Source organism: Alosa alosa, chromosome 21 (genome assembly GCF_017589495.1).
Source record: "Alosa alosa isolate M-15738 ecotype Scorff River chromosome 21, AALO_Geno_1.1, whole genome shotgun sequence".
NCBI classification, from domain to species: domain Eukaryota; kingdom Metazoa; phylum Chordata; class Actinopteri; order Clupeiformes; family Clupeidae; genus Alosa; species Alosa alosa.
This window is the reverse complement of record NC_063209.1, coordinates 5,609,450-5,733,591: the sequence shown is the minus strand read 5'-3', so window position 1 is coordinate 5,733,591 and position 124,142 is coordinate 5,609,450. Positions and strand designations below refer to the sequence as shown.

General features: G+C 46.7%; 1 protein-coding gene and 1 long non-coding RNA gene across 6 annotated transcripts; one reads left to right on the top strand and one right to left on the bottom strand.

Annotated features, from left to right (window-relative positions):
- Nucleotides 1–14,387: 14,387 nt before the first annotated feature.
- Nucleotides 14,388–117,250, bottom strand: mid2 (midline 2). Of its 5 annotated transcripts, none has more exons than XM_048230759.1 (12): nt 117,005–117,250; nt 95,129–95,204; nt 61,671–62,515; nt 46,626–46,691; nt 45,070–45,165; nt 33,709–33,816; nt 30,821–30,969; nt 30,117–30,244; nt 29,643–29,786; nt 24,732–24,893; nt 17,430–17,637; nt 14,388–17,236 (listed from the first exon to the last, which is right to left on the bottom strand). In XM_048230759.1, the coding sequence occupies exons 3-12, from the start codon at nt 62,457–62,459 to the stop codon at nt 16,831–16,833; spliced, it is 2,256 nt and encodes a 751-aa protein (XP_048086716.1). In that variant the 5' UTR covers nt 62,460–62,515; nt 95,129–95,204; nt 117,005–117,250; the 3' UTR covers nt 14,388–16,830. The 5 variants fall into 5 exon arrangements, with proteins under 5 accessions (XP_048086716.1, XP_048086717.1, XP_048086714.1 ...); XM_048230760.1 differs by having other exon boundaries at nt 61,671–62,475; XM_048230757.1 differs by lacking the exons at nt 95,129–95,204; nt 117,005–117,250 and adding an exon at nt 78,513–79,754.
- Nucleotides 72,005–74,229, top strand: LOC125286066. The gene is made up of 4 exons (XR_007192126.1): nt 72,005–72,188; nt 72,786–72,867; nt 73,053–73,141; nt 73,325–74,229. It is a non-coding gene; the product is annotated as an uncharacterized LOC125286066 (long non-coding RNA).
- Nucleotides 117,251–124,142: the final 6,892 nt, after the last annotated feature.

Here is a 124,142-nt window from a genome sequence, read left to right as displayed (position 1 = left end):
TGTGTGTACACATTTGTCTTTCTGTTGAGGCTGAAAAACAAGGTCTCCCAGGATATTGTGCTTGGTTTTCTGTTTGTTGACATTCATTCTCATGGGATCTGTAACATCCTAGCACAAATGGAAGGAACATGTCGTCTGCAACGGAACTTCAGAAATGTAATTTCTGGCATGCCAATGTCATGTGAATCCAGTGTTTGCATAAATGGACTAACTAAATAAGGCGATACACATTGCCCCGAGGACAATGGTGTCATGGAACAAATTGAAAAAATTGTACTTCACTTGAACCTAAGATGGACTGGGTCACCTCAAAAAGAGAGAAGTGAACATCTTTTTTACATTAAAAATGCAGATTATACTTTGATCCCCATTCTGTTTTATATTCTATTCACATTTCCAGGGAAGGAAACTGTCAGGCACATTCACAAAGTGGCGAGAGAGGAAATGAGAGGAGAGCCCACATACTGTATCTGTATCTCTTCCATGTACATTTTATCGAGTGCTTGGGAGAGCCAGTGAGAGGTGTGAGACAGCCTCTATGGGCTCAGCATTTCTCACGCCTTCCTGGTCAATATTCCCATCCATAGGCCTCTTAATGACTTTCAGAGTTTGTCACTTGTTCCTGGTGGGCTCTGGGAGGACGGGGAGGCTCTGTGCTTAGCTTGATGCGATATTGATCATCCCCAGTATGAGCACCTCGCACTTTCACCCTTTTGTTTTGACAAGTGGACTCACGCCGCTCGCACTGGACCGCGAGAGACATGAACGGAGGCCCAAACAAAACGCCGGCGCCATGCCGATGGTAATGGCTTTTTTTTTTAATGCCCCGTTTTCGATGCACTTTGATGCACTATTTCGCTTCACTGAGGGAAGTCCGATCGGCGAAAGGAAAATGGTGCCGATGAGGGAGAGACAGGCAGACGGTGGGCAGGTGGTGGGCAGGTGGTGCTTCCTGTTGGTGTGAATTATTAATTGGTAATACATGGGGGAAGAAAACTCTAGAATAAGAACTTCAGCTCTGACCTTGAGCTGAATGTGACTTGAGTGGACAGCAGGGAGCTACAGGAGGGCCATATGCATACATCACAGCTGGACCATTAAGAGAGCATTCAGATGGATGGAATGGAACATCTCACTTATTCTCTAGTATTCTCAAATTGTAGTTGAGGCCTATTCAATTTCACAGACGGAAAAAATGAATCCTCCAAAACTGACCTTGCAGAGTACAGGAAAGACTTGTTAATAAAACTGCAGAACAGGTTAGAATTTGTTTCAGCAGCTCTCCGTTGATTTTTGACAGCCAAGTGATATTCAAAAGCAGAGGGTCAAAGCTTTTTCTGATGGGTGATGCACATTTTCTACCAGTAGGCAACTGATCTGCCTGTATGAGGAGAACAGGTGGGTGGATGTATTGACCTTAGTAATTAAATTGATGAGTGCTATTCACATGCAAGAGAGACATTATTCAGTGCACTATTCAGTTAGAGAATTTAATTCATTTTCAAATAACATTGACAATGCCGTTGAAAATGACGATGATTCATTAAAGCCATTTTAAAAGATGTCAAGAGCAGAAAAATCTATTTCGGGATAAATAAGCATGAATTTCAACAACTGTGAGTTGTAGACTAATAGACTATTTACTAAAATGTTGATATGCCTCTCGTATTTACAGTGTGAAAAAGACACAAGACTATTGTTGAATTGCATAGTTCTAAATAAGTTCATTGAATGTTTTTATCTGTCAAATGAAGCAAAAAAAGAATTGTACCCGGCAGGTCATATGGAGTGATGGTGCTAACCTATGAGAGGACTACATGTATTAGAATGCCACGGTCTCTTTCATGAAAGCAGTTTATGCCTCTTACTCGCTGTTTGTGCCAAAGACAATAACAAAAAGGCCCCAGGCAGTCTTAAATGAGTGCTCTATGCTTTATGTCAGCCTTGTGAAATATTTATGTGAGATCTTACTGGCCCCAAGTCCTCCTATGAAAGGATGAGAGACTCTGGCTCCATCAGGAACAGTGAGCATTAGCAAAGTGAGGTGGAAGATGGTGACAGCACTCTGCACTTTAACCCGCTGAGACGTGTGTGTGTGTGTGTGTGTGTGGGGGGGTGCTGCTTGAGGGACACGCGGGTCACGGAGTGCCATGACACAGCCGGAGAAAGAAAATGTTTGCATTCCACCCCTTCCTTGAGGCGATGCAACTGCTGGTGACTGCTCAAAACCTGGGCGCATGCTCGTCGGTCACATCGAGTCACATAGCACTGATCTGGTTTGCGCTACACAGCCAAGGCATTGTGAATGCACCTCAGTGGCATACATCATGCTGAGCTGGTCAACAATGTTCAAAGAGCTGAGGCTGAGCTCTTTATATATTCTCCTTACAGCTCGAATCTCTGATGCCTAGAGTTCTGGCAGAGGAGACAAAAATCCTTTGCTGTTGGTGAGGGAGAGAGAGAGAGGGAGAGAGAGAGAGAGAGAGAGAGAGAGAAGGGGGTGGGGGAGGGAGTGGGAGAGAAAGAAGTAAGAAGTCCATGATTCCTCCCATGTGAAGGTCCAGCTTGAAGAGCTTAATCACAGGTGACGAGGGCAGGACGAATGCAATTACGTGTCGGAATGAGGTGTCATCACATATAATTTCAGTTTATTATCTGACACGAAGGAGACCTTGAGGCGTGAGCCGGCTCTCCTGGCCTCACTTGGTTGTTTAAGAGGGGTGTGTGGCATATCGGTGAGGGCCATTGTTCCTCTCTGGCTGATTGCAGACGGCCTTGTAAATTATCCCTGAGTCAACAGCGCCTTCTGTAAATGGAGGACGGAAGATATAGGTGCCTCCCCACTCACTCCCTCAGCCTCCCGACATTCGCACAACTCTGGGGTGAACAGCTCTCAAACGCCATCTGTTGACCCTGTGGCCATGCTCAACTTTTACGCGGAAATCAATTTCTATGGACGGAACATTAGAACCACTCCCCACACAGCACCGCCGGAACCTTGTAAAAAAAAAGTCCACGGAAAACGGGCAGCTTGATTTTCACAATCCACCCACGAAGCGAGACGGAGATCATTTTAGCCATGCGTGCCATCAAGGATGCCAGGCCTGTATGAGAAGTGGGAAAAAAATCCTCTTCTCATTGTTTTACGATGGTGATGGATTACGTAGGATGCAATCCTCTGGTATTTTCCTCCAGGCATTTAACACATAGTGGCAGGGATCATTATAGCAGCCTTTTGATTGATTGCTGTTTTGCTCCGTGCTGAAAGAAGTCACCCTGACGAAATATGCCGTACAGATACAAGTGGCCTGTAAATCTTTTTTGTTGTTGTTGTTGATTTTGTGACCTGCACCCTTCTAATCCATGACATGGATCTGAATGTTATCATACACAGTTCTTAATACTGGGACATGTTTGCCATGTGCATCAGAATTTGATTTGATTTAATCTCCTGTTTTCATGATTGTAAATCCCTAACTGGAACAATTTATTGACAGAGTGCCACTCTCTCTCTCACACACACACACACGCGCCACACACACACACACACACACACACACACACGCACACACACATTCAGACACACACACACACACACAGCTGTGGCAAAAGCATGACATCAATCTGAAGCAGCAGTAAGCAGCAGTAGTGCAGTAGTGTGAGACACTAACACCACTCGGGTTGAAGCTCCACCACAGTGGTAATGTTGCGATATACTCCGACCTTGTCAGCATGCAGGGGACCCTTGCTCACACGCGCTCGTGAATGCTAGCTTGACATTTGGGTGAGCGGCGCAGAACTCTCAGCACTTGAAGGCAGAATTGTATTTTGGAACGCTCTCCGCCGGTGACCGCCACCGTTCCTCTGGGACTTCTGAGGCAGCATCGGGTGTGTGTGTGTGTGTGTGTGTGTGTGTGTGTGTGTGTGTGTGCGAATGCTGTTATGAAATTGAGTCAGTAAATCAGATGTCTGTGATTCGTGCAGCACAGACTTTTAGGAGAGAGTCTGGGCCCAGGCTGTCACCATCAGTGCATCTTGCATCTTAGCCCTGGAGTACAGAACGTCCCCCTGGGTCAAATACGAGTCTTGGCCCCTATATTACAGTAACCAAGCACCGTGGAAAATGTATAGATGAAAGGTGAAAGAGTGGCTTACAAGGAACAGAGAGGGCTTATATTGCTGAGTGGATTGGGAGGGATTTGGCCTGGGTGTGGAGTCATCTGTGTGTGTGTGTGTGTGTGTGTGTGTGTGTGTGTGTGTGTGTGTGTGTGTGTGTGTGTGTGTGTGTGTGTGTGTGTGTGTGTGTCCGCACCTGAGTGAGAGGCTCTGCTGCTGGTCACTCCTGATCAGCCCAAAGCCACGGTCTCCCAGCAGGCTCTGTCTCTTGGTCAGATTGTCGGCAGGATAAAGAGATAAAGCAAATGGCATTTCGTTTTTCGATATGGATGTTCTCTGGTACAACCGACTGCTTTTAGTATTTTTTTTCCGAGTTGGACAAATAATATAAAAAAACAGAAAATCCCTTAGGGATAAACAGATCAGTGGTAAAACAGACTCAATAAGTTATCAGTGTATTACTGAAGGAAGCTACTGTCCTAGATCTGAAACCACCCTGCAAAACAGCCAAAAACCTTCTCATTTTAGACAGCAAAGTAAAAGGATGGCAGAGGCCCTGCACAGAGAGGCCTCTTTGCAGTTGACAAGGACATTGTATCCAGGAGAAGCAGTGAACTCCAAAAGACAAGGTGTTAAAGTTCATTAGTGCCTATTGGGGCTTGCTTTGCCTGAAATAGCCAACTGTGGCGATGAAAGACATGCTTGTTTCACTGAGACCTTTCCCATTTCCAAGCCCTCTGCAGACCTTTTGTTCCTCATTATAGCTGGAAGGGAAGGGAGGACAAAACATGTTTAGCGAATAACCTTTTACCTCATTATCAGTGTGTCACTCCAACGTCACCTCTCCAGTTCTTTCAACACTGTCACGATACATCGAACAACACGTGTCAAAGCGTTGCACTCATTATCTACCGGAGCGTCATATACAAGTGAATCCTCTCAAATATTTTTCAAGGCTGACTTAGTCTAGACCAGGGTAACCCACACACACATGTGCACACTCACCTGCTCTTTCGGCTGCGTTATCAGTATCCCTGGTGTATTATTATTATCTGTTTAATTGTATTAGCACTAAGGGCTGGACAAAGGAACATGACTCGATTGACCCTACCGATTATCAAAAAACCCTTGAGTGTTCTCACAGGACGTCGTGGAAACTGGTAAATGGGAAAATGGGAGCTATTGACTGTGTTCTTTAAGAGGGAGTGCATGCAGCGAGCAGTCAGGGGGACGGGGATCGGCTCCAGCCACTGGTGGAAATAACGGCTCACTTGTGTGCACTGAGGCCAAACACACACACACACACACACACACACACACACAAACACACTCCACACTCCCACTATCCCTCTTAGTCTTGTTTACTCTCTTATCTTACAGTCAGGCCAGGAATTGTGCACAGTGGAGGCTCTCACAATCGTCAAACAGAGAGCAAAATTATTCATTAAAAAGCCCGACAAACACACGTTGTGTGACGGGATTTGCTTGCCAGTATTAATTAGACTGTGAGAGGGAGCAGGTGCAAATGGAAAGTCATAATCTTGAAGTGGAGAGGGACAACACGCAACCCTTACACAGATAATGAAGAGAGTGCCACAGAATAAACCAAACAGAAGGAGAGAGAGAGAGAGAGAGAGAGAGAGAGAGACAGAGAGAGAAAGAGAGACAGAAACCCAATCCTATTTCCTGCAGGCTCTGAAGGGAAATTAATAACACTGGTCCAGTGTAATTTACTGTGGTGCTCCACTTCCTTGCAATCATTTGTCTCTCTCTCTCCTGTCGCCAGTGGTGTGAGCAGTAGCACCTTGACCCGTCCTCAGTTCCTAAGATCCAACTTTTTAAGGAGAAAATGTGATTCATCGTGTGGTTACTGAAATGGATAATCATTGATGATAATTGTTAATAGAGCAAGAAAATACATCATACATAGTTTTATTGATGTTAAACTGGACATGTTGATGACTTTTGGAGATGCCTACTTAGTTGGAATGTATTAACAAGGCACATGTTATGTAAGGTATGGTTTCTGAGGAATGTGCTGGAGATACTCTCAAGTGCCTCATATGCATTCTGCAGCTGGTGAGTCTTAGTATGTACATTATGCCCAGGTCAGTGAGCTAGTAATAAACATGTGAAGCATCTTAGTGCACCCTCCCAGATGAGCCTACAGTTACGACCACACATGAATCTGCCTCTTCAGAGGACACCAGTCATCTCCCTTCTACAATACAGGTTTGTGATTTTAATCAAGAAAATACAGTAAATTCAGATGGCAGAAGGGGTTCTATAGAATGAATGGATGCTACAACCAGAACACCTACTATCTCCTCCTACCCTAGAAGCAAACACTGCAGAGTGTAACGAATCATAAATAAATAAAGCTAGCGGTGTGTTGCCAGCCTTATAAAGGAGACGAGCAGAGCTGATATATCCAGTAGTGACGTTTAATGGCATCGTAAACCTGACCATTTTTATGGCCCCCTTTGTAGCAGTACTCCTCTAAAACAATTTAAATTATAATTTAGGAGGCCATTTCAAAGACACACTTTTTTTTTTTTACTCTGCCTTGCCTACACAACAGTTATGACTTCACACTCTGAATTTCATGCGTGACTGGTTTTCTTACATGGTCTTCTATACATCTCCCTCAATCTCTAGTCACCTGAAAATAGTCTCTTCCCAACCGGAATGGAAACCCCAAGCTGTGTGGATGTGAAAACCAACCCTGGGGTGCGTTCACAGGGCAACCTCCGGTTAGCTGTAATATTTACATCATGCGGTATGCTGCACTATACTCTTTGCAACTGCAGGGTTTTTTTTTAATAATTGCTTTGCTGTGCACCTTATCGAACTCAGCCACACTGCCTACCATGCACTGCTGAGGCCAAATAGGCTTATAGAGATGTATGACAGCCGCCGCTGAAAATGAATCAATTATGAGCATGATTCATGAGGTGTCAGTCTGTAAGGACAATGGCCATTTTCTCAGGTCTATAGACATCACTGCAGCATTAAAGTGCCACCGCTCCCCTTCTTTTATCTTTTAATATTTTTGGCAGATTTTTGTCACATGCCATTCAATGAGGTACTTGCTTTGCCTTTCTTATTTTACAAAAAGTATGTCTTCATTCAAGGCAAACAGTAAAAAAAAATCATCATAACCGCATGAAAAATTCCCAGCACCACGTCCTTTCTTGTTACAAGTCAATGCCATTTAAACGTCACAATAAATTCAGTCATCATGACAGAGACGTTAAGAAAACAAGGACTTTCCATCATTGGCTCAAGGATCTTGGACGGAGGCCATTTCATTTTAAAACAGAAACAAAAAAACACAATTTTCTCCAACTCTTCCATATCCATCAACTGGAAAGGGGACTCAGAAATGAGTTAGCGTGAATGCTCGTGACATAGATCTTATTTGTCATCGTCTTCCATTAGCATCTGTGAAATCACACCCAGTGATCTCATGGAGAGCGAACTACCCTCCCCCACCCCCACAAATGGAGTCACGTGGCGGACAGCGAGGACCTTCCCTGTTAGCCTCAGTGAAATGTCATCACCCATAATGAGAAGAGACGTGGCTCAGTGACCCCCGCTCCCTCTGCCCACTTGGATGGCCCACAGGGTCCAGAGCCGAGGAGGCCAGGTGAGGGTGAGGATGATGGACTCTGATGGGGGGAGAAGTGATAGGGTACTTCGGGATAAACAACAATGCCACAGTCACTTAATGTAAAAGCAAATTCGAGGAGGCTTTGATGAAAGTAAATAAATGCCTTGTTTGCTTGCGTGTCACTCGGGAGAGAAGTGGTGCATGTTATGTAGGCCTATTTGATTGGTAGAATTGCTTTTGAGAGGGTTTGTTGTTTGTGTGTACCGGTATGTGTGTGTGTGTGTGTGCAGGGAGGGTAGATGGACATAGAAAAAAAAAACAAGACCCCCATCGAGTTATGGCATTTGCAGGCTTGTTGGAGGAAAGCCAAGTTCAAAACAAGGACACTCAAATACCACTAACCTCTCCACAACAACGAGTCCCGCAAACCAGTGCTATCCTTTTGAATGTTGCTGATGACAAACATCATCCCCGCTTGCAAACATGAATACACCCTGAACATACGCACAAAAGAGCACGGAGCTGCGTGCCAACTCGTTCTCTGTTCGGTGTTGATACTGTCTGTTTGTGAGCAGGCACAGGTAATAACATGATTAGGCAGAGTTGTGTGGAGGCCCAGGGAGAATAGCAGCTCCTATTTTAAAGGGCCCCCCTATTGCTTCAGCTGCTGCCTCACAGGAGAACCTCCCATGGATTTGCCTCTCACAGCAAGGACAGCAGCACACCTCCTGCTGCACACTGGTATTAACGCTCCACCCGTCCTCCCGCAGAAACCAAACGTTGATCAGCGAGTCACGGCTGCAGAGAGAACTTGCAACGCGTTAATGGAGTTAGCTAGCGCTGCCGTGCTAACGAGGGGGACAAAGACACTGTAGTGGTGTGGTTGGTGTTGATTTATCTGCGTGTGAAATCCAATTACCGATTAACGTAAACTGCCTTCAACTCTGGATTCTCATTACAGTCAGGCTCTCTCAGAATAATTGCTGGGCTGGCAGAGTGTCCACAAATGCCCAGGTGCCCGAACCGCTTCCTATGAAATTAAAAAGTCCGTGGACAGTTTTATGGGAAGCAATTTACACAAACAAAGAGGATCAAGGTTGCCTCAGCTTCTCAACAGAGTGCCCTGGAACTAATTAAGAAAGCTCCTTGGTCACGAATAATCTCGCTTTATTCACATGAAAAGGCTCATCTGATTACATATCAAAGCCTCAGTTGGAGCTAGTGCCTGTAAGGCCTCATCTTCAGTCAGCTTCTGGACGGGTGTTTATATTTAGACTGTTGTTTTCCCACGACGTAAAGACGCAGAGATCAAAGGACTCAGGTGCATATTCCCACAGATGGTATACAAACATCGCTCCCACTCAGCCCAAATAGATGTTTGTTGTCATAGCAGGGTGAACAGGCAGTGCTTAATCACCACATTTATGTTACTGTGAGACAGCATTTCATTCACAAGCAAATTTCATTACAACTTGATATGTTATTCATATCCCAAGTACTCCACCCAACAGTAATATGATATTTTTCAGTAACCAAGTTGTAGTATGAACCTGTGTCTGTTTTGTAATATCATATAAACTGTGTAGATTGTTTTATAATAGGCCATCTGGTTGTTTAGTAGTGGTGTGTAGGCCTATAAATGGATGTGTCATATGGATGCTCATCTGGCCCATTACTTATCCATCATCACCAGACAACAATTCGGTCAGCGTGCAAGGATGCTCTCATCTCTTGGCAGTGGGATCTCCATTGCTGCTCATCTGTTGTTTACTACCGATGTATACTGTATGACAAACACAAAGGCAAATGGCTCCTTCAGCTCCACGTGAGTGAGGAATATGTACCTCTGTACATCCGTCAGTGAAAACCAACCAAAATCCAGGTGTGCTGTAGTGACTACTCACTCGCGTGGATTTGACATGTGCGTGTCACACGGTGTCTCCTAGAGCGATGAGCACTTCATCACAGACGAAATGTGTGTCAGGCACAACCACACCCCGGTGGGATACCAGATGCACAGAATCTCCCCAGAAGCTCCCTCTTTTGTCACCAGGCAAGCCGTTTGTTACACAGCAGTGACTCCAAAGGCTTTCCGTCACACTGTGCCGAAACTGGAGTAGGCTTCGCGAGACACTTCAGGAACCATCAGGAGCAGCAGGCATGAGCTGCAGGGTGGAGGAAGAAGGAAGAACTGCCATGCTAAACACAGAAGTCAGCAGGAAGACGTCTTCCTGATTACACTGTACAGTGTAAATGATGAATAATTCAAATAAAATAAATTGATCTTTAAATGCAATGAAAGTATGGTGTTTACGACAGCCCTAGAATGATCCCCTTTTCCCAAAGTCTTAGACTTCTGACATCGTTTGAGTCCTTTAAGAATGCATATTCCCTTGTTCTCCCACTCAAGAATTATATTCAGATGAAAAGCCTAACATCCAACCCTGTCTCTCCCCACTGCTAAGAGAACTGTTTGGCATGCATTAAGCGATACAGAAATCTCCCCTCGGAATGATTTTTATTGGACTTCACATTAAGGAAAAATACAATCTTGACCAAAGCAGTTTCGCTGATATGAGATACAGACGGCACAAAAATGCTTCCACAAAGTATTCAATACATTTCCCTCCAGAGCCACGTTAAATTAGATTCTGTCTGGCTGATAGTTTTTTTCCCTCTCAAAGCAGTATATTACATTTTTTGCCATTATATTTTTTTTGTCACAGAACAGCCAAGGACATGCTGAGTGAGAGCTTGTGTTCATTGTTTGACACCCTCACGCATCTTTCCTGGGGGGGACGTGTAGGGTGGAGCTGGGTTTGGACCAGCCCACGAAAGTGGCCTTCAAGGTAGACAGCGTGGGAACGTTCCTCAGGAACTTCAGGGAAAAACAACTACAAAAAAAGACCTTCTCCTTCTCTTCAGCACAAAGACAGTAAACATCTGCTCAGCAGCACTGGGGAGAAAGACAAAGCCGCTCCCTATTCCTCATCCCGTCCTCCCCCTCACAGACGTTTCTCTCTCCCTGCTCAGCCCCATGCTGCGTGGAGGAGCTGACCCTCGGGCTGACTCACCCATGTGCTGAAAGGGGGGGTCAGCCAGGAGGGAGGGCCGTGGTGTCCAGTGCCCAGTGGGAAGGTGGGGGGGGGGGGGGGGGGGGGAGGGGGGGGGGCAGTCAGCCCCCCCCGGGAGGGCCGTGTGTCTCCAGTGCCGCGTGGGAAGGTGGAGAGGTTGTTGAGGGCGAGTGGTTTTGTTCACTCCCGTCAGAGGCACTCTGAAGGAGCGACTAAATAAAGGCCGTGTGTGGCGTTTCTTATTTTATTCCGCCAGCTGAGATGCACTGAATACACAGGTGCATAAGCCTGCAATCCAGACACCAGAGAATGGAGACCTATGGCACCTCTGTGGGGTAGGCCTCAGGGCTACAAATAGATATTAGATAAGCCTCCCACCACCCACCCGGAGAATGGCGGCTAATTTATGTTATGGCAGGGCAGCGCGGTATCTACAGCTCGGAGAGGCGAGGCAGTCACTCTGCCTTAGCTGATATCAACCGATATATAAGACACGAAATAAACACACCGGTCTATCTATGTGCCCAGGCGCAAGAGGCCTTTTTTCTATCCATAGGAGTCTGCTGCAGTCCGTTTCAGATGCAGGGCCATCGCTCTCTGTCAGCGGACGCCATAAAAGCCTGGAGGCTCGGAGAATGGCGGGGTGGCCCATTTGATTGATGCCCCTCTCCGAGATGAATCAGGATGGAGTCCAGAGCCGGTAATGATCTACTGCCTCCTTAGATCCTCATTTCCCGGCTCTCTCAGTCCCTGTCCGTCAGACGGGCAGCGGGCACGGCGCCCAGCCTTCAGCCTGACACGCCATTACTTTGAGCCGCTCGAGCCGCACCGCCGGGGGGGAAAAAAAGAGGGAAAAAGGACAGTGGCCATGTTTCTGAAGTTCCCAAGCTGGAGTCCTAACAACCTCCAATTCCGCCTGCACCGCTTACTTTTTTGTTCATTAAAGTGGCACCTCACCTGTATGGGAGTAATGACTGTGGAGCACGGAGAGAGACCGAGAGGGAGGAGGATCGCTTGGGAGTTGGCGCTCCAGTGAGGGTCGGGGTCGAGTTGACTCGGAAACAGATGGAGCTTCTGGGACGTGTGTGTGGGGGAGAGCGTGCGAGTGTCGTCAGGTGGACGCAGCTGCAGCAGGTGCCGGTGAAAGAGTCAGTCAGCTGTGACTTGATTTGAGTTTTCGTTGGCTTGTTAGCTTCCGGCAGAGTGCCATCCACCAACACACAACATCAACAACAAGTCAGTAGCATGGGAGAGGACTTAGGCAAGCGGATCAGGTGGCTTTGAAAGCAAAAAAAAGACAAAAGAAAAGAAAAAGCCTCATCCTAAACCGAAACCTGAACAGACTCTGAATCCTACAGGTCAAAATAGGGCACTTAAAACATGACTCCTATGCCCCAGCTGTGCCACGACTGGTTGGGGCACCTCGACCGTATACCGGCAACCCGGATTCCCGTCCCGTGGTCCTTTCCGGATCCCACCCCGACTCTCTCTCCCATTTGCTTCCTGTCATTCTCCACTGTCCTATCTCATTAAAAGGCATAAAAAGCCCAAAAAATATACTTAAAAAAAAAAAAACATGACTCCTAGTGTTCCTCACTTACTGTGCACATGGCAAGGTGCTTGTCATCTTGGAGGAATTCCAAACGCTGTGATGCACTCAAGACATAATACTGAGAAGCAGTGGTCATCATTAAGGAGATGAGTGTGTTTGTTAAAATCATTGACACATTAGCAGAGATCCTCGAGGCAACAGGTTTAGCTCCAGTGTGTTGGGGCTCGATGTACTTTTGAGCACATTTAATTAATTTGTTGTTTTACACCGCATTAGGGGACGGGGTGACAAATGATTTAACAAGCTGCTCGGGAGCCTTTAATTACAACTGCAATTAGAGATGTACTGACGAGGAGAGGGGGAGCTCTTCCTTCTTTCTGGGTGACAGAACAGGCGACAGATCGAGTGCTGTGCTTGGCTGCAGGGAAATCTGTCACGAATGCAACCCTGCTGCACCCTTTAAGCTAGTCATCCCTGAACCCAACTGTAAGGCTCTCACGTAAATCATGTCTTATAAAGCAGCTGGGGTGCATTCTGTGTCCGAAAGGAGTAGTTGTTTGTGCTTATATACAGTATATGCACACATTTTCACAGAACAACAAAAACTAGGCTGCCAACTGTATAGTGTATGTAAACATTCATTTGCCCAGTGAACTCTGATGAGTGCACACATTCTTTATGCTATTTTCATTTATGTATCCCCCGCCACCCCCCTAACTCCCACTGCATGAAAACAGCAAAACAACAATAACAACGAAAACAACAAAAATAGCACAGAAGCAAGTTGATGTACTGAGATGGGACAATTTCGAGAGGATCCATTTGGGTAATTAGCGGGATTTGGAATTGTGTCATTTTAGGCTCTAACGCTGCCGCAAACATTGTGACTCAAAGAGCTGATAGACACAGACACACAGTTCACCGTGCTTTATATGCTGTGCACAGAAAATCCAAGGCCACTACACATTATATCTCACGTTTATTTTCAGAGTAAGCCATCGCCGGTGCTAGCAGCGTGTGGGGGATTACATTAGTGCATGTAGGCTGTGTTTCATTAAGCCAATAATTAAGTCTTCTGACGACAGCATTTACAGTTCGGCGTTAACTAAGCATCTCTCACAGGAATTGTGGGCTCTGCACACGAATGAGATGGAAATGCAATTTCTTGGCTTCCTTCTCCATCAGCATTTTTTGTTTGTTTTTCTTTTGGTTCCAGCACATGTCGATATTTCAATTTTCTGACTTTACTGTGCCTGGTGGAGTCGGTGAAGCAATTAAAGAGACTGTCTCTTTTCTGAAGAGAAGATGTGAATGCGGGGAGTTTGCGGTGATTTCCGTGCCTTGGTGTGGTGACAGAGATAAGAACCATTACAGCAGAAGGGCGTAATTACAGTACACCACACAACCCCGAATGGCTGGCAAGAGGGAGGGAGAGAGATGGGAAGACAGAGAGAGAGAAAGATAGAAAAGAGGTGGGAGGAAGGAAGCTCAGAATGAAGCCTGGTGAGATGCTCAGTCAGACGTTAGTCAACCGCTACCCTGACATTTCATTTCTCTGCACTGATTAAAAAAGAAGAGAAATACATTAAAACACAGCCTGAAAACAGGAAAGCATGTTCGCAAAAGCATTTTTTAATACATTTTCCTTTTAACCTTCAGCGTAACCGGAATGTTAGATCTGCTTCTTTCACGGCATGGTTCTAGCTTCGGGTGAAATACTGATTCCTCCCCTCAGCTTTCACACACCCATCTGCTGAAGCATTTTGCCCCAGACCTCATGCTCTGGCACGTCAGCCTGCCCCGGCATCATACCAGGCCAACAATGACAGCTGATGGGTGCGGGCATTGCCCCCTTCGTGTGACTGCAGGCAGTGGATGGCCTGCCAGTCCACCAGGGCTGCTCGGTGGTGCACAGTGCAGGGCACAATGCACACGCTCCCCAACTCTCCTCCACATGCACTGCAATCTGTCTCAAGGTGCACCACGCTGGAGCAGAGACAGCCGAGCCAAAGGACACAACACACCACAGGCCTTTTTTTGGGATCAGACTTTTAATTGGACTTCAGCTCACATAAATAACAATAGTTCATATATATATATTTCTTGTATATTATACAATTCTTATATAATATATATTTCCCCCTATGATTTACATTCTTTTCCTCTAAAAGTCATATTTATTGAAACAGAAGCATGAAGCAGATGAGCATGGCTGATTTGATCACTTCTTAAAGCTCTGAAACATCAAAAGAAATGGATTTATTCAACCTTTTGTTAACCAGATGTAGAACCTTTTCAAAAAGAATCTTTTAAGAAACAAAATGTGAAACAAGAACCCAATGGAGAGAAAAAAACACAAGAAGGTAATTTACAAAATGTATTTCTGCAGATTTCACCATATGAAGCACACAGAGAGGCATGGTTTTATCAGAACCTGATATGTTGCGACAGCAGCGGATCAGCGGGTGATATCTTTGCTGGGAGTGCTTTCATTTTTTGTAATGAACATGCCTCGATTGAATGGCAAAGAGTAGATGGAAGAGCACTGAGCACTGATGCACATGGATACAAATGGACTGAACACATCAGTCCAGTTTAGAGATCAACAGTTCTCGCACAACACCACAGCCTCGTCTAGTCTTCACCTGCTGTGACCTTGTAAATATCAAAAACTCAAAGTGAACTGCATGCCAGTGATCATTTAGACCACCCACTTATATACTTATATTCTGCTCTTTTCTGTTCTTTGGAATGTAAAATTTCAAGGTCGGGGGGAGATAGGTGGTGTTTAATAATTCACTCGCTCAAAACGTCTCCGCTGAGCTTAACTACAAGAGAGGCGCTACCACTGAAGGTCCAACAGAAAGATCTAGAACCAGATCCTGAGGAACATATTATCCAGTCAGAGTGGATACCTGCTCGCCTTAAACATGGCTCATAAAGAGGAATGACAAACCAGAAGAGATAGGCCAACATCCAGAAAAAAGAGCAGAGCCATTGATATGTCGAGAATAGCAACGCAAGCCAGTGGCATCAGTAGTACAGTATCTTTCCGTTCCCAAGCCCTGTGTAGGTACAATGGCAAAGCATCCCAAATAAACAAAGTGGAGAAGCACCTGCCTCTCACGTCTCAAGTATTCCATGCGTTTGTCTTGCTACACTTGTCTTTGCCTGCATTACTAGTGATTGTCTTCAAGGATCCTCTTAGCTCAACCCTGAATATGACACAGAGGAAGATCGTAAAACACCAAGACCAGACCAGGAGAAGTATGGGGAAATAAATACTAAATACTCAGGAGAATCAAGACATGATTTGATGAGTTTGGTGCAACTTCAATGACTGAGTGTCGATAATGTTAGTTTTCCTCCACGATTATGGACAGTTCAGACAGCTGCCATGGCTGGTATGTTCAAACACTAGACTTGAAATATGTCTGGATGCATAAAAAGAACCCCCACTATGGCCTTTTCTGTTGAATGTAGATGGATGAATGCTTTGGGTGCCACCATGGCTCCATGTCACTCTGCTTTTCACTTTGACTGAGTCTCAGTGGGAGACTAAGCGATGGGCAGTGAGGGTGTAGAAAAGGGTCACTTGTTCACGGTGCAATAAATATACTGAGAGGGTTAGATGTCTGTCCACTACGTGGGGCCCGTGGGAATCATACATACTGTATCATGCTTTTCACAAGAAAAGAAAAGTACTAACAGAAGGAGAGTGAACAAATCACAGAGGAAATACATATCATGCCGTAACGTCTACACAAATAGCAAATAAAAGGATTTCTTTGTCTTCCCTGAATATAATAAAACTGTGAGTTATAATTCCATCAGATAATAAATTCATTACTTCGGTAGAAACATCAAATTTGTATCCCTTTTTTATTAATAAGATAAACCTCTTCTATTCTATCTAAAGTAAGAGCAACCCTGTCCAAATCCATTTCTGATTTTTTTTGTTTTTTTTACACACAGGGGCATTAAAACCAATCCAAAAAGTGCATCAGGTTTACATCAAAACTGATAAAAAGCAAATAAACTTGTTAGTGACAAATAATTTACAATTGCTTTTCTTCCTCCTCACCATACTCATCATCATCTTCATCAGAGGTCACATCATATACAAGTAGTAGTCAAAATGTGTCAACTTTGTTGTTTTGGAAAACCATTAAACTATAACTGTTGCAAAAACTAAACGCATCCTTTGAAACTGAGAAGCACAGGCGATGCTAACCCACCAATGAGAGAGAAGGAGCGCTAAAACCATGAGGAGCGAAACTGAAAACCATGAGAAGAAGAGGAGTAGGAGGAAGATCCAGGAAAAGGGGGGGAGACCCTGCGACGGCTGCCGCCTGGCGCTCTCAGCAGTAGCTCCAGTCCAGTGCGTTAGCGTCAACGACACGGCTCAGTCCATCCATTCATCCAACAAACTGCCTCGATCTGCCCGATCCCGCTAACCCCCCCAGACCCCTCTCTCAGTGGCAGCCCTTCATGGTGGACGAGACGTAGGGAGAATCCTGCTGGCGGCACAGGCCCTCCTGCTGCTCGGGGCAGTCCACGAAGTCGGGCACGGGCAGGCCGGACAGCAGCATGAGCGACTTGTTCCAGATCATGAAGGTGGGCGCCACGGGCAGCAGGAAGGAGACGTGGAAGGTGTGCAGGTGCTGCGCGTTCATGGCGTCCCAGAAGGACAGCGCGTTGCTGTCGTAGTCCAGCAGCACGCCCAGACGCCGCAGCTGCAGCGACGCCTCCACCAGCTGCTCCTTGCCGTTGTGCCGCACCAGGAAGTTGTTGTTGCAGCGCGAGAAGACCCACGAGGACGAGTTCTTGCCGCTCCACTCGTTCTTGGGCGCGGACTTGTAGGCGACGCCCACCGCGTACCTGAAGAACGGGAGGGGGGGGGGGGGGACGAGAGTGGGTGGGTGAGATGAGTTTGAGAGTGGGGGGGAGGTGCACATGGTTAGGTGTATTTCAAACTCACATTTGTACCCCAATTCACACCAAACAAGCAATTCATATGCAAAAAGTCGGTCGGATATGAATGACCGCTGCCGTGACGGGCCGCCTCACTCACCATGTGGAGGCTCCCAGCAGCACCTCCCAGTAGTGGCAGCCGCTGTCGATGAAGACGTTGCCGGCGGAGCCGTACGAGCCCGTGCTGCTGAAGCGCTCCGGTGTGTGGCTCTTCTTCAGAGAGCTCTCGTCCTTCTCCATGGTCAGGCAGTCGTTGGACAGACGCAGCTTTTTGTGGGCCGTTTTGGGGTCCAGCTTGAAAGGCTGGCCTGTGGATAGGAGATTGGAAGAAGAAGAGGGGGGTGGGGGGTTTGTTAAATTGAACCAACATCCATAAGTTGCTCGGAAACTTTTGGAAATGAGAGCACTTAGCATTTGAGTCACCCAAAGCTATAATCCTGTCTGCCAACAGACTGGAATCACTGAGAGCACTGAGAATTATTCATGTCGGATTGGTCGCTGCCACTCAGAGTGGCCTGTTTTCATGTAACGAGACCCGCAACGCAGCCGCTACTGTATTTGTGAATTTTAAAGAAGGCCAAGGGTAAAACTGAAGTCATCTATCTGGCTGTGAGCTTGCACATTTTTTGAAGCTGGCTCTTGGATGGAAGCTTTCGCTCCTAATTGGCTGATCATGGAGCGAGGGAGAGATGAAGGGGTGGAGAAGATGAGAGGAAGAGGGGATGAGAGAGCAAGGGAGGACAGAGAGAGTGAGAGAAAGACAGAGAGAGAGGGGGAAGGAGTGGAGGAAAGGTGAAGTGAGGACAAAGCTGGGGTAGTTGAGACTTTGAGCTTATGAAGATTCTTCTTTCTCCTCGGGGGCACCGCATGAGGGCGGTAGAGGTCACCCCTTGCGGACCCTGCAGACCTGGCATTTTACGCTTAGATGCCACCCGCATCCCGTTGCCAGCGCAGACTTAATGGTGGAACAATGCAAAAACCCTTCCCAACCCCCCTCCTCACAAAGCAAGCCCTAATAATCTCTCCTCCAAGAGAGAGAGAGAGAGAGAGAGAGAGAGAGAGAGAGTGCGGCTTGAACTGGGCTGCGCGGCTCTCGGGTGCTGGGGCCGCTGGAAGCCAATTACATTAGCACGCGCCTGTCTTTGAACTGCTTATCGCTGCGAGCGCAGACGCTTTCAAACCCTCGCGCTCCTCCGGCTCAGCCGCTCCTGGGGACCAGGAGAGGAGACAAAAAAACGGGGACGGCGCGTGGTCACGTGACTGGCCAGGGAGACCAAGATGCGAGATGATGCAACGCCAATGCGACACGCCGTCACTGCCAGCTTGCGCTCCGACGCTCTCGGAACGCGGCTCGTTCCTGGAGCTCCGCAATATTTTTAGAGCTGACAACCCAAAGGCCGGCTTGGACAGCATGGGAAGTAGCCAATAGGTCACTACGAGGACAGAGCTTAATTTAAATGCATTGAGATTAGCGGATGATTATAGGAAACATAATGCATTCCACTCTGATACCTGATTCAAAGTGCACTGACAGCATGCATTTAATCAAATTGGCAAACTTGGCCACTTCCCTCATTCCCAGGACAAATCCACCGAGATCGTGCTCAAAAATGAAAGGAATAAAAGCAAGGCATTAAGTCTGCACCGAGACATTTATTTCATTGTGCATTCCGCTCTCGGCCCAGGGGGGAATGTGCTGGAGGATGTAAATGGAGGATGTTTTTTGCGGCCACGCAGGCTCATTTGCAGCATTTGTTAAACTCCCCTTGCGTGGCTCTGCTTCATCTTGGAGCACTTGGACAGCTCAGTGTGGTCATTAAGTGCTGGGCTTGGTGCCTTCAGAGTAGTTCCCAAACACAAACAGAACATCAATTCACTTAAACAGTAGCGAGGGGGGAGAAAGCAGACTTGCTAGTGGGCATCAAGCCCCAGCGTGGGGTCATCGTTATCACCTTGTTTTATTCACTCCCATTTCTCGAAGCGTGGGGAGGTTGAAGACTGATGGAGACGGCCATGATGTTTACAGGGTTATGTAACTGTGGGGATATTAGGAACACCAGGAAGTTGGGTGTGACACTGCTGGAATGTTAAATACACCCCCACACAGTCATCAACCTGTTGAGGCTTTTGGGATGACTGGCAAATCTGCTTAATGCGTTGAGCAGACTTGACCTGCGGCTGACGTGAGTGGGATTGAACTTGTGGGCTTGTGAAATGTTTACCCTTGTAACATTTCACCATCAGTGGCTGGCTTTGCCCCCCAGCACGCCCAGACGGGCTCTCCCGGTGGGACGTGCTTCTGCTGGGCAGGCCCGCTGCCTCACGCAAGGCTGCCTCTCCAGCACGCCCCGCCGACAGCTTCAGCGATGTCTGTGTGTGTGCCGGATGAGTAAATATTATCAGGGATGGGCTCCGGCAACATGTCCACAGCGCTTGCCCTTGGGCTTGCGTGTCATGTGACCGCGCTAACAGACAGCACGTCTGGGGGCGGGGCGTGTGGGTTGTGATGGGACAGAATCAAGGATGGCCCGATCTCATTGGGCTATAGCCCCCATACTCAAATAGCAGCCCGCGGGCCTTTTGTGGCCCTTGGGGTATCTATTAATGGCCTTCGAGCTGTTTTGAAAAGTTTTTCTTTAATTATTAAAAAAAAAAAAAAAAAAAAAAAAAAAGTTCAATGTCGCTGCCCGCTCTTATTTTGAAACCGCGCGCCGCGATCTCAATATGAGGCTGGGGGTTGCCTCAATGGCAACCATAAACAGATAGCACTCCAGTCCAGCCCTCCCAAACTCGAGACAGTGGCTCTTTCTCAATGCCCAGTGTTCTAGCCTTGCTAGGACGTGAAACACCCAGTGATTGGATACTCTTTGGTGAACTCCGTGGAGTATCCAATCACCAGGCGTTTCACGTCCTAGCAAGGCTAGAACACTTGGCATTGAGATGGCCCCAGTCACTCTCAGCAGCAGTCACACGTTTACCGACCGGAGCCGTAATGGCATGCTCGAAATTTGCCCCAAAAAGAAAACTTGACAGCGAAAACCACCAGTTCCAACCAGAGTGGACAGAAAGGTTTGCGTTCTTTCTACCACCGTCCAGCACTCGCCCTCTGTGCTTAATATGTCAAGAATCTGTCAAGGCAATAAAACTAAGCAATGTGAAGCGACACTACGAATCAAAACACAAGCATTTTGCTTAAATGCTCTTAAAGCATCATATCATACATCCAACCGAATCCTCCACACTTCTTTGACAAAGCAGCAAAAGGCAACACAATGCTCCCTTAGAGTAGCGTGGGTTTTGGCGAAGCACATGAAGCCATTCACGGATTCAGAGATAATGAAAGAATGCATGATTGATGTGATGGACACGTTGCTGGAAGGCAAAGAAAAAGAGGAAATGAAAGCCAAAATTCAACAAATTATATTTTTATTTTAGGTAATATTTTTGTTTTTAATAAAAAGGAAATGTTATGTTATAAAATATGTTATAAATGTTATACATAAGTTATATTGTTATTACACGTTATCGTACACGGTCCCAATAAATGGCCCCTTGAGTCACTGAAAAAAAAAAATTGTGGCCCCTCATCATTTCTATTTGAGTACCCCTGGGCTATAGTGTGAACTCCCTCCTTCTTTGTTTGCTCTACAGGTGGGAGGCAGGGAGGGGAGAGAGGCTTCACCAGCACTGCTGATGGTACATTTCCCATCACCACACACACACACACACACACAATATAACCACAGTGTACACACACACACACACACACACACACACACACACACACACACAAAGGTAGAAGGCATGCTGAGCAGGAGGGCTGGACACAGGATAAGCAGTTTTGTGGTTTTAGTCGTCTGTCCAGGCCATCCAGTCAGGATGATGTGAGCGCGATAAGAGAGTAATTTGCTGAGGCCGCTCTGCTGAGAAGCCCCTGTGGTGAAGAGTGGACTGCTCAGCACCCCCATTTACCTCCCTCCGCCCTGCTAGAGCCACTGCTCTCCTCTCCACACCCACACCGGCCCAGTGAGAGGGCAGAATTCTGCAAGACTGTGGCTGCCGCGTTGCATCATGATATGCTTCCAAATGATGACTGGGTGAGTGGGAGTGCGGTGGGTTGAAGAGGAGCAGGAAATATCCGGCTTTCTGCTCCCAACGCCCGGCCTCTAGACGTCTTTTGCATTATGCTGCTGGAGCTGGCTTACTGAAGGGCATTATCCCATTAGCAAGTGAGGCTATGAGGGAAACCAAACTTTGATTTCAGGCACACAAGCTTGCAAAGAGCCATTTGATGTCGGCCCCTAGCCCCCCCTAACCCCCCACCCCCCCTCCCCATCCTCTCCTCTCCTCCTCCTCTCTGTCCCTCTCATGCGATCTGAGCTGCTCTTAACAACACTGTCACGCTGGCCCCGGCTGCCATTTGAATGCAGTGAAGAAGGTAAATAAAAGAGAATGGGCACACTAGTGGATGGGTCTCTCACTCTCCCTGTATCTTTCTCGAACACACACACACACACACACACACACACACACACACACACTCTTCTCTAGTCCCTTCATCAGACATGAATCATTTATCTCCGCTGCCACCAGGCAGGTTTCACCCCTCCCAGCTCCTCTGTTCTCTGAAGTCCTAGCGAGCACAGGGAGAGGGAGAGGGAGAGAGAGAGAGAGAGAGAGAGAGAGAGAGAGAGGATGGAAAATGGCAGGAGAGAAGGAAGGAAGACCCAACATGAAGCCAAGAGACTGACAGAAAGCCAAAAGGCAGGGAAGGTAAGAAAGATGAAGACAGAACAGAGAGCAGCACCTTCTGTCCCCATTCCCCTCCTGCTCAGCCGGGCCTCTGAGGGACTAAATGGAACAGGAGGCCAACATGCTAATGGTGCTACTGCATATGGACAGGGCAGTGAGCAGCACCTCCTGTCCCCATTCTCCTCCTGCTCAGCCGGGCCTCTGAGGGACTAAATGGAACAGGAGGCCAACATGCTAATGGTGCTACTGCATATGGACAGGGCAGTGAGGAGCAGACAGGAGATGAGGGTCAGCGAGACGAGAAGGAGGACTGACAAACGACCTGGGGTGCGCTTCCCAAAACCATAGTTGCTAACCTGTTAGCAATGGGAAATTGCACTGCAACTTAGTTAGCAACTGTGGTTTTGCCCCTGGACTGGACTCGACCACAAGTCATGAAGAGTCAGACCTTTGCATGGTGCAGGACACAGTTGCTCTCCCACTGCACCAATGCTTCCAACTTCCATTAATAAACACTAAGTAAACACAAGGACTTGTCTTGATGAAGCCAGCAACATTATCTCCTGACTGGGCCCGGTCCGGCAGTGGGGAGCCAGAGAGGGGGCGCTGGAGAGAGTGGGGGGCCAGAGAGGGGGCGCTGGAGAGAGTGGGGGGCCAGAGAGGGGGCGCTGGAGAGAGTGGGGGCCAGAGAGGGGGCGCTGGAGAGAGCAGCCGAGGGGAGCAGAGGACTCCCATCCCCCCCGGAGACGGAGGCGGGCAGATGGGCGCGAGCCACAGCTGCAGGAGAGAGAGAGCCGAGCGAGGGAACGAGCGTGAGGATACCTGGAGGAGATTCCACAGAGACCACCGCAGGGGGGGGGCAAACACCTGCCAGGTCCAGACGGCTGTGTACGGCAGGTAGGATCCCATCTGAGGGGGTGGCTTGTATCATGAGAGCGCTGCACGTCTGACTGCGCTCCAGGGACCCGGCTTATCCCTCTGCCTCCCTCTGCCTCGGCACACTGCTGCCAGAGAACAGGCTGACAGTATGAAATACAGTGTGTGTGTTTTTAAGTTCCTCTGGGCCTTGTTAGATTGTGCGGTGGCGGTGTCTCTCTCTCTGTGTGTGTGTGTGTGTGTGTGTGTGTGTGTGATGTGCGATGTGCCCTGGCGCTCGCCCGACTGGGCTCGGCATTAGAGGAAGAGGCGGTGGCAGGTTGGGAGCAGGGGAGGTTTGTCTTTATCAAACCCCGGAGAGGTGGGTGGACACGGCACACCAGCGCACGCTCACTCTCACTCGCCCTCTCTCTTTCATGCTCTCAAACAGAATTTATTCTGCTTTTGAAATGGTAGAGTGCAAAAAAAGACCCCACACTGAGGGAGAGAGAAAGAGATAAAGGGAAGAGAGAGGGAGAGAGGCCAGTAGTCAGAGGCAGAGAAAGAGGGGAACAGAGAGAGAAACACAGGGAGGAATAATCTGCAGAAGATGGAGAGGACAAGGGTGGGAGTGTGTAGGGAGGAGAGTGTCTGAGGCAGGGAAAGAGTGATGGCGTGAGAGAAGAGAGGCCACAGAGGTTGAGTGACACCTCCTTAACGCAGAAGAAGTTCAGGCGCCGCAGTCGAGCGATGTGAGCGAGGCGGCGAAAGCCCTCTTCTGTGGGGCCCGCTGATAAATGGCTGCCAGAGACACAGAGACAGAGAGAAAGAGAGAGACAGAGAGGGAAGAGGTAGAACAAGAAAAATGGAGGGAGGCGAGGAGAAAGAGGAGAGGAGAAGGGAGGAGGCGCTGCTGCTGCTGCTGCTGCTGCTGCTTCCAGATAGCCCGCGTTTAACCTCCCCACTCTTGGTCCTGCCCCCTCCCCTCCCTGGGTGACTCCGCAAAGCCTCTGATGCAATAATCCATTTTAATGCAGTCAGCCACCAGGCCCTGGTTCCAGGCCATTCTGTAAAGTAATTGAACTCGGGGCGTGCGAGGAGGCCGGCCGGGGCTGTGATCGCGTGTAATGTGAGTGACCGGGTGGGGATGGGGTTGGAGGAGGAGGGGAGGTGGAGGGGGGGGGCAGTTATGGGTTGGAGGGAGGTGGGTGCTACCTGCCGCCTGCTGCGAGCCAACAAGGGCGAGGCGGGGAACACTACACCTAATGGCATTATCAGCACGCTTGGGTGGCTGCCCGTGATGGAGGGCTGATGGCATACGAGAGAGCATGCGGAGCGGAGGATAGGGGAGGGGAGGAGAGAGGATCTCACAGTACAGTAGGGGAGGGGTGGGGCAGGCAGGCAGTACAGCAGCCAAAAGGCTGACTGATTGAATTTGGGAGAATTATGAGTCCTCTGTAGCATTCCTCCAGGACAGGACAAGCTCTCAAAGGCAGAACAGTGCTGAGCTGCAGGCTCTGGGAGGAATGATGGAGGAGAGCAGTTTTTCTTATAGTTACATACTATATGCTTAGTACTACTTACACAGAAGGACATGCAGTTACATCCGTAATGTTTTATTTATTATTTATTTTCAAAACATCCTTACTACACAGAGCCTCAGTAACATTCTGCAGAACTACAGATGAAGGCCACTCATTATCAACCACTAATTCTTCCAGAATCTTCCATTCCGAGTGTAGCCCAGTGTTTCTGGTGTGCTAGTGTGTCTGGGATGGGCAGACTGGGTACTCACTGTTGGTCTTGAGGCGGGCGGGCTCGCTGTTGCGGCTGCCGGCCTGGTTGATGGCCTTGACGAAGAAGATGTAGCGCGTGCCGCTCTGCAGGCCGTGCACAGTGTAGTGGTTCTGCTTGATGTTGGGCACGATCATCCAGCTGTCCACCGAGTTATACAAACCTGCCCGGGACAAAGGCACAAACACTGTGTGAGCAAGAAACCCTTGGCACCAAATCAGCAGTCTGATCGAGGGAAGAGGGAAATGCACACATTCATTCTGCACCAGAAAACAAATCCAATTGCAATGGCCATTGCCTTTGTATTAGCCTTTGTACCCAATCAAAAAGCACCTTGTAGCATTTCCCATGGATTACTTCAAAGTGATGGCTCAGAGATATCCCCCCTCTCCAGGATTTAACAGGACTGACAACCTCTCAGCTTGCCTTGGTAAATAATCTATCTGCTCCTGCACTATCCTGAAGGCCACACAGTACATATGAAACATTTCATTTGGACCGGAGCTCTGACTGAGAACAAAGGGTGTGTGTGGCTTTGAGGTTAGCTGGGGTGGCATGCTGATAGGCCCCTTTTGATCCATCTGGCTGAACACACAACACACATGTCGGCGGCGTATGGCAATGGGTCTCGGCGGGCATTCTCATTGTGTGTTGTGCCCCCGAGGCAAACAGGCGCATGTGAAAAGCCGCCTCCATCGGCACTCTAATGGCAGAGCGTTGCACAGAGAAACCCATGGGGGACAATCAATTGAGCCATGAGGCCCGCTGGCTCTGTGTGTTTGAGAATGTGCAGCTTTATGATTGCGTGTGTGTGTTAAGTGTGTGTGTGTGTGTGTGTGTGTGTGTGTGTGTGTGTGTGTGTGTATGTGTGTTCATGTAAGGTGTGTCTGTCATCCAAACCTCAGGTGTGCTTAGATAAACACTAGTTCAATTGATTCAAAAGCACATCATACAAAAAACCCTTCTCAAACACACACACACACACACACACACACACACAAACACACACAAACACACAAATACACACACACACACACACAAACACGCATAGTTTCTGTCCAAATCAGTGGCAGCGAAGAGCTGATTTCAAGTGGTTGAAATGTAATCACTGAGTACTTTTGAACATTACTGCAATTTGCTAGTGTTAGACTGAGGAATCTGCTATGACACTCCTCTTTGTCTAAACTCTCCCTTGGGGAAAACTGCCCTGTGCCTGTAGATAGCGGAGAAGAGAGAGAAAAAAGATGCTTTCAGGCTAGACTTAAATGTCCCTCTTGGCAAGGACTTCTGTTGAATTATTGAGAGGGATGGCAAACTGCATGTATAAGTAATAACAATGGCTGCTTGTAAATAAAAATTCTTAACATGACGCAAATATGGAGAGAAAAGACTCTTGGATTCTTGGTAAGGGGGTGGGGAAGCAAATGGGAGAGTTGGACTATTGGCATGACAGCACAAGGCTAAAGAATCTGACTCTGTTGCTTAAAATTCATTTCCTATTCACTAAAAAATCAGACAAAGCCCAGAAAATGTTACTGTATAACAAGTGTGTGTGTGTGTGTGTGTGGACACACTCAGGACATTTAAATGAGTTCCTGTCACAAATGTAATATGCTTTTGAATATCGGCCCTTTGATGCATTGCATTAGCTGTGCAAACTACAATAACGCTGCCTATATTATAGACACAGCGTTTTCTGCCACTGCCCCACGCAATGCCTTGCGAGAGACATCAAAGCGCAGCAGATAAGAGGGAGAGCCTGTGTCGTTACAGGCAGAGAGGACAGGACATGAAGGAGGAGGAGAGTGTATGGGCGCATGAGAGAACGAGAGAAGAAGGGAGAGAGAGAGAGAGAGAGAGATAGAGAGGAGAGGGAATCAGTTCCCAGACTCCCCGCGTCTGTCTGTTGCCTGCCTGCCTGCCTCTGTCAGTAGATGAAAGGGAGCGCGAGGCCCCCGCCAGCCGCTCCCAGCCCTGCCACAGAGAGAGAGAGAGAGAGAGAGAGAGAGAAAGAGAGAGAGAAAGGAAAAAAAGAGAAAGAAAGAGGGCGAGAGAGAGACAGAGACAGAGAGAGCTGTTGAACTGGCTTTAAAGCTGCTGGGGGAGGCGTTGGCTTTTGTAGCACACCAAAAAGTGCCAGTCTTTTTGCCAATTTTGAGGTGGACAATGCAGAAAAAGCAACTGGCATGAAGCAGAATAAAACATACATCTCTCCATTACCCCCTATCCGGCATGGTAGCAAGCAGGTGAACAAGATAGGCTCTTTCATCGAAGCTTCAGGGGAGTGTGAGGTCCTCTGAGGGCTCTGGCCATGAATTTATATGAATCACACATCCAGCTCCCGCTGTTTCACAGGAAGGAAGAGTGATACACGACTGCCTTTCACAAGACTTCAGGACGCAGAGTTCATCCACGTGCCTGCGACTAGGTCTCACCTACACCACTGTGCTAATGAAGGAAAGATACAGGGCTAGCAGGTGAGCCTTGCTCAGAAATGTCGCTTTGTAGCATGTTGAGTAGCACAAAAACAAAAACAAAACAAAACAAAAAAATAAATAAAAAAATGTATCACTGAGCTAAGTGAGAAATGAGGAGTGGCGCTGGAAACATTGTGACTACGCTGACATTTTAACCAAAAAAAGTCATTACTCACACCTCACTGAGGGTTAGGGCAGATGCCACCACCTGCATTGGTCGAACAGGGACATTAAACAACCATTCAAATAAGGTCAGGGGAGCGGCCGCATGTGTGTCAGAGCTCCGGGTGCAGCACACAACACAGCAGCACTCCAGAGCCAAAGTCATTAGAAGATTCGAGGCCAAAGAGCGGCGGCTAACGTCAGTGCTAATTAATGGCGAGGCACGGCCCCGGAGATGCGGGCCGAAGGAGCCGATGCCGAGGGCCGAGGTTTGGGCCACAAGCTGCCCCTGTGGTCACTGTGGTCAATGATCTGCCCATATAATTGAAATCCTTGGACCACAAGGGAGGAGGAGGAGGAGGAGAAAGGAGGAACAAGAGGAGGGAGGATTTGGCGGAGGAGGAGGAGGAGGAGGAGGAGGAAGATCAAGCCTCCAACGCTAACCCAGAGCTTTCCCAGACGCCGCTAATTGAGCTGGCTCTCTGTCTCCTTTAATTAAGCGCCGAGGGTTGCCTCTGTACGGATGCCAGCCAGTTAATTACTTTGGTCTGACCCGAAAAAAAGCCGTTCCCATGAACAAGCTGCGTTTCCCTGTTTACAGCAATCTGGCCACTAGATCTGGTCACCTCTGCAAGACATGCTTTATTTACCGCGAGGCCAGTGATCGATGTTAGAAAGCAAAATGAAAACAAAACGTTACTTCCTACTACCGGACGTAATTGAATCTAATAGGCCTTTAATTCGTTTTAAAAAACGAAGGCGTTTGCCAGCTCCTGATTGGTGCTGATGTCTTCCTTGCCGTTTCCTGCACTGTGTGGATGTGAGCTACTCTGGCTGACCCGCACAGTCAGTCGCAGCAGTCGGAGAAACAGTCGTGCGGATCGCATGGCTTCTCCTGGGAGCGCCAGGCAATCGCAGCTGATAAAGTGCTAGTGCTTTCGTTTAAGGCACTCTGCAAAGAGGCAATGGCACAGAAGAAGCGTGCCTGGCGGATAGACGAGGACAAACAAACATTTGTGTGTTTCTCTCCATTTCGCCGACTCTCTCTGGCGCCGGTCTCCCGGGGACGCAGTGGCAGCGGCGGCAGGGAGTAGCGGAGACTCTGCAGCCCCCATGTGTCTCTTCAGTGGAGCTCTCGCTCGCTCACTCACTCGGCTCTCAGAGGCCTCACAGCGTGTGTGGGCTGGAGCAGACTGCCCTGGCAGAGCAGGACGGAGGAGAGAGTGCGGAAGAGAGGAAAAGAACGATACAGAGAGGGACAGAGAGGAAAAAAGAGGGAGCAAGATGGTGTGTCACAGATGGGGACTGATAGTGAATGGATGGACGGGCCAAAAGTGAGGGAGAAAAGAGAAAAATAGGAATGCGTGAGATAGCTAGAGAGATGGAGAGATAGAGAGAGGGGTAAAGGAAACGGAGTGAGAAATGGAAGGAGTGAACCTCCTTCCTCTGCCAAGCTGTTATCAGTTTTCACTCTATAGTCCTGTCCTAGTGTCACTGATCCTTAACAGCTTTTCTTTCTCCATCCCTCAAACGCACGCACGCACACACACACACACACACACACACACACAGACACACACAGACACACTCTCACATGCTATGGTTCACAGCTGTCAAATGATTCTCTCTTCTCTTATCAGATTACCATGAATCTTTCAGTAAATAAACACACTCTGCAAACTGGGCCACAGATACACACACACACACACACACACACTGAGACTTTTTCAGCTAGATAGCCCAGCCAGGGGATTCACACTGTATTTGCTTTTTTGAAATAAAGGAGTCAAGGAAGGCTGAGCAGGGCTGTGTATGTGTGGGAATGGAGGGTGGTGTTTGCCTGGTTACGTAAGACCGGAAGGCCCGTCAGGCTCAGCTAGCTCTGCCACAGCACGGCATGATCTGATGAACTCGCCTGCCTGAGTGCGTTTTGGATGAGGGGAGCCAGCGGCGTGGACGGCCACAGCGCACGTAGGAGGAGATCTCTCCAGGAAAAGCTACGTTACTGGGATGGCATGACGCAAGGCCTTGGGGGAAGGGTGTTGCTAATGGGGGAGATTTACTGTTGACGTGTGGTTGGGCTAGGCACGGCTGGCTGGGTGGTTGGCAGTAGACAATGTTAAACGTCTGTGTGTGTGAGCGTGTGTGAGCATAAATTAAATGTTCAATTTCTAACAGATTTGAGTATAATATACAACGAATATGCATTTATGTAAAAACATATCTTTACAAACCTGGCTATCAGTGTGTGTGTGTGTGTGTGTATAACTCACTGATGAAGTTGGTCTGGCCGGTGTAGATGGTGTACTGCAGCTCGTAGGAGGTGACGCTGAACTCGTCCTCGGAGGTCCAGTGCACGGTGATGGTGTCGTGAGATGCGGTGCACAGCTCGTCTCGTATGGATGGAGGGTTAGGGGCTGCAAATCAACATAGAAGGTTGGAGTGGGGTAAAGTGAACTCATATACCCCCTGCACTCTAGCGCACCATGTATTCCCTGCACAAATAGCTGGAGGCCAGACCACAGGGTTGGGTTTGCCTGCCTGCTGTGCCTGGCGCATCATAGGCTGATATTCAGTTTGTCAGCTTGTTATCTGTGTTGCTGATCCTGGAACCCTTCATGCCTGTCTATTTGTTTCTCTCATTTTGTTGGTTGTTTTCTCCCTGTGTGCTTCTGTCTGTCAATCAAGCCCTTGCTCTCTCTCTCTCGCTCACAAATATACACACACACACACACACACACACACACCTGTTAAGTAGTCCAAGCCCTCGAGGATCTTCTTCTCTCGGGAGAAGTCCAGGGCGAAGTTGTCAAAGGCCTCGTTCAGATTGACATCTGGGATAAGCACCTGTGAAGACGCAGTGGCCATGGCAACCCTGCAGTGGGAGAGACAGACAGGAGGAAGGGGACGAAGAGGAGGATGATGAAGATGATGATGAGGAGAGGGCAGTGAGTGCAGTGTCCACCCTCCACAGCCTCACACTAACATGGTCCAGCCCTGGCAGAGGCCGAATGCATTAACAGCTTTGTTGCTTCTCGGACAAGGCTAGCATTGTAAAACCGGCCAATAAAAAGGAGGGGGGCAGAAACAACTATACACGTCTTGCACCGTATTCTGCAGGCCAGGAAACAGCATGTGTGAAAGACTGGGGGCGGTGAATGCTGGCTTTTGTCTGGACGTGCAGGAGAGGGTGGAGGCCGCTGGGAGCCGGGGAGAGAGAGAGAGAGAGAGAGAGAGAGAGAGAGAGAGAGAGAGAGAGAGAGACGGTGCTGGAAGAGGAGGGGCGGTGGGGTGGAGGAGAGAATGTGCCGAGTTGCTGAAAGTTTGTTCCACACACCCTGGCTCACATTTGGATCTACTGGCAAGAGGTCTTGCTCTTGGGGGCTGTGTGTGTGTGTGTGTGTGTGTGTGTGTGTGTGTGTGTGTGTGTGTGTGTGTGCTCAGTGCTCACCTCTCAGCCACATTCCTGGCGGTCTGCAGGAAGCGGGCGTGGTCGTTCTCCTTCAGGCTGTTCTCTGCCTGTGTGATGAGCGCACTGGAACGCTCCAGGCACTGACGGCAGTTAGCAATCTGCTGGGCCAGCTTTCGCAGCTTCATCACCTGACAACACGCACACACACACACACATTGACAGCAGGAATTATGAGGGAGCAAGTCTCCACAGACACTCATGCCTGATCAATGCATTAACACCTCACCCAAATAACACAGGTGTGAGCATTTGTTCCCTTCCTAGGAACAAAAGGTTGCGGATAAATGATTAGACGTAAATGTTGAAACCCACACATTTGGATAAACAACTGGAATACATGTCAAACACACACACAAACACACCCACACTTGGACAGGCAAAACACTAAGCCCATACTCATCATTTGAGGTGTTCATGTGTATAAACAGGCTGTCTGGGAACGTCCTGTCAGCTAAAAGATTATCAGTCTGCTCAGTAAACAGTGTTCCACTTAGTCAATGTCTAGGACTCTTGTCTAGACCACATCTGACCTACTCCGTGACAAACAAAAAAACAAACAATAACTCCGATGATCATAACAACACTGAGCTGAATCAGACAAACGGCCGGCGGCCCATCCTCTGCATGGCCTCGCGGTGGCACGACACGCGGCTCACAGTGGGCAAACTCTGGCACGGGGAGCGATGTGTATGGGGTAAACAAGGAGAGAGGCTGCGCCCGTTTCGCCCTGTCCTCAGTCCTGTGTCTCTCCGCGGTTCGTCTGACCACCCCGCCTGAGGCCAGAGAGTTGCGTGCGCTCGGGTGCATGACCTCAACGAGCAACAGGGTCCCGCTGTTTGTCCCAGGGCATCAAATTAAAGAGCATTTCTCTTCGGTTGCTATCTTATCTGTTTATCCACAGTCCAATTTCCACTGCAGATGGAGCAAATAAAATAAGCTGATTCCTTTCCATCTTTCTTTGTGTGTGTGAGTGTTTATGCCAGGAGTGGAATGAAAGGCGATTCAAGGGAAATTCTTCTGATATTATGAGCACTTGGGAGTTTGGGCCGACCAAATCCTCACTGAGAAGAAAAACAACAAAAAAAAACAAAACAAAACAAATCCCATCAGACTAAGAAAAGAGGAAAAAACACCAGCGTGTCTGGAAATGCCCAGCGCCCATCAGAGAGGCACTCCACAATCCCCTGTCCATCACGAGTCCCATCTGTGCTTTTGAAACGACGTAAGCCACGGAAATGCCTCATCTTTTGGAGAGCATCAACAGCGTTGAATCATGCATCTGTCAGAACGCATAGTGAAACACTTGCCCCTCGCACATAATCTGCTTGCATGCTTTCGCATTGGCTTCATATCAGCGAAGAGCCTGACCGCTGGAAATTGCCACGGACAGCCACATCTTGCTGACCGCAATCGAATGCAATCTTGTGGCCTGCTATGAGCCTCTGAGATCAAGTCAGTGTTTGTTGGGGAGAGTCATGTGAGCATCAGCCGCAGCAGCAGCAGTGAGACAGACTGAGCTGATAGGAGGGGGAGAGGAGAGCAGAGTAGAGGAGGGGAGAGGAGAGGAGAGGAGGGGAGAGGAGAGGAGAGGGGAGAAGAAAGGAGAGGAGAAGAAAGGAGAGGAGAGGAAGAGCAGAGAAGAGGAGAGGAGGGGAGAGGAGAGGAGGGGGAGAGGAGAGGAGAAGAAAGGAGATAAATAGGAGGGAAGAGGAGAGGAGAGGAGAGGAGAGAGAGAGGAGGGAAGAGGAGAGGAAAGGAGAGGAGGGAGAGAGGAGAGGAGAGAGAAAGGAGGGGAGAGAAAGGAGGGGAGAGGAGTTGTGGGTGTGTTGTGACTGGAGCCTGAGTGACAGCAGCTCCAGCAGTAGCCTAAGGGGCAGCAGATGAAAGACTCTGTGGCCTGGTCTGGCCCTGTCTGCATGCCTGCCATATCTCTCTGTCTGTCTGTCTGTCTGTCTGATTGATTGATTGATACAGAAAGAGGGGCTGCCTTCTGCTCCAGCATTTGTTAGTGCTGTGGCAGATTAAGGAGGCCTAGGTCTGGGAACAGCAAAACATACAGAGGGAAGGAGGGAGAGAGAGATGGAAGAAGAGGGAGAGAGAGAGGGAGAGAGAGAGAGGGACGGAAGCTGACAGAGATAGAGCTGCAGTGGTGGAGAGAGCCTTTTGAGTGGGGCAATGTGAACTATATGTGGCTACTTTTTTTTCTTTCTTGTTTCTTTGATCTAGGTTCTGCTACAGGAATGCCTGTCTGTGGGCCTCCAACGCTGTTCCTGCAGAAGTTTCAGACCTTTGCTATCTCATAAGAGTCAATCGCCCGGTTTGTGAATCTGAGCAAACCACCCTCATTTTCCGACCAAATTCTCCCCGCTTTTGTGCTAAACTCTCTTTGCGAAATCTGGGGTTACATCAAAAGCCCCCGAACAAAAGTCTCTCCCCAAGAGAGGCGCAGGGGTGCCGCCGTGCAAAAGTGCTTTAGAGTCTGTCGCTGTCACACCAAATGTCAGCCATCCGTTCCCATTAGAGGGTGCGGTGACAGGCTATGACAGCCCTCTGTGGAGTGGCCGGGGCGGGAGACAGGTGCTGACGAGCAGCGCGGAGGCTGACGCAGCCGCGCCATCTGCATGAGCTAAATACGCTGCTGACAGGCACCGCACACCAGCTTAAACCAGCTCATCTGTCTGTCTGCAACGTCTGTGGAGACGAAGCCTTTGTGAGAGGACCAAAGAATCCGCTCTTGTCATGGGGTGCCTCCAAAGCAGGCGTTTTCTGAGCTTTGAGGAGATGTGTTGGCTGATATGGCTGTGTGTGTGTGTGTGTGTGTGTGGGAGGAGGAGGAGGAGGCTGTGATTGTTGTGTGGGAACGGTACCTTGGACTCTTTGATTTTGACAGCGATGACCTGCTTCCGCTGCCGGATGATCTCCACCAGTTCATCACACTCCTCCACCAGCTTGGCTTCGTGCATGGCAGTGTTGACCTGCAGAGCAGAACAGGCATACTCAGCACAGATGGCTCAGCTCTCTTTATGCCTGGAAAGATAAATGCCTTCCCTTTTCATTCCCTGTCCTTAGAAAATTAAAATACTATTTAATAAATGTACTGCTTATGTCCTGACAAGAGAGGTGTATGGTATTAATCGCATACTTGCATGACTTTAATCACATACTTGCATGGCTTTAATTACATAAGAATTATATAACATTCATTAATCACTTTGTAATGTCACAACGATCCCTAACCTAATATAAACTGCCTGCTCATGACATGTAATTTATTAACACATTTTGTGTTTTCTTATTTGCTAAGTCAAAGTGGAGGTTAAAGGATGGTACTGGTTCACATAGTGAGCTGGACGTGAGATGGATGGATGAAACTCTGACAGTCTGTAAGATCAGGCGGAAATGACAGGAGAATGTCTGTGTGTCTGCAGCATTAACGTACACGTACAGAGACCAACTCTCTCTCTGTGGTACTGTGGATGCAAATGATCTTCGTGTTTCAATGGTGGGAATCCTCCCACTGTGAAACCCCACCCCTACCCATAGAAAAACTAAATTACACAGGGTTACGACTCCCCATCAAAGACCAGAGAGTGACCTGATTCCCCCTCTATCACACAGCACGGCAATGTTTCCACAAATCTCATTATGTTAGTTAAAACCCACTTAAGCAGTATTAATCACACGCACACACACACACGCACAAAGACACACACACACGAACATGCATTCATTCACCCACCCAATCACACACATATATACACACACACACACACACACACACACACACACACACACACACACCCATTAATTCCATTTCAGGCTTCCTACTTCCTACGGGGTGAGAGGGTTGGTAATTAGCTGGCGTAGCATTGGCTCTTCGGCTCTTGGCTCTCCTGTGGGAGGCAGCAGCTCCATCACTTGCCTATCGGACGATCTCCCCGCACCCTGGGAGAGTCACTGACAGAGACGACTGATGGCCCCCTTTCTCCGGGTACTGATAGATTCCCTATCAGAGGCCATGGTGACATTGTACTGCACCCCCCAAACATACATAAACTCTCCTACCCCCCCTCCCTCTCTTTCCCTCTCTTTCTCTCTCTCTCTGGGATATACACACCCTTGTCCTCTTTCAAGCTCTGATCTCCACGGGCACATTAAGTGCCCAGCGCTTCCATGTGGCTCTACCACAGCTCCCGTACACGTGGCGTCTCCCTCCCTCCCTCCCTGTCGGCCGGCGGTCACGTCGGCTCCTTAAGCCTCGGAGTGGCGGCCCCTGCGGCCCGTGTGGCGGTGGAGATTCATGCGACACCTCTGGCCCGCGATCACGGCTGTCTGGAGGCCGCTTTGTCTCTGACAGCTGCGCGCATTCGTCTCTCCCGGAGACACGTTAGGCAGATTTATCCCACCGGCAGGTCAACAGCAGGCCGGGGCTTTGGCAGCAAGGAGGAGCCCAGCTTGCGACAAGAGAGATGTGTGTTTGTGTGTGTGTGTGTGTTCATGTTTGTGTGTGTGTGTGTGTGTGAGACAGACAGAGAGGGGGGGATAAGTCGGCAGCGCGTTACGTAGGGGATATGTCAGACTTAAGCTCTCCTGCAGTGAAAGCATAGGAGAATAAACTGGATGTGATGGGGGCCCGTAGCTTGCTATAATGCCACTCTGCTAACATCCAGCCAACTGCAGACAGGGAGCATAAACACCTGCTGTAATGGAAGTCCTTCACCTCCCACCTCGACTTCTTAGAAGTGCCACCTTCCAGCACGCTAGAAAGCAGGACGTGGCACTGATGTTCTATTAATAAGCTGCGCTCATTAGAGCACTGGAGTCCCTCTCAAGTCTCTCTCTCTCTCTTGTTCTCTCTCTACCCCTCCCTCTCTGTCTCTCTCTCTCTCTCTCCCTCTAGCACAGTCCCAGAAGATGACAAGAGATGGAGGTGAGAGAGTAGACACTAGAGTGCATCTATCACACTGTATGGTGACCTTGTTTGTTTTGGCTCCAGAGTAATTACTGTGGGTTTTCACTCTGTCCAGACAGACTGAACCAGGGGAGTGAAGAGAGAGAGAGAGACTGAGACAGAGAGAGACTGAGACAGAGAGAGAAAGAGAGAGAGAGAGAGAGAGAGAGAGAGAGAGATACTTGGAGAGAGTGGGGAGACTTTGAAATGCTTGTGTAAGGTTACTGAGACACCAAAAAGCAGCTAAGTGCCTGACTGGATATGTGTCTCTTCTCATTCTCACTGTGTGGTGTACAGACTCCAGGGCCTGCATTAAAGTTGCATGACAGTGTGAGGTGTGTGTGTGTGTGTGTGTGTGTGTGTGTGTGTGTGTACTATGCTTTCCCACTGCAACTTCCACAGGCACTGACCAGGGATGTATCAAAATAAACTTGTCCGCCAAAGGAAAGAAAAAACACAGGTGGTCAAGCGGCACGCAGTTAGCTCTGCGGTGAGACGAGGAAAAACAAGCCTAAGCTGGACTGCCTGTGGGGAACCGGCATTCCCGGGAACGCGGTCTTTCTGTCCACGACGGCTCCCGCAGGATTAAAGAGTTGTTCGGTGCTGCTGGGACATCTTATCGGCGCATTTAGAGTAAGCTGACTGGATTGCTTTCACTCAGTGGCTAGTCACTCTTCTTGAAGAGCACAATGAAAAAATAAAAACACAAGAGTAGGAAAAAGTATATTTTCCCTTTTCTGGAATCAGCTGAATTTGGCCCAGTAATGGCATAGAATAGAATATAGCCGCAAGCGATGCAATGGTGGGCCCGAGCACCTGTGGGCCGCAACCCGTGACATTTCAGAATCCAACAAAGCATCGACGTGGTGCATTTGTAAAATGTACATATTTGATGTGTGTGTTATTTGTTTTTGCATGTTATTTTCTGGCACATTTACTTGCTTGGCCAGGTGGGGGCGCAATGCAAGGCAGGCCCAGTGTCATCATAATCATAATATATATTAACCTGAGTAATTTCAGATTATTCATTTTAAGCAAAGAACATTTCTGATACGCTTTTTGGCCAGATGGTGGCGCTATATTAGGCATGTGAATTACACATGTGAATATCATCACAATAATGATATCCAATATTTTGTAAAGTTTCAGATCAACCAATAAAGGCATTACCAATTTCTGGCACATTTTCCTGCTTGGCCAGGTGGTGGCGCTATGCCAGGCAGGCCCATAGGTTCTCTGGATATCATCATAATCATAATATCTATTCAATTGAGAAGTTTCAGACCATTCATTCAAAGCATAGAGCATTTCTGGCATATTTCCTGTTTGGCCAGATGGTGGTGCTATGCTAGGCATGTGAATTATATGTGTGAATATCATCACAATAATGATATCCAATATTTTATAAAGTTTCAGATGAATCACTTAAGGCATTGTCCATTTCTGGCACATTTCCTACTTGGTCAGGTGGTGGCGCTATGCCAGGCAGGCCCATTGGGTGTCTGGATATCATCATAATCATAATATCTATTAACCTGAGAAGTTTCAGACCATTCATTCAATGCACTGTGACTTTATGACACATTTCCTGTTTATATGGTGAGATATTAAAATCATGACATATTACAACATATCAAAAATCCCTTCGCAATTTAACATCAGCATCATCTTGCCATCATATTTGCCAAATTTCACATGAATCTGACAAACCGTCTAGGAGGATTACGTTCAAATCTATCATGTGACATCAGTGTTCTTGTCATTCTTTTTGTTGCCAGTGGGTGGCACTATGCCAAATATGGATTATGAGCTTGTGAATATTGTCATTACCATGGTATTCAATAACCTGTGAAATTTAAAACATTTCAAGCCATGCATGGTGAATTAAGACACATTTATTGTTTATGTGGAAGGGTATTAAAATTCATAGTTTCGCCATTTCGTCAAATTACAACATATCAAAAAAAGCTTCACAATTTAGAATCAGAAGCATATTGGAATCATGTATACCGACTTTCACATGAATCGGATCAACCGTCTAGGAGGAGTATGTTAAAATTGGTCATGTCCACAACTCACAAAATCCCAATTACCTCACTTCCTGTGGGCGTGGCTAATGGCATGTTAATACAAAAGTTGATTGTTTTTGGGAGTTACACACACACCAAATTTGGTGTGTGTCTCTAAAACTATATGCCAACCACAAGTCACAGTGACATAAGGGGGCGCTATGGAGTTCCTGGGCCAAGCCCAGTGCCAAGGCTTTTCCCCTGTGTATTCACGGTACCTCTTGATGTGTGTACCAAATTTCATGCGTTTTTACCAATGGGAAGCACCTCTTTTGGCATCACAATTCATCACATTTTAGTCCGCACAAAATCCCAAATACCTCACTTCCTGTTGGGCGTGGCTAATGCATTGTTCATCTTGGGGAGATACATACACCTACCAAATTTGGTGTGTCTAGCTGAAAGTATGTGCCAACCACTGGATCAAGGGGGTGCTACAGTGTCCCTGGGCCACGCCCTGGGCCAAGCCTTTATGCCTGTGTAGCCATTGAGATACCAGATGTGTGTGCCAAGTTCCAAGACTTTTCATCCATGTTAACCACCTCAAAAATAACAAAAAGGTGAACAAATAATAATAATAATCTTTCCAAAAACAATAGGGCTTCGCACCTCTCGTCAAACCGTTGGTGCTCGGGCCCTAAATATCTTTATTTGTCATTGTCACAGGTACAACGAAATTGAGTGCATTCCTTGTTCAGTGCAAAAGTAGCAATAAATAAGTAAAAATGACCCTCAGTGCCACAAAAGGCACACACTTGACCGAGCCAACATGAAATGGCAACCCCTGAAGTGTCTTAAGAGCCCTCAACTGCGAGAGCTGAGCAGACACAAACACACCCACACACACAGACAGACATAAACATACCCACACACACAGACAAACACAAACATACCCACACATACCCACACACACAGACAGACAGACAGCCAAAGCGAAAAACCACCAGCGTGTGGCTTCCCTCTCCTCTCATGAGGAGATGGCGGGCAGAGCTCTGCAGGGACCCCCTGCCTCTCTCCCCAGCGGGCCTCTCTGGGTGGACGCACACCAGCCCAGCAGCGCCCTCACTGGGAGCCCGTCCCTCCTCCAGACGCCACCTGCCACGGCCGCCTGAGCTCCGCCGACCGGCTGCCTCGTGCCACGCTGCATGTGTTGTGTTGTGTGTATCATCGGCGTGCTGAATAATTCACTATGCCTTTGAGCGCAGCTCAGGTGCGGCTGCTGGCTACCTGCAGAGCGGCCACAGAGAGGGGAAATGTTTCTTCTGATAATTGGGCCCACAGCTCGTGGCACATGCTCAGTGCGGTGTGTGCACGGCTGAATTATGTAGAGGAGAGGGTGAAGGGGGCGGACTGTAGAGGGGCTGAGAGAGCCAGGCGGGCCAGGTTTGCAAGATGACACTCTTCAGATCAGGGACAAATTAGCATAGCTTCAGCATAGCACACAGCACTTCTCGGTGATATAAAAAAAAAAATGTATAAATTCCTGGGTCGGATTTACCTTTAAGCCTTAATCCCGTGGCCAATTTAGCGAACGCGAAGCTTAGCGTCAGCATGATTGACTGAACTGCCTGAGTTTCAGAGGGGAGGATGTAGAGAGAGAGAGGCCGTGCGGCCTGGAAGAGAGTTGGCTACCTTGCCAAGCACCAGCCAGCTTATCCTAACGACTCCTACAAAGATAGGTCATGTGGCTCATGCAGAGACGTGGCGTGCTACAGCGGTGCCATGCCTTGTCCACCTCAAATTGCGTCGCTTGCCTATTTCTTCTGAACCCTGGGCAGTGCTCAGACGCAGCTGCCTCGGGTTCCGTCTGCCTCGGGCTTGTCAACCAGCCGTGTTTATGCGCTCCTCTGTTCGGTTCACGCAAGGACACAAACCTGCTGGCTACGCAAGCCGTTTCCCAGGGTCCTGCCTAATAGGGGTAATAAAATAACAATGACTTGTCACTTGACTCAGTTTCCAGCGCGTGGCAAGGACGCTTGTTGTGACAGTGTCATTAAATGCTGTTGTCCCAGATTCAACTCACCATGTTTTCCCTATTGGCCTTAAATGAGGGCTGGAGTTAAAGCGCAAGGCTGCTCTTTTATTTTACTTAATTTAAAAATGAGAATGTGGTTTAGCACTTTAATCTTTCTTGCTCATCAAATCTGAAATATTCCCAATGCATTTATTCCAGCCAATAACTCAATTTGTTAAATCCCATAAAGGATTTCAGAGCCTAGCTTTTCGTGACAATGCAATAGAGATGAATGAGTCACACAAAGCTTGAATTCAATGAAATTATTTGAAATCAATGGAACTGTCGCTGCTCTCTTGCACTTATACCTCTGCTTCTTGCACGCATCGTCTGCAAATGCTGTCTGTCCTGCCACAGGCACTGCTATCTACGCTCTGGAAAATCCATATCAAATGTCTCAGTCATCAATATTTACTATCTGAGGAAGGGCATATCAGCTCCGAAGCCTTACATACGCATTGGAAGGTTGTCAGAGGGCCTGATATACCTTTCTGCTAGATGTCAGCAGAGATAGTGCAAGCGCTGATGTTTTCATTGGGAGTGACCTCCATTTGTTATTTACCAGCAAGCTCCTCTAATCTGTGGAGTCTGACAAGGTTGTGTGTACCTCTGTGTGTGTGTGTGTGTGTGTGTGGAGGCAATGGACTAGTGTGTTACTGTGTGCTGCTGGTGGCTACTGTCTCCCCATTTTGACAGAATCACACACACAGATAGTAAATCGTATCTCTTCCTAGTGTAAGATAGTGTCACACTGTAAAAAACTGCCTGAAGAAGTAGAAACAATACGAGAGTGGAAGTTTGTGCAAAAGTGACATGAAAAAAAAAGAAAAAAGGGAAAACAGCAAGACAAAAGGAGGAGAAGACAGCTGTGACTGTTAGCCCTTAACTCAGCTGTGACTGTTAGCCCTTAACTCAGCTGTTGTCATGAGCATTCTCTCTCCCTGGTAACAACCTTAATTGATTCAATTCTCTGCCACTCTGCTCACTCTCTCTCTACTCTGCCTAACGAGCTCCACCTGGCTCCGCCCTGCTCTGCTCTTGTTACCTGGCCAGCTGCGCTGCATTTCCCACTCACCATCCTCACCTTGCCCCACTCTGCTCTAATTACTCTGCCAGCTGCACTGCATTTCTCCACTACCTCTCCCAGTATATAAAGCCCTGTTTTTCAGCCAAGCCCTGTCAGATCGTCTTCAAACCTGGACCAGTAGCCCGCCCGCCCGCCCGCCCGCCGACTCGGATCCTTTCTTTACTGCCCCGGTTATCCCGACCCGCCTTCCGGATCTTCTCGATTACTCTCCGATCTTCAGCCCCCCCGGTAACTCGAATCTGCCTTCTGTCTCTCACCACGTTTAGTGCCTAGCCCTGGTCTGTACTACTGCCTGCTGTTCACCTTGCTGTTGTGTGTGTGATTCCCCAGGCCTCCGACCACCAGACAGAAGCGAGCCCCGGCCAGCTGCCACCACCCTCAGCCCGAGACGCCGCTCGATCACTGGGGGACACACACACACTCAGCACCTTGGACTGGAACCCCCCGGAGACTTGGAAAACCCCAGAGCCCCAAGAACCCCTGACACCCCTGGCACTCCTAGCACCCCTGGAACCGGAACCTCCAAGACCTCACGTTTCTCTCACTCCTCTTCCCCCCTGAACCCTTCAATAAAAAGACTCTGAATTTGAACTTGCGCTCTTGGGTTGTCTTCTGTCCCTGACAGAACGATCTGACCATCATGGACCCAGCGCACTCCCTGACCACTATGGAGGAAGAGCCCGAGGTGACTGCCCTACAGCGACTGGAACGCACTGAGGGAGACCTCAATCGGATGGCTGGCGACATCGCTTCCCTTCTCCAGCTAGGCAACCAACAACAGCAATCCAACCAGCAGCAACAACAGATCCAGCAGCAACAGCAACAGCTTCAACAGCAGCAGCAACAGTTTCAGCTACAACAGCAACAGTTCCAACTGCAGCAACAACTGCTAGCCCAAGCCCTGCAACTACTCTCAAACCCGGCTACTCCACCTGCACCCACCCCTGGTTCTTCTGTTCCTGTACCACCGGCAGTGCTGCCACCAGATCCCCACGCTCCTGAACCAAAGATTGGGAACCCGGAACGTTTCGATGGAAACCAAGAGCAAGTAAGACCATTCTTGAGCAGCTGCCGAATCCAGTTCGCACTACAGCCCAGAACCTTCTCAACGGAGGGAGCCAAGGTGGGGTATGTCATCACCCACCTCACCGGCCGAGCTCGGTGGTGGGGAACGGCGGAATTCGACCGGCAAACCCCAGCCTGTGCCTCCTTCAGTGCCTTTGAGGAGGAGATGTTAAAGGTCTTTGATCTAGGCTCGCCAACAGCCGAAGCATCACAAGCTCTGCTCACCATCCGTCAGGGCAATCGGACAGTGGCAGACTTCTCCATTGACTTTCGTACCCTGGCCAGTCAAAGCTCGTTTAACTCAGAGGCACTGGTGCAAGCCTTCCTCCACAGCTTGGCGGACTATATCAAAGACGAGCTTGTTTCTCATGACCCGCCCTCAACGCTTGATGCCGCCATTGACCTTTCCGTCCGCATTGACCGGCCAGATACAGACCCGGAGGAGGGAGAAGGGGCGCCTCAGTCAACCTGCCATCCGCTTTTCGGTCGATACCTCCTCTGTCCAGCCCCTGCCTGTCAAGTCCCAAGGCCAACTCAATCAGCCTGAGGCCATGGAGATTGGCCGCCTCTCTGACTCCCGAGGGCCGCCGGCCCGCCTAACCTCCAACCTTTGCCTCTACTGTGGTGGTGAAAATCACCGTGGTCGCCACCTGTCCGGCAAAAGCCGCAGCTCACCAGGTGTAGGGGAGATCCGGGTGAGCTCAACAAGTCTTCAGTCTCCCTCCATCCGAAAACCCCTGCTTCATCTCCGCCTTCAGCTTTCCGACACGACTCATACGTTGGCCGCCCTTGTGGATTCTGGAGCCAAGCAAACATCATGGACCCTGAGCTTGCACGCAACTGGACGGAACCATCATCAACTGGCACAACCCATTCCTGCACGAGCCCTGGATGGACATCATCTGGGCACGGTCACTCACATCTCAGCCCCTGTGACAATTCTGCTGTCAGGAAACCACCAAGAGTCCATCCAGTTTCACCTCCTACACTCACCTGGCCAACCACTCATTCTCGGATACCCGCGGGCTCCAGCACAACCCCCACATCGACTGGGAGACAGGAACAGTCCGTGCGTGGGGAAGGAGTTGTCACCAGACCTGTTTAAGGGGCCACCCTGCCCGTTCACCGGAAATATCTAGCGCCACCCAGGACGATCCAATGTTCCGACCTGTTACCACAGCCTGAAAGAGGTGTTCAACAAATCCAAGGCGACATCTCTACCCCCACACAGACCCTATGACTGCGCACATTGATCTCCTGCCTGGCACAGCACCTCCCAAAGGGTCGCCTGTATTTACTGTCAGCCCCGGAAAGAAAGGCCATGGAAGACTACATTAATGACTCTCTTGCCGCCGGGATAATCAGACCGCCTTCCCCGCAGGAGCCGGGATTCTTCTTCGGCGGTAAGAAGGACTGTTCTCTTCGGCCCATGCATAGATTACCGGGGTCTGAACGACATCACGGTTAAGAATCGCTACCCACTGCCCTTACTTTCGTCTGCCTTCGAACTGCTGCAGGGAGCCACCGTATTCACGAAGCTGGACCTTCGCAATGCCTACCATCTGGTGCAGGTGAGAGGGAGACGAGTGGAAGACTGCGTTCAACACACCAACCGGCCACTATGAATACCTCGTCATGCCATTTGGCCTCACCAATGCCCCAGCAGTTTTTCAAGCCCTAGTGAATGATATCCTCAGGGACATGCTAAATACATTTGTTTTTGTGTACCTTGCCGATATTTTAATATTCTCAAAGACTCTGTCAGAACACGCGCACCATGTCCAGTTGGTCCTGCGCCGCCTGCTGGAGAACTCTCTTTTTGTGAAGGCAGAGAAGTGCAAGTTCCATGCCAAGACCGTTTCATTCCTGGGGTATGTGATCAACGAGGGCAGCATTCAGATGGATCTCACGAAGGTGTCGGCTGTCACGTCCTGGCCAGTCCCTGAGTCTCGGAAAAAGTTGCAACAGTTCCTGGGCTTTGCAAACTTTTATAGGAGGTTCATCCGAAACTATAGCACAGTGGCTGCACCACTCACGGCGCTAACCAGCACTAAACAGCCGTACCAATGGACAGCAGCTGCTAATAAGGCCTTCAATAGCCTCAAGACACGTTTCACTTCTGCTCCCATCCTCCAAAGGAGGTAGATGCTTCGGACGTGGGAGGTAGATGCTTCGGACGTAGGAGTGGGTGCAGTGCTTTCTCAGAGCAGCCGAGGATGGCAAGATGCACCCCTGTGCCTTCTACTCCCGTCGGCTAACCCCAGCCGAATGCAACTACGACATTGGGAACTCTCCGATCTTCAGCCCCCCCGGTAACTCGAATCTGCCTTCTGTCTCACCATGTTTAGTGCCTAGCCCTGGTCTGTACTACTGCCTGCTGTTCACCTTGCTGTTGTGTGTGTGATTCCCCAGGCCTCCGACCACCAGACGAGCGAGCCCCGACGCGTCACCACCCTCAGCCCGAGGCGCCGATCACTGGGGACACACACACTCAGCACCTTGGACTGGAACCCCCGAAACTTGGAAACCCCAGAGCCCGAGAACCCCTGGAACCCCTGACACCCGGGCACTCCTAGCACCCCTGGAACCGGAACCTCCAAGACCTCACGTTTCTCTCACTCCTCTTCCCCCCTGAACCCTTCAATAAAAAGACTCTGAATTTGAACTTGCGCTCTTGGGTCGTCTTCTGTCCCTGACAGCTGTGACTGTTAGCCCTTAACTCCGCTGTGACTGTTAGCCCTTAACTCAGCTGGAGGAGAAGACAGCTGTGACTGTTAGCCCTTAACTCAGCTGGAGGAGAAGACAGCTGTGACTGTTAGCCCTTAACTCAGCTGGAAGTCATATGCGCTCCCAAATCATGATGAATGTTCTCATGATTACCAGCTGGCCACAGCTAGCTGGAGTTAAGAGAGCGAAAGAGAGTGAGACAGAGAGAGTCTGTGAGGGAGAGAGAGAAAGGAATGGGATGAAGAATGAGCTCCATCTCGGAGAGTCAAATGGCCAGTGTCCGGGTGAGCTGGGCCGGTTTCTGGCAACACTCACCTCCACCTGCTGGCAAATCTGGATGAGCTTGGCCATCTGGTTCTCCAGCTCGCTGTTCCTCTTCACCAGATTGGTCAGGTTGTTCTCCAGGGTTTGCTGCAAATGAGAGAGAGTGAAAGAGAGAGAGAGAGAAAACAGAAAGCGTACAGATAAGTGAAAAAAAAAGCTATTTCTTAGTTGAATGAAAAAGAAAAGATGTTCAATTAGGTCATTTTTCAAACCAAGATATGATGAAATGGAAAGGCACACTGCATGTTCTTTTGAAAATAGAGAATGTGGTGCAAATGAATTACACATCATTAAACATCATTGAAATCCAGATTTGGCTCAAACGCTGGCTGAATTCTGCAGACATCATTGCACTGGATGAGTGCAGCCGTGCTATAGGCTTACGGGAGACGGCTCAGAGCACCCTGCCCCATGACACAGACAACAATCCTTCTCCTGCCTTCACTTCTCCTGCCTTCACTTCTCCTGACTCCCTAATCTGGAATCCACCCAGACTCATCATGCAAACCCTGGCAATATAATTACCACGGTGATACCATTCCAGTGGGAAGAAATGACCCATATCATCCCTCCGTACAGAAAAAAACAAGGATTAGGTAGCAAGCAAGTAGCCTTACAGCAAATCAGTGCCTTGTAACGAGGGGGTAATCGTCTGTGACTTGGCAGGCGCTCACATCGGGGGTGGGAAGGAACAGCCTAATTCGGCAGCTATCGCCACTTAGCCAAAACCAGCTGCTCTCTCTCACATACACACACAGACACACACACAAACCCAAACATACACACACACACAGCGCAAGCCGCAGCCTTGCCGAGTGTTGATGGACAGGTGTCGGCTCCCGACGACAGATTGCTCCAGGCCGGTGCAAAGCTGGAGGTGTGAGCCCACACGCCATGTGCCTTTCCAATGACTAATGTTTGTTATGGTTGCAGGGATAAAAACTACCCAGTCAAGAGCAACTCCATCCAACCCTCCAGCACGGCTGAGTCAGGTGTCTGTCATGCTCCCCAGGCGTATGACTGAAAACATCAGTAAACATCATCTTCCTGTATACGGCAGACTAATTACTGAGCCCTAACGAGAATGTCAACATAGCGAGAGGAATTCCTATGTCATCCAATATGTAGGAGATCTGTCAAACCATCAACTAGCATCACAGTGAATGGCATGAGGTGCCGAGGAGCTGGAGAGATGGACATGAAGCTTGAGATGAAAAGACAAAAACGAGAGAGAGCAAAGCAAAAAAAAAAAAAAACAAAAAAGTGCCCACCTACCTCCGTCCCCCGATAGAGAACACAACAAATAGTGAAAGGCGGGAGAAAACCTGGAGTGTGGCACTAGCCTTTTTGAAGCTAGCTATTCATGCATGGGAAACACAGGCTCTAAAGCCCTGGTCCACCTGGACCCAAAATGGCTCAAAGCGGTCTCCCCTCACAGAAAAAAACATTACAACAATAAAAAAAGAGACAAAAAGAAAGGAAACCAACAAAAAATAAAAACAACATCCAGGACAATGATTTGGAAAAAAAGGCAACCGGTGACTCACCGCGGCGCTTGTCTTTGATGCCTCCATAACCGCTTCTGAAACTCTGCCCGGGCTCACTTGAAAAGCCTACGAACACACACATATACACACAGCCCTTACTCCAAACAGCCCTTACGCACGGCACACACAGCCTACCTCACTTATCTGCCCCTGACCCTCCCTGGACTCATGCAGCTGGCACAGAGAGGAAGAGGAAGAGGAGGAGGACGACGAGGACGAAGGACCGCCGGTGTCCTTCGGAGCTGCACGCTATGCCACCTGTGTGTGGGTGGAGGAGGTTTTGTGCATGTGCGGCTGTGTGTGTAAGAGAGAGAGAGAGAGCGAGCGTGCAAGCATATGCTTGTGTGTGTGTGTGTGTGTGTGTGTCTATGTGGGTTTGTGTGTGTGTGTGTGTGTCTGTCTATGTGTGTTTGTGTGTGTTTGTGTCCTGTGCAGGTGTGCAAGACGGGAAGCTGTGTTTTTGTGTGAAAAGACTCGCAATAATGGGAGTACATTTCGGCGGTAGCTTACTCGATCAGACGGTGCATTGCATCAGCATGCGAAAGAGAAACAGCGAAAGAAGTAGGTCCAAAAAAGAGGAGCAAGAAAAAGACAGAGAGCAAGAGAGAGAGAGAGAGAGAGAGAGAGAGAGAGAGAGAGAGAGAGAGAGAGAGAGAGAGAGAGAGAGAGTGCTTCCGTGTGTCAGTGTTTTGAAATTCAAACTCACCGGGTGCGGACAGATGGGTCATTAATTAAGGAGTCTCAGAGTGGCAGTGGTGGAGGGGAGATGATTTATACATCAAAAACACAGCTGTCCCCCAGAGACTACACACAAGGTGGGGGAAGCGTACACACGTGTGTGTGTGTGTGTGTGTGTGTGTGTGTGTGTGTGTGTGTGTGTGTGTGCGGTGATCAGCAGCTGTGTGAATCTTTTTTTGGACAGTGACTCTGCTGCTTGATGGGAAGACCAATGGTGAGAAAGAGAGAGACAGATATAGTTAAAGACAGAACCAGGATGGGGGGACCGAGAGAGAGAGATGGAGAGAAAGAGAAATGGAGAGAGGGTGAATGAGCGAAAGAGAGGAGCAGTCTGGAGCGAGGTGTCAGCGTGGCGGCCCTGCCTGCCAGGCAATCAGCAGCACAGTCGAGCAGAGCTGCAATACCAGCATCCCACCACCAGCTGCACACCCCACACAGCCAGCCAGCTGCACCGCACTGCACACACTAACACCCCACACAGCCACACCGCACACACTAACACCCCACACTGCACACACTAACACCCCACACTGCACACACTAACACCCCACACAGTCACACTGCACACACTAACACCCCACACTGCACACACCAACACCCAACACTGCACACACTAACACCCCACACACTGCACACACTAACACCCCACACACTGCACACACTAACAGGGGCAGAGCGGAGGTGCAGCGGGATGGAGAGGAGCAGAGGCACATAAATAAATGAGGAGCAAACGGAGAATTTGGGAAAAAACAGTCACCGCATGGGAGACGCTGACTTTGAAAAGAGAGTGAATGACAAATAGAGAAGAGAGCCTGTAAAGGAGTGAAAGAGAAGAGAAAAGAAATGAGAGAGGGAGACAGAGAGAGAGAGATAAGATGAGAGAGAGAGAGAGAGAGAGAGAGAGAGAGAGAGAGAGAGAGAGAGAGATGAGATGAGAGGGAGGATGCGAGGCTACTAGGCTGACAAAAGAAAAGTTGGAGTGTGGTCGTGGAAGGCTGCAGCTGTAGTATTAGTGCTGCTAGCCAGGGTAGTGACAGCATGTGACATCCAGCGTGGTTGTGCTGGGGTGGGGGTGGGGGTGTTGTGTTCCTGGAGTCAGAGAAGCGATGAGGTGGAGAGTGGCAGGCAGCGGAGCAGTGGAGAGGATGATGTGTCGCTCGGGAGCCGACTGGGGCCAACGGTGTCGGGAGACTACCGACTGACAGAGCCAGTGCCCAGGGCCATACACCCCCATACATCGTCATTTACACACACACACACACACACACACACACACACACCCTCTGTTTATACCACAAAAATACACACACACACACACACACACACACACACACACACACAAACACACACAAATACACACACAGCCTGTCCATCAAGGAGATTTACATTATCTGACATCACACAGGTCGCTGCCAGGTATGACAGCTCATCTACCTATACCTCAACAAAGAAATTCTCCCCGATGCTAGAATGTTCCGGAGCACTGTGAGGCATCGGCCTGCTATGACAACAGCATTGTTCATCCCCCGCCGGCTTTCAAAAGCATTGTGCTGTCCGTCCAAAAAGAACCCAGATATTCATAACAAAGGGTGATGGCTGCATACATATCAGTGGCCCTGGTCTACAGTGGAAACAGAAGTCGAAAAGTGCATCCCAAACTAACTGCTGAGTTGCTGTTTCTCTTTCTCTCTCTCACACACACAGACACACACACTACATCTAATTGGCATGCATCAGCCTCTACAGTTCTTGGGCCATCACAGCAACAAAAGCAACGATCACAGGCAAAAAAAGAACAGAGAGAAAGAAAGAAGGAGTCCCTGAGCGGAAGCACTAACAACAAAGGCCGAGGGCTTTTCATTATTTTTAAACAGTCAGCCCTCTCGTTTTATAGAAAGAAAATGAGAGATAGAGAGCAGGAGTTAAGAGGAAACAAAAAGAAACAAATACAAAAGAGAAAAAAGAACAAAAGCCACATAAAAAGTGTGAGAGAGAGAGAGAGAAAGAGACTGAGAGGGAAAGAAAGTGGGGGCAGAAAGAAGCAGAGTGCTAGAGTGATGGAGGGAGCAAGAGAGGGGGAGGGCAGAAAGTTAGACAGCACAAGCTAGCGCACATCAAAGTGGCTGTTAACGCGAGGCTGGCCAGTGCAGCACCAGTGAGCGTGTCAGTAACCAGAGACGGCTGGGAAAGGCCGCCCGTTCGCCTCGCTCGCTCGAGCCAGAGCTAATCTTCCGCGCCGGTCATCTCTCGGGACTGTCGCCGCGCCGTGCCGAGCAGTAATGAGAAGTCATCGGCGTTTCTTGCTGACGCCGGTCACTAATTAAGCAGACAACCGTCGGCCTAATAGGCGCGGCGTTCTTTTCTGTCTCTGACTCAGGCCATGGGGAGTGGAGGAGGCACGATTGAGGAACATGTGAAAGATGAGCGGCCGGCTAGTTAGCGCCGTCTCAAACGGCGAGGCCGTTTGACCCCTGAGCCGAGCAAACATAAAAGCTGACAGCACATGTGGACATGCAAGAAAACAGAGCACGACACACACACACACTCCCACACACACACACAGTACATACCTCACACACACCTGCATAGTGAAAACGGCCATTAGTGGTGATAAAATCGGGCTGGCCTTTTGCACAAAAACAAGGCCTGAATGAGCTTGTTTTGGGGATTAGCTGTGAGCTGGAGGGATAAAAGAGGAGGCATTGGATCCAATGCTGTAGAGCAAAACAAAATCAAGCCAAACAAAGAGGGAAAGGAAGCGAGCGTGCAGAGAAGGCAGAGCAGCTTGAAGGTTAAAGGGACACGCGTCAGAAGCCCGTGCCCCTCTCCAGAGAAACGAGCGCAAATCCCTCCCGGCTCATTTGGGTTTTTCATGCAAAACAGCTGAAACAGGAAAAATCTGGCCACTTTAATTGCAGCCACACAGGGATGGGGCTGAACGTGACCGCTCTGTCGGCTTCGCCATAGAAACATGTAGCTGAGGAACACTAAGAGGTGCCAACACTGAGAATAATCTTTCCCAGCGAGGGTTCCTCTGAGCTTCCGCAACATCTGCTTTGATAATTACGAGCGACCGTGGTGTCTTTCCAGGAGCACGTAAATGTTTCCTCCACCGTTTCACTTCACAGAAGAGAACACCACCTTATCGAAATCACTTCACATATCAGGACAGAGCCAGCTGACAAGATGGAGCATGGCCAAAACTACACCCCTTTTTGAGATAGTAGTGACGTATTTCCTAGGGCTCACTCACTAGTGTGAGGTATTGCGGGTGGTGCGGTGGAGAACTCAACATGTAATTTCCAGAAAATAAATGTGGCTGCAGCTGGCAGAGTTTGTATCTGATCGTTCTGACTGGCAGGTTACAAGGCCAGGCCCAATCTATTAGCTGGCTACTGCCGGGCTGTGTTGAAGAACATCACCCTTGACCAGCTGAACACTGCGGCCTTCTGTGTCGGTCATCGGCTAGCCTACCTCCCAAAATTGACGATGCTGCTACAACACAGCTGACACTCCACTGGAAATATATGATTTGGCTAAAGAGCCTTCCGTTCATGAACCGAAATCTCTGTACATCCCTTTAAGCTCTTGCTCTCTGTGGAGACAAGCTGCTGATCCTGGCCACAAAAGCCATGCTTGTGAGGGACATCAAGACTCCAGTCTGGTAACTATATCATCAAACCTCTGAACCCTCACCTCGGAGTGACTCTGGGCGGACAGGAGCTGTAGCCATCGCACAGTCTGGCGCTGTCTGACACGCTTGTCTGACTGTAAGGAAGTGAATTGAAGGAAATGGGTCTGGCTCTCCTACAAATGAGATAAGTGGCATCAATTCTCCGAGCGTAGTTCTCGAACCTACAGAGTGACTCACGTGGACCGTCCAGTGAGCTGCTGTGCGTTTTGACTAGTCGTGTAACACGATTAGTTTAGGATCCGAATGACATGCCTGTCTGCTCTCCTCTTATTTTCCCTGAAGAGCTGTGTGTTTGTGTGTGTGTGTTTGTGTGTGTGTGTGTGCGTGTGTGTGTGTGAGAGAGAGAGTGTATGCGTGTCTGTGTATGTGTCTGCACGCATTCCTTGCTGCTTCTAATGAATCACTGCTGTCTGCTGCTGCAAGCTTGAGGATGGTGGGGAGGTGTGTGTGTGTGTATGTGTGTGCAACCGTGTGTGCAACCGCACTGGCCATTTCTGGCTCAGGGCTAAGCCTTCACTGCACCATGCCCTGTAGTCCAAACACACAGCTTCACACGAACGTGAGAAAGCCAAGTGCACATATCCATCTGCCTGAGTGACATCATCACTGCGGAATGACTACATAATCCAGCCTGCTCCTGGGAGCCTGTGCTTCCTTTCTAACAGCCTCCACAAAGCTGTCAAAATATGAGGGGCATGCGTAAGTAGAGAGTGTGTGCTTAACTTATCTTCTGACAATCGTGTCAACACGAGATATACAGACAAAAGTGAAACACTTAGTCTACAGTTGGTGGTCCCACGGCCTCTACCTGAGGAAAACCCATTAATTTTAAACATGACAACAGAGTCAATAGTAAATGGCAGGCATTTAAACTGGTTTTCATTTCTGTCATTCTGCTTGCTCAAGTCACGCTGTGTTACCCTCAAATAAGAGCCCAAGGAGCAGCTGAGAGCAGGATCGCACAGGTGTTACTTTCCCCATTACATAAGCCCCTTGGAAAAGGGAGCTCCTCAAATGTCAGAGAACTGATCGCTTGTGACAAGCTTTTCATACATGTTCGCACATTTCTGCGAGCTTTTAATACAATTCTCATCGGCAATTGAGTTAATGTATGGGACTGCAAGGAGTGGCTCTGGGAAATGTAATACCGAAGCTGCCCCAGTTTGTTGAATGTCTCTGATTGAACCATTCATGTGAGAAGGGAAATGATAGACATTTTCAAGCAAGGAAATTCTTCACGTATAAATAAAAAAGGCTAACATCCGGAGGCGGTGGGTGAATCCAATATGAGAGGGGTGATAGAGAGATATTTTTACAGAAATAAAAACTCACAATCTTTCTACCAAACTGGGGAACATTTAATGCCAGCTACAGTATGCTTTTACTTTAACTGGATGCAAACACCAAATCCTAAAACCCTGCCCTTCAATAAGCCTCCCCTGGTCTCAGCCCAGACTGGGCTTAGAAGCGCACAGTAGGAATTTCCCTGGCACTTAGCTCATTGTTCAGGGCCCTGGCCTGGTGGGGAAGGCTGAAGGGTGGAGCACATGGCTTCAGCATGTGCACAAAGCTGCTATAGCAACACCACTGATGATGGGTGAGTCAGACTGGCATACTACACCAGCAGAGGGACACTCTCACTCACTCACTCACTCACTCACACACACTCACTCATATACACACACACACACACACACACACACACACACACACACACACACACAGACACACACACACACACAGACACAGACACTGCTCACCCTCCATTAAGCTCTCTTTCTTTCTCCCACTCATTTTCTTCCACTGTTTTTTTGTCTCCACTGTCCCTCCCACTCTCTATTGACTGCGCCGAGTTCCCAGCGGGGCAGGCGACACTAACCCTGCGTGGAGTCCGCGCTCGCACAGAGCCGGCCGCCGGAGCGCACGCTGGGCAGTGGCGGCCGCGCCGAGGCCTGTGGGCTTTTGAGAGTCTCTGCACGTCTGCCGAGTTACAGTAGCCACAGCAGCAACTCTGCACTGTCAAAACAGGAGTAAGAGAGGAATGGGGGAGAGGAAATTCAAGCAGACCTTGTTCTGTGGCCAAAAAGATTTCACACAGTAGCTTGTTTTTGTTTTTTTGCAAAGCAGCGTTACAGTGTAAACATACTTTCTGGGTGAGGAGGAGAACAAAGCTCCAAAAGGAAATATTATTGCTGCCTTTGTTGAGGGGTGTCACAGCAAAGGCACGGCCTAGTTCTGAAACTGTGGGGGACTCGAGGCGGTCGTTTTGAGATGTGCAACGAGGAGGATCACTCCACAAGCAAACAAGTTATCCCTACAGCAACAAACTCTCATATCAACTCTGCACTTTCTTCAATTTTAAGTTGGTTAAAAAAGACTATTCTGGAACTTTCTTCAAGGCCTTTGCATGCCCTCCTTTTACCTTCTTCTCTTTGAGTGTGAGCCGACAAGAATAATCTGAACTGGCATACTGTAGCAATACGCAATAATTCATGACTAGCTGTAGGCTGTCAACGTATAACCCGCTGTGAGGGATAACACCCACACTTGAACAAAACCACCTAGCAATGTGGGGCTCAGTGGTGGAAAAACACAGCGTGCTCCCACAGCCCCGTCCTGTACACCTGAGCCAGCTCTGACCGCCGTGAGCACACAATGTGGGGGCCTCCGCTGGTCAATAGGCTAACAAAGCGCCTCCATTAGCCCAGGAGGCCTCTCCTATTCAGCAGGGAGCTGTGGCAGCCGGACAATGGGGGGGATTAGCACATCTAATCCAGCTGGCAACGGGGCCGTAATGGACACTGGCTCTGTGAGGACTGTGTGTGTGTGTGTGTGGGGGGGGATGTGGCGGAGCAGGGGATGTGGCCACTGGAGTCTGAATAACAGGTGACATCCGGTGCCGGGTGAAAATGGGGGCATTCATCCATCCATTCACTGTGGCAGGGTAATGCACAGGAGCTAACATAAGGATACATACAGAAACTCTTGTACCGTTTAAAGCCCTATACTCTGAAGTGTCCCAATGATACACCCTCACCACACATTAAGGACACGTCGGATTGATGACAGATGACACTGATGACCGCAGTGGGAATGTGTTAAGTAGCCTTTGGACAATGTCCATCAACAGCAATGTGCCAGACATCCCCACTAGCTCAAAACGTCTTTGTGTCAGACAGAGTATTAAATCCAAATCCCATGCTGCTTTTGGGTGTAAAAAACCTCCCAAAAAGCCCCACACACTTCCGTGGTCCATTAGTGCAAGCCAAACACAAGATGATCACAGTCCTCATTTGTGACTCAGTGGCATCAAATGCCAATCTGCTACCCCTGCGGTTCCCCTCAAGGTGAGTAGCAAGAGCTCAGATGACACCCTGACAGGAGCTATGGAATCGCGTTGACAGGGAGGGCTGTTCTGGCCACCTGTGGCGATAATCTGGGGGAGTAATTATGTCCTGCAGAGTGCCAAGCTTAGCGTTAGCGCTTAGCATTAGCATCGGATAAGCGGTGGAGGATGCAAAAAAGAAGACGCAAGCCCGCCTGCTCCACCCTCCCACTCTGTTGCCCCAGGCTCTGTGGATCCCAGATAGGTGACAGAGCCATTTTTAGAAGCCCATTAGGTATTATGGCGTGCTATAAAGCATGCATGAATGGGCCTCCTTCATCTTTAGCTTGAGAAGCAAAGGACACTGGGCAAGTGACAAGGCACTGTTCTTCCACTTCTTGTGTCTACTGCTTTCAGAAGAACTCTTGGAAGAGGAACTTACTCATCAGAAATAAAAGAAGACAGCAATCTCGTCTCAATTCTAATCAACAAAATAGTCAGACTTTTGGACTAGGGCTACTTCCTGTTGGATGCGCCACATACTTAACTTCACCTTGACCCTGACAGTGCTTGTGAGAGGTGCGGGGTTGTTGTTGTCTGCTTCTGGGATACTCGTGTCAACATTGACAAGATAAGAAGATGGGAGAAAAATGCAGCTCAATTCTTTTGTCACCAACTGTATTGTGAGGTGGGTGAAGGGCAGTTTTGAAATTCCTTGGCAAGGTTTGATGGACTGTAGACGTGCTCGCGGTCTCATGCTCCGTCCCTGAAAATCCCAAAGGGAGGGTCGGAGGCTTCCTGGGGCTTGCTGGCAGTGGGACAAACATGCATTTTGGAAGCCAGCAGGATATCACAGGCTACATAGTCCACTAGGGTCTTCCTCGCAGCACAGAAACAGGAAGCCCATACCTTGTGAATTTGTCTGAAATATTCCAGCGAATGAAAGACGGAAATACCCAACTCATCTCACGGCTGGACAAAGCCGACCTTTGGGTAGTCTAATCACTGAGCCGACTGGCAAAATTCCAGCCAACTGAAGAACAAAGAAGATACGAGAGATGTAAATATTTCTTTTCTTGGAATCTATAAGGAAACTCAGGGTCAGCAAAACAACAGAGTTGATTTTCTGTTTACATTATACACTAATCCGCGGGAGCGCATTGAGGGATAGAGAGGGAATTGGGTATCTGCTTTAACATCTGTTCAATACTTATATACTGTACTGGTCTGCTGCTGCAAGCTTCTTCTTGCAAAGAGATCCGTTTTGGCAATGCTGATGACCGTGAGAGTCATCACTTCCATAACCCCTGGATATTTGACAAAGCTGTTTCATCTGCAAACGAGAGGGGAAACAGGGCCTTTCTAATTATGGTGGGTGTTTTTATTGCTCGGCACTGCATCGTATTAATACCGGATCAAATCAAGCTTACGCACAGAGAACTGACAACCCATGCAAATGACTTAGCAAATAGAGTAACATATGGAATTGTAATGACTCAGGAAAGTGTGTGGGTGGGAGAGGTGTCATACACAGGTCCTTTTTCCCCCCGAAAAAGGAGGACTATCCATGAATAAACGACTTGCAAATCCTATTTCTACGAGCTGCAAGATTGACAAAAATAATCTTTTAAAACCATGGTTGCGACCGCTTTTAATCCCTCCTTGGGCAATGCTGATGCTCTGTCTCATGTTTCGAGCAAAAAAAGGAGAGATATTCCTACGGCTCTGGTCACGACTGAACCTCACAGGCCAACTAAAAAAGAAATCCCTATAAAAAGACACGAGTGGAGGCCCCACAAGTGGAAGAAAGGGCTGTAAACTGAGAGCTGAGAGAAGTGGATATCACCGCATACCGACCGCTACATTGTAGAGCTGATGACTCTCAACCTGAAGCTCTTAAAAGCTTTCCAGTTCCTTTTTGCATAAATTGTGTATGGGGAGTTACAGGCATAGAGCGATTTAATAACAAGGCCCCCCTTTGGCCCATCCTGGCTAACCTGTCACAATCCTCCCTGACAACATGCATCATGCATTACTCACATGTACATGTGCTGGCACGCGATGCTGTGTGTGCGCACGTTCCCCCACAGAGAGGTACTGTACAGACACACACACATTCAATCATAAAATTTCAAACACTTCAAAAACCTGTGAAAAGTCCTCACGGGAGGGTGTCTGTAACCCTCAGAAAAGAGCTCCAACTATCAAGTAAAACCTCGCTCAGAGACGGCGGTGTCCCCTTTTTCACACCACAACAAACCTCTAGAGCCACAGCACAGACAGAACCCCCTGCTTTTGACGCCCCAGATTAAGGCTTTAGTGCATAGTTATAACCCACTGCCATCCATTAATGCTAAACAATTCTCCTCAAAAGCTGACACAAAATGCCATTCCGTTTACTGCGGAGTGATCCCAGGTCAGGACTGAGTGGTGAACCTATATGCTTCAGGCCACAGGGCTCTAAACCTACTTAGGGCCGTGCTGCTCTTTAAACATTGAAGTCTGTGGGCTAAGGTGCCTCTGCTATCTCACAGAAACACCTTGGGGCTGAAGGATAAGGAGGCCTGGGTCAGGACTGCAGGGATGGAGAGAGTGCGGCCGGCCACAGGCCAGAGGTGAGAGAGAGAGAGAGAGAGAGAGAGAATGAGAGAGAGGGAGCGAGAAGGGGGGGTAAAAGGCAGGGATGGAGAGAGAGAGAGAGGGAAGTAGGGAGAGAGAGAGGTCTTAGGAAGAAGTTGAAGGAAGGAAGGGAGTGGACTGGGGAGGAGGTGAGGGTGCTGTAATAACTCTCAGCCGTGGCCGTTTCATCCTAAAATAGGGGAGCTAATGGCTGCGTTTAGGAAATGACCTTGTCTGGCCTAGAGATGGGCTATGTATAGAGCTGGGGGCCTGCGAGTCGGCAGCAGCTGAGCCGTCCAGCATATATCGCAGGCAGCAAGGGCCCAGATAGATGACTTCCTTAAGGAGCTTACGGTAAGAAGCAGAGGCCAGGAGAAGGGGATGGGACTAGGACCAGCGGACTGCTGTGGCCAGCAGCTTTGAAAATAGAAATTAATCCAGTCAGATTTGTTTTCCAAATGTTTTTTCCTTAATATTCGGATCCCTGATATATAGTGTGGAATGTTCTACTCCCCCTTTTCACAAATAGAAAAAGGAATTTGCACTGGGTACTTTTTTGAGGGGCTCAGATACCCCTGTTGCCTGGCGTGAGTCATGATGGAATTTGCCATCGATCAATAGTAGAACTGCAGAGTACACATACACACACAAAATGTAGCTTTAACATATTTGAGTATGTGCACAGAACACAGAACAATAGAAAAGAGACAGATGCTGATGCTGACGATGTGCTTTAAAGACTCAATTTTCATTGTAAAACACATGTATTTGAACCTGGATCCCTTTGAGGTAATCACCCTCAAATCAATTACATGCCTGCAGGTATGCCTACTTTAAAAATAGGATCATAGGGAAAACATCATTCCAGCTAAGCATTCAATAATGAATACTGAATATTATATTAGTCTATCATATAATAAATGTGCAGTGAGCAGAATTTAAGCTTATGGCTGCATGTGACATTTTTTACAGATCAAAATGAGCCTCACAGCTGTGAGCTGAGCCTCACAAGACTATGTCTATTGAATAACTTAGTGGTAGAGAAGACAAACCATTTTGTGGAATGATGCATATGAAATGTGCAACAATGTGACTTAAAAAACAATGTCTGGTAGCCGCTCTGTCTGCCACTCCTTGTCTGTAGCAAGTCATGCTTTGAATGTGTGGCATTCGGGACCATTATCGCTAGTTTCAATTTGGGACCTTGCAATCGGAATTGTCGTTAGTTACTTCAGTCCAAAGTAGCCTTGGCAATTTGAAGTGTCAGTTTATTGCATATAATTTTTACGTTGTTTTGAATAGTGTGTTTGAAATGTGTTTGTTGGCGTGTTCTTCCAAATCTGCGGAATCATTTTATGGAAGCAAACCGCATACAGGGGGTCTTTATTGTTGAGGTCAGACATGATGATCATCCACACATCTGGCACTGCACCCGCTTAACTTTGTACACGTGTAGCCTACACTGATTCACATCTGCCAAAGCCTCGCTTGTCTCCTCTCTGGTAGCCTACAGTGCTGTGTGTGTGAGAGTGGTGGGCCAAAGCTATTGTTTGCTTCTTTTAACGATATATTAACAGATATCTTTTGCATTTCTTATCCAAACAACGTCACACTTGACACTGCACTTACTCCTGCCTGTAGCGTCACACCTGCCAAGTTTGAAATCAATTGGATGAACAGTTTGACAGATATGCAGTTAACGCACACACTGACACACAGACAGACAGACATTCCTGTAATTTATAGATAGATGTTGGAAGGAGTACCCACATGAACACTTCCCTACTGTACTCAAGTAGACATCATTAACAAGTCTAACTCTTCCTTGTCTATCAATGCAGCTCTTCTCTATGCGCAGTGAGCAGAGCTGAAGTGGCAGTTCATAGAATGAGCTTATGCGGTTTGTGTATGCGTGAAATGCATGTGTTTTCATGTGCACACGTTTCAGGGTGTTTTCCTATGCCTGTGCTGTATGTGTGTCTGAGGTGCCACACAAACCAATGGCCTTTTCCCCATAGATTATTTACAAATAAGATACATGACTGGTAGCATTTCTGTCAAGACGGAAGACGATTAAAAGTTTGCTGAACTAAGCCCGGCTGCAGATCCCCTTTCCTCAGGTTGTGGATTGGGAGTTCAAAGTCAGTGAAGTTCAAAGCTTCAGTTGGGGAACATTCAAATTAGCTGCCGCAGCAGAGAAAGAGACGTTGCGGCAGTAGACATTTTCCGAGAGACGAAGAACATGCTAAAAAATTACCTCTTTCAAATACTAGGATAAAATGAATGTCGGTTGATTTGGCTATTGGTTTAATGAACAGAGCTGCACCTACCCTGAGATGAATGATTAAAATGAATCAAAACATGAAATACCCTCATGATTTCAAAGCTGAATTGACTACTAATCCTCATACTAGAAAAAAAGGAATTTCTATCCAAACAGATGATGTAAACAACAACCTTCAGTAAGAAAAAAATATCAGAATTTAGTAAATGGTGTGGTTCAGATAGGATAATATTGGTGTAGCACATGCACGGTTGATATGTGGTAATGGTTACATGGCTTGTTCATTTTACTGGCTGAGACTACCTCAGTGACTACGTAGTGACTGACTACCCTACAGGCTTATGCAAACCATCCATAATATGATGGTTAAACAGCAAATTACATTTCTTTCAAAACAAAACATATAAAAACAAATGAGAACAAATATTTACATAAAATATACATTATACTATCCCTAATTTAAGCCAGATAAATCACAACTGCACACAAGTACACTAGAAACATGATTAAATGTGACACACACAGTCTCCTTATGTATGAAGGCCCACGGATATGTTTGAAATGTACACATAATGACATTTCAGTCCATGGAACGCAGAGAACATGGTCATGACAAATGAAACAGATTTTTCATCACGAACATCACAAAATTTCATTTGTTTCCCATCATTGATGATGCTGCTACACAATGTATGAAAATTCTCTAAAGCTCTTTCAAGCAAAGAAAACTCGCTGTTGATTAAAATGAGTGTATAGGCCAATTTATCCGAGTGTACCCCCATAGGCTATGGTAATCTTTTAAGTCCACTCTGATTCCAAGGCGCCCTTGATGACGTATCCACATGTGGTAATGCTTGTGTTTACAGTCAACTCTCTCCTCCCCAGGGAAGTCCCTGGGACAGAAGAAGTGGAACTTTCTCAGGTATTGCCTTTCCTCTCTTTGATACACAATGCCAACCCATTTAACACAGACTGTGGCCGCGTTCACATCCTCAAAGGCTGTGGGTGTGTGTGTGAGTATGTGTGGGTGTGTGTGGAGGAGAGGGGGGGGGCACATCAATGATTGGAATTTCCTTCTTTCGGGGATTTTCGAGGCAAACAAAGGAGAGTGTGGGATCACAGGGGGATCACATGCACATATGCGACCACTCAGTTGCCTTTACAGCATCGACAGCCTGCAGCACATACTGTATACACATTCCTATGCACTTCTGTATCCTCAGCATATACAGCATAAGACACCCCCCGCCACAACACCCCATCCTCCCTGTGAGAACCAACCTGCGCATGTAGCCACTGCTTTTAACCTGCTTCGCCTTTGTCACTCAATTTCTAAGAGGGATTGTCCACATAATAGGAATATGATCCCTGTGAAACTATGCGCACAGATCACTGACCCTACGCTCAATCCACAAAAGAAATGAAACAAAGAACCAAGAACAAATGTGGAGTGCCTCACTTGCATGAAATATCACCCTGCCTCTTCTGATTGTTTGACGGTGCGGTAATCTCGTGAATAGAAAGGAGAGTGGGGGCCGGGAGACGACCTTCTCCGCTCCGCACCGGGTTAGAGAGCAGAGTGTGGGAGGTTCAGCGTTAGTCTGCGGTGAGAATTAGCTCCGGCCAGCCGCCGCCGCCACTCTCCGCCACTCTCCGTCACTCTTTTCGCGTTTTCCTGTCTTCCCGCCTGTTCCACCTGATTCAGCAGTCGGCTCAGCACAGGGCTTCAATGCTGAACAGAGCCACAGAGGCCCAGCTTTAGGGGAGTGCGGAGTCATCTACTATTATAATAGAGCAGCTGGCCAGTGGCCTGTTGGGCTTCAGTGGGGTGCGCACGCACACACACACACACACACACACAGAGAGTGACGGTGGTGGTCGTAGCTTCTGCTGCTGTTAAATATAGCTTAGCTGTTAGCGCAGCCTTACACAGGATGGATGAGAACAATGGATGCGGGTGAGGAAGCAGAGGTGATGTGATGAAAGATGGATGAAAGGACATATCAGAAAAATGGGGGCAGACATATGTCTCTCAACAACTGTATAAACATAGCTTGGTGAGGGAATGAGTAGAGCAGTCCCAACGGGGCATTTGTTTTCTGAATAGCAAACTCATGCTGCAGCAAACTACCCCTGTTCAACTGGTATGACCGAGGAAAAGTTCTCTGGAAATGTTTCCCTTTTGTATGTTATCAACCTGTAACATCTAGCCTGCTCGTAACTTCAACTGCATTGCAGTCAGGATAGACTTTAAAGAGATTACAGGGTACGAGGAGCAGCCTAGCACTGGAGATGTACTGTACAGTGTGTGTGTGTGTGTGTGTGTGTGCGCACAGCAGGCAGAGACAGGATGAAAAGCGAGATAGAGACAAATAAGAGACTAACCTTGAGCTTGTCGAAGCGCTCGCTCAGCGAGGACACCTGGTGCTCGCGGTGACGTCCCACCAGCTTACAGAGCGAGCAGATGAGCTGGTCGTCCACCACGCAATACATGTTCACCTTCTCGTTCTCGTGCTCGAGGCAGGTGAGGCCGCGCAGGTGCGTGTCCGGCACGGGCTCCACCAGCCGGTGGCTGGTGAAGGGCTTCTTGTTGGGGTGGGTGGCGCGCAGGCAGCGGTCGCAGTAGGACACCTCGCAGGTGACGCACGTCTTGATGGCCTCCCGTGGCGGGTCCTGCTCGCAGAACTGGCAGCCCACTAGGGGGCGCAGGTGCTGCTGCTGCACCACCTGCTGCTGCTGCTGCTGCTGATGCTGATGCTCCAGGGACATGGCGAGGGTGGAGGGCGGGGGGCTCGTGACGCTGCTGACGCTGCTGGTGAGAGCGGGGCTGCCGCGGGCGCTCACACTGTGGGGAGACAGCCGCGGCGGGCGCCGGCTCTCGTTGGGCGAGTTGGGCCCACTAACGGAGGCCTTTTGGAAGCGGTCAATGATGTTCTGCAGCGTCACATTGCGCTTGAGGCCCTCCAGGCCGCGGTGGTTCAGCGTGATGACGTAGCGGCAGGTCGGACACTGGAAGGCGGAGATGGACTCGAGGGGCTTGCTGGTGGAGCAGTGCGACACCAGGATGCGGTGGGCGCAGTTAAAGCACAGGCTGTGGGCGCAGGGTAGCAGCAGGGGGTCCTCAAATAGCTCCAGACAGATCGGGCACGTCAGCTCGGACTCCAGTGTTTCCATCTTCAGTTGGGCCGATCTAAAGGCGACATCAAATCCCACAGAAGCTGGTCAGTCACCTGCACGGCAAACAGCGGACCGGGGGGTTAGTGCCAAGCCAGTCACACGCATGCACACACACACACACGTCAGATTGTGGGGCTCATTCCAGTGGTCTCATTTAGCCAAAACTTGGTGAGTTCTCTGGTATTTTATTGGTGTTTTGTGACGTGACATCACCCAGAATTGCTGACTTTAACTTGCTACTAATTGACGAATGACATCCGATCCATTTCTCTGCCATAAATTTAGCTTGCCTGCTATTCAGTGTGCAACGTAACTGCAGTAGCATACAGAAAAGTCAATGCAGCACCGTGCCCAGCAAGAACACCGACCATAATCCACTAGTTTGGGGAAAAGCCGCACATCTGACAAAGGGTTAGTTCACGATAGGCGCAACACAACACACAACACATCCACACACTGACAGTTGTTTCAGCATCATGGGAAAACCGACACATGTAACTTGCAGATGCTGTCGATGTCCTGACAGTGAGAGGACCAGAGGACCAGCTGTGCTCTGGCTGGGCTCAGTCTCTGGGGCGAAACACGCAGGACCAGAGCAGTGACCTTTACAGTGACCTCTGCAGACACAGGAAGTCGACAAGGCATGACCACAGAGACGCAGCCAGTCGGTAAGGCCAAATGCTCATTCCCCACCACAGAACACAGGGACACAGAAGCACGTGGAAGGGCAGATGGATAAACAGATAAAGAAAATCACACACATATAAAATATGTTTATCTGGGCAGACTAACTGCACTCCTTCCCTTTTCTTTCATCCCCATCAGATTTTTCTCCCCAGAAGTCAGCACAAGCTTGTTGCTCCAGTTAGTGTCTGGCTGATTTGTGTGGTTCTGCTTTGATGGATATGAATGGGTCTGAAGGGGAGAGGCATAAATCAGCCTGTCTGTGGCTGGCTCACCCTACATCCAGCCCCGGTCTAATCAGCCCTGCCCTGCCCTGGAACATGCCCAGACAGCCTGTTCAAGACCAGGCGCTCGGTGGAGGACGACGAGAGGAAAGGGCTTGAGCTATGACCCATCACTGTGCATTTCCAATATTTATAGAGAGAGAGAGAGAGAGAAGAGAGAGAGAGAGAGAGAGAGAGAGAGAGAGAGAGACAGACAGAGAGAGACAGAGAGACAGAAAGAGAGGGAAGTGGAAAGCAGCAAAGAGAATGGAAGAGAGAGAGATGCAAGATGAAGAGCTTGCGATGACCCTTTTTGAAAGGACTTCATTTGTTTCTGCTCAACTGTATCCAAAGGGATATGTGAAATTCTTGTGCTTGTGCCCACACCAATGTGACTATTTAGCTGGGCTGCTTTTGAAAAGATTCATGGCTTCTCAGTGTTACGAATCATTTAGCTGTGCAAATTCAGTTCAAGAAAGCATATGAAAGGCAATCATAGCCTGTAGTGAAGGAATGAAGGAAGGAAGTATGTAAGTAGTAAGTAAGTAAATAAGTAAGTAAGTATGTATGTATCTATCTACCTATCTATCTATCTATCGGTTCAGATGTTCTAGTTTGTGTGCCTGTAGGGCAAACACACAGAGCTGTAATGTCAGGGAGATTAAACGGACCAGAATGTCTGAAGAGTAAGAAATTGTTCATCTCTCTTCTCTCTTACCTTCACCCACACACAAGGACACTGGTTACACAAAGCTGCAGGAAAACAACTTATTGACTTCAAGAAGAGTAAGCACAGCCACAAATTGTCCAATCCAACTTTCAGACTGCCTTAAGATTAGAGGTTTGGATGAGTAAGTGTTTGGGGGGAACAACATTCATTACTGGCCAGAGGAGAAAATAAATAATGTCCTGGAGGCAATCAGGCAGATATGATTGTGATAAGAGGCGGCTGTGTCCTTCTTTAACTTTCACCTTGGCATCGGCAGTGATTTATGGAGCCGCTTCATGCAACTCTTTATCACTGGCTACCTCCCCACTACCTGCCGCCACTGGCCACTAAAGGCCCAATTACCTCCATCTGATAAGGTGAGGGAGGGGGGAGATAAGAGAGAGGGGGGAGGGGGGAGGGATTGACCCCATTGCCCTTGGCCTATTAAATGAGAGGTCACCATCAGTGACCCCAGTGGCTCAGGTCTACTCTATGCCATTAGCAAAGATCTATAGGCAGAGAGGGGGATGGAGTTTTTCTGCGTGTGTGACCAAAGGTAAATAGACTGGATTCATTAAAGAGCCACTGTCATGGTGCCTTGGTGATGCCAGGGGAGGAGTGATGTAATAGAATCGTGTATGTGTGTGTGTGTGTGTGTGTGTGTGTGTGTGTGTGTGTATGGGGGGATGGGGGGGGGTGTGTGTGTGTGTGTAGAAGATGAGAGAGAGAGGAGCAATCATTCTCAGAAGAGAGATGGCTCCAAAGCCCCTCTCCACTTAATCAGATTAAGGTAAAAGGCCCCATATGGCAGGCAAACAGTGTCTGCTTGTGTTTACCTCCAGACATTCTTGCAAGCACACACAGACAAATGTGGTTACACAAAGACACACACGCACGCACGCACGCACACAAGCACACAAACACACACACACTGTTTATGGGAGTCAACACTTTGATCCTTTCTTATGTTGATTACTGTGTGACTTGTCCTTTGATGTTGACTTTGTTCAAATCAGATGAAAATGAATTAATGTGATGGCTGACTCATGGCTTTATGACTGAACACTGCCACCTCTATTCCACAGCTTAATAGGAAAGTTGGGCACACTGCTGAACTATCATTTCATGCGCTTATGGACCGAAATGCCATGGCAAATTCCGCAGGAGACAGGCTGGCACAGACACAAAGGGGCTATTTCAGGCTAATTTAATAGACAAAAAAGCAAGACAGCTTGTTGTGTCTCTTTGGCTTATGAGCAACTCTCAGGTCATCGACTAACAAATCCCAGCCTTGTAAGGGGGGCTGGGGTTAGCGGCCTGAAAAAAAAAGAAAAAAGAAAAGCAAACGTGCATGTTTGGTTTGAGTTGCTTTTGTTTGTTTTCATTGTTGCTTTATTTAAGCCAAAAGAAAATCCCCCTGGGATGCCAGGCTCTCTCCACCAGCGTCTAGCCCCAGACAGGAGTGTGCGTCACCGCGGAATATGGCATGCCTGCAACAATGACAATTAGCCTTGTCCAAACAATTGGTACAGTTTGCCTGTAAAACTAACTGGTCAGACAGCTCTTCCTTGAATTATTGTGGCACAATAATAATGGGGAGTGGGGGGATGTGACCCCCGTCCCTTGAAAAACTAAATGGCCAGCGTCACGCATGCTTTCAGGGAGGTGGACACAAATCCACTTAGACAGCGTATTTTTAAACCCCAGCTATCCCCACACCAACACGCATGAATAGTTGATGCTAAAGTAACAACAATCTGTTGTACTTATGGAATCCTTTAGGACAGTCCATGCCAATGAATTCATAGCCTCTCAAAGACGTGAGATATGGGCATTAGCTGCTTTGACACACTTACAGTACATGTTTTATCAGCTAACCTCCCAGGCCTACACACATTACATACACACACTTCCGTCTACGTACAGTATATACCGGCCCGACACACATGGCTGGTAAAAGCCTGGCAACTCTACGGGCTATTCACTGCGTGGCTGTCAGGAAGTCGAAGGAGGGTTCGAGCGAGTGTGGAGGCGTCAAGGGAGCACGACTGCGGGTTATTAGTGTCCGGCCCGAGAGAGAGACGGGTGGGCCAGCGGGTCAGACCCACGCCCCAGCCCCGCTGCTGTAATTGAGTCATCCGTCTGCTGTCAGTGTGCAGCTGGATGGGTGGGTTTCAGACAGGGATCACATAGGCAGCAGCTGCCTGAAACAGTTGCCAATGGCGGGTGGAGAAGAGCTAAAGGACCCCTGGTTTGAATGGCAGTGGTGGCTGTGTGGGCGCTAGGAGAGGAAAAGCAGAGAGCGCTGTAGCTAGTTCACATTTAGCGGAGAGAGCTTAAGCTGGCTTTGGAGCCAAAGCTGGGCCTGGTGGTGGGATGGGTGCCAAACATTCGTGCCTTCACAACCTATCGCCCCAAATTCCGCTCAAACAGCCCTCTGGCTCCCCGTGTAACACCTCCCCACTGGATGGAGAAGGGGGGTTCGCTGGATGAGCGGCTAATTATTGCACACAGAGAAACTGGGCCAGTCAGATGGAACCGCATCCCACTGAGAGGGATTTAGGGGAGGGCTGCACGTGTTTGTGGTGTGAGAATCGCAGTGGCTCAGGAGAATAAATCCGCCTGGACGCAGTGAGTGACAGTGATTCACCGCGTCCTCTGCCGCTGTGGTGCTCGGGTTCGCCTGCGGGGCATGTTTACCGGCAGGCCTGTCTCAGGAGGGAGGGGTTGGCTGAGCTGGACATGCGAGCAGGTGTGTTTGTCTGTGGCTGGAGGACACAGTAACATCAGCTACGGTGAGCAGATCACCACGGGCTACGTTAACTCCCGCAGCCGCATCTCCATTCCCTGCCACCTAATGACCTTGAACAAATAATCCGACACACTGTCTATATTTAAACAGAGATAATCATCCTGTGCATATGTATTTTATGACTGTGTGAGCCATTTTTCCCTTTCCTTCGTGCTATGGCTCTCTGGGACAGTAAACATATGCACAACTGTTAAGAAGCACTCAAGTTATCTGGGACAAGCAGAGCTCTCATTCCTCACATTGATAAGTGTTAACAAAAAACAGATGCAAGGTCACGGCTGAGTCAGGACAGCGCTGGAGCTCTTGGTATGCAAAACACATTCCTCACATATTCAGATGAGAACAAAAGGTTATGGACACTAATTACAAATTACTAGATTATTCCACCGGAACAGAATTGGAAGGCTAATTAAATAAGCATTTTGAAGCGAATGGCCATGTCAGACGCAGGCCTCGCTGGGTGAGACAATACTAATAGGTTAAACCTGTTTAAATAGCTTGCTGATTTGCCCTCCGAGGACTGTGGATATGGTGATAGTGCTATTGAGTTGTCAGGCTGCTCTCACTGACAGTTTCATGGGGATAGTTAAAAACATGCTGTGGTTTTCACTGGGACTAAGAAAACCATTTCAGACAACTTTCCTCCACCACAGGTCTCATGGGAGAACGCCACACCCAAAGGCTGTCATCCACAGACTGCGTGTTCCGTCGAGTGGTAGGGAACCGTATTTATTTTTGTGTGAAAGCTTTGGTCTTAAGGAAGAAAGAGCAGGAGATAAAGAAAAAACAGAGAAAAAAGAGAGGGAGGATGAAAGAGTCAAAGGAACACAGACGTGCAACAGTAAGTACACTCAGCTGGTTATCGCAGTTCCAGGGAGAGAGAGAGAGAGAGTCTTTAAATCCACTGCAAATATGATCCCATTTTTCTCTGGCACAGTGAAAAGGTAAACAAGGCAGGGGAAACAGAAATGGCAAAACTGAGTAATGCCCCAGGAACCGCCTACCTAAACGAAGCCCAGTCCCAGCCCAAAAATGTTATATAATGGCACACAGCTCAGATCAGGTAGCAAATTAAAACGGGTCATGCCGTATTTTGAGTTTTCCACTGTGGGGGCCAAGTGTCCACTCAATGTTGTCAGAGAAAATATTGAAACACATGGGGCCACATTGGCGGGCATTCAGCCGTTTCCACTTCCCTTCCTTTGACCAACGCGGTGCTTGGTTTAATCAAACATGCAATTTCTATTCATAGAATGTAAACAGTGGTGATTCTGGGCTGGTTTCCATTTCGACATTCTCGGCCTTTAACGGGGCAGCCGAGCACCAGGGCCTGGCCCCAAGTGCCTTTGCCTTCCGTTCTCCCCTGAGCAAATACACTTCACCAACATGTCTGGCTTCAGGCTGAGATTGAGGTCAAAGAGCCCATGACACTTGTGATGAGGGAGCCAACATGATGGGGAACTAGTGTGTAGTCCTTTGCTTTCTGGAGTGAATGAGGAGTTTTTTTCTGAGGAGTTTTCTACTTAACTCGAAAAAGTTCCCAATGCAGACAAGACAATTGTGACTCGATTCAAGCTAAGCATCCTGAATTACAAATTTGATGATGGTGCATGGTTGGATGGTTGTGCTGATGAGCTTAGAAATCACAAAAACAATTAAAAAAAGAAACTGACGAAAAGGGAAGAAAGAGGCAACAGCAGCATAAGGACACAGGTTTTTACCACAGTGTTTTGATTTCCTCAAATCAGGAACACGCTTTGGTTTTCTATTTTTTCCATCAATTTAACTATGCACCTACAGAACCCCAGATGTACGCAAACCAGAACCAGTGGTGTGCTGAACACAATAACGTTAATACCCTCAAACGTCTCGTCCTTTTCTCTAATGCTCTTAGCCCGAGCAGTGTCTTATCATGCCTTCGCACAACATGCCGCTGCCGTGCTCTCCCTTCACCCCATAGCTCTTCCATTATTGATGTGCATTTGCTCTGGTGAGAACAAAAAAGGGGATAAAAATGCAGCGCAAAAGCTCATAAGATATTTAGCGCGGCTTAAAGAGGCGCTGTGCGCCCAGGAGAAAGCGAGAGCTGCTAAGTGTCACCCCACTGGCTGGGTGTCCCCGATGCGGACAACTGACCCAGGCAACGGTTCTTCCCCGGGCTTTGTCTGGAGGAGGGCTCAAATAAATAAAACGTGACTAGCCTCTCACCAAAACATGAAAGGTTTTCAAGGTTTTGAGAAAGGCTTCTCAAACCGCAGTGAGTACAGAAAGAAAATGCCGTCTAACCGCGATCCACCGGTAACCATGTCAGTTAGAGACTGGTGAGAGAATCGATGAGATACTAATATCAAGCAAGCAACTAAAATATTCTATATAATAAATACATTATAAAATCAGAGTAAGTACATTTACTTATGCTTTACCATATCTTATCCAGCCCTATATCCATATAGAAGAAAGGACAACTTTCCAACAAACGTCTTTAACATACCCAAAACAAAAACAAAAAAATTAGCAGAATGATCCTACATTACACTGGCCTTCACATTTTAAGGGGTGGATAGTGATACACAACTTCAGGTGATTAAAATTGTCTGCATATCCTTCTCAGTGATGTTTGCTTCTTTTTCCAGTTTCAAGCTAAGTGGTAACTTGGCCTATTGACCACAATTGTAAGAAATGAATGTTTTTTGTAAATGGGAAGAGTGGAAGTAACCTTATAGATTATGGAGATTCATTTCAGTATATTGCTGGCATGCATATCTGATCAATGTAAGCATAAAAATATGCATGAAGACGATATTTCATGCCAGTTCTTTATCTCTTCATCTTTATCTAGCACCAACAGAAAATATTTCTTGACTTGTTTCATTTCCATGTTTTCAGGGAAAAAATGTGTTGACAGGAAATATGCAACTAATGCCACCTTTATGCCAGCATTCCCATAAATATGCTAATTTTGTGCCGACCTTCTGAAAAAGCAGCCTAATCTGCAGTGTAAGTGGCAGCCTGATGGGTTTTTGTACAAATACTCTGTTCGCAAACTGCATTAGCCATGGTCATGCAAATCCAATGGCCAGGGTGAGGCTGCATGCAATCTAACAACTGAGATGTCACACGCGCGTATACTGTAGGGTGTTAGTGGAATACATAATGTGAACCCCAAAGTTCCTTGTTGTGCCCTGAACTTTCCACTGGTCCAAACAATTGACTTGGACAAATAGGCCATGCTAAATGGTATATACATATTTGTTATAACAAGTCTTACATGGAATGCATTTTCACTCCTTAATAATTGGGTAAGCCCTTCACAACAATTCCTTATATCCACTTAGTCAGGCGTTTTCTGATCCCCTTGTTAACAAGAAACTCACTCCCTGACACAATGGAAAAATAGCATGAAAAGTCCATTCATCAAAAATCCACTACCTGATCTAATCAACTTGTTTATAAGCACACTGAAATGAAGAGCTCAAGCATGTCCCTAACGTGACCTTAACAGCAGCCTCCAAGTTCCAAATGACACAAGATTTGACAAGATGAGAAGATTCTTCTACAAACTGGATCAGAGCCAGGCCGTAAATGACAGCAGATGAGTTTATGGGTGCTGCAGATGAAGGCACATTAGTTATCTCCATTACCAGAAAACCCTCTTCTTAGAATCCTCTAAGGTGCAGTTCTCTTATCAGACACTTTCCATTTTTGTCTTCAGAAGTGGTAAAAAAAGGTGTAAATTATTGATGTAATATTTAAAATGACCCAAAGACTGATCCACTGACAGTATGCAGTTACTCTCCCATTCATCTGCTCATAGAGAAGCGTCACACCGGTGTGACGGGAATGTTGAGAAATGAACATTCTAAAGAATATCTGGGTTCATTGAATTCAATGTAGAATTTTAGAACCTTCAATTGTTGCAGAACTTAGAATGTTCAAAAACCTACACCTTTAAGGGTTAACATCTGGAAGAGCACGATATAACTTAGGCTACAATGTCCTTGATAGGAACAGGACTAGGTCCCCTTCGCTGTAATAACACCTGGAAGATCACATATATATTCACCAGGTATAAAACTGAAGCACCTCACTTGAATATCAACTATCGCCCCAGGTAACATTTACCTCCCAAAAAGCCATATACAAATAAGTCAAGAGTGCTTCTGAAGTTTTACAAGGTAATCAATCCATACACGGAGTCAGAGAACGAAATGGACACATTCCCATTCACCCCTGAGACGTGACGCAACTGTAGTCCTGAAAGTCAGAAGATTCTATTAATACACAGCTGTAATGTTTGGCATTTCCTCTAAAGGAATGGGGGTGGGGGAGTACTCCATTGTTTTCCTTGGCAGCCACTGATTTTTCCTGATCCTATTCTGTGCATTGAAATGTCAAGCATTTATTTTTCCATGTCCCTTCCCGCATCTCGTACAGTGGCCTTTGATATTTGCCAGTTTGTTGTCCAATATAGTCATATTATCACTAAAATTGTGTTTTCTGTTGCACGTAATCTTGACTAAGCTGTACATGCCTACTATTGTACTGAATGTCTGTAACACAGCTAAGAGCTCATGGATGTGATGTCATTCTTATCACGCAGGAATAGAAAACAAACACATTTTGTGGCATCTCTCGGCGGTTCCGAAAGGCCAGTCGATAACAAAAACAAACACAAAGCATCAGAGTTGATTCAACTGTCAAAACCGAGCAAAAATATTTACTGCCGGCCAAAGTAAACATGTCTACTTCCCCCAGGTGTGAGTTTGTGCAGGCCGTTAACAAAACTGACAAAGGTCATGCGGGTTCATGTCCCGTTGTGAGTGATGCCAGATGGAGACGGGTGGTGGATGCTGGAGTGGAGTCTTCCTTTACTGACATGTTCTGCATGTGGGGCTAAACAGTTGCAGCCATTCTCTCGGATTGCATTCCATTCTATTTTCATCCAGCATTGCACACAGGTTTGGTGTTGTGCAATCCTGGTGGAATTTGGTGGGCGGGGGGGGGGCACAAAAACAAATGCAGGGCGAGCACTGATGAAGCTCTTGGGGGCTTTGGGTTGGAGGCAAGCCTGATTACTCTCTCTCAATGAGGGGCATCTTAAGAATCGCAGTGATGAGATCACTTTCATGCTTCTCTCTAGTCTCATGCATGCAAATGAGCTGCTTTCATTTTGAAGAGTGCTTTAAGATATAAAAAGAGACGCTCAGAGAAATGGAGACTAAACTCTTCAGTGAATGCCATGCTTCTGTCTGAAACCGGTGAGTAGCCGTCTCTGCCTTTGAGTGGATGAGAACAAAACCTTTCAGATATCATTTGTGTTATCATACCATTTGATAACAAGACGAGCACGATGTGCAAGTCATAATGCGGTTGTTAGTATACTCTGTTTAATATCTGAGAGACAGGCATCAGTTCACAGACCATGAAATGACATTTGATATGAAACCTTTGATATGAAAGTTTTCTTGTGCCGAGAGCAACAAAATGTATGAATTATCTTGTGCGCTCGGATGCAATCATTTGTACTATTATAATACTAAGCCATTGCCAATTCTGAGTTGGCTGACATTTGTTTACATAGGTAAGGGGTGATGCTAAATCTACATTCTATGTTGTACCAACTTTATAATTCCTTATTCTATAAAATATTCTTTGACTATTGCCCTTCTATGCTTTTATTAGCTATTCCTGTTTTATTTGTGTTTATGTGAAGCACATTGAATGACCTCTGTGTGTGAAATGTGCTATATAATTAAAGTTGACTTGACCACAATTCAATTTCTATTTTTTTTTACCAATTGATCGAGTTAATCTGGCCAGTAACTAGCTTGGTCAAACCACATCTGTTCCCTCAGACACTCCCCTCTGGACACAGGATCTTGATCTTTCTGGTTTCCTAGAGGGTCTGCAGTTTTGATCTCCCCTCTCCTTTCAAAGGTAAATATTCATAAGGTAGCAGGGAGGTTAGGCCAACAAGAATGTTTCAAGCTGTGTTATGCTTGTCTAAGCTTAATATCATAAATGTTTAGTCGGCGCTAAACTGCCAAAGTAAATGGTGACATTTACTGATGACTCGGCTGAGGCTCCCACAATACACTTACACTCATCTCACCTCATTAAAGCTGGAGTGCTGTCAGAGGCGTGGAGACTAATGCTGAAAAGAGTTCTCCTGGCAGTAGGGAGCACAGTCAGGCAGTCAGAAGCCACAAATGTAAGTGCTCTGGCCTCACTAGGGTTTTAAACAACTGAACTGTTTACAGTCATAACTAAGAGTGTGTGTGTATGTATGTATGTGTCTATGTGTTTGTGTGTGTGTGTGTGCGACCACTGTGGTTTTAATTTTTGTTCACAAACATCTCTAAAGCGTGTTCCACCTTTCTTTTTCCCTCCGCAGCTGCTGACAGATTTGTGTCTGAGTGCTGAGGTCTCTGCTTGCATGCGCTGCAATGAAGGTAGTCTCTCGGCACAGAACAGAGCCTACGCATATGACTGTGTGCTTGTTTTAGAAAGGCCCTTCCATGCCTCACCCCTTCCTCTGTTTCCTCTCTACTTTCTCCATCTCTCTCTCTCTCCCTCTCTGTTCCTCCCATGGGAAAGGCCTGGGGTCAGGGGTGTGTGCATGGACCAGTGTGTACGTGTGGGTGTTGTCTTGTGTGCATGTGTGTGTGTGTGTGTGCGTGTGTTGTGGGTGTCGTCTTGTGTGCATGTGTGCGGGTGTGTGTGTGTGTGTGTGTTTGACGGCAGTGATGAGCCCCAGTGCCAGGTGAGATCATGGGAAGCACATGTAGGCCCTGCAGGAGCACACAGCAGCTGGTCCCGAAACCGCCACAGCGGGAGCCGCCTCGGCCTGGGCTGCTGCTGGAAACTTCTGACCCCGCGTTCCCGCCGGGCCTCCGCCTCTAAAGCAGCACGGGGCCACGAGGCCAATTAGTTCCAGAGGTGGAACCGGCTTTGGCCCCCTCGGCTTCCTGCTGCCTCGGAGCTGTTGCACGAGCTCCATTTTAGGGGGGGGGGGAGTGTCAAACTGATGGTTGGTTACATAAAAAAAAAGAAACTGGAGCAGGAAAAACAGGGCTGTTCAGCTCGCTGGATATGTTTAACAAGCAGCACGGGTGAATGGAATGAAAATGAAAAATGAATGAAAAATGAATGGGTGATTTTCCCCCCATTACTATTTAAAGAGTGGACGTGGAATAACAGAGAGCACCATGGGTAGCCGGACTTGGAGTTTTGCCGAGTCAAGGTGCCCCGAGGCCACTTCCTGCATGGTTGGTGTGTGTGCAGCTAAAACAAGCTGAGTGCGGCTGGAGTTTTTCGGGGCCGGTGGATGCAACCCGCCCCCCCCTTCTCTAACCCCCCCTCCACCAACATCCCCTTTAGCACAGCAGCAGCAGCGGCACTTTGGGGAGTGAGAGAGTCAAGTGTCTGTGTGCAGGATCGCTGTCTGTAGTCGCTGGCCCCCCTCGCTCCACTCATCCCCGAGTCCAGGGAGCATTTCAATGTAAATCAAGGGAAGCAGAAAATCCAATTAAGCCATCTGCTTTCCCCCCTCCTTTGGCTTCCAAATTAATAGACAGAGTGCAAACAAGCAAGAGATTGAGAGCGCGAGTGCTCGCTGAGTGGACGTGACACGCTGCAGAGCGGGGGTGCCTCACTGGGGCTGAGGCAGGCGTGGGGCGGGTGGGGGTGAGGTGCTGGGGGGTGCTAGGGTGGGGTTGAAGTGTGAAAATGCTTCTTGAGGACGTATTAGGACACTCGGGATTTGGGGAAAGCACTGTGACACGGTCCCCCTCCAGTTCACAGCTAGATTATGGCGCCCTTGAAAACGCCACTGCTTCATCCCTATATTTCATGCGTAGCCTCGGCTGCCTTCTGCAGAAGCTCTATGTGAGGTCATCAGGTACAGGCAGTGGAGAGCGATGCCTGCTTGTGGGATTACAGTACACAGTCTCTTATTTTTTGTGTGTGACATTGGGATGATTCAGAACAGTGCCATCGGATATGCCAAGTATGCGCGCAGACATAAATAGAACTGTGAAATATCTTGACTGCTGCAGCTGACAGTTGATGCCATAGGTGCAGAGTAAGCTGTTGTCACGGCGCCACAGTGACAAGCTGCTGATGGTGAGCCACTGTGACAAACAAACAAAAAAGCATTATGGGTAATATGGAGCCGTGACTTGGAGCTCCAGTCACAGTTTTTCAACGAGCACAAGCTCATTCATAAACAGCTCAAGCTCATTAGGTTGAACTGGCTGATCATATGATCACTGGTTGATATGTATGCTACCTTGCTCCTCTACAGAAAATAGGATTTGTACAGCGCTCTCATCAATACCCATCAGGTATGGGTCAGCATAAGAACAGCATAAGAATTCCGGTCATGGGGAGTCTCGTTGCACTGCTAAATGCTATTCCGTTATTTAACACAACTAAATAACACCTATTAGCCACAGCTGATGTGGATGAATGGATGTGATGGTGGAATGGGATTGTGAAGCATCTAATCAATACTCTAACCATTTCAGTGAGCTGGCTGAGATCTTAAAATGTGGAATCTGAGATTTATGTTGACTCTAAAGGTTGTGCTTGCTGTAACTCAGTGGCCAAATCAATAGTCTGTTACTGTTCGGGGACAAAAGGAAGAGGCATCATCCTTACCTATTTAAGCTGTGATGTTGGAAAGCTGATGGGCTTCCAGTCAAAATAATCTGTTAATACTGGTGGTCTGAACTAATGCCTATGGCCTATTGCTGACTAAAGCATTATTGCGCTAGTCATACACATACACACATTATAATGCTAAAAGGTGATTTAAATGGGCAACTGCTGTCGTTTGCAGAAAACTAGAAGCTTCCTAGATATCCAAATGATCAGAGGAGAAAAGGGATCTGCATTCATGGCAAGTAAATACTTTTGTGGCATAAGTATAAGTATAAATACTTTTTTGATCCCGTGAGGGAAATTTGGTCTCTGCATTTAACCCAATCGGTGAATTAGTGAAACACAAACAGCACACAGTGAACACACAGTGAGGTGAAGCACACACTAATCCCGGCGCAGTGAGCTGCCTGCTACAACGGCGGCGCTCGGGGAGCAGTGAGGGGTTAGGTGCCTTGCTCAAGGGCACTTCAGCTGCGGTCCCACTGGTCGGGGCTCGAACCGGCAACCCTCCGGTTACAAGTCCAGAGCGCTAACCAGTAGGCCACAGCTGCCCCACGGCTGGCATGACAAACTGAAAGAATTTAAGGACTTAACACTTTCTGCAATAATCCTACTAGTCCTATCCCAACATGCCAGCGCACAACTACAGTAATAGATTAAGCCTAGAAGTAAGCACTGCTTTTTCTCTGTGTTAGGGAGCTATCTCCAAAACAGATTTAGTTCACTGGTTTACTGGTCATGACTCATGAGATTATTCTCGGGTGATATTGCTATTCTAAAGCTCCAGCTGTAAGGTGTAAAGTGTATTTGCCAATTCTGTGACCTTGACTGCAGAAAAAAAAATCTCACAAAAAAAAAATCTTTCCAGCCATTGCTTTTGTCACTGTGTGATATCTTTGTGGGAGGAGCATAAGGCATTGTACCCTGGGTCACACTCTCTGAGGGAGTACTGTGATGTTCTGTGCCATCCCATTTGCCACAACACAAAGCTATTCACTTGGCATTATGAGACCCATCTGATTAACATTCACCCATGAGGGATTTTGAGTAAAGGTTTAACAGTGTAGCCCAGACCAAAAAAGAAACAAAAGAATCAAAACAAAATAGAACAAGCACTATGAATGATAAAAAAATAAATAAATATAGGTCTGTTATTCTGATCTATAGTGTCTATTGCCTGGTCTGGTTGACATGCAATCAAGATGAGAAATGACAGGTAACTGAAATTAACTTCAGCTCGCAGGCTCTGACCTGTCTTGCCTTGTCCGGCTGTGGGGTTTGTTTTTGCTGTGTTTCTGCAGATTCTGGGCGATACCAGGACACAAGACATACAGTACATAACCTGTCTGACCCAGCCAATGGGCATGCATGGCTTTGCATGTACAACAGGCTATATACTGAGGAACTGGACTGACTGAACATCGATTTAAGATCAATTCTGTAATCCCTGAAAATACTGCAAACCTTTAAATGTCATTTAAATAACCTTAAATGCAACATTCAGAGGTAGGCTACTACATAGTTTGCTTAAACAATAGCCATCAATAGACCTTAGAAAGTGGTTTCTGCATGCAAGGTTATTCATAATGAGTAATTATTCCTAACCAATAAGAGTTATATGTGACATTGTGACAGAGGAGATAGCCTATGCTAAAAATACGGACCGGAGAATCAGAAATCCTACTATTTAGTAACATATAACATTGCTACACTGAGTATAGGGCCTGTTTTATAAAATAAAACAGTGCTACACAAAAATGTCCCTCCTGTTTCATCATGTCTGCTGCACATAGTAGCCTACATCAACTGTAAAGACTTGAAAAAGAATTGTGAAGGTAAGGGCAATAGTGATATTCTCTAGAACCATCTCAACTTAGCTTGCCAAGCCCATTTCAAAATCCTGAAATAAACTAGATGGACACCCTACCTCTAAACCGACGCAGGATGCAGGGACACTGTATAATATGTGTAACTTGAACAACCTACAATATATTTGGCAGATCTACTGACAGATGAAACACCTGCTTTTTTGTGTGTATCCACTGTGGTTCGAGTAACAGCAGAGAAAACATAGGTCACAAAACAGAAACTTTTTTTTTCATTTCGCAAGCGTTATGCTATTAGGATTTCATGCGTAATGGAAATGCAAAGTATAGGTTAGGGTTATGACATCAGTAGACATATGGAAGAGAGAATGAAAAACGTTGCTAATAATTTGCCAGTGTGAGTCCGACTCGCGAAAATGTGACAGCAAATCGGTGAAATGTAATAGGCTTAGCTACCTACGATTTAAACGAGTGTCCTTTCAAAAGACAAAAACAGGAACACATTCCATTGTCACGGGGCGATAGAGCACACATTCTTCGAGACAATAACCCCTTTTCACTGAACGTTTTAAAATAAATGTGTTCATGGGTTGCGTCAGTCAAATGGCCCTTCGCTCGAGGGTAGCCTACAATACCACTGTAAAATGTACTGAAGTCCATTGCTTGGAGGCTGTAACTACAGTCCAGCGTGAGACACCAAAGCAAGACTGCCATAGCGCCAGTGCCTAACATGAGCGCATATCCAGCTTTGGATCATCTGGGTTCACTCAGATGTCGTAAGCATACACAAACACTAATCGATTTATTAAAAGTTGGTAGGGTTATAATTAGGTTAACTTAGTGTCAACATAATCTAGTCAGTTTACGACTAGATATCCACCTATCATACTAATATGCTATTCAATTCTCGTTTCATATCGTCCGCTGTAGCTAAGGAATAATTATTTGATTCCTCCACTAGTGAATGGTTACATGGTTTGGATTTGACACACTTTACTAATACTTCACCAAAACAGCCACGGTCACCGACACACACACAGAAACACTCACACACACACGCAGCCTGCTATGGGAACGGTTGGGATTACCTACCAGCTTTAAATGTCGAACATTCTTTTCCTCTGTCATCTTGGAAAACAACGCCAAAACGAAGTAAGGAAATGGCGAGATAAGACCGTAGTAGCCGGAGAGTTGTGTGTCGGAGCTTTTCTCACAGCAGTAGTCTACCCTCGGCAGCGCTCCGTACAAGCCCAGGCTTTCATAGGCAACTTCACAGAAATGAGGGAGAGAGAGGAGAGCCAGACAATCACAGGAAACCGGCTCCTCCTACCCATACCATGCGAAAAAGCAAACCCGACAACATACAAGCGCAGGCTGACCCACAGCAGCTAGACGGAGAGTGAACAAACTATAACCTCATCTAAATGTCAAGTTCGGAGAGTGAGCTCGAGCGCAACCTTTTCCAACAAATGAGAGCCATCTTAAACATAAACGTGATGAAGCACCGGGCAGTATGGTACTCTTCACAATGACCCATCTGCTGTAAAATAAGCTTTATTCTAGTGTATGCAAATGCAATAGCAAATATGAATAGCAAGTAAACGAACCCACTGACCAAAGAACAAATTAATTGGTATCACTAAAAATAGCACACATTCACACAAACATACATACGCATGCACCCACACTCTCTCATCCACGCAGATTCACGCGCGCGCACACACACACACACACACACACACACACACACACACACACACACACACACACACACACAGCACTGTTCACACTTCACAGTTAAGATGCTGAATGTGAGAGGTCACCTCAGTCCTACAGGGAAACATACCGTATGACCCGAGCTGACTCAGGGCAGGAATGTCCCATAACTACATACCAGTCTCACATGGTCATTCACAACATAAGCCTTCCTTAACACTCTTGAAAAACGGTTCTACACTCATACCTATAGAAGTGCTGCTGAAGGTTCTGCTTTGAATCTTACACTGATCAGATGAAGAACTTTTTTACTGTGAAGACCTGAATAACCAGTTTTCTGTGTGCAACTGAAGAGCTGCAATTTTTACGTTTAAGAATTTTGATCACAGTACTCTTGGTCTCACTGAAAGTTGTCACTTTATCATTTCACATTCACTTGCTCTTTCACACACATTCTCACACTTTTAGAAAAACTTGATGTGCTGCAGCGGTACATAATATGGCCACATGTTGATGTAATGTACTGTTCAAAGTACTTCATAATTCAATGAATGTGTGTGTGAGTATATATGTGTGTGTGCCACTATATGAGTGTTTGTGTCTGTAAAAACCTGTGTGCACTGCCACTGTGCCTATGTGTGTGTGTGTGCATGTGTGAGTGCCAATGTGCCAAGGTGTGTGTGTGTGCGTGCGTGTGTGTGCGTAAAAATGTGTCCACTGCCATTGTGCCTGTGCCTATTTGTGAATATGTGTGTATGTGGGTCTATGTCTGTAGGCTTGTGTTTGGATCTCTCTCTCTCTCTCTCTCTCTCTCTCTCTCTCTCTGCATTTGCTTAGTGGGGCTACATGCCCACCAAATTGTATGTGCCTCTGCGTTTCGGTGCTTCCAAGTTAATTTTCCAAGTCAAATAAAAAAGTTGATACAAAAACACGACAAAGACTGAGTCTGAACACTGAAGACTGAATGAGTGAAATGTAACACTCATTTTGTCAGTATCATTTAGCTTTGAAATCCCCCCATATGCATTTGCCATTGACTGTACTCAGGCCATAGTCACAGTTTGCATTGTGTAATCCTGAGTCGTGCTGTGGTCTGGGTGGAACACCTGTGACTGGTGCGTCTTGTCTAACTTCCTGGACACCTGATAAATCAATGACTGACGACCTGTTGCGGATGAAAACACCCCCACAAAACCAAAGAAATCACCAACCAAAGAATACAGTTCTGAGGCTTTTCTGCCTAAAATTCAGGAGCAGAAAGAAAAGATGTTTTTCTTTTTTTAGACTGCAGACTCCAGCACTGTCAAAGCTCATAACACATTCAGTGAGAGCTGTTTTGTGAAGTTTTCAATTAACATGTCCACTATGTAATAATAAAAAAAATGTGGCGAGTGGAACCAATTTTTCTCTTTTTTTGTCAGTGTACATCCATTCGCTTTCGAAGGATACACACTGTTTTCCGTTATCATCAGATGAGGAATTCATTCCATTTCACACCAAGAATGGGATCTCTGTCCTGCACGAAACTGGATGAACGTGACGCATTCACAGCAGAAGTGACAGAAACGGCTGCTGATTAATGCTCCGCGAGACAAAGGCTGCCTGACAGAATGAGGGTACAATGCGCATTGACAGGGAACACGGTGGACCATGGGAGAGATTCCCATTCTTCCTTTTCATTTCTTCCTCTGTTCTCTCTCTCTCTCTCTCTCCCTTTTTTATCAGCGGCAATAGAATGGCTTACATGAGAGCTGCCGCTTACATAACAGATCATCATCCACACATCAGAGAGAGGATGCGGGGGAAATGCATCTGCCTCTCATCCAGTCCGCTGAGGGCTTCAGACAGACTGCATACTGTATGGCAAGAGCAGGAGAAGGGAGGAGAGAGGAATGAAAAATAAAAAAGAGAAGTCCCGTCATGCGCTCTTGTCACGCTGCACAACAACATGAAAGCGAATTCACATCCGCTTCAGAGGAACGAGTGAAGAGGCGAATAAATGATACCAATGGCCATTAAGATGAGAGGAGAGAGAGGGAGGGAGGGGGGGTCAATCTTTTGTTTTGAAAAAATGCCAAGGAAACAAAGGCGTCTGTCTTTGTGAGCGCAGCATTTAATCACAATGAGCCCCGGGCCATGAGAGAGTCGCAGAGACAGATGGAGCCTCTGAGCTTTATTGCTGTGTTTGTAAACCTCCCGTTCACTTTCATCTCAAGGTCAGGACTAAACCACATCACAAGCATGGAAAGCTCTCGTTCAAGTGCTCCCACGTTAACCCCCCCCCCCCACCCCAACCTCCCCATACATGCCGCAATCCACAACAAATGACCCTCAACTCTTGGGTTTTTCCACGCCTGTTTTTGTTACTACCAGATGTTTAGTGACAGCTTCCTCAGATGTTTTGGCTGGTGAATTTAAGGCGATGCAGCAGCCAATTCGGTGGTGCTGTAGACTGAAGTCACAAATTCGATACTGATACGTCCACAGGCTGAGCACTCTGCATGCGAGTTTTTGTGAGATAGACAGTAAGGTTTTTTTTCCTTCTCAGCTTCCAGTGGTTGTGGATGTCTTAGCACAGTGTCTAAACACCCTGCTGTTTTCTTGTCAGAGGTGGGTATTTCTGTAACAACACTGTGCTGAGAACAATCTCTCCTCAGCAGGCTCTGTCAGCTTTCCTCTCAAACATTTTCTCTCTCTCTCTTCAAACGTAAACACAATGTTGCCCTGGACAGTGTGGTATTCTTCACAATGTTGCATTTGCTCTGATATAAGCTCTGGTAAATATACACAGTGTGTAAATAGTATATCACACACAAGGCACATTCACAGACACACCAAACAGCCCAGCTAGAAGCAGCACCAAATCTGTGGTGATGAATGAATTTAATTTCGTTTTCCCTTTATAGTTCGTCACCTTCTCATGTCTGCTCCTTGCCAGGTGCTTTCTCGAAAGGCTATATACTGTGACATGATCTTTGGATGAGATTCTCTGACTGCTGTGTTCATGAATAACAGAAGTAAGGGTAGTCAGTCATCTGTCATCTCATCAATCATCCGTAGGAGCCATTAATCCCCACTCCCTAACTGGTGCCTTTCTAACATGTAATAAAGCAGTTTCTCACATTCAATATATAGGTCCATCTAAAACGAATATGGTAAGTACTTATTTCTTTTATCATTTGTTATAGTAGGCAATTGAACACAAGTATGAGGAAATGTACTGAAAAAGACATCAAAACCCATACTCAATAATCACATTAATCTGAGTTTTAAAGTCATTTCTGGTTGAAAAAGAGAAAATAGTAATGAACTACTTGTGATTAAATAGCATGTAATATCTATGCTAAAAAATAATGCATTCCTGAAAGCCAATTTATCCACTGGAGTGAGGCTGGTAATATTAAATGGGGTAATTTCAGAGAGTAAATTAATCAAGTCTGGGGGTGTCTAATAAAAAATAATCAAAATGGGTTATTGATATCTACAGAGAGCTGTAAAGAACCCTAACAGAGCCAGGAGACCATACAGTGATTAAATTCATAGGAATCAAACAGACTTTTGTTTCCACAGATTTGGCAAATATAAAAATACACAAAAGCCTATCAATAAATGAAAAATGAAAATGTGTCTGGTCAAAATACATGAAAGCCAATCAATAAACAAAGCGTCCAAATGTACTACAGAGACATTAAAGGAGGCAGGGCTTGAAGCAGTGGCCAGAGCGCTCCCTCTTTGTCGCAGTGCAATGTTCTGCATGAGTGGATTACGCCTCATGTGGGCTGGAGCTAAGTGCCGGTCGTTAGCTGTCAAAATGGATACAATCACGGCAGTTTTTAATGGCGCAACAAGTCCTGCTAAGGGCGATTCCGGCGGACGCCTGTTCAAGAGTAGATGATTGCACTAGGCAGAGGTTTGTTGTTATATGGCCTGAATGGACTGTTTTGGCTGATGACACAGGACTGAGCCAACCCTGGGGCCTGTCGAAACAATTAAGCTTTGGTGGCGTAAGCCTCAGTGGCCTGTGATTGGGCCGCTACGTCCTGTTAACGCGCTGACACAAGGTGAAGTCTCCGAGCAGGGATGTTTTGTGCAAGCAGCTCAGAAGGAGGAAAATCGCTTTAAATCATTACACTCTAATGGGCTTCTTGACAAAGACACGAGGCAGTTTTTTTTGAAGTCCAGCCTCAAACTATGATTAAGATCCTCTTCTCTCATTATGAGAATGCTCACTGCTTGTTTTACTGGAGTGACAAATCTGAGGTAACAACCAGCTGTCAAAGTTTAAATAATATAGCCGCTTTTTTGGGTCTGGCTGCTTGTAATAGATTGACCTCTTCGCACTATGCTGAGCTACATTGTCCGTCATATTCTCTGGCATCTGAATAGAGACATTGATCATTAAAGCCTAGTGTGTGGTGCTCGGTCACAGTAAAACGTGAGAAACCACTGAAAATAATGAGAGTTCTGTCTATGGGGATTTACGAGGATGTCAGTCCACCTTATCTACTTAAGATGGATCTATACAGGCCTCATCAAAGCACTTCTAAATCAATTCAAACACCTGCCAGCGTCATACATGTCAAAGGAGAGCTCTTGTCTATAAACAAAAAATGCTCTACCCGCTTATTAAGTCGGCGTCAAAGTCAAATAGGAAAGACACACAAAGACACGCATTGTCAAGTCAAATGGGAAAGACAAACATTAGTAAAGCAGTCCATCTGTCCTCAGAAAAAAGGAATACAGTGATACAGCAAATCTAGTTGAAGTGTGGAACTCCCCTGATGACCTCCTAACGTTTGTGGATATCATACGTAAGCCGGTAGTTAGCATGCATGGGCACGCTGCAATGGGAGGCAGAGCTTTGAGAGTACAGTGCGCACACGTGGGATGCATGCTTAAACAGTTACAATAAGGTCAGCGCACTGGTCCTGGCTAATGGTAAACGGGCCACGTGTCTGACCGTTTCCGGATCATGCATGTGCAGCCGGGGGGCCAGGGGGTGGGTGGGTGTGGTTGGGGGTTATGGGTGTTGGTGTGGTGGAGCAGGCTCTGTTTGATATGCATCAGAATGTGTAAACACGTTCCAGACTAATCTCATTACCTTTGCTTCTCTCAGGTCTGCAGAGAGGGAGTTGATAGCAGATAAAACCAGCAGCAGCCCGACGAGCAGAGTGCAGAACAAGAATGTGCAGGTTGGCATAACACATGCGTGCACACACACACACACGCACATACACACAGGCATACACACACAGGCACACACACACACACACACACACACACGCATACACACACACAGGCATACAAACAGGCTGGGCAATGTCCTAAAATAAAGACTTATCTGTTCCATCTCTCTGTTTGTTGCTATTTTGTTATCACACCACTCGTCCAGAAGAGTATATAGAACACACAAACACATGCATTCATCTACTGCAGGCACTGGAAACCTGCCACAGTCGTGGTCATATGTTTTTCTGATGATAACCTACATTGTCAGCCTGTCTGTGTGTTTTACCACTGGGGAGATCTGCTATACATTTTATAGATGTGCTGTAAATCCAATCCATTACATCAAGCCAGAAATGAAGAATTGAACCATTTCCCCCTGGGATGAACATGTTTCTATGCATCCATGCATGTTGATCAATACGCTGTGATCTGCACTGAAATGCTTGGCTCAGCTCCGCCAGGGTGGTCTGCCAAATCAGCCAAGATGTGAAATGACTTCAGCGACGGAAAATTTAATTTACTACAATTAGCCCGAGAGAGACAAGGAAACATGCAATCCATTTCTCATTTATGCTCCTCTACGAGGCGATTAGTTATTTATATATGTACAGTACTGTCATGAGCTCTCTCTCTGCCTGGTAACACACGCTGATTGAAGTCTGACCTCCACCTGTTCCTGCTCTGCTCTGCCTCACCCTCGTTACCTACCAGCTGCACTGCATTCACCACTCATCATGCCCTGTATATAAAGCCTTGCTTTTCAGTCCACACTTGTCAGATCGTCTGCAACCAGCACCAGTTACCTGCCTGTTTTGGAAAACGCCTCTGACTCTTTTGCCTGTGATCCCGGACCCGGCCGACTACTTCTGTGTTCTCCAGCCCCGGTAATCTTGACCTGCCTTCCGTCCCTCTTCTACGAATACCGCCTAGTCCTTGACTGTACTGCTGCTTCGTTTTAATTGCTGTTGTGTGTGTGTGTTTCCCCCAGGACTTCCCGGATCATTCAGCTCCTGCCATCGCTGTTCGGCTACTGGGGGAACACACACACGCAGACTCTTGGAACTCCTGTACCCCGAACCCCTGAAACCCCCTTAACCCCAACCCTTAAATAAACTTTTGAACGTGACGCTTTTGTGGTCCTCGTCCTGTTTGGTGTCTGACAAGTACATCTCAAGTAATTTCATAAGCCTCATTCATTTAGACCATGTAGCTCATGATTTCTTTAGCAGATGTGATTCCAGACCAGCTTCCTCCTCGCATAAATGATAACAAGCAGGAGACTCTGGCTCCGGCAGCATGAGCTGGGAATACAAATGAAACAACAGTGGATTTATCCCACAACTCGGCTAAATTGAGCAGGAGAATCTGGTGCTTTATGAGCTAACTGAACACAAAATAACTGGAGGGTATTTGGTTCTTCTGAAGACAACAACAAAAGCTGAGCAATGGACAAGGTGTCCTATAAAAGAGAAATGACTCAGACATGCGCGTGCATGCACACACACTCTCTCTCTCTGTCTCTCTAAAACTGTGTACTCACACACAGACTGAAAGGGAGAGTGCAAACATGCTGCTATCAAAATCAGATTAAACAAACAACAAAGGAGGGAGTTGGGATTAACCATTTACCACAATGCGTGGTGCGACAGCACCGTCTGAAGTGCCTTTGGTGGTGCAGCTCCAGAGCCATGAGAGAGCGCTGAGAAACGCCACATGATTCTCCTCAAAGGGCCATTTTGGCTCCGCACACACTACCGACTTCCCGTGCCTGGCAGTGTGGGCTTCACACATTCACACCTCGCCTCGGTCCCACGCATGCATTACGCGCGCTTTAATTACATCTTTAAAGGTGTCATGAACACAAAGCAAAACGCTCTAAAATAAGACGCCCCGAAGCTGACACGATCGATGAAAGGGTGGTATTCTGTGGCATTTAGCAGCTTTATCTAGACACAGATGCACTGCCAATTAGACTCGATAGTCTGCGAGAGGGTTATGTACCCTGATCAGAATGGATATTGATTTTGACCAAATGAGCCTGTTCTCTCACGACGCCTCTCGCTGAACTGCATCATATGTTCAGCACACACAGGGAGACTCAAGAGAAAACCCTGCATCCGGACATTTCATCAAAAACGCGGCCAGACAGAACATTTCTGTGGTGTTCCCATCCCAAAAGCCCCAGGTACAGCCCTAAACCCTTAGTTGTCCAGTTCAGGAGGGAAAGGAAAAAACAAAATCACACTGCACTCTGTATGTGGGAGTAATGAACCCATTTTTATGACAAACTGGGGCAGTGCGAATTTGGCTGAAATATGGGACCACCTAGGGTTAACATCTAGGGCAAAAAACATATGGTCACCTTGACTCACCCGGCCTTTGACCTGGAGGTAGGTCATTAAAATGCTTATAAAACTAGTTTTATTTGGTTGGCATGAAAGCATGCATTTTATTGCAGATAAACATACTTCTTGCTATTTAGACTTGCTTGGATTAGATGGCATCACACAATTTATAGTGAAAAAAGCCTTTATAAAACCTTTCCACTTTAACTGAGATTATGATTTTTAAGCAGGGACAATCATCTATTTTTGTTATTTGAGCCACAAGAGGGGTCTTCGTGAGGGGTTTTGAGTGTTAAAAAGCTCTACTCTGTGGCAACCCAAATTAAATGGGAGATTTGGATGTGAGCCAAGATGAGCAGAAGGCTCGTGCCTCCACAGTCAAACTGCAATCATGTTTTGACTGAATGCCGTTTGCCAGCCTGTCTGACGAAGCGACCAAAGAGGGGATTGAAAAGTGAGCACGCCGCCACATTATGACTCAAGTGCCCATCAGACTGCCATGCTCTCCAATTTCCATAATCTTGCTTGATCAAATCATTAGTCCTGCGGCAACTTGACCAGAGAGCCTGTCTGAACCCCAGAAAAGCCTTGGGGTGCCTTGTGCAAGTGGCACAGTGCAAACTACTTAGAGGAGCATCTGTGACAGCACAGCCAGGCAGTGTGTTGCTGTATCAGCAGAGATCAGTGTTGTGCGTGAACCAGTTCAAAAGAACGCGTTCATTGAACACGCTCATTTTTTGGCGAACGTTGAACTGAACGCAACACATTTTTTAATAAAGAAATTGAACGTGAATTAGTTCACATTATGTGTCATGAACGGCAGACATCACTGTAAATGAACATTGGAATTTGTTTTCCATTGAAAACTGAGTGACATCTGTTTTCTCTTTTGAAACGCAACGAGAGCAAGTTCCTCCCTCCTGTATTCTCACTGGTGCCGCTTAAATCATGTATCACCAGACAGAAATGGTTTTGACATTGTGTGCGCAATGCATTGCGGGCAATAGTGTCCGGCTGAGAATAGTTGAATAGCATACTGGCTTCCGCACAACGTTACCCGTGATGAATTGCAGCAGAGCGGGGTAGGCATAGCAACGCCGCGTAGCAGGCAACGACGAGAGCGCGGAGGGCTGGATTTCATTGCACTTAGAACTGGTCTACCTTGTCTGTACTGCTGCAAGTTTCATCACCTGGTAAGAAACCCACAATTGCAGTGTCATGAGCAAATGTCTAATGAGCAGCTTTAAAGAACGTATAGTGATTTCTAGCTCGTAGTGTAAAAAATACCTCACGAAAAAAGTAAAATGAACTGAACTTTGAACTAGTTCAGAATTAAAATTGTGAACTTTGAATGTGAATTGTTCACTTTGAGCATGTATGAACTGAACTTGAACTAGTTCAGAAAAGCTGTGAACTGGCACAACACTGGCAGAGATAATAACAGGAGAGATGCTAGGGAAGAATTTAGCCCATTTTCATGTACCTGAAAGAGACAGCACTGACTGTCTTTAAATCCCATGTGCATGGGAGTGATTATAAACCCATGTGCTCTACTGACGTTACCCAAGAAGTACTGTTTTTGTAGAGCAGAATGTTTCATTAATAGGGCCATGGGGGAAATGAATAGATATCTAGAAGAGCAATCTTGCAAAAGAGACAAAACCCCTGTAGCATTGTATTATTCAACACCTTAGCACTTAAAATGCCTTGTCATTGTTCAGTGTGCAGTCTATTCAGTTATCTCAAGAAAATGCCACTTTGAGGAAACATTACGATTTCTCAAAGGAGAATATTTAAAATATCCGTGGAGATTCGAAGAATAGTCTGGTAAGTAATTTGTCTGATGTAATGGCTTTCTATGATCAGCTTCTATAAGGATGTTTAAATATTGATGAAAAAGGCAAGACCCTGATGATTTCATATCAGGACAACCCACACCAGAAGCTTGTCATCATTTCCGCCATGTATATCGCAAGGATGAATTGTTCTTGGGAGTTTAGGTCAGACTTTCAGTAACCTTTAATAAGGAAAACTCTGCGGGTTTGTCATTATTATCACCTTATGTCTAGAGATGCACCGATTGCAATTTTTGGGCCGGTTCCGAGTTTCACCTGTCGATACCGATTCCGATTTCATTTCTTCTAATCATTTTACAGCACACAAAAATAGTTATTTTCTATCATTTCTTTAATAGAACATGTTAATATAGAAATGTAATCAACTTATCAATAATGAAATGGCTGTTAAAAAAATGTAACCAGTGATTAGACAGATTTATCTTCAAGTCTAACTTCTGCTGCAGTATCAAACTATAATGCCAGTGTAATTATAATGCCATATGCTATAATGCTATGCCAACTACAGTGTGGGACATTCATTTCACAGACTACTAATATAAATGCACTGTTATGGAACATCCATTTTTTTTCTTCTCACATCCAATATCCAACTAAAGATATAAGAACAATTTTCATGATACATTTGAACATGCTACCATGGAACATATTTTCATATGCATTGATGAATTCATGGGAGGGCGAGGGAAAAGTGGGAGTAGGCTATCAAGCAAACACAGGGGAGGAGAAGTGCTAATAGCGATTACTGTAAAACTCCAAATAATAGCCCGGGCTTTTATTTTCCCAAATCACCAAACTGCACCGGCTAGTATTAGAGACAGGCGTCTATATGAGACAGGCCTTTAATTCCCTTTACACAAACTTTTCCTCTGCAAAGATGGAAAATATTATCGAATTAATTATTTCAAACACACTGAATGTCCACCTAGGCTATATAACTAGGCTATCTGATGACAATTACGGATCATCATGTTGAGATGTTGTTCATTGAGTGAGATACAGTAAGATCCAAATAGCGGGGATAGCCAGAACAGATGAAACACGTTTTAATCAAACGTAATTTACAAAGAGATCGTATCACACTGAAAGCTCATATTTTGTCACTAGCAAATAGCCTATATCGGTCCTTTGTCAAATACAGTTGCATCATCAGCCCTGACCAAAACCGGAATTATTTATGCAAAAGTGGAACGTGCGTAATATTTCATTATCCCTCCTTTGGCACGAATGAAACAGCATGAGAGACCATGAACCATATAATTTCTCCCGTATTGTATTTGCCAAATTTGACAACAGTCTACATTTCAAATCATAGCCTACTTCCAGGCGCGGGGAACATATTTTTGACCAGGGGTGCTGAATAACACAATAATCATGGATCTCCGACGATTTCTCTCCCAGCTTCGAATTTAGACAGCTAAATACGCCATTTCAGCGCCGTGTATGAGTAGGTCTAAGAGTGAGAAGTTTTATAATGCCCTGGGCAGCCACATTCCACTGCAACTATGCGCAGCACTTGCCACTCCGACTCATCAAATAAAGTTATCCAATTTGGAACTCTAGCTTTTCCCCACCGCAGTCTTTTAATGCCATCTAATCATAACATGCGCAATCTGCACCACACATAAGCCCAAATCACACCAAAGATTCGCGACGAGATGAGCTGCAACATTCTATTAACCAGCAACTTGATGCAACATTCTAAAACCTTGCAACTCTGACCAGACATGGTGAATGGTTTGCGACGGCTTGCAACAACGTGCAACATCTAATTACCATCTACATCTAAACACCACTGTAACCTCCTTTCGTGTCATTGCGAATCTTTGGTGTGAATTGGGCTTTAAACAGACGATCTGACGGGTTTTACAAGATTAAATGCAACCCGAAACTAAAAAAACAGACCAGGCCTCTACTGGAGACCGGCCTTTAACCCAAACCTTTAGCCACGCCAGGCGTTTAAAAGAGACAGGCGTCTCTTTGAGACTCGGCTATTATTTGAAGTTTTACGGTAGGTGCTCCACCATATAAAAACAGCGCACGTCTGTTTTGCGGTGAAAAACTTAAATCCAAATTCCGGTTAAATGCATCAATTAGGCTATAGAAACTTTCAGAGACAGCTGATTCAGTATTCAGTATTCTTCATTGTAGGCTACAATGTCAAAAGCAACTTAAACAGTAAATAGTTCTAGTATTTTTTTTAAGTGGAGTAGAACTACTAGGGCTACTGTATGTCGCTGCTTGTTGACATCTTATCATCATGTAGCCTATGATCGCTAAACTTTGATTCTTTTTTAATGTCGCAATCGGTTATCTCCGTTCAGCTGCGCTTGTGGTTCAGCTGTGGGCACACAATTAGCGGCAGGGATGGGCGGTGATGAGCGATGTTTACGTAGCCTATGAAGTGACAGCTTGGTAAATTCCACGCAATTGTAGCCCTATGTCCAGCCCTGAGTGTTGGCCTGGTTGCTAGCTTCTTCAAACTTTGCAAACTCAGCTGGGTGTTGTTACAATTGCAGCAGGCGAGTGCATTTGACCGGCATAAAATCGGCATGTCTCAGACTGACCGGCCGGTCGCCGGTCATGGCCGATCACGTGAAAATCGGCCAATTCCGGTCACCAGCCGATCTATTGGTGCATCTCTACTTATGTCCACCCTAGAGGAAATGTTCTGTTAGGGGCTGGGCATTGTTTTGAGTGCCATAAGGGCCACGTCCTGAGGTCTCCTCAGTGGAGATGAGAGCTTTTTGCGAGTGCTCCTGAATAAGTGAAAGTACTGATTGAGCCGTGAGTACTCATGTAAGATCCTCTTCAGCTTCCAGGCGGCAGGCGAGTGGCCGATCTGGGCTGTGGCAGATGCCTCAGCTGAAGTGTGTAATTTCTTTCAAGGAATGATAAAAAATGAAAGACCATTGTGTATCCCGTCATTTCCAATGCACGTCAAAGAGCGGGGACTAGGCTCTTTTGGATCATTACTAATCTCTACTTCATATGGTCATAGAAAATCTCCCCTGACACTGATCCAACTACATTTTGCACAATAGATTAAGACAGTACATATTTTACAGCTTAAGATAGTATTTCACAGACTTTTTCATCCAGTGCGACTAAAATGATTTTATCAATAAAAACTCAATGATTCACAAAGGACAGCAGACACCTACTTTCACTGATTGGTTGTGCTCTTTTGACATGCCTTGTTTGGCCTGAATAGAAGTATTGTGAAACCCAGCAACAAGAGAGACAGATTGTCATGGAAAAAAAATGGGACAAAAGTGACAGTTTTGGCCCAGAGTGAAAAAAAGATGAAAAGTCGCTGAAATCACTTTTTGGCAGCTTTGGGTACCACCCCACCCCTTCCAGTCTACATACAGACAGATGACAAAACCCTCAAAAAAAAAAAAAAAAAAAAAAAAGAGAGAGAGAGAGAGAGAGAGAGTGAGAGAACAGGAACGAGAAGAAAAAAGGGGGGATAGGAGTGCACCCCGGGCCTTACAAGCTTCTGAGCCGGAGCACCTTTGATCAAATTTAAGGTGGTGTTCCACTTCTGAACTTCCCTCTCAGAAGTCACTGTCTGTCTGCCTCCCCTCCTTCCCGACCGACCAGAAAGGGCTCCTCAGTGAGTGGAGAATTTCGGTGATGCGGACATGTACTTTGAAGGCGCTCCCTCTGTGCCAACTTTTATCTGCCGTTACCTTCGGCGGCCTGCAGGTTGCCAGTCTAGCGCAGGGCCGTCCATCACAGCCGCCGCTGCGGAGAGGCTGTTCCACCAGCCTGCAGCACGGGAGGGGTGGATCACGGGCTCTTGCGGTTTACCGCCGTTTTCAGGCCTCATTGGCGATAGTGCCTCTCACACTAATCTGGGGGATTAGGGAGGCCGTTTTAAATGAGGCCTGTAATCAGATAATGACAGGAGACCTGTGAGAGACTGACTGCGCTCGGCCATTCTTCAGGCACTCTCTTTCAGGACCAAACAAACGATCCACACTCTTTTAACTCCATCTTGTTTATACTTCACCCACAAAAAAAAAAAGATCTGACCAAGTCTAGTAGAGAGGAGGTGACAAACCTCAAGGATAGATTTGTTTGAAAAAAATCCTAGATGGCTGACAGCAGGAAATAGGCTGTGGCTTCTGAGGATGCAGAGCGAAGAAAAACTTGTCAGTCTGGTGAGACTGCTGGGCTGGAGAGCCCCACGTATTCTCTTTGCACATGAGGCTTGTGCGGCTCTCTCGGTCCTCATTTGGGAATACCTGCACACTCTCTCTGTGTCTGGTCCAAACAGGGGAGCAGAGCGGCAAGGGGGAAGTGTGTCACTGGAATGCTGAGGTGATGCGGAGTAGAAGGCATCTCTGTACACCTGCATCCTGTTTAGCAGCCATTCATAATGCATCAGAAGGCGACACGGCAACGGCGTGCCCCTTTGCGCAGGGCGGCAAAAAATTCCTGTTAGTGAAAAATGCATTACAGGGCACCTTAGTTACTGAGGGAGTTGGGCAGGGAGGATTTCCGTGGTAATGGAAGCTCCGTCAAAAACAGATATGTCAGGGGGGCGGGTGTGGGTGTGTGTGTGTGGGGGGGGGCGTGCTCAGGAACTATTATGCAGGGTAACTGGGCACCTGGAGAGCCAGGGTGACAAACAATGTTTATTCGGCAGGAGACAAAGGCGAGGCAGGCGCTGGGGGACTGTGTTTATCTGCCGAGTCGGGCGCAGAATCCTTAATGCTCCCTTAAATCACAGCTGCTTAGGCATAATTTGCGGCTGAGAGGGCCATCATTACTTTCAGATATAAGGCAATGTTTACCAACAGGATAAGGAGCGCCGAGAGCCTGATTTGTCAGAGAGGCTTTCTCTGGCGCTAATGAAAGTTGAGAATAGATACACCGTCTCTGCTGATGGCCCCTCCACCATTCACCGCAGCTTAGGTTATTATAACACAAATGAATATGCTGAATTTATACTCGATTGCCATTACCTTCAGACGGAGGAAGGCAGGAGAGTAGAGGTGGCGGCACAGAGTAAACACAACAATTAAATATCTCCATATACCCTTTAACATAAATGTCACACAGGAGATGCAGGCTGTCTGGGAGTCCAAATGCAGGAGGTAATTGGGAATATAGAGGAGCTTTTCATGGTTCATGCCACAGCTAATGCACCATGGAAGCACAGTCATGGCCTGTCTGTGCAACAGCCAGCTGCTTTGAGACAGCGTCACCTTTGAAAGGACGAGGAATGCCAGTCAGCGTGTCCGGCTCATAAAGAGCTTGTTTTGTTCGGACTCACATTTGGGTGCTAATGAAATTACGGTCGAGGGTGATATAATTTTCTGAATTGTGCAGCCTTTTGAAATGGCATTTTATGCAACAGTGCTGAGCTTAGCTAGCCATAGCCTGATGTGCTCCTAAGTGATCCATGAAGCAAGAGGGCTGGAGGGCATGAAGAGGCAGGGCGTGGGGCAGCACGCCAACGATGTGATATAATTAGGTGAGGCGGTGTTGACACACAGGCATAGACACACACACACACACACTCACACACACACACAAACAGTGACTCAGATACACACAGAAACACACACACACACACACACACACACACACATAGGGTACATTCTCTCACACACACACACACGACATACACTATTATACTTATAAACATACGCTTGTAGGCCCCCCACAAATATATATAAACAATGAAGAATTGACTGATGATTTAAAAAAAACACAATGAAGATGACACAAAAACCCTTAAAAACATACAGTACAGTTATATACATGAAGTCATACGCTCATGCAAATATACAGTTGAAAAAAATTAAGAGACCACTGCACATTTTTCTGATGTAATTCTATGGTTGCTGAGTGACATTCGAATGAGTTGACAGTCATATTCAAAATTAAGAGACCGCTGCAAATTTGAATATGACCGCCAACTCATTCGAATGCCAGTCAGCAACCATAGGATGACCTCAGAAAAATGTGCAATTTTTTTCCAGAGCTGTACATGTGAAAAGACATAAGCTCCAACAGATCCAAACACATACACTGACACACACACACACACACACACACACACACAAGTGGAACAGGGAATCTATCTGCGAGTGCGAGTGTGAGATGAGTTAAGCTTCCCGTCAGGAGCCACAGAGGCACGCAGGCGGCGGGGCGGTGTGGGTGGGTGGGGAGGTGGGATGGGAGGGGGAGCCGCTGAGCACCCACTGAGGGGGCCTCCACTAGGCAGTTATCTCCAGCTCCGCGGGCGGGCTGGATGCTCTTCCAGCGCCGGCAACGCCAAACACACTCCAATCATGGATGAGCCCTTGCACTTGAGTTATGTTTGCCGCTCCTTTGGTGACTGGGGAGCTCAATTGATAAGGGAACAGGTACTGGACAGTGGGCTCCCCACCCCCCCTTATTCAGAGGCTGCTGTGTTGGGGGTGAGAGAGTGGTGCAGGTTCTACTGGGGTAGGAGAAGGCGAAGCAAGACTGGCAGAGAGACTGGCTCTCCTGCTGGGCGGCTAAGAACAGGGTAAAAATAGAGCCATGCGTGAAGACATACCTGTGGGCCGCAGCCGACTTAGTCCTGATCAGCAGAGCTGCGGACGTGCAACGCAGCAGAGGACGCGAATCACGAGCTGCAGAGAGAGAGAGAGAGAGAGAGAGAGAGAGAGAGGGGAGACAATAGGGAGAGAAAGAGAGAGAGAGGGTGAGAGAGAGGGAGAAAAAGAGACAAGAGTGAGAGAGATGGACCGTGAGAAGGGGTGCGGGGTGGGGGATTAGCGTGGGGACCATGCTGAGCCGCAAAGAGCCAATCAGTGGCCAGTCTGCCACCAGCGCTGGCAATCGATGGCCCCACCGCACCTGCTGGAGGGAGGCCCTGTCCGGCTCCTCTGAAGCCCGCGCCCGGTAATGAACAGCTTGGGCTCCGGGCACAAACACTGGGCCTGCTGCCGTGGAGGGCTGGGGATGAGCGCTAATGTCGTCTCCTACACAATTACCTCCACACACCAACAGATGGGCCTAAGCACGCACTACAATTGGCACCGTAATGCACTCAGACATACGTACACACACACACACACACACACACACACACACACACACAAACTCTGTGGAGCATGGAACACATGCACGCACTCATGCTGACAGGTACATGGTAACCTGCAATGCAATGAATCAAAGCCAATGCAGTCCACTTCAATATCACTGGAACAGAGACATGCGATTGGGAAAATAGGTAATGGAGTGATATGAAATTCAATGAAGTCCATTTGTGTGATAATTGGGGATCCAATGGTGGGTGTTGGTAGGTATGATAATTAAAACACTTAACAGTCAGAGGGTGATAAATGCAGACAGCAGCACACCTGTCAGGCCAACTGTGATGCAAGTTACAGTATAGACTGAAAGGGGTAATTGCACATACAGCCTCCCCGCTCTACACAGGTTTGATGGACTATGTAATTAGCTTTGAGATTGTGGGGACCACTTCTTATGACCCAGGTTAACATGCATCCTGCAACTTAACAGCGCTCTCTTCCATAAACAATCAAGAGGCTTTCACACGTGGAAGACCAGGCACTGAACAATGCAGGCCACAAATTCAGTCATATTCAGTAGCAATTGTTTTAGCTTTTCAACCTCCATCCCTAGTCTGGAAGATGAAAAGGCAATTTTTGGGAAATAGGGAAATAGTGATGAGCATGAAAGGAGAGCCCGAGGCTTTCAAGATATCAGTCTGACATCACTTGAGAGGCGCTTCTGACATGACGCATGGAGACTGCTCAGTGGAAAATTACAAGCAGAGCAATGGCGCTCAAAGTGTCCGTCTCTGAGCTTTGATGTAAAGAATGAAGTTTTTTTGTTGTCGTTGTCAAAGGTGGGCACCCTGTCAAAACATTTTGGCAGTTACGTCTTGCGTCCGGCAGTCGAACACAGGTTTTGATGGGTAATGAGAAATGCACATGGTACTGGTCAATAAGTAGGCGAGGCTGCCAGTGTGAGTAGTCCAGGGAGATGGTGGGAACAGATAACAGTGTGTGCTGTAGCAACCATTGTTTCATCACCGATAGTGTGGCTCAGAGGAAGTGTTGTCAGCGGAAAAACAATGTGATATTACCAAGATATGCGATATTATCCCTTCATGCCAAAACGATCGTAAGGAACCCAATTAGGTGGCGTTTAAATGACTGAGCGAGCTGATGTCCTGGAAATGACGGCGAAACATCTTCATTTCCAGGCGACATCGGAAACGTTTCTGAGTGATTCAGCTAGAGTTCATTCAGCTTGACTCAACTATTAAAAATGCATCCAACAAATCCAAGAGCATGTCTCCCTTAATCCTGGGATAGACAGGCACACCAAGTGGCTTCCTCCTCATTTGCATGGCCTGCCTCCTCCTCCTCCTCCTCTACATCCTCACTCTTCGTCTGCTTGTTTATGCATGGCGGAGCTCTGATGAACGAAACGCTTACGTAATGAGGAGCAACGCTGGAGAGTGGGGGGAGAGAGCTGCGCTGCCACTGATGACTGTCCCTGCATGCAGAGTGGACCACCGCCTTCCATATCACCTCAGAGGCAGAGGAAAAACTCTCTTTCTATCTTTCATTCATTCTCTCTCTCTGTCTCTCTCTCTCCATCTTTATTGACTATTCGTAAATGCATAGCTCACATGTTCAAAATCCCATGCCCAGCATATTGCGGCTGCCTCCCCCCCACCACCACACACACACACACACACCTCCCATCCATCCCCACCGCGGGCCCCATGATTGGAGCGAGTCATTACGGCCACGGAATGGCCCGGTGGGGAAATCAGCCCACTGTCTGCAAGTGAATTTCTGATGCCTCTGTGGCATTCAGTCGGCGGCGGAGGAGGAGGAGGTCTGGAGCTCGGAAGAAGCTGAAGGAGACCAAAAAGGAGGATGAGGAGGAGGAGGAGGAGGAGGAGGGCAATGCTGCTATTCCAATCCACGTCTGCTGTTTCCCGTCCATGCGTGGAGCGAGGAGAGAAGATGACTGGAGCAGGTAGCGGTGGGCCCCCGCAAGCCTTAATGACTCCGCACACACGTGCAGGCCCGTCTCCGCCCGAGACATCTCGTCCGCCTCCCCCGCTCATCAGAATGAATGATATCGGCTCTCTGTGGAGCAAACATTGCAAGCGCACACCACGTCTTTTCAAAAGGGGAACACTTCTGTGTGGTAAATAAATAGACTGCAAAGTAAACAAACAAGATACATATCTGCAACATATCTGTGGAATAAACAAACAAAATAGATATCTGCTACACGGACAGAGATGCAACCAGAGTAATGGATTGGGATGAATACACAGAGACATGGATTAAACAGCAAGCCACAGACTAGGCTGAAACGTCATACCAAACGAGTAGGACTGATCATGTAAATTGGTCTGATTAAACCTAAAATGCCTCCATTTCATCAAAAAGACAGAAAAAAGGCTTCAACTACAAAGAATCTATGGGGCCAATTGAAAAAAAACATAACACAATCCATACGGTCTCCTCTTCACAAAGACAGCTGTGTGTATCCAAGACTGACTCCCTTTGTACGTAGGGCTCTCCAGCTTTGAAGTGACCAGCGATCTGAAGCGCAGCAACTTCATTAAACAAATCATGGTCATTGAGCAGCCGACAAAAAGGCCTGTTGGCAGCGCTGCACAGTCAGACTGAATTGGTCAGGAAGGCTTTTGTGTCTCAGCAATATCAATTGGGCCTTCAAACACTCGCTGAGCCATTCTGAGCGCTCAATGACAAGCTCACAAACAGCAATCACTTCAAAGGGATAATGGTGAGGTTCGCTCTGGTTGGACACAGTCGGAGATGGCGCACAGTTACCTGTTAGCGAACAAACACAGACTGGCTCATGTGGGATGAGACTTCAGGTGGACAGATAATTGACCTGGCTCCTTTTGCTTGTTGGTGGCGGAGGTGAACGAAGGGTTAAGGAGCTGGACCGAAGGTCTGTTTTGGTCACACCACAACGGTCCAGTAATAGTCGCTCTCTGTTTGCTCAGCGCTGCTTTCGGAGCGCTGCAGTGTCATATTTGTCCACCCTCAGAGCGAGGCCTGTCATCTGGCTGATGATGGGGGCCAAGCACGTGATGTGTAGGCAGTGGGGCCACAGCTGTTTTCCCCTCCTCTTTGGGTGACGCTTTTCCCCCCGGTGAGGAAAACCCATCATTAAAAACCCAAACGCACGCACGCACACACACACACACACAAACAGAGCCCAACGTCCCTCTAATCTCCGCTTGGCTGCTACCACCACTGCCCCCTTTATATTCTAATGGAAACGGTGGGCTATGAATAGGGACAGGTGTGGGGAAATGAGAGGTCAGCACAACAGAGGGAGGGACGCCCAACGCCAAGCCTCCCTGGAGATGAGGAAGCCAAGTGGAGCGGCCTGCCTGGAATGGATGTGTCAGCAGCACTGGGGTAAGCACTTCCTCCCTTCTCTCTCTCTCTCTCTCTCTCTCTCTCTCTCTCTCTCTCTCTCTCTCTCTCTCTCTCTCTCTCTCTCTCTCTCTCTCTCTCTCTCTCTGTCTGTCTGTCTGTCTCCATTCCTCTCTCTCTCTATGCCGCTCTTCCTCTCTCTTCCTGAGAGGCCCTGGTTGTACACTGACAGGCGTCAAGAGACGCAGCTGGGCTGTGAGTCAAATCCTGTCCGGGCACACAGGATCAGGGCCCTGGGTGAACGCCCTGAACAAATACCCATGGATGACCCACGAAAGGCATTCATCAGCTGCCACGCCGCATTCATTAAACAAGAGCTACATGTGCCCAAAAAGACAAAAACAACCAAGGCACAAAAACACACACACAGGTCTTTGATGGTAATTCAGATAAATGTTGGTCACCATCATGCAGAATGCAGTGAATTCTAAAAGTGTGCATGTGCATGTCTGCAGAGTAGAAAGACGGGAGATAAAAGAGATGGAGGGGCTTTTCCTGTTGTCCTGCCCTCTAGAATATTCACTGCTGAGCTTTGATCATAGTGTACAGGTCAGAATGACCAGCATGGCCCTCAGTTGTCCACCCACTTCCAATGCTTTCACAACAAGCCCTTCCGCTGTCTTGACTCAGTCAATCCGCGTGCAATCACAGATGTCAACATGGTACGTCATGGCTTAGTAGGGAGAAAGAGAGTGTGACCAGTGTTGAGATGACACCAACAAAAAACAGGATGAGTGATGTCTTTATCCAAGTGGCCAGTGTGTGAGAAAACATTTCAGAGCCATTTGAGCCGATCAGTTTTGAGATCTGGGTGAACGGGGGGAAAAAAAACATGCAATAAGAACCCATTTCACATCAAGATGAAATAAACACTTGACATAGTTTGACGTATGTGCCATGTGTGGATTTCAAATGAAGCCTTTGATTTGAAGTGTTCCTACTGAGCCGTAGTTGACAAATGACAACACAGCAGCTCTTTAAATAACACCAATGAAAACCCAGTTATCCTAGCAAAATTGGCTGATAGATGGCCTCAGTTTTATTAGCAAATCTAGCAAGAGGTAGCCCACAGCTACAAGGCAAGCAAGCCAAATAGGAATCACATTCAGATAAATGGTAGTGGTAAAGTAATGAATTTTGAATGTTGCTGACACCGACTGGCTTGTAAGGAATGAGGAGGCGTAGGGCTGATAAATATCCACTATATGAGATTAGGCTGCCTAGTTTGATTTTATCGCTAGGCCTTGCTGGCGACTAACTTCCTGGAGGCCACACTGTATTTTTCAGAAGCAGGGGAAGAAAATTAAATGTCAGGGTAAAGCAGTGGTAAATAAATGAAACGTAGCCTGCAATAAGCTTCAAGTGTCACTTTTTCTGGACAGATATCCTTCTTTTAAGCTCATGAGTCCAGTCGTCTTAAGCACAAGGGCCATTTCGGTGTGGAGAGGCATTAAAATGGGCAATATGTTGACTTAGAGGATCTCATTAAATCTTTATGAGACCATCTTGATCCATTCAGTCATCAAATCGCTGAGAGGGCTGACCATGCCTGAGCCATCTTCATATTGCCATTATCGCTCAGAAATACAATAGTTACAGATAATTACCCTCTCCCAATCTCCCAATTCTCATTCAACTGTCTTTTAATCACATCCACAAGAATATGCACGTCCATTGCACCAAATGGATATGAACTGGCATACAATTCAAGAGAACGTGGTCAGGGAAATGACACCTCTCACAGAAACATTGCAGGGTGTTGCATGCAAGTCTAAAATTAGCCCCCTGTATAGTGCATAGCCAAGGCACACAGAACTCTGTCAGCTAACCGCTACAAACAGCGTTCACTTTGTCTAACTCTCACACCAACGGAGAACTTCCTGCCATGATCTCACCACCAACAAATGAGTAATATTTTCCACCCTGAGGGATATTTATGTAAAGCTCTATGTGTATAAACACAATATCCTTTGTGCTTATGTTCCACAGAAAAGACCTCCCACTAAAAAAAGTCAACCATTTTATATGTTTCATCAAACACCACCCTGCTATCACTGTAGAACGTCCAGCAGCTTGGATCTGAGCACCGACTATTGTGCAAGTCTACTTACCCTGACAGAACACAACCAACCAATGACCTTGGACTGTGATATCGCACAGCTATCGACTATGCCCCCAATCTCTTCCAAAAAAACGTAATTCTCGCCAGGCACGTGACTGGTCACTACATCTCACTAATGGCATCTGAAGTGCTGGCTCATTTTAATGGGAGTTTCTGGAGCAGGGCTGCTTCGCCTCTCCTCTCCTCACCTTCCTCCTTAATGAGGGAAAGAGCTGGCCTTTCTCAGTCCACTGCACTTTTAATTACCAGCTCAGAGGCCCTTGGCTACAATGCACTGGGGAATGCCACGCACGGCGCTCCTCCAAAGGATTTGGTACAGTAAAGACTAAGAGCTACACAAGCAGCCTTTTCTTTTTCAACCTGCCCGAGATCTGAGCACCTCTTGAAAGCCCGAGGTTTTACACAGACATCACTATGTACAAATACTTGTACAAATAAACATATCGATAAACAATGGCATTAAATCCCCCATAAACATATCGATAAACAATGGCATTAAATCCCCCAGCTCAAAAATATGATACAGTTTTGATTAGCTAACCTCCAGTCATGTGTTATGCTACTCAGACCTAATTTAGATTTACCTGTTTCAATGGCATTTAAAAGCAATTTCATTTGTTTCATCTATTCTCAAACAACGTACTATTTTTCAACCATTTAAATATCAAGGTACAGTAATGAGGTACACAATCCCTCATGAGGTCATTTCAAAAGCAAGATTTGATTTGAGAAGCTTGCTTGTTCATTGAATTGGTTTGAATACCAACCTAATTACTGATAGACCCATTTGAAGATAAAAGCACTGCCTGAACTGAATATGCGAACACAAATCTTTACATTATTAATATGTTTGTTATTGGACAAGAATATTGGGTCGGGGGATAAAAAAAGCATCTGTTTGGCTCTTTTTGATATGCTAAGGAGATCTGTTTTGTGAGCCGCTCTTTACCACAACACACTCGGAGGTGCCAGATGCAATAAAAAGTAAAGTTAAAACTATGAAGGCCCTAAAATAGCTGCACATGAAAACAGCTTCTGTGGTTCTGTGGTTCCGTGGTTGGCTAATGTTCTACAAGCAGACCGCGCGACGACGGCGCAAAAGCGGAGCTTTAACAAACAAGCCAGCCGTGCCTCAACACGTTAACATTCCGGTACACGATCACGGAGAAGAGGACGAGACAGGGGACACGAGAGGCTGGAAATGTGTCCTCTCACCCTGCACTACAGGTCTGTCTGTGCTGTCCCTCTGAGGTCGTCCTTTAACATGTCTGCCGGCGGTAGGGGCCGAGGGACCGTTATTCGCACGCTGAATATTTCATGGGCCAGGCAGGACTCTGGAGATCTGTGCGCTCCTTTGATGGAGGTTGTAATTGATTTGTTGCTACAAATGAATTGATGGAGGATTGATCACTTCATCAAAGAGGCCCAGGGATGGTAATGAGCAATGGGACAAACAAAATAACCCCTTTCCGCACACTGCATCTCATACATGCAGACACAAACGTGTGTGCCTACGAACAAGCACACACACACACACACACACAAACACACACAAAGTACACAAGAGAAAGAAATACACCAGAAACGCCTTTGTCAAGCAGACTATCACCCAACTTGACAGCCTGTGTGTCTGGGGAAGCCAAAGAGCCACAGTGGAGTGTGATGTGCGAGGTGTGATAGCTACATAATGTATTCCTATCTGACAGCCTAGCTGCTGGGTCACACTGTGTCCTCTTCTCTTTCAGCTGGAATGTAAAGCACAAAAAAGTCGCTGCTGGCTCAACTAGGAGAAAATGAAGCTCAGTGTAATCCGGAGAGCGATCATTCATATTTGAATATTTATAAATGGATATCATCCATGAATATAACTCTGCGCTTCCACGATTCCAGCTGATTTCTCAACATCCCGTGACAACTGCTCATGCAAATTTAAGACTTGAACGTCATGTCTATACATTATCACGGGGTGCTTAACCTACAGTGAGACAAAATGGTCTAGTCACTTTCAAAAGGTTATAGGAGAGGAAGCCATTTTTTCTGTGTGACAGCGTGGAAAACATCCATACTGCTTAAGCACTGGATAAATGATTTCAGCATGGCTCTTGTTTTATGGGGTAGCTGAATTTTTGTCTTATTGCAGAGTAATTTTCTGCTCTAGCCTGGGGCGCTAACCCCATGCTGCTTTATAGAGTGAGGATGCGGGGAGCTGCTGTGTACAGGACAGTATTAATCCCTCTGCAATAGAGAGAGGAGCCCGAAGGCTGAGATAACTTGAACTTCCTGGTGGCTAACAATGGTGAGCACACTTCTGTGTACAATAACACACACACACACACACACATACGCACGCATGCGTGCATGCACACACGCACAAACACACACACACACACACACAACATTCAATGCATGATGATGCAGGCTAAGTTTATGAGGAGCCAAACATTTTGTTGCCCTTATTTCCCTGTGGAAAAGGAGATGAAGGTTGTAATGTTGTGCTTGGCCTCATTAGCACTGCGAAAACTTTACACAGATCTTCGTTTTTTTATACACACATATACACACACACACACACACAAACACACGCACACCTTCATACTCCTCCATGGAGTTATGACAACACTCTCCTGTTCCTGCAGTGAAGAGCTGTCCATAGTTCCTCAGCATCACTACGCATACAAAATCACAACTGAGACTCCAAGACAGCGTACTTAAGTGGCTTCTGGAGTGCAGTTGTGCTGTAATTCCATCTTATAAACGGGGAGAGGGGAGAGACAGGAGGCTCTCTATTTTTAACTCCTGTCCCATTTCTTTTAAATGCGCTAACACAGGTAAGTTGGAGTAAGTCTTACAACAGCCCGGCTGATTTTAACACCTCAGTGGAAACAGTGTCTCTCCTGCCACATCTGCGGGGTCATTTCCCAGTGATGTGCTCTGCCTTGGAGGCACGCATCCACATAAACCAGGCAGACATTGCTACTGCATCACGCTTTAATGTACTGCAGGCTTCCTAATGCATCATGATACTGTGTGCCTACAGTTATTGTGATAGCTTGTTAGAGATCGGACATAAATATGGTCACTCTCATCATCATGAGTAGCTTGACGATGCAGGGAGACGGTTTTTAGAATACACAATGATGTGATCCAAGACAAACCTATAGGCCTTGGCTAGCATCATTTTCGTAGGCAGACTGAGGTTCAGCATCAAAGCATTTAGTCAGGAACCTCTGCACGCAGCTGTGGCAGGCAAAGAAAAGGAGAGTGGATGTTTTTCAAACCATCCAAACCCATCAACGTTTCCTCTAGTTTTCTGCTGTTTTGCTGTGGCGCACTGTGCTGAACAGTGAACTCTGGCTAGAGAGCTATTCCTAGAAACGACAAGATCTCTGTTGCTGGAGTTGGAGTGAGGGCTCTCTGGAGGTTTATCCGTGAGCGAGTGGAAACATACAACTACGATTGGACAAACAATCTGGAAAGAAAACCGGCACACCTGGTACAAACAACCTGGTAGAAACTGGCATCTACTGTATTTTATTAGAGATAAAAGTGTGTAAAAAGGCATATAAAATGTGTAATGAGCTTGTTCCTGGTTGTGACATCACCCTACCGCATTAATCCGCATGATGGGATGACAGGAGTTTCTTCTTATGAGAAAACTGAGATGGTTGACGCAATGCCTGTGATGTTGATCTGGAGTGAAGAGAACAGTAGAGCTTAAACAGTATACTCTCAACTGTATGCAGCTTCTGTTTTCTGTTTTGTTACAGCTGGGAAACAAAGCCCAAGGCTAGACTACTAACCAGCCCAGCAAGTGCTCATTTGACCGGGTACCTCAGAAGCGTAGCACATGAACTGGCTCTTTGTGTGGAGTTGGCCTGTCAGCCAGTGCAAATGAAAGAAGGAAAATAAAACCCAGTCTGGGTGTTCCTCTCACACCATAAAAATGATGGTCTCACATAGGGCATCTTTGTTCAGGCTCACATGGAGAGGAGGGGAAAAAAAGATATTTCTGAGGAAAGAATTGGGTCTCAGTGTACAGTCTTAGAACCCGCGAGCTGGCACTTTCAGCCCAATCTAAGAAGGCTCTTGCACCCAGAACTTAGAATGTTACACTTTCTGTTTCTGCACTTGACGGCTCTTGCGTGTTGGAAAAATACACGCGCTCTCCCGTTGTGCGCTTGGTGCTAGCCCAGAGTGGATTATTTCAAAGACGCCACCATCGGGGGCTCTTTAGCACAGGCCACTTAACTGCCTCATACATACGAATAAAGGTCAAGGTAAATGGAAAGGAATATGTTTAATTCACACCCAGTCTCGGCTCGAGATTCACCTTCAGTGGTCTGCTGCTCCTCGCGTTTGAAAGGAGCAAAAAATTGAGGAGAAAAAAGGAAGCCATTCCTCTCTTTACATAAATGGTTAAAGTGTCTGATAGGCTCCAATCCTCTTCCATTATTCAGAGCCCTCCACAAAAGGCCCTCTCTGCCTCCCGCCTAGAAGTGCTTTATCTCCACACATGCTTCCAGCCTCTCTCGCTCCACTCTGCATGCACAACAAACCACACACACACACACCCGGCTCCACACCTCGTGTCGTCCCCCGGTATGATCCGATCCCTCACTCAAGTCTGGCACGCAACTCTGACTCGCCCGTCGACCCCCGAACCGACTGTCTGTTGCTGTAAATGGACCAGTTTTTTTCCAAAGCCGATGGATTCCTGCCAAATCCACACCCCTCGCAGGTTGCATTATAACACATTCTACATGGAAAGTAAGTTCAAAATCCTTACTAATACTGATTTACATCCCTGATGAAGCCTAATGCAGATCCACAGTATAATGGCTCTTAATTGTGTTAATCACCATAAAGGCTAATTGTTTCAAAGAGCAGATTGTAGCTGCTGTTAATCACACATGCATTCAGGTGTGTGCATCACAGCAACACATTCAAACCAGTGATAAATACCCCTGTTGTCGAGATGAAACACATTTCATGTCATGCTACCATCACCTAAGAGATGCTTGGCCAATGTTGAAAAAGTGAAGCATGCTGGATATGTGAGGGCGCTCTCGGGTGTGGGCGGAAGTGAGCGCGCTCTGACATTTGCTTAAACCTTTGTGTAATTGTGCAAGACTGACACAGTTCTCTGTTGGTCTTGCTTGTCAGTATTAACGGTGAGGGATAGAGTGTATCCTTTCAGCGGCGCATAATCCCCAGGCGAGCGCCGATTAGCAGGAACGTGCAGAAAGCACATTCCTCCTCCAGCGGCTCCTCGGAGAAGAGAGCAATCTACTTAAACAGATCACGGCGGCGTGTTTCACCAGCCACGCCGAGCGGGCCAGGACAGAGGGGGTCACCAGCAACACTGTCTTTGCTCACCCATACGGAGACATTTTGCATCAGCAAAATGCAAAACTCTCAAAGCTTCAATGCAAGTCTATCCACATACCCTGGACATTTTCATGTGGATTTCAAACTGTGTGTGTTGTAACTTTAAAGCAAGGCTTGTCTGACTGTGTTTCATATTAATTACAAGAAAAAGGCTGATTGTGACATCAAACAGCCTCCTTATTGCATCATAAAATAAGGAAATAAATAAATTAAATAAAATTCATAAAAAGCCTCAACATCCCAGAGGGCTAAATATGCGATGCATAATGCTTAGTTTTGCCACATTCCACAACACACAATGAAGAATAATGAATTCATGACATTGTCTGTTAGCCGAAGATCCATCCAGTGTAAATAGCTTTTAATTATACATTCACTTGGTGCTCTATAGTGTGCAATGTGATCATCCTCTATGACAGACTGCCTGTAATGACCTTCATTTTTTCTGAGCAATTAGCTGATTGATAATTATCAAGATTTTGGTGAAAATACAGACATGGAGCCACTGCAGATTTTTTTTTAACCCTGCTGGTTAATAAAATATCCACATCAGGAACTGTCTGAGCGTGATAAAAACGCTCTGCACAGATTTCTAGTCCAGACCTGCCTCCTGCACACACGGACGGTGCATCTAGAGTGCCATCTAGTGCACGAGCGAGATAAATCTACTGTATGCTTACCTAACCACACATAATCAGAGGCCCAAAGAATAGCATGGCCATTGCCATAGAGAAAGTGCTCCTGGGGGCTACTTATGGAAGAAAATGGCCATAAATATGGCATATTTCACACAGAACTGATTGTAGCAGGGTAGGTATATCTCCCCTCTGGACTGATGCCAAGCAGGGAGGCCATCATCCCCTGAGTGTGTTCGGATGTTCACTGCAGCGGCGCCTATTAGCAGAGCAGCTGTGCAGGAAGTTAACACCTGGATTGGATGGGCAGTAACACCACCTGAGTGCGTCTGCAACACACCAGCTGAAGCAAAACACAGGAAGTCTACTCAGATCCAACTGCAGCGTATTAACTGTCATTTTGTGACAGATCCACAGCAGCGTATTAACTCCAGATTATCAAGCCTGACATGGAGAAATTAAACAAGGTTCTGTGTGTAGAAAAATGAGAGAGATTGTAGCTTAGCCGAGAGTCTTGTAAAATCAAAGTAATCGGCTAGCGATATTAGACTGCCCTATTTTTTCCCACATGCTCGGGACAGAAGCAATCACATCATTTCCCGCTTCTTCAGACATTTCATCTTCCTATGCCTAACCACACACACACACACACACACACACACACACACACACACACAGCCCTTTTACAGAAACATTATCTTTAACTGCCAGCGCTGTTACAGTAAGTCACCGAGTCTGAGCCGATGTTTCTACTTACTCAAACCAGTGATTTTACACCCACTGCTCCAAGCACAGCAGCACCTCCAAACACGCACTGCTCATAAAATAGTGACCCCAGGGCCACAGTCCCATCCCAGCCTATCTCCTGCCCCAGCGGATGAGCCACTGAACAGGCCATTATCATGCCATTAGCAGCCGCTGGTGTCTCTAAGTGCCTCAGGTGCTAGCCCCCGGCCCCCGCCCCCCCAACCTCGCAGATGGAATTGGATAGGCTTCAGCTGGGGAGAATGTAGCCCTGCTGAAACTCATTTTGACCCCGCTGCAGAGACGGAGGCTGGCGGGCGGGGGGTTGCTGGGGTGGAAGAGAAAATCAACCCCGGGGGAGAGGGAGGAGGCGGCGGCCGTGGAGGATGGGGGGAAGGGTGCATGGTGCTCTTGTCAGAAGCCGTCTGTGTCTGGTTCGCTGGCACGGCTAGACCACCTGTCACAGGGCTATCCCTTTACCTACCAGGCCAGCAACAACTCAACTCACCCCACACACTCACAAACACGGACACACACACACACACACACACACACACACACACAAAATGTAAAACACAGGCAAAAACACAAACACACACACACCTCCCACCTGCTCTTCCTGGGGTTTTTATCAGCCTTATGTGCAATACAAGGAGCATTTGTCTCTCTAAGCGACTGCAACACTCTACAGTAATACTCAGACTCAAGATGGGGGGGAAAAACATTAACTGCATGATAATGAAAATGGGCAGCTGCTGCCTTCTCTGCATGTGCCCGGGGTGCAAGGGGGTGGGGGTGTGGGTCGACAGAGCGGCTATTTTTAACGCCACAGGTACCCACCACTCAGCCCTCAGCCCTGCCTTCGCGCAACGTGATGCCCTGTCGAAGTCGATCCGGCATTAGAGTAATCATCATCACCCACTCGCCTACTTGCACTGGCACATATCAGTCCACTCAGACACACAAGCCGCTGTTGGCGTTGCCTCTCACTCGAAAACAAAAATATAAAACAATAATAAAATAAAAAATATATATATTATTATTATTTCTGGCTGCAGAAAGTACTTTTTCGTGACAACGCTGGCGGGTGACATCCAGCAGCTCTGGCTTAGGAAATGATACTGAAAGAGAGGAAATCATACGGGAGAGTAATAACAAAGTGGCCCTAACGCCGAGGCAGTGAGCGCCCAGAATCATTTCCTGCGGGAGTGATTTAAGGCCACTCTGCAACAGGGAAGCGAGAAATCTCCAAAGTCCTTCAAAAGTGGCAGCTCACACATGCTGCTGATAAGGCGCTACAGTATGGAAAGCATGACACACACTCGCAAATAGATGAGAGTAGAAATGGCCAGTGCGAGCTCTCCAGTGTGTCTGGCCCTCCTAGCCACACATTCACCAAGGACACCCACTTGAGCTCTTGATTCTATTATTGTTGATATGCGTTGATGTGAGATATGGGCTTTAAGTAGAGGGAGTTGGCGATGTTATCTAGGAGAAAAACAACATTTGGCAATGGCAAGGTCTCGCAAAGTGTCTGTGGGCCATTCATAGGTCCTGTTCCTCCAATATGAAACCCAAACTGTACCCTCTGGGTGCGTACGGAGACTCAGACCAGCTAACGCGTCCCCTAGAGAGTCTGACCGAGCACACAGGGATTAATAATTCAATTACAATCTCCCGTTGAACTCGCCTGCTGTCTGTTCTAATCACTATAGACAGTACAAAGAAAGAAGGTTGGGGGTGCAATGCAAATGGCTCCATTGGCCAGTATAGATATTGTAGAGCCTAGCAAAGAGCACTGTTGTACTGGGGGCGGGGGTTGGGCAAGGCAGCTGAAGGACTCAACTCTCATATGTTTATCAACAGTGGACAGAAACAGAATATTAGAGTACTTCAGTTTCAAACTGTAAGAGGCAACATGCCTAACTTTGAATAAGAGTAATTCAGAATCATAAAAATACTGCCAAAAGACTAATCTGTTCAGTGGTTGATGTCGGCTGAACTGCAGAAATGACAAGTACAGGTTAAATATGTATTAATATTTCAAAGGGAGTAAATCAATGAAGAGTACAGTCAGATTAAACTAACTTGAAGAGATTTGGAAGGCAAACCAAGGACACTTATCCAATATATTAATGCAATGGAACTATTTTCAATGGTAATAAATGTGTTTGGAGAATTATGAGTCACTATGTCTTGTCACTTATTTGTACCTGTGGTTCCTCTCTATGATATGAATTTGGCTGTTTCCCTCCTACATAGCTATCTTACTTTGCTCATTTAATATTTGATGGCTCAGGTATGATTTAATGGCTGTGCTTTTATGTCATGTTGGTGGTGGTTTTCCTCCACTTACTGTAAACTGTCCCCACATATAAGTCATGTACACCATATGGTTGATTTTACATACACAGTATACAACATCAACAGGGATGTTTGCCTTACCTAGTACTACAGGAGAAAGGGCTTGTGTGATTGCATTACTTGTGTAATTGCATGCTATTGAGGGCATTGTGGGATGATATTGAGGGATTTGAGTCATATCTCACTATAGTAATTCAATTTGAACAGACAACAGTCTCTTAGTAGAGTAGCCTTCATGTAATCAGATATCAAATCCCTTTGAAGTTTAATAGCAAAATTAGCCTATTTTCATTTAACATTTGGGGGCAGTCTATACAGATGTAATCTTGAAAATGGCTAACCCAAGAAAATGGCTAGTCGCCACTTATTAACCAACTGCACTCTGGTAGATCAGAGAGTAAATCACAACGTGACAGTCACAAAATGAAAAACACAACAGAGCAGCTTTATGTGAAAGCCCTTTGTGCTCTGGTGGTAAATCCATGCTTTCATGTCCTTACAGAACACTGTGGGAATGCTAAATGACCATTCATATTCGAAATGTCATTTCCCATGCATTTGGAAGACAACAAAAGGCCACAGAGAATGCAATTTTTTATCTCGCATCACATTTCATCTGAGGAGGAGCGGGATGTTTAAAGAGCTTTTTTTCCCAGGATCCGTGCCTGATTTCCTCGGAGGTATGAGCCGATACTTTTGTGAGAGGCTGTGGATACATTTCCTCTCCCCACTGTTGGAACGGAGCAGCGGGAAGGCCCGGGCAACAATACGAGCCTTTATGCGTTTCTTAAAGCACAGCGAGGAGCTCCTACACGACCAGGGGAGGAGAGCGGCGCAGTGATCCGCGAGCGGTGGCCGTCAGCCATGCGGTTTGACCCGAGAACGTTTCCCGAAAGCAGACACTTCTCCCACACGAGGCAGATCACGGGGGTGGTGGTGGTGGTGGTGGAGAGGGGAACGGGAGAAGAGAGGAACCATTCTAGGGGGGGAAACTGGTTCAGTCCTCGAGGAGGGAGGAGAGGTGGAAAGGCCAGAGACAGCAAGGGCTGCATTGTCCTGAACGCGTCACATAACTGACAATGCTGGCATTTGCCAAATCCCTTAATTATGGCTATTCTCTCAGATGTCACCGCAGAAAGCTCTCACATGGCGAGTCACGGGAAGAGGAACATCAGGACTGGGACGAGGAACACTCGCCTGGGCATTTAGAGAACATGAAAGCTACAGCATTAACGTCTAATTTGGTGAGAGGCTTAAATTGCTGTGTGGGCATATGGTAATTACATATACTGATATGCTTGGTAACCTCTTCCCCAACCGAGGACGCTTATAATCCATCAGTCCTCCTCAGGAAGTTAACTGCTGCAGGATGCAAATTACCAGCTGGAGATTCATGGGAAAAAGGAGAAGAGTAATTAGTTACTTCTCTGAGCGAAAGCCTTCCCCCTATTAACTGGGTTTGTAACTGTGCTAAGAGGAATGCATTGCAATTAGCTTATGGGTGCTCTTTTGTGATTGCGAGGATTGAAATTGAGAGTGGTGACCTTATGTCTAACACCATATGCTTATGACAGACTGTTCCACCCTCCATCAACATAATTAACACTTGGGCAAGGTCAGACTCATGTTGAATATACTGAGAGCAAATTACACTTGTACTTTGCACGAGAAATATAAAGAAGCATCCATGATCAAAGGCATCTTTACATGTACTATATAAAAACTGGCACCGAAGCGCTGAAGCATACCACAGAGAGCTTACAATTCCTGGCCCGTCATTAAAATTGGGGTTGAAATAATACCAAGCCAGTTTTATTTTTACAAAGAGCCTCCAATTTGATAGAGACATGGTCTCAGCTTTGAAATAAACTTCAATCCCACCACGCATCACATCTAAGTGATGGCAGCACAACAGTCACGGTGAGCTTAGGAACTTAAACAGGAGGAGCCATTTTTCTTTGTAACTTTTGCCTAGGTTTCCCCATTACCTCTGCCAGTGACATCTGAAGACGTCAAGGCAGCTACTCCATAGGGTGGGGAAATAGAAAGGGACACCATGAGCCACATACTAAATCCCTTCCAAAGGAACAGAAAGATTTCCTAGCAATCACCAACTCTTTTAGTATTTAACATTTTGTCAAATCATCCATTTTGACTATCAGGCTGACACTTTTCAGTTTTAAAGTTGAACTTGTCCTGGATATATGACAATATGCCAGTAGTACTCCTCTACATAAGTTATATCATCATGTATTTATAAGAAAGTGGTAGCTGCTGTCATGGCAACTTCCATTGATTCAGTCATACTGGAGACACTTGTGCTTTTGTGATGCTGCAACTAATCGGTGACATTGTTAAAGCATGTTTCTAAATCTCCATTGGTATTAGCAAGCTGCTTCCTTCCCTACAGTGTTTAAAAGAATATATGGCTGCACTTTATATTAAGTGTTCTTAATACAACGTGGAATACAATCAGTACACGTTGAGAGGCTTCTCAGCCCCTGTACCACCCTGTTTGGTTGCCTGGCATGCTAAACACAGGACAGAAAAAACAAAGGGGAATAATAGTATTGTGTATTGTCTAAGCTCTCCCAGCAGGAGTATTACAGCATTCCTCGTGCGACGCTATTTTTGTCAGATAGGGGGGTGACGTCGCTGACCCTTTGTTGTGGAATGTGTGACAGGCTGTCCAAAGGATTCAATCTGCCGCTGGACTTTCTATGAAAATGACACAATGGAGCCGCATTCTCTGGAAGCAGTGAGCAAGTGTGTCGAGTAAGATCGTGCTGGCCTAGTCAAGGGGAATGGGACCAATCAGGCCTGTCTATAAATAAGGCCGGAGGACAGAACAGAATTGAGGACAGTTGCTGCTTGGCTGAGGAAACGTGATCTAGAATCTGTTTAGAGATCGCTGGGATGTGTGTGTTGTTATGACAGCTGGGAGACTGATGAATCTGATGTCTACTGGTTTGGCTGCCTCAGCAAAACCCTCCACTACTCTACCTCTGCTATATGGATGTGTGAGATATAGAGAGCCATGTGACATGTCATTCACTCGTGCTAAGTGGACAGGGGTGGGCATGAGTGCTGCCAGTGACGTTGAGCGACCTGCACTGACCCCGTCCCATAACTCGTCCCGACCCCGCAGTTATGCAGCGGTCACCGTGGGGATCACAGCAAAGAACTAAGGAGGAGTTCCCATAGAATATCTAAGCTCTGGGGAACATGGCTGCCGTCTTCAGCTGCAAGAAGCCTTGGCATCCATCTATATGACACTAATGTGCATTGTGGCTAATGGGTTGGGCGGCAAGTTAATTAATTCAGCTAAAGAATATAAGATGTTGCACTGTGTTTACATTATAGACGCACGCAGCATCCACTCACCAGCTTAATAACATCAACAGCTTGTAGAGTGATGATATTAAATCCATAAATTGCATCAATCCCCTGTGGAATACTAAAATGTATGTTGTTTTAGGTTGGGAATGATGCATTCATTTTCATTAGCCAAAGGATGTGTAGTTAACACTCTTCATTTCTCTCCATATTCTCACATCATGGAAATGTTTGAAACAGCTAAGCCAAACTATCACTGTGACATCACCACACTGGCAGTGAGGTGAGTCTGGCAGCTAGCAACATAACAAAAGCTCTGTGTTAATTGCCATGACAGCTTGCCCAGGTCAACACAGTCTTGCCCAGATGCTCTACACTTTCCATGGATTCATCATTCAGTGACATTTGAATGAATAAGTGAGGATGGGGAACTGAAATAAGAGTTTGAATCACCATGCTAAAAATAAAGCCTACCATAACACTCTGCATTCTTTCTTCACAAGGCAAGAACTCAGACTGTTCCATTTTAAATACCTTGTTCACTAATAATACTCAATAAATAGAGTTCTTACATAAGATAGGCCATGTGAAAATACGCAATGGTAGAGCAATGATAAATGGCGTGCTCTGTTATCACCAGTTTAACATGATACCTCACAATTAAGCTAACATTTTAGAAAATACATCTGCAGTAACACTACACAACAAGGCCATGACCCTATGCCTAATAACATACTGTTTGTTATTGTAATTCATGTCCTGTCCCATAAAACAGATGAACGAGATGTTTATTAAAATGGCAGTTAATCTTTCGGTCCTTGATGCTGTGCATACTGGTGTCTGGGCACAGCGGCGACACCAGGACCCTCTAATTGAATATTAGCCCCCCGACGAGCGGCTAACTACATTGATGGACTCCAACCTCATTTCCTGCTGGAGCTCTGGCATGGCAGCTGGGGACTTAAGACACAGCCTGCTGCCACTCAACGCAGATATGTCCCGCAGCCATCCCACAACCTGTGTGGGACTACAATCCCAACGACACAAATAGAAGCCGCACTGTCTTCTAGAAATAAAAATTTGACACAGCAGCTCACCCGTAGAAAATTACCTCATGTGCTTCTCATATCAAGGATATGTTCTCCCTCCTCACTCTCTCTTAGAGGACACTCAATGGTGAAGGGAAAATGCAAATTTGGACTTGAGATATATGTAGCCACACAAGAACACTTGCAGAGGGGAAACAAAACAAACCAAAAAAGAAAGAAATCCTAAACACTCAATTGGGCTGGAGGTGCATTTCACACTCACATTAAAATAGAACCTCAGGGTCTGAATGTGGTGGTTATTCCGGGGTAGCTATTTCACTAAATAAGGGCAGGAAGCTACAACAGCCAAGCATCAACAGTGGTCAAAGCTGAAACAACACCAAGGACGGCCTGCTGTTTTTAAGAGGCTCCTTGCACTGCACAGTGTGACTCTAAAATGCATCAGTGGGCCAGAACAGTACTCTGGAGAGTTGCTGACAGATACCTGACATCCTAATACAGGGTGCTTCCTCTTGGGCAAGGCAGGAACTCTGAACAGCCTCATTAAAATTCAAACAGCGGTTGCCTCCGTAAACAAAAGGCGTGATAAATGGCAGTTAACCACAGACGAAACAGCATGGCAAGAAGAGGAACTCCATGATGGATGAAAATCTTGGCTGAGGTGGTAAGCGTCAGAGAGTCTGAAGTTAAAACATGAATAATTCATAGAATAACTTGTACACTCCAGTGCGAAAAACAAAATTCGAAATGAACATCTCTTTGATAAATATGGTCTTCCTTAACTAAAATATTTATTACAAAAAAATGCACCACCATACTCTCATTCTCATCATAGCACTGATCAAAAAGACTATCTTAAATGTAAACCCTAAATGTACAATTCTGGAAAACATTACCTTAAGGCTTAAGCACAGAACACTTTGGAAGACCTGGAGCCAGAAAATATGTGCATGTCTGTTCCCCTGTGATGTCAGACCTCATAATGGAGCTCCAATCTCCTCTATTGGTGCTTCATTTATGGCTCAACACACTGATTGGCTATTTACAAGCTCTTCATTATGGTAGAGCAGTCCTTAAAAAAAACCTTTTAGAGTCTGTTCAAACAACCAGAACCTAATAAAAACAATAAACTAACACTCTGTTCCAGTATTCGCCCACTTAGTCAGCCAAGAAACCCATAAAACAAATGCTTAGTGGTGCTGACAGGATGGATGTAAAGGGAAGTGATCGCAACTCACATACTCTTACACAGTTGTCTGTACTCAACGGACAGTATATGCCTAGCTGTAACTGCATGAAGAACAACACAGTATTTTCATCACCACTTTGATTACCACTTACAATGGCATGTTTCTCTAAGGTGCTAGGTTCCCCCTGAGTTTGAGGGAGCTGATGTCATGTTTGTTGAAAATATTCTTTCCTACAGAAAGCTATGAGATTGCAAAGTAAAGGGTGAAAGAGTTTGTCCACAGCATCACACTGTGTGCGTGTCCCCTTGGGCACAAGGCGGGGGGTAGTGGTTCATAACTCACACAGAGACTCAAGCACAATTGAGTCTGACAGGTGATGCCCTTCGCATTTGTTCCGTGCACAGGCAAAGACAGGGCGGGTAAAACTAAAGCAAGGAAGAGAGAGTGATAAGAAGAAGGAGAGCGAGAAACAACTCCATTCTGTCAAACTGGCGCTGTTCATAGAAGAGATAACAGACTGAAAGAGAACTCATAAGTTTAGCCTCGGTCAGTGTATTCCAGGTCATGTGATTAAATAACAATTCTTTCTACTGGAAAGAAATGATGTATGACCCTGGTCAAAAAGGTAACCATGCACACATTCACTTTACCACGGCACAGACCTGTCACTGAGGGAAAACGAGGCGCCTATGAATAATAACTGAGTAGTAACGTCATATTGTAGACCATGCACGTTTAGACAAGAACAGCACGTGCTTAAACAATGGGGTGTCAATGGCAAACGTTAACGGTATACACATTAGCCCGAATTTTAGCCAGACACATTTATAGTAGTTTTTCCAAAGATGGTTTGTATTTGAGTCCAAAATAAGACACGGCACTTTTTACCAGGCAACACCCAATGTAGGCTACTGTAGCCGTGTACAGTGATGACAACGTTCATACACATTTCATTACACTGAACCGAAAAGGAATGCTTTGAGATAATTGTACAGTAGTCTTTGTAAATGTCTGAACAGTTCTCATGGGGACTAAGTGCATGGTCAGTATTTGGATGACTACTAAAAGGCTATTTACAATTTAACATGGGTTAAACACGCTCGAACACTGTCAGAAGAATACAGTAGCTTACCTCGACTGATAGTGACGCCCCTCTGTTGACTTGATGTCTTGGGGTAGCTACAGTAACGTTGCACTGGCTGCAAAGATAGCGATGGAGATGAGCGCAGAAGTTAAGCGAAACTGGTAAGCACACACGGTAGGACTAAACTGTATGTTTCATTCTGCTTGTTCAAAGGTTTGACGATCGGCTCTTTCATAATAGGACATTTGACTGCTTACTATAGGGATGTCCAAGTCCACAACTACGCAGTTGACGGTGCTCCTACTCCGTGTGTTCCAATACTAAGCACTCCCCGAGGACACGTGACTATCCCACGAGAATAGCTTTTATCCCCTCCCCAGCAGCTGGGATCAATTACACCGCTGTTTCACTTCAACAAACTCGGGCTCTTTCGCGCTCCGTTCATGACTCGCTGAGACCTTATGTTCAGACCATTACATTGTAGTAGGCTATTTGTTATTGCACTCCTATAACACGGTAACCCGTCCGTCAAAGTCAATTATTTTGCCATTGGCATTCTCTTCACTCAATGAAGAAGCTGTCAATAGCTAGTGCGCTTGCGTATTGATGAATTATGTAAATTGAACTTGATTAAAAATACATTTCCATTTATGTCTACACAGCCCCAAACAATTGCTGTATCTTTCTATGTCGTTTAGCCTACGACATAGGCCTACAAACAAACAATGTGTACATACAAATGGCCTATTTCTGGCATTGTTGTCCTGACCATTGAGTAGAGCCAACACATGCTACACATAATTGATATTTTGGTTAATATGTGAGAACAAAACTGTGACCACTGGATTCATCAACTGACAACACACTGTGAGTGTGAATGTTGAGAGTAGGCTACAATAATATAAATGTGAACCACTGACATTGGTGGTGATGGATATTGATTATCAACATCATCAAGAGGGGAAATTATCTTTCTATTGAGTGATATGACAACAATAATGAGACTCATCGGATGCATAATTGTCTATCTTGCTGTCAGATTTGGTGACGGTTGGGTTGCTTTGACTGGTAATCTCAAGTGATTTGAGACATAGGTCACATGGTTCTAAAGGGTGCAATCGTTCAGAGTAAATAATGCAGTATAAAGTCTGGATTTCGCTAAAAATCTCGTCCAACACAACATATTGACTAAGTCAATCTTCTGTAAATAATATTCACAGTAAAAGACATGATTATTGCTGAAGATCATCCCAAGATGTGTTTACACACTATGTTAAAATCAGTGTTGTAATGTAACGGAGTACAAATACTTCGTTACTGTACTTAAGTAGAAATTTCACGTATCTGTACTTTACTTCGCTATTTCAATTTATGGCAACTTTCACTTTTAGTCCACTACATTTCCTAGATAAAATGTATACTTTTACTCCGTTATATTTCCACTAAGCATCTTCGTTACTCGTTACTAAAACATAAAATTAGAAGAAATGTGTGCGACTGCAATAAGGGAGGTTTGGCGAATCACTGCTCCTAGGGCTAGTCCACACGTACGAAACCGATCTTTTTTTCCTCCGTCTTCCCTGAAACCGCATCAAGAATATTTGCGTCCAAACGGATCCATCTCAACACGACTCAACACGTTACTTCATACCCCAGGTCTATAGGTGTCACTGTTTCTTTACAGAAATTGACCAAAGTTTGTGTGCTTTACAAACAGACAGAATAGGCTATGACAAAATGGCTAGTGCAAGGAAACCAGAATTGTTTGTGTGGACTGATGGTGAACTGTCAACTGTAAAACTAATACAATTTATTTTACGGTTTGTGAAGGGTGCAGTCCCATCCTTTATTTGGCTAACGCAGGTATCGGAACTCCCCCTATTACCGTCGGTCCCGTATTTCCACCGTCTTGCGTGTATGTGTCACTTAATATCAATTTCCATACAAACCAAGACAGCAGACTCCTAAAGAAACGCAACCACCCACACCATAGGTGTATCTAAATTAGCTATGTACCAAAAATGACATTTTACCGTGACTCAAAGAGCTGTAGACAGTGTTGTAAGGCTGCGTGTACACAACCGCTTGGAGCTCCAGTGGAATTTTAATTTCCGCGGCGAGAATTCTCGGTCTAACCGTTCATGTGCCGTTGAAACGGTGTAAATAGGCGACCCATCAGGCCAGCACTATAACCCCGAGCGTGGTAAACAAAATCGGATATTTCAGGCAGTAAATGCTCCCGTTAACAAACAAACCAGATTTTGTTCAAATCTACACACCTATGGCTACTGAAAAATGTCAGGTTAATTTAGCAAATGTTATTTTGAAGTGTTAAAAAACATAGTTGTTTTAGAATTTCTGAACAAAAGTGGTGATAATTGGGGGTGTTACGATAGGCCTACTAATCACCTTTACTTTCTTTGGTTGTAGGATAGTGCGTGATTCACATTAGTTTTGGCCATCACCGCAATTAGGCTACTAAACGCAAGGCTTACCCAAGTTCTAGGGTATTCTGTCGCCACAATTATAATATTGCTATAAAACCTTCGTTAGTAACAACAGTCAATACGTTTGCCTGCATCAAATCAAATCGCGCATTTGCATTCAGTGTGCTACCAGCTTAACGTGAGTTCTAAGCGTCTTTGTAAATTAAATCTGATTTCACTCGACTGTGAATGCATGTATATATGTTGTAAGACATGTAAAATAAATGAATGACACTGGCACTACGCACAAATTAATGTAGCCTAAACTTACAATCGCTTTCCTAATAACTTAAGTTCTCTCGCGTCACTGACAGTAGCTAGAATGCATTAAAAACACCGGGGAAAACAGTGTTCAGTCCACCAAGTCATAAGCTATCGGCTCGCGCCTTTCCAGTTGTGATATTTATCTTACGGAGTGTAATCGTAGGTAATGTCATGTATGAAAACTAGTATTGTTAGGCAACACTATAAGTGCAAGTCCAGGGCAGCTGAGGTGTGGCGATGACATCATCGATCACGCCAAGCAGGATGTGCGGTTTAAGCTGTCTAAACGAATTCAAACGGGCTACGGTTTCAGATTTCTCCACTCTGGGACCAGGTTTCAGAAAAGTGCGGTTTTGGGCAGTGCGTTTACAGGATTCGTTTGGACGCTCGGCCAAGACGAAGCAAAACCTCTGCGTTTAACCTAAAAAGCGTCTCCGTGTGGACAGGCCCCTAGATTGCATTACGCACGCTCCGCACGCTGCGCGCTCTATTTCAGCGCGTGTTTGTTGCTAAAGGAGGAGGACGCACAACTGAAACCGCCATGAGTACGAGCATCTACTGGAGGACCTCCCGTTATCATAGACGACCACCCCGACGATAGTGGTGAACAGGGTCGTGGTGAAGATAACGTCATACACCCGTGTCCGTATTTGCAAGAAATGTTTCTGTACATTGGCAGCTTCTGTGAAGCTGAACACCCCGCTACCTGTCTCAGCGGCCTGTGAAAGGCTATTTAGCATCGCAGGACTTGTCTTCAGTCCTGAATCAGGCCCGGGGGAGTAATCGGGAGAATTCTCGGTGGGCCGCTTCACTTTTGGGCCGGTCAAGGAAAAAAATATTGACATTGGTCACGTTAGTCTAGCTTTTCTTAAAGTAGGACACGTTCCGCATTCTGTGCATGACACCAATGCAATGCCTCTGCATTGGTTGTAGCCTACGTGAGGGAGTTCTCCCCTCCTAAAAAGAGTTGGTTGGTTCCATACAGTATAGCCCGTCTTTTCCAAAAAGTTTTCTCAGATACGGGGACAAGTAGAGAGGATAAATTAAAGTTATTTAATATAAAAAAGAGCAATTACCCTACATGATAAACCTATATGCCTTGTTTGCTCAGAAGAGGGTGTAGTAAAGGAGTAGGCTAAAACAACAATATAGCCTACCCATGCCAAAAACATGTAGCCTAAACACTAGTTCAATATGCCTCTTTGTGGAAGCGTGGGATAGGCTACATTTCAAAGGCTTTCTTTCTTTCTTTCTTTCTGATTTTGTTAACTTGTGGAATAGTGGAACATTTTTTGTTAACTTCTCAGTTGAAGTGAATTATTATATAACCTTTACACATTTGTTGAACCATGGTACTAATAAAAACTACAGGATAGTAAGAGCTGAAATGTTGCTTCATTTATCCAATTTCCACCACTATGGAAAACGTGGGCCGGTCTTGGGCCTGAAACTCCCGGGCACTGAATTCTGGCAACTTTGAAAACCAGCTTCTTTTGAAGATGAACAGACACCTTTTCAGTTTCAACTAATGACTGGCATACAGTATTAGTAGCTGCTGGACATAGGTGGCCTGTGTGTGTGTGTGAGAGTGAGATGGTGACCTGGGGAGTACGCCCTAGAAATGCTCATACCACATGACCAAAATAGAAATAAGTTATTTATTTTTCATTTTTACCTGAAGTTCATACAAAAGTGAAATTTCTGTTTGTTTTTTTCTTTGATGTCAGCTCTAAAAATATGCTGTTTGTTCTTTGAACTTAAGAGAATTGTGCCTGAAAAGTCCTAGAAAAGAATGTGATTTTGGTTTGATGAGTGAGATTAAGAAGAAATGGGAATATGAATATGCTTTATGCTTTACTATAAGAAAGCCAAAATAAAGTTCATAATAAAAGTTCAAAATAAAACCGCATGCTTTTTACTTTTTACTTTTACTTCAAATACTTACGTACATTAAATATCAGAAAATTACTTTTGATACTTAAGTACAGGATATATCAGATACTTTAAGACTTTTACTTAAGTAATATTCTAAAAGGTAACTTTCACTTTTACCAAAGTCTTTTTCTAGTACGATACTTGTAATTTTACTCAAGTATTGCTTTCTAGTACTTTATACAACACTGGTTAAAATTAGCAGCGGGAAACAAACAGCTCAAGAATGCACACCCAAGATGTGAGTCAGCCACAACAACTTAAGAGATTCAGCAGCTTCAAACAAAGCCGTAATTTGCCCGTTGAGATAAACTTGCACCACTGGGCAGTGCTGGCAGGAGCTGCTTGCTTTTCCTCTGGATAGCCTACAGTCTGCTGACTGGGCACTGTGCCAGGGGGGAGTAAGACCATGAAGCCACAGAAGGGTGACCCAATACATTACATCCACTGTCAGTGCAGTACCCCAGAGAAACGTCCTGATGTGACTGAGTGGCTTTGAGTCATGGCAGCCTGTCAGTTGCTCTGCATATTCTCATCTGTGCACATCTTTAGCAGTGTCCAAACTCTCCCCCTGGAGATGAGATGGAATGCATGACCAGTTTTCAGATGAACTGTAAACAAAATGACAGCTATAAATAGAGGGGTCGTATATTTTTTTCCTTGAGGGGAGGCTGTCAAGAGGCAGATTGGGAATTCTTACTCCTGACCCTTATATGCTCCTCCAGTGACCGGATGTCCACTTCTCAACCTGCAGCAACTTCATCTCCATGCGCAAAACAACAACAAAACAACAGCAGGTAGCTTAGGAGGAGAGTGTTACTGGGACCTGAGTCAGGATGTGACAGCTATGCCAAAAGGGGTGAGTGTCTCACTCTTTCCATCTTTGCGTGAGAGAGTGACTTTTTCAAACAAGGATCAGAATCTGAGAGGGAGAAAGCTGATCTCATGCTGTCTGCCTCATCAAAGCATCGGGCAGTGAGACAGTGTTTCCAACTTCCTTGCCCACTTGTTTTTTGTTCTGCTTCAGTATGTTTGTGAATATAAACAGCACTAAATCCCCAGTCCCCAAAGAGATGAGGAAACAGTCCAATGCGCGGGCAACAGCATGGGCGCCAACATTATCTGGGGAAGGACCCGATAAAAGAGTGTGTCGCTATAAATGCATCTGGGTGAGAACAGCAGCCCACCTGGGCACCGCCATGCTTATAAATGGCTGCATGCAGGCTGTGAAATTGACCTCTCCCAGGGAGAGAGAGAATAAGAGAGAAAAAGAGAGAACACAGTGAGAGAGAGAGAGTGAGAGAGAGAGAGAGAGAGTCAGTGAGAGAGAGAGAGGACATTGCATGCTGATGGACCACAACTTTGTTTATGCAGGAAACTGGTAAATCTGGTCCCAAGGGCAGGGAGGATACTGGGGATTTAGACATTGCAGGTGGCAGGCGGTTTCTCCCTCTGCGTCAGTGTGCAGAATGCTAAACAGGTAAAGCCCAAGCCATCCAGCCTCCCTCCCAACACTGTCCAGAAACCAGCACCCCGAATGAGGCCACACCGAGAGCTCATCCCCCTTTTTGGCCCATAAATATGAAGCTTTCCTGGGTCCTCTGCTACTGGGGTTCGTGATGCAAAGAGTGAAAGCAATCACACAGATTCACGGTCTTCAAGAATGCTTTTCCTTAGTGGAGCACAGCCCCAGTGAGGGAGGATTTGAACAGCATTCCATTTTCCTTTGTTGGTGGTGTTCAAATGAAATAGCTGTACAAATTACATCAAAGAATATTTGTATCCCCCATTCTTCATGTGATCTTAAAACACCTGAGGTCCCACACATGCAGGATAGCAGAATATAATTGCCGTCTTCACTGATAAACTTGTCAGTGAATTTATTCATTTGCTAGTTAAGCAGACCTTGGCTAAAATATTGGATTCTTTTTCAATTTAAATAACTAATGAGCCAGCATGTTGCTGCTGCTGTGTTCCCAAGAAATTCCACAAATCAAAACTCCTCATGCTTACCAGACACAAACAAGAAAGAAACAAATATCCTAAATAAAGTGGTATGCATGCTAGTATAGCCTCAACATATCACATACAGGTACAAGAGTATTGACCAACCAGACTGTGAGGGTTTTAGGTTGTATTTATAGCCACATCAAGGAGTTACACAGCAGCTTAATCTGACAAGTCAGATCTGCGGGGCAAGGTTTTGATTTGAGTTAGGAAGACTTCCCTGTGGTGGCAGAAGTGAAAGCCAACCGTGACCGACCTGCTCCTGACCTCGATTTAGTACAAGCTAGAAGATAATGTCACACTAATCGCCCTCATTAGATTAGGTCCACATACTGCTAATCATTAGGGGTTTATGCATTTTTAAATGAGGGGGAGTAACTCAGGCCGCGGCAGTAATAATTGATGAAGTCGACGACTACAGATGGGACATGATGACTAATTAAACTAGGTAACCGATAAACTCTTATCTTTTATCCTCTAAGGACCAATAAAAACAC

Excerpts from the sequence above, each read along its gene's own strand:
- mid2 (XM_048230759.1), bottom strand. The coding sequence starts at position 62,459 with ATGGAAACACTGGAGTCCGAGCTGACGTGCCCGATCTGTCTGGAGCTA. Across the intron at positions 45,166-46,625 it reads CATCAAAGACAAGCGCCGCG|CAAACCCTGGAGAACAACCT; the intron begins GTGAGTCACCGG and ends TCTCATTTGCAG. Across the intron at positions 24,894-29,642 it reads CGGCCAGACCAACTTCATCA|GTTTGTATAACTCGGTGGAC; the intron begins GTGAGTTATACA and ends TGTCCCGGGCAG.